The sequence below is a fragment of the Scomber scombrus genome, chromosome 13 (assembly GCF_963691925.1).
Source record: "Scomber scombrus chromosome 13, fScoSco1.1, whole genome shotgun sequence".
NCBI lineage: Eukaryota > Metazoa > Chordata > Actinopteri > Scombriformes > Scombridae > Scomber > Scomber scombrus.
In genome coordinates, this window is record NC_084982.1 from 4,128,807 (window position 1) to 4,272,985 (window position 144,179).

The 144,179-nt window shown below is 40.8% G+C and overlaps 1 protein-coding gene across 1 annotated transcript; it reads left to right on the forward strand.

Annotated features, from left to right (window-relative positions):
* Positions 1-5,815: 5,815 nt before the first annotated feature.
* Positions 5,816-113,924, forward strand: sema5ba (sema domain, seven thrombospondin repeats (type 1 and type 1-like), transmembrane domain (TM) and short cytoplasmic domain, (semaphorin) 5Ba). Its single transcript, XM_062431491.1, has 21 exons — positions 5,816-6,004; positions 23,276-23,375; positions 23,936-23,981; positions 50,482-50,544; positions 51,428-51,526; positions 51,635-51,848; positions 62,270-62,555; positions 75,729-75,864; positions 76,488-76,695; positions 76,871-77,078; positions 90,135-90,252; positions 90,631-90,815; positions 92,581-92,724; positions 93,615-93,762; positions 94,667-94,892; positions 95,659-95,871; positions 101,618-101,788; positions 104,765-104,902; positions 107,818-107,862; positions 110,417-110,622; positions 113,691-113,924. The coding sequence occupies exons 1-21, from the start codon at positions 5,845-5,847 to the stop codon at positions 113,865-113,867; spliced, it is 3,291 nt and encodes a 1,096-aa protein (XP_062287475.1). The 5' UTR covers positions 5,816-5,844; the 3' UTR covers positions 113,868-113,924.
* Positions 113,925-144,179: the final 30,255 nt, after the last annotated feature.

The following is a 144,179-nucleotide window of genomic DNA, read 5'->3' on the forward strand; positions in this document are numbered from 1 at the left end:
AGGCCTGTTTTCTTTATCAGCTCAGAGAATCTACTTCTTCCTGCCCCCAAAACCTAATTTAGCTTCCCATCATGCCTCACTGCCAGCAATGTAGAAGTGTTCTTTACCATCTTAGCTCTCTGTAGCTAAATACAGAAGTGAGTACTTAATTGTAACGCACTCTCATTTTCCTTCTTCAAGCTTTTTTTGGGTTTTTTTTTGGTTGTCCTTTAGCACTTCACTTCCTCTCACAGCGTTACATCAGCGGGCAGTCCGCCATGCGGTTCCCCGCGGGGAGGCTGTCGAGGTCTGTGCCGAATTACACTCAACCTGGTTCCCGCTGCTCGAGTACCAACTTGCCGCTTGGGTTGCCATAGATACACTCTGGCATCAGCAGGGTCTTATGAGAGAGCCTGTGCTCGGAAAAGTTTCAGATGTACAGGCTGCCATCTGGATGAAGAGTGAAATTGACTTTTTTTTCTTTCTTTTTTTTTTTAAAAAGAGGAGAGCTCACCTCGTTTATGAAGGTTTTCGAAATGATCAGAGCACCAACAAACTGTAGTCTTTTATTTATATACCACTGGGAGAAAATAACAGAGATGTTGTTTACAGCAGCTGCACCTCGCTGAAGCATCCCGCTATTAATTCAGTACACCTTAAAAAGGAAATACACTGCCTCCAGCTTTTCAATACTCTGGACTAATTGTGTGTCTACTGTAAATCGTCAGAGGTGTGGAAGCACATTTATTCATACAGTGTACAGTAAGGTACTGGTCCAGTCTTACAGTTTACTTAAATCAGAGAAAATGATTGTATTTCTCTAATTGGTTTCTGCTAATATTCACTCACAGTAAAAAAAAAGATATCTCCCAACGAGTCTTATTTTATTTCTTTATTTAATCCTTTATTTAAACAGGTACTCTCATTGAGATATGAATCTCTTTCTAATGGGAGACCTGTGTACAAGTAGTTTACACATACAGATCCATAAAGAGACAAATAAATCAATCACATTTAAACATTCAGAAAATCATGTACAAGCATGATTGCTAACACGTGAGTACAACTTTTTTTTTAAAAGTTGGAATGTAATAAGAGTATCCAGCTTTAGATACTTCTGAAGCTCATTCAGCAGGTTGCAGAATTTTGTCAAACCACTAACAAGCATGTAATTCTTTAAATGATAACTAGACTTGACTCTATTGTATGAATGAGGCTTTCATTTTATAACAGCAATATGATGCAGTGTTAGATTTTAAACTCCAGAACTATGAAATGCAGAAATCAAACTCACCTCCAACATTCAAATACATTTTCACCTGCTTAAATACTCCTAACCAGTAAAAGATTATATCAAACATAAAAATCAGCCAATGTGGATATAAAAAAAAAAACTTGATAAGACACTATCTTACCTTTTTAAAAGTAGTCAAAGATACCTTGATCTAATCAATGAGACATCAGACATTCAGGATGTAAGTGTTTGAAACAGTTTAAATCTTAAAATGGGGAATTACTTCTGCTTCTTTGTACCTGATGGCAAAGGGCCTTTAACAGCAGTGGTTTACATCAGCCCTCAGGCCCTCATCACACTCCCCTATGTGTAGCTAAGAGCCACCAGTATGAACACTGTTGGTGTTCACTTTTTACTTTCAAGTAAAAATGTGTATGCAGAACTTTTACATGGAGTGTCACTGTGGTGGTGGTACTTTTACAGACGACTTAAAAGACATCTTCATCCTCCCCAAACAACTCAAGACCAAATTCACTCCTGTGAAAGCAGTAAATCTCTCTCTCCTCACTGATCACAAAAGTATTGACAAAGAGACGTGCCTGGACATCTATTAGTCCAATCCACACAAGTACCTCGTAAGTCCTGGGTATACAGTGGACCCTTGATCACTGTATCCAGCAGGATGTCTGAGTGACTGCGTGTCTGCGTGACTCACGGACACACAAACAAGAGCTCGGTGAGCCTTTTTAAAAGCAAAGGTATAGATCGTTCCTTGCTGACAAACTGTTGTTAATCCATAACACAGCGGGTTGGGAAATTGGATGGACGCAATCGGGCCCCTTTGGAGTGGCCTTGAAGAGCTCGGTATAAACACACACACACACATATACACACAAAAGGAGTGGATGTTGCACACAGCATGCGTCAGTTCTGGCCACTCGCTGTGACCCAATATGGAGTGTGACCAGCTGTCTATGGCTGGATTTTGCCCATCTCCGGAGCTGAGACTGTGTGTGTATATGTGTGTGTATGCTTGAGTGTATGATAAGACTTTCTTCAGAATATTTTTGACATCCACGCACTAACCTCCATCCCGCCGCTGACAGTACAGCTCTCTCCGCATATGTGTGTGTCCATGCCAAAGTCTGAACTTACAGCAGAGTGCCGGGCATCTGTCACGATCTCCTGCCATGCCCGCTCTCAGTCCAGCTTTTAGACTAATGAGAGGATTTGTAGAGTCAGCCTTTGACTTTCAGGACTCAGTGATTTAATGTGAATTAAGTACCTGCCAAACCTGCTTCTGCAGAAGATGGGGAATAAAGAAATGAGGGTGTCCTTCAGGGCAGAAATGCATACCCTGTAAGCATAATGTGCACGGTTAGATTTCAATCAGGGACATTTACGTATGTCAACCCTTAGTTTCTTTCTCATGCTTCCCCTTAAAAGTGAATGGAGAGTCTGCTGTATGACAATAAATACCCAGATATGTTTCTATACCATAGTAGCTCATAAGTGAATGTTGGGTACAGGGAAAACCAAGGTTTCAGAGAGACAACCAGACACTCAGTCACTGCCAAGCTTATAAAGTAACTGCTAATTACTTTAAATCAATTATGAAACAAACAACAAAACCAATCAGGAGATGCTAAAATGAGGGAACATATGGTCCCATCTTTTCGATTTAATTAAACGCTACAACAGGAGGTGCTCTGCTTCACTTTGGGTGACGCAGGTAACAGGGTGCTTGTTAAAGTCACTAAAGTCAAATTTGACTTTTAAACCTAAATGAAAGGTTGAATATTATTAAAAACATGCAGTAAATGCGTATCATAAAGCATTAATTTTGTTAGAATTTATTTATAAGAAATTCAAACATCAGTTAAGTAACCGTGCAGAGATTCCATCTTAATCACTGTCTACATAGCAGGAAGTGTCAGGTCTTTCCAATAAAGTCAATAATGGGGAGTCTATAATGAAGACTAGATTGGTCCTTGAGGGACTCCACATGTAATGAAGTCAAATATAAAGAGAACTAGAAGTGGAACTAGTCCAAGGTGATCTCTGAGGTGCTCACCTACAGCCTCAGTATATCAGTAAGGATTTACTGACATCTACACGGTCCAAACGCTGGATGACTCATGCCAAGCACCACTACCACAGATCACTCACCCTCATCCGCTTTCAAGTATAGTTTCACTTCTGTAAATCTGATGAAAACCAAACCAAAATCATGTCCAACATCTTTTTTTTCCTACTTCTTTATGACCTTCTTTCCACTGTATGTTAGTGATTTTAGAACATCCAAACACTGATCTTTTTTTGGAAGAGTCTTCAAAAATTGATTGAAAAAACCCCCAACAAAAACAACCTTCTGGTCTCACTTTGTAGCGTAGACAGAGAAAACTCAGCTTGGTGTTTGAGTGTCATGTTGGCTCATAGACCACACTGTAATACGATCTCGCCAAGGTTGTGGTAACAGGTTACTGGACCTAAATGCACGCAGCAGGAAAGGCTAAAAGGCTCCAATTGGGATACGAGACCAGCCAAACAACTCTTAGGTAAAGGTGACTGTGTTGGATCAAAAAATAATGATGAGGGAGAATCAGAGAATATGTTTCACAGAACCTTAAGAGCAAAATGTGAGCAGTTAGCAGGTCATATATTTTGGTCAGATGCTGGAATTGGAAACTCACCAAGGTTGCCAATGGAACAGGTGCTATATCACCGTGGTTCTCAATCCAACTCCTGGAAGACCTCAAGCACTGAAGCATCTCCTCTCAGCCCATGCCTTATTAACTCACTGATGTTTGTTCAATCAATCAAAACCTGGAAGACACCAACCTTTGATCGACTTAAAACAAAGGCAGTCATTTTAATCAAGTTAATCAAGGAAGAGAAGGAAGGTTTGCCAGGAGTAGGATTGAGAAACGCTAGAAACACTGACATGGTCCATATTGAGAGAAAAGAGGGATGGAAATAGAAAGCTTTGAAAATCAGACATCTGCCTGACATGAGTAACATAAAGCGGTTAAGTGTTTGATAACCACATTTGAGAGATCGCTGCAAAAAATCACTGTTTTTTATATATTTGTTATATTTGTATAATATATTTTGTATATATAAAATTATCAGCTGATATATATTGATATTGGAATGTTTTTACTCCCTAATGTTGGCATTGGCCCAAGAAATCCAGTATCAGTCAGACCCTAATTATCACATATCAGTTTGGATGGCAAAAATATGTGCATAGGTGACATTTTTTAGGCATTATCAAACCTTACTGACATTACTCAAACTGAACTTTCTGGATCATATTCTATCGTCCCCCCCGTGTTTCCATAGCAACACGCCGACAGCAACGCAGCCCCTTATGTTTTTTAATGTTATTTTCAGTCTGAATGTGACCTATCAATTAACACTAAAACTTGAGACGCTTCCAGCTCGGCCGAATCAAATCTAGCAACAGAGTACATTGAACACTTCCCACCTGTTTCATCAACAGCACGTTTGTTGGCAGTAGCTTTGGGGGCCTGTTGACTCCACTGTATTGTAATGACAAACACGAGCACTGTGCATTTGCTTAATTAGTTACCAGCTGTAGTGAGAGGGGATAATTGATTGCAGGGCAATATGGTTGATTTGCAACTCAACCAAGCTAATAATTTGTTATTGATTGAAGCATTAGTGAGGAAAAACACTACAGAGAGATGTAACCTAGCCAGAGTGGTGCAGAAAGTTGTAGCTCTCAGTTTTCAATCTACTTCAATGATATTACACCTCGCTAAGCTAACATCATAAGAAAGTGCAGGACAGGTAGATGATGAACTGCTGGTTTCAGCTCAGCACTGTAAACTCATATGTTATGTCTGGAGCAGATTGCATTTACTCAGGAGAGTGTCTGTATGTGTGTTTTGTGTAGGAATGTGTGTGTGTGTGTGTATTTGCTGCCTGGATATGCTCACATAACACCTGATGATAATATAGATTTTTGCATGCATCTTAGTAAAAATATCCATCTGAATGTACACAGATCAAAGAAAATAACTGCACACTTCTAAAAAGAGGCTTGGGGCTCGGACGTTAAGCGAAATTCTATTCTGCTCCATCGACTTGTGGAAACTTCCGCCTCATTGAACAGTCGGCTATTGCCTTCAATTTTCCAATTTTAATCAGCCATTAAATTAACTTCCAAAAGTTTAATTGCACATTTTAAATAATTATCTGGAGGTTAGAGGTTAGTTACTTGTTTGAGACGGCTCGCTGCGGAAGCCGAGCAGTTTTCGGGGAGCATTTCTTTCCAATTGGTGTCTTTCACACTTTCCACGTCTCTTTCTTCTTCTTCTTCTTTCAGTTTGTTTCTTGTCTCCACAGCCTTGAACATTGTTGCTTTTATCTTGTGGATATTGTGTCCTTTTGACAAACATTTCATACCTTTTGCATTACTCTTTCCATTCTTCTTTGGGTTCTTTGAGATGAATTGAAAGTTTGAGAAAAGAAAGGATTCAACAGATACTTTTCTTTGAAGTCAGATCGTCAAAGTTGCTGAACTTCTTCTTCTTCTGTCTCTTTTTCCTTCTACAGCTGTATCCCAGAGGCCCACCTTGGCAGTTAGAGGAGAGGTCATCACCATGACAGCATCGTTGCAGGACTCCACTCTCCTCTTCCTGCTCCTCTTCCTCCCGACCGTTTTCACGCAGAACTGGGCGACGACCCCGACCCCGACGTTGTTCGACCCGCTGACCCAACCAGAGTGCACCAAGAGAGAACATCCAAAAGTCTCCATCCAAGGTCAGACATGGTCTACAAACACTTGGCTTGTGTAAACCGCTGATAATGTTTTACTTACTAAGTTTACATGAGCACAGGAAGGTTGGTGTCTGGGCTGTAGCTGTGTAGATTATCACAATTAATGATACTGTTTGTCATCCCAGATTATCTTGTTAAATTAAGTATTGCAGTGTTTTTGGCTGATTTTGTGGTGTTTACTGCCGCTGAACAGGAAAAAAGCAAAAGCAGAACTCACACACTGAGGCTACAGTTAGCCAGTAATCTACTTATTTATAATTGGTAGTAGACCTCAAAGTTCTGCCTGTTACATCCTGATTAGAGCCAAAGAATACAGAATACATTGAACTGTATCTGTAAAAAAAATTATAAAAAATAGATGTATAACTGTTAAAGGGGTTAATTTATTGAATAAGTGACAGAATGTTTATTTTGTTTGATCAGTTATGATTTATTGATACAGTACTACCAATGTGCATTCTTTTGTAACGCTGTTAAAATAAGCACCCAAAGAACTTTATAAAATCAGTGCTGTGTGTATGCAAGTTATGCATCCAGCACAAAAAAAGTGATGTTCCTGTTTAAGATTTTTTACCCTTTTTTTGTGTGAAGAGCATTGGTATTTGTCAGCAAAGTGAGACGATTGGCTCTGTAGTGAGAAACAGCACGAGGATGTGAATGAATTTCATATTTCAATAGTCTAATTTCCAGGTGCAGTTGTTGACTTATTTCAAATGATTTGAAGCAGCTGTTCTTTATTTAAATGTCAGTTTCAGTCTGACTTTAGATTACTATTATTATTACTCTGCTCTAAGTAGTGGTGTTGCGTTTCATACAACAACACTGCAGCCCTTACAAGTCTGTCATGTCCATGCAATCAGGTGATTAGACTGATGAGTACACAAACTCCCAGGTTGGACACTTACAAATGGTAAAATTATTACACTGACTGACTGTAAACTTCGATCGCAGTTTATGCTTCATATTTAACCGTCTATATTTGAATGCAACAGGATTATTATTGATATTACAGTAACCCATTCAGTCCTTCCCATTCAGTTTTCCCTCTAAATTAAAGGCTCTATCATCTGAATAATCTCTTGGCTTGTTAACAACCTGTGTAATCATCTGACCGCTCATGATTTTTTCCCGATCGCTTCACTTTGTTGTAATAACTTACTGTAATAAGATGAGTGTTGTAACCGATAACGACGTTACCAAAACTACAACAATAAGGCCTAAGCTGTATTAACTAGAATTCTCCTTAAATGTTTAGATGCCTTTTGTGACTTTACTTCTTGTAGTTGATTTTAATATCTGAAACTGTTCAACAGCGTAAAGGAATCACTGGTAAATGTCAGATCTCTGTCAATCTCCCAAGAATCAAATGACTGGGGCTGTTCAACAATCCCACCAGGAGGAACACATTTTATAATTATTAATAGTATAAAAATAATATGATGAAGCCAGAAGAGTTTAAACTTTTACACACTTCACCTTAACAATACAAACAACCAAATATCTGCAGCAAGACTCCTTTTTAACACTGTTCATTAATGCTGTTCACTATCATCCAATCTTTCTTTAATTAAATGAGAAATAGCATAAGCATAAATATAATTTGAATATTAAAAATAATAAAGAATGAAATTTGAATGGTTATATAGAGGAAGATTGACAGCCCTAGTATATTTGTATATATAGTTAGTGAATGGTGCACCACCTATATGCAAATCCATCATTTAAAAAGAAATGTTTTTCAGTATGTTGAATTTCCCCCATCATCTCTATTCATTTTGACAGTTGTTTGTTTTTGCAGTCATTTCTTATTAATTTAATAATAACTATGCTTTCAGATGACCACAAAGCACTCTGGGAAATGTATCAGTAACTGATGGGAAGAGGAAATTATTGATATAATTACAAAATGAGTCCCAAAAAGCATTCAGCATTACTAAATGGCACATAAAATCATCCATTCCTCACTCTGACAGTGAAATGGTTTGTTCAGGCTTTACAGGGACATTTGAATGAGGTCCGATGCTGCAAAATGATTGCTATCATTTATTTCGAGGAGAACATTTCTCTGTTTCCCTCAGAGATCCTTGACTTTAAAACTCTGGGCCGTGCACCCGTCCACGTGTTGTCTGCGGGGAAAAATAAAGACATGCCTCTTTTCACAGCAACAAAATAAACACTTTTCATAAGCACGTCCCCGTGCCGGCGCCAATAAAACCTCACAGCTTGGCACGGAGGAAGGGGTCAGCATGCACACCATAACAGAACAACAGGAAAGCAATAGGGGGACGAGATAGAAATGATTGTGCCGAAATAAGCGCGCTCACCGTCAAGCCTGTTCATTTGTACAGTGGGGGCCGAGAAACGTGGTCTTCCTGTGAAATGGAACAGCACAGTTTGGGGGTGGGGAGGGGGGGGGGCAGCGAATCATAGATAGATACGGCAGAATGAAAGGTAAACATGCACAAAATTGCTCTGTTTATTTTTGAATAGGGCTGTTTGTGTTCCTTCTGCCAAGAGCGCTGTCTCAGATTGGAGGACCCCAAAAAAAAAAAATTGCTGGTGGGGATCGTGGACAGAAACACAAAAATTGTAGAGGTGGCCCGAGGGTTTTACTTGTGATAAGAAATATACTCCCTCCCTTTCCTCTCCAGACCATATTGCAGACCTTTCTTCAAGACTTTTTCTTTTTCCGATTATGGTATTGTTCCCATCCAAGTCTCCCTCTGTGCTCTGGGGGCCAGTTCACCCATGTTGCAGGTCTGAACTCTGGCTAATAGAACTGAAGACGGACATGGAAGAACTCTATGCGACGTTCCATTTTTCGCTGGAGTTCAAGTGCATAAAGCCACAGCCTCTTTTCTGTTGGATTTCAATGGCTATTTTTCATTCCACACAAAGCTGGGCTGAGGTCACCTATACACACCGAGCCTTTTGCCTTCCGTCCCGCCTCACCCGCCGGGTCTCCAGATGTCCAGATTAGCCCGAGCTCGGCCAGTGCATCACTTCAAAGGCGTGCCAATTGAGAGCGGCTCTCATGGCAGGGGAGCTGCAGGGCCGCTGCTCTGTCAAAGCATTATGTGGAGGCAGCCGTATAGAAAAGGCCCCGCACAATGAAAGTGTCAGCAAGAACCTGAGATTAGCCTCAGTGATTGATGAGCGTTTTATAGCGGCTTGTTGAAGCGATACCTCAGTCACCTGGAGGAGGCTATGCAGAAAGAAGCTATTCTGTACATTGGTTTTAAAGCAAAGCAACGGACAACTACATGTTTTATTTTCATAGCCACAGCCAGTGCTTCTATTGGTCATGATAACATCAACTCACAAATTAGATCTGGGAGCCCAGAAACATTGGTAAAAAGAAGTCAGACAAGACAAGAAATAGGAGTAAACAAAACCAGCTTAGCCAAACATTGAGAAGAGAAGAGAAAACAAATGTAGACAGTAAAATTATTACCCCAAAAAATTGCTGGTTACAGGCCATCCTCCATTTTCGTAGTCCATGGTTGTACTTCAGATTTCAAACTCATAGACTTCAGCCTTAACTGACACTGACTCGTGACATCCCTTGATGTAATTTACTAGATTTTACGCAGCTCTCTCTGGAGACACAAGAAGCTTTATACAGCTTTTTTTGTTGTAAAAAAGTAGTAGTACTTCCCAACAACTATAAAAAGACGTGTAAAATTGGTGGAGTCCCCCTTTAATAATATCACCACCATATTAGATCTGAGCAGTTTATTTTGTGAGTACAGTGTTCTGTACAGTTCAGCGCTCTATCCTCTAACACAAGCATGTCCAAACTATTCCATAAAGGGTGTGCTGTGTGTCTGCAGGTTTTTGTTCCAACCAATCAAGAGCACCCATGATTTAACCAATCAAGTGTTTGAAGACTGAGATCAGCTGATTAAATGAGTCAAGCCTGGTGTGTTCCTGCTTGGTTGGAACTGAAAACCTGCAGACACATGAACCTTTATGCAATAGTTTGGACATCAGGAATGTATAATGAAGTGAAAGAATCTCAGTTTTTATGTTATTTTTGTTGAAAAATGTAATTTACTTGAAGTTTCAATAGATGGAAATGCCCCTTATACAGTCAAATACTGAGAGAAAGTATTTGTTTGCAAACCCATCTTGCTGCCATACTGTAGTTGACAGCCTTGACAAGCCTCATCAGAAGATGCTGGAGAAACTACGCCGAGTATCAAACATCTCCATCAGCTTCACTTTGGCTGCTCAGTATTTTTCCAATCTGTTAAAACGCACCATAAACATGATGTTCCAGGAGACGTGCCAGCAGCTTTATGTCAACCACACGGCAGATCCGTGCAGGAGAAAGACAGCAATGCTACCACGTAATCTTCATCCACAGGCACACACACACACACACACACCCTGTACGAGCCGCCAGCTCATGATTTAGATAGATGATACCGACTCGCAGCGTACGGTCAGATAAGAGCATGAGGGCAGCAACTGGAATTCTCTGAATTTAGATATGGAGCCTTTTGGAATTTATGGAGTCGGTTGTGTATTATGTTATGAGGCCCAGAGAGCGGTTTAAGAGTGTGTGTAAAGGCTCGGAGAAGTAGATAAAAAAAAGAGGGGGGAAGTTGTCCCATAGATTCGATGGCTTCATATTCTGCTTCATCTGCTTTGCCTAAATCACTGTAATGTTCCTCACTGAAGAGAAACCACCGGTGTTGTTGCTCATTTTCTTTCCTATCCCTCGCTAATCTCGTCTTCCTCATTTGCTTTTACACCTTCTCTTATTCCCTGCCTCTCTCAGTCATTGTTCTCCTCCTCATGCACCTCTTCTTTTATTTATTTCCTATACTTTCTCACCCCGTCTCCCCTTTCCATCCCCCCTCTTCTATCAGCCTCTTCTTTTTTTTCTTCTTTTCCCACCTCTACAATAATCCGAGAAATGTATTGACCTCTTTGTATAAGTCCCCTCTATCTCTTTCATTGTCTGGGTAATGGTGCTGTCGTTTAGCCGTTTCGCCATCTGAGCAGCAACTGAGTGATGCCCCTATAAGACATAACACTTAAAAAAAAAAAGTCTTCTCCATGAAGGTCTGATCCTATTTTTCGTTTGACATTCTCATCCTACTTTTCCGTCCCGTCCTCGTTTCCCTTCCTCAGTCATGATTGTAGTGTTGGGGCCTAATTGGAGCCGTGGTGCGTTTTGCAGCCATCAACAGGCTGCAGAGTGGTGCTTAGCATGCAGCCTCTCACCCACCAATGGTACGTTGGGATATATGATGCAGGAGCAAAGAGGATCCAAGAATAGAAAACATTTAAAGGCTTTAACTTGCCGGAAAGTGGAGAGCGGGAAAAGAAAAGGGCTTTGTTTGCTTTTCTGTAGCCACACTGTCTCCTGCAGCCTTGGATACTGTGGCTCCTTTCAGACATGCACCTCACTGTGTAAATGCATGTAATTTGACATGTCGGCGTCATGTTTGAATAAGCACCTGAGTTACTTTTCAAGTGAAACTCACTCGGTTCAACCTTGTAACACTACCTACCACTTCCTTCCTTAACAGGTTTTAACCCTTTGTACACATTTTGCATAAAAACTCACCAATCACCCAGGCCTGTCACAATAATTATGTTGACATATCCTACAATAATGTAATTATCGGCATCATCATGTCTATATATGGACTTATCATATGATACATGGACATGACTTTGATCATTTTATTTACTTCAGTATTGCCACACTTCACATTAGCAGCTAAGAGACTATTCATGTCACATTGGCTAAACAAGTAGTGTCCTCCATTCCTCACTGTGTACGTCCTGAGTGGAGACTGTAGAAGAATTAAAAGGTAAATAACTCTGTCCCCAACCATAATGACAGTCTGTAGAAGTGTAGCGCCCACTCTCCAATCCCACCCCCCCCCCCCCAATGCACTATTATGCTATCATATTATCATTATATCAGTGGTATAAAATGACAATAATATCGTTTATCCCAATTATTTCTGAGACAATATATTGTCCAACAAAGTAGGTATGGTGACAGGTCTACAATCACCATGAGGATAAATGAGGATAAATCTACTTGAAAATGATGGAAAATCTTATAACTTAAGATCTTGTCCAAAAAACCCCAAAACAATGTTTAAGTTGTGTTAATCATTTCTTTTCATAAAACCATCTCAGGATATTTCAAAGTGTGGCATTTCTCAGCAGCAGAGTGAAAAACAAAAACAGCCAAAGGTTCAGAGGACAAAACTACTCTACATGTTCCACTTCCAAAAGCAGTGTGATTATATTTTAATGATCTTCTCTTATATATGAAGGAAAATAAAATCTGTTTTGTAACATATCACTGCGAATGAGCTCTTTTGTCTCAGAACACCACAAAAATAATGAAACCATCAAATGTTCAGCTTCTTTCTCCATAGTTCAAACCTTATAAAGCAAAATACTTTCCACGCAGCATGCAAGCAAATAGAGATCAAATGAGTCACATCTTACCATTTTTGATTATGTTTGGATGATGTCACAGTGAATATAAGCAGATCTCTTCATATAAGAAATGATCAACCACAAGATAAGTTTTAAAATCCATTACTGGCGCAGCCATTGAGAGAACTGAGAACACAATTTATTTCATATTTTTACTTCCAGACTCACTTCTGCTTCAGTTTGAACCATTACAGAACGTTTACTTAACAGACACCTATGTTTAAAGACCAAAAAGTCTATCGCCAACAATTTAACCGATTCCATGTCTGAATAGAGCTTGTGATATAACCCACACTTTCTTTCACACTCTCCTTCTGAGAACATTGTTTACATTCTGTCAGTTTTATAACGCAACCAGGGCATAGCGGACAAATCGTCAGTAACTTTGTCTGTCGCTTCACCATCGGTTACGTGAGAGGCAGACAGGCAGACATCTTTACCGGTTGCTGACCGAGAGGCTATTAGCCTCCTGGCCCCCATCGCCATTCCTCCCGCGGCTGCTCAGTCCCCCGGTCTCCACAGGCTGCCTGTAACCCCGCAGACCCCTCTATCTTAAGTTCAGTCAAGTGGGAGGAAGGGGGGAGGACGGGGGGAGCGGTGGAGGGCTGAAAGGACAGAGCAATAGAAGGAAGAGAGTCGTGCTCCACTGAGGCAAGGCAGCCTCTCTCAAACATCAACCTCTCCGAAAGTCAACCACAAGCGAAAATCGAAAGTTAGAACAGGAGAGATAGCAGGAGGAACGGGCCAGAGGGTGGAGACTGGAGTGCGAGGAAGGGTGAAAAGTGATATGAAGAAGACCAAACAAAACATATTTGGAGGGATTTTGCCCCCAGATAAGACTGAGGTGTGAACAGATCCGGCACTGCAGGGGGAAAAGTTTTGTTCCTGAAGGGCCTCAGCAACAAAGTAATGCCACTTTATTTGCACAAAAATGTACTTACAGCAAATGGATATTTCATGCAAATGTTGTATATTGCAGGGCGGCTTTAATTCTGTGCTAGTATTTGGCCACAATTGTCAGAATGCAATCGTATGTGCTAATTGGCACTGGAGGTTATCCTTCATTCACAGTATCATCTGCCAGAAGATAGCAGCTCGACTTTGTGTGTATGTGACCTGTTTTGTTAACAACCCTGGATCGACCGCATTGCCCCGAAGATAACCATTGTCAATATAGCCTCTTTTCAGCCGGTCTTATTCCCATTAGTAAGACATTGTGTTCCTGTGTTACCCCCCTGAAGGAAGATGATGATCGACAGCTACCTTTAGTGCAATATATGTCATTCATAGCTCATTAAACAATGCAGCTCTTGAGGGGGAGAAATCAACTAGATGCCTGATTATGATGCTAATGATAAAAACAACAACAACAAAACGATATAGTTCAGGATGTTATTTAGCCTTAAAATGAAAAGTGAACGTTCAAAAAGAAAAGAAGCAAGTTTATTGATATCTGCTATTTGGGTTCATAAGAGTCATCTGAGCTGTATCCTCCACCAGCGATTTGTTGTGTGCACTTATAAGACTTCTTCCAGTCAACAGCAACAAATTTCCTACCGGGACTTCCAAATGTTTTTTAAAGCCATTTCACCTTTTAGCTCACTCAGTCAAACTCATTTTAATCCCATTCGCCCAATCAGAGTCTTTTATGGAACTGGGGTCTCTAACTACATCTTTAACTCTGTCCCTGCTAGACCGCTGGAGCTCTCTGAAAGCTTTCTCAGCCCTGTGCTAGAGGGCTGGAATAGTCAGAGCTTAGGTCCTGTCTGACTTTATATCTCCAAAAGCTCAATGCAATTAGTGGTACAATCATTAGCTGTGTGTATAATCCAATTCTCTTAATGCATCCTTTGCTGAAGACAGAAAGAGAAACAAAAAAAAATCGTATCGATATACATCTGCACTCTCAGCTGTCAGATTCTACTTTCTATCTTCTCTTCTGCTTCTATATTGGAGTCGTTTGATAGAACAGATAGCAGAGCAGCCCAGCGGCTCAAATTTGGAGGGATTAGATGAAGGTGAGATAGATCTTTATCAAATAGCCCGATCTATGTGCTCCAAATTGAGGGAATCTCACGTTCCATCTGGTTTTAAGCAATAAATGGATCGGACTGTGCTCGAGTTCTGTGGTTTTTCTGCGTGTGATTGTGCAGATCTGTAATTTGTTGTGCTTTTCATTCCTTTATAATATGTTAGCATTTTGCAGCTTTGAATGCTCTTCATCTAGACTTAAGTCAAACAGTGACTCAGATCTGTTGGGGTACCACTTCACTCCGGCCACACGCAGCTTTGTGTGGGTAGAGGCTGAATGTTTAAAAAACTGTTAGCTGGAAGGAGACGGATAGGTTCCGATTTACGTCTCTGTGAGACAAATGTCTCAGCCGCTGTCCTCATCCCTCGGGCAGCCACAGGCTAATGCATTAATCCGTCTGCCTGCCTATCGCAAAGGGAGGGGGGGAAAAAAGAGAATGCAATAATCATTCATCAAGTCCAGCTTGAGGCCAGCGACTAAACCATGGGAGAAGAGGACTTTCATATTCATCCTGCTTTTATTGTCCCTACTTTGCCCCACCTCCTGGCCAGACAGTTATGAGGGGAAGGACCGAGCAGTGCATATAAAACCACTTGTAAGCAGGAGGATAAATGCCAGTCAATAAAAGACCCCTCACTGTCAGAGAGGCCTTTTCTACCAGAGTAAACAAGCTTGTGGTTCACAAGCTCTCCCGCATGCCACTGAATCAAATTCACTCTTGCTTTCTTTTTTTTTCTTTACAAGCTTCTGAGGAGACATTCATGATGTGAGATAATGTTTATATGGGCATAATGGTTCTAGAGTCCGAGTTTGAAGTGATTTACGCTCCACATGAAATTCTCTGAAGTGAACGCTAACAGCTCCTGTTTTTACTGTCGGTGCATAATGCTTCCGAGGGAATAATTCTGTTGTTATCTATTTCTCCACTTGCACATTCTTATTTTATGGTTCATGTCATATGCTTTGTTTTAATGGTCTTATATTATGGGGCGAATGAATCATGTTTTAACTGAAACTAACTAAATGTGTAATTTCTGGATGTTTTCCAGAGTGTATTCAGCATCACAGGCCTTGAGTTTTGTTGATGGCTGCTGTATTTTAGTCCTGCTGGCTGCACTGAGACTAGCCTCAGCTTTTCTTCTACTCTTTATGACCCAAAGTCCTGTCTGCACTCTCTTTCTTTGTTTTTGCCACAACATTTCTACTGTTGTGTTAACTCTCCACTTCTCCCTGCTTTCACCTCCAACATCAATGCCTAATCTATTTGCGTGGCTGCTGCAAAATACTTTGACTGTGACTGCATTTGCACACCATGGATGTGTTACAAGAGCCATCAGACGATTTTCCCCCCAGTGGTCACTTGCTGTATTGCAGCTGAAAAATCCCTCTGCAGCACAAAAAGCATTTTCCCCCATAGACCACCATTGTAAAAGAGATGTCTGTAAAACTGTTAACGGGACACCTCCAACTGCAAACAAATTCAATTATGACTCTTTATATCATGAATTGTTGATCCACTGAAGTTTTATTGTGTAAAAGTTTCCTCAAGCCGAGAAAAGCGTTATAAAAATCAGTGACATCAACACAATTTAAAGTATGTGCGACGAGCTGAATCAGTGGTAGAAACACTACCTCGCATATTCAGCGGGCCGCATAAAGTGGAAGCAAACCTGGAAAGTAGAAACTTTTTACTCCAGCCGAGCTATTCTTATAGTATTTAACGGGCGCCATTTTTGGTCCGATATTCAGCTCTTATATATATGTACATATATGTTGCACAGTACACACACAGTATTCCTGACACCAACACAAGCTCATGATGTGCTGTTGACCGTTAGCATTCTGCACTGCAACCTCCCACTTGTTACATCCCAATTGACTTATCACATACTGTTAGGTCAACAGCACATCTGCGCAAATTGCAGTATCTTGGCATGTTCCGTCATCATATCTGATGTTTCCCAAAAATGTTAACAGTAACCCTGTTAACCCTGAAAGGAAGATGGAGGAATTCTGTTTTTTTTTTTATCACCACAGTATCTCTCTGGTTTTACAAACTCACTGCAGATTAATATTCTGACAAAATACAAATTGTAAATGACCAGATGGCTGTCAACGCTGGAGGGAATTTTGAGAAATGGACAAAAAGGAATTCAGACTTCTCATTATGAAACAAGCACCAACGTTGGCTCATGTCACCTGGACAGCAGCGACAACGGCGTGGTGATGCTTTCTCCTTTTTCAAACAGCCTCGTAAGGCGAACTTGTTAGTTGGAACAAGTCTCTCTGATTGGCCGTGAATAGCAGAGCACCTGCCTGCAGGAAGAGAGTCACAAAGGAGACGAGAATATACACTTTTTCTTTTTCTGATATGATTTGTTGCAATCGAAAAATTATGAGTCAGAAGGATTCTCAGTTCCTGCTGTGGATAGCAGCAGTGTCATTTTCATTACTTAACCCTTACATACATACAAAAATGGAAATAAAAATCTTTTGTCTGCAGCTGATACACATTTTATATGCAAATGTACAAGTTTGACCTATATTTATTTTTACAAAAAATCAAAAATCGGCTTAGATTTTCATAGATTAATCAAACTGAAGGATGAATCAAACATTTATTAATGACTGATGGGGACTTTATGAAGGTGAATTGGTGTAAAGACGAATTATGAGTCATAATATGAACAGTATGTAAAGGTTAACAACGTCTGGCCTTTCAGTATTTAGTCGTCATGTAGTTGTTGCCTTCAAACAACAACTAAAACAAGTACAAATACAAAGCAGTAGATGATCTTACTTAACCTGAAATCTCTGAATGTTTAACAGTTTAATGTGAAAGTTGGATTCTTGTAATACAGAAGCCTCTGCGACGTAATTGTATGTTAAGTAGTGCAAACCGGTCGTGTCTGCGCGAGCATAATCCTTTGAACGGTAATGAAGTGTTGTTGTGCGTGTAAATGCAGCCGCTGTTTAAGGAACTGATGCTAATCTTAATTGTCTCATTTGCGTGTTAGATTCATGTTCTTTACTCACACACATACACTCCATGCTCACACACACTGCTGCTTTGTACAAACCTGCGAGCACGTTGCCTTCCTCAACTTCAGCTCTGTTTACATAAGATTGCGAGACTGAAGACGGCTCTCACCCCCCCCACACCTCCCGCCGCCGCCAACGCTCCCCTCTTGCACCTCCAGCTTCGGTCTTCACAGCCATTAATCAGACAGTGATATACAGACGTGGTCCCGCTCCCCTACTCGCACTGGCCTTGTGTTATTTCTGCACCCAGCCTGCATTTCAAAAGGAATGCAGCCCATAAATGCAGGCTTGAATGTGAAGAAATAAAAGCACCGTATAGAAATGTAAGATAAATATTTATAGAGCGTAATAAAAGGCCTCCTGCAGAATTTGTGTGGGAACATTTGATTTATTATGTGTGTTGAGGTTATCAGTGATTTAATTCTGTTTGTGTAAAAATGTTTCATAGCCTGTTATTAATTTTAAAAAGGTTCCATTACTTCTCCGCGCTGGCTGCTTAATTAGACGTCATTGTAGTTCCCTGTTCATGTTTCCCATGTTTTCAATGAAAGCAGCGTGCTTGTTGATATAATTAACCGTGCATCATATTGCTGCTTCAGGCACTGCATGTACTGCTATGAGTTTCTTTCTGTTCTCAGATGCCAATGGCGACATCCAGCTTATACAGTATGTTACAAAATCCAACTATGGACACAATAATTCAGTGAAAATATATAGTTTAGATGTTTTCAACATGATTCAAATTGAAATAATTGTTGTAAATGAAATGCCATGCCTGTACTGTTGGTTTGAACAGTATTGAAATACTAATGGCAGTGTTACTACTCCAGTGTTCACATTAAAAATGACAAACTGTACTGTAGCTGTTTGAGCTAATATTAACTTCACACTCTGACAGTCTTCACAGCACCAAATCCTGGAGGTTTTGATTCAGAACTGTAAAGCTGAAAGGCTTAAGACAATGATATGATGTGCTTCAACATTTAAAGGTTATATAGACACACAGAGATGAACCAGTCAAGAATCAAGAGTTTTTATTTTTGTTGTGAGCCAGTTTTACATTTCCGAGTGACAGCTGTAAAAACTGACAGCATCTGAAGACTTTCACTTCTTACAGCTTGTAAAGATGTTTTTAAAAGATAAGGTTTCTGACATTTTCCTACACGCACACACACACACACACACACACACACACACACACACACACACACACACACACACACACACACACACACACACACACACACACACACACACACACACACACACACGTTCAAAGGTTCAAAACATTCATCCGGGAAAAACATGGAAATAACAGTGATCTCATCCTAATGAACCAACACTGATCACCACAGTGTAGGAAATGCATACCTACAACTATAGATAGCCATAGATAAAAAAAAACATCAAGATTTAAGACATAATAAAACCTGTTAAAGACATCCAAACACAATATATAACTTACACTGTCCTGCTGGCAGATGTACTCATTAGAGCACTAACTGTGTGTAAATCCGCTGCTGGAAGTAGTCCCACACAAATGCACTATTTGCTCAAATCTGGCATGCTCAGCAGTGGAAGAAGGTTACTGACCCTTTTCTAAAAAAGCTGTAAAAAGCTTTCAAATAAGTTTGATTTTTGTTTCATTGTCCAAGTGGAGGCTACACATGCAACACAAGGCAACCACACAATTTACAACAAGCATAAATAATATAGTCAATAAAGTAAAAATGTAGTGATTAAATACATGTGTTGATACAGTCTGCAGCAATAAACAATCCCTAAAACTGTACCATAGGTCATCACCAACATACATCATCACTCCCATCCACTCAAAAAAATAAGTTAAGAAATAAGTAAGTAAAAATAAGTTGGCTTTTTTTGTGTGTTTGTTTTGTTTTTGCTGTGGCTCAGGAGGTAGAGCTGTGTGTGTGTGAATGGGTGAATGTGACATGTAGTGTTACAGCACCACTCACACCTCCTAACTGCAAAACCTGGAGTCATATCTGACAGCAGCTCTCTGAAAACTTCTCCATCCTAATCCACATCTGGGAAAAACAGGCGGCGGCAAGTAATCCACATTTCACTGACGTCTTCTGTCAATATCGACACCTTTATTTACAGTGTGTATATGTGCTTCTACCTGTATCTTAAATGAAGAGCACCATACTGTATTGTAGCTGCAGCCTTCTGTCTTTTTATGACTTCCATCTCTTGTTATGTTTCCAGATGACAGAGCCATATGGGCCCCCATCACTTTTTAAAATCCATCCCTGCGAGTGCGAATGATGGACACTTTTTTTTCTCCGCTGTTCGTTAGGATTTTTCCCAACACTTTGATGTAGTTTCACACCTGTAGCCTCGAGCTTATACGCGCTACTTTAATGTTAAAGGAAAAATGAAGGTTTAAGGTTTTAAATGTTTGATGACTGCTTCCCTAATTAAAAGAGTTATCTGCAGAGCGGCTAAATATTCTCTTCTACTTTATCATCACTACAGGTTATTTTTTTGTTTTTCTGATTACATAGCTTTAAAAATGTTAACCCCCTACATACTGTTCATATTCTGGCATCAGTATCCCCTCATAATTAGTCTTCATAAATAATTTAATAATGGCCCAACATTACATAACACAGGATGAAAACAATGAATTATATTAAATGTGAATAAACTGCATTTTTGAATGGGTTTTTTTTATTCTTTGAATGAATATGGGTCAAATGAAACAAATATTGTGTCACAGCTGAATAAGAACAACTTTAGAAAGTTGAAATATTTCCAGTTTTTGTATATTCTGGGTGAAATGAGGATAAGTTGTCAAATTTCTGGCAAAAAAAAAGAAAGAAAAGTTTTAAGGTGTTTTTTCATCTCTCAAATGTGAAAATGGGTCAGATAAGACTCAGCCAGAGCAGTATATAAGGGTTAAAGTATAAAGTGAACAGTCTGACCTTATTTCTTCCTCTTTCTTTCTTTCCTTTTTTTAGGGAAGGGGGGTGCTAGCAGCTTTTTAACACAGCTTTTCAAATCGGTTAAAGGGAACCTGAATCCCCCCACTAACCGCTGTGATACTGTGTACAGCATGGGAAATATCGTAAATCCCTTTACGCTACACAAACCTCCATGAGGATAAATCCGTTTAAAGGTCCGCTCTCTGGGTCACACAAAAAGACTGAAAAGGAACTGCTCTTTTCTTACTTTCTATTCGATACATTAAAAGACCTGCTATGCGGCCTCCTCTGATCTGCCGCTTTTGAAATGTTTTGATTTGTAAAAGCTGGTTTCTAACAGCGCTACGTCACACAGAGCCAGGCTTGTCTAAATGTCAGGTTGCATCAGGACTGTTGAGCCTGATGCGGTCTGGACAGCTTTGTCCCTCTCTGCAGGAGACACCAACGCAGTGCAGGAAGCTGTCTTTTTACCGCGGTCCACTATACTGTCTGACACCGCATCTAACAATCATTTCTATTATTTGTGATTATATTGAAGTATTTTTTGCAATTTTCTGCCTTTTTATCAGATGGAGTAGCCTAGAGAGCTGACAGGAAGTGAATAATAATAAGATATACTTTATTGTTCCCAAGGGGGGGGGGGGGGGGGGGGGGAACAGAGAGAGACTATGACATGGAACAAGGACTTCAAACAGGGATGTTATATGGCCACTCTCTTAAACCCATAGTAAAAATTTTAAAAAGTATAATTTATTTATATAGTGTTTTTCATAAACACAAAAAAATATGATACGACAATACACACAATATACACACAAAAATATATGCTTCTATATACATAGAATAGAATAGAAAATTAAAAACATTTTATTCAATTAAAAAAAAAATAGAATAATAATGTAATAAGTAAATGTAATATGAATGAAATGCTGAAGCTTGGTGCCTATAGGTTACCCAAACACCTGTCTAAGGGTCAATGATGTTTTGTGTTTTTTTGTGTCCATGTGCTTTAGTGAAATTTAAAGGGGTTAAAGTGTGAAAATAAACGTATGAATAACTTGCACACATTCTGTTTTTGTGGACCCAGCAACTAATTTCTGCTTTCAATCCATTTTAAGGAGAATATATTAGAGGATTATGGCAAAAATGTCTAAGTGGTGTAACCATAAAAACTTTGTACCAAATAATTCAACTTGCTTAAAAAACACTAAATTCTCAATGAAACACCATATCAACTAGTTTGGCATGATCTTACATTATAACTTTTTATATTAAATAAAGGTAATGGAATACAATTTTTCTAAATATTACATTTCACCTGGGGAATCATGGAGATCAGGAACCATTTACATTAGGGATGTCCGATAATATCGGACATGTAATATCGGGAAGTATCGGTATCAGGTTTTTATAACCGATGTTTGTTCTGTAGGCTTCAGCATTTCCGAGCCTGCATGAACGCAGCATGGGACGTTTACCGGCGCGCGCTTGATGTATAACAACAACAACACGCTAGACTCGTGGGTCGCTAACCATGGCTAACCGTGGCTAAAAAGTTCATAGCGTCCACAGCCATGTACACGAACACACAAACCAGAAACAAGGTTTACCTCCTCGTTGTCATTTTCTCTGTTATGCTTACGGCGAGTCGCCCCTGTGAAGGCCTGCATATATCGGTATCGGGTGATATCGGTATCGGAAATTAAGAGCTGGACAATATCGGAATATCGGATATTGGCAGAAAAGTCAATATCGAGCATCATTAATTTACATGTTATTTAAATGAAGTAATTATTAGTAGTCCACTTAAATACACTGTAGGTGGATAAAATATTGAATATTTATCATTCTTTTGTGGTTACACCATTTGACATTTTCAGGAACATTCAGTCTTACATTTGGTTTAAAAAAAATTGTGCAAATGTCATTTCAACAAACCTGATGCTGCTTTTAAAACTCATTTTTAACATATTTTTGAATTACTCATTTTGCCGAACCTTATTTGTCACTGACCCCAAACAGATGTGTTTTAGCTGGTTTTTAAATGAAGAGAATCAGCAGATTGTAAGGGTGCATGAGAAGAATTCCAAAGTTTAGGTACTGCAGCCTCAAAAGTTGCATCTCCAAGAGTCCTTAGGCGGGTGTGTGGAACCAAGAGCAAATTTAGCATGTTTGACCAAAGAGAGCGAGCCATTGTGTCTGAAGGTCTGCCACATACTGTACGCAGGAGCCTGACCGTGTAATGCTTTGAAAAAATAAGAGTGAGAATTTGGAACCGGATTCTAAATGTTACAGGAAGCCAGTGAAGGGATTTAAGAATGGGGGTAATGCGAGCCTGTCTATGTGACCTAGTGAGAAGTCTGTAGACCATGACGAGCAGATATACTGAGAGAGGAAAACAGTGTGTTACAGTAGTGGATGCGAGAAGAGACGAAGGCATGAACAAGCACCTCTTGTTCAGTTGTTGAAGCTACAGCTCAAGGCCACCATAATGCCACTGTTATTTTAAAATCTGATAAAGTGGCTGCAGCCTGAAGGGGCCATCTTTAAATATCTATTTGTCCAAAATCCCAAAATATCTATTTGGAAATGATAAAAAAAAAAACAGAGATAACAAGCAAATCTTCACGTTTCTGTTGTTTGCTGTTTGAGTGAAAATCCTATTTAGTGTGTTAGTAGAAATGCTGAACTCAGACATGATTTATCTTCTGTTCACTCTCCCTCCTGTTTCTTTTCTCTCTTCCTCTGTTTCAGCGCTCAGTCCGTGGATTTCCTCTTTCTCCCACTCCGGCGTCAGAGACTACTCCCAGCTCACCCTTGACCTGACTAGGAATGAACTTATTGTGGGTGCCAGGTAAGAAACTGTAAATCCACTCAGCCTCTCAGCCCACAGACCACATTACTGAGAACGCGATACCCTCTCTGACTCACCCGCGCGGGGCGCTTTTCCGATAATGATGCTTCTTAAGTGCTCTGCTGAGACCTCGTTGGACCGAGTCAAGCTTTTGGATTTTGGCAAGGAGAAGTGGATTTGGAAGAAATACGTCATGCCACAATAGTGTGTGTGGCTGTGTGTGTTTTCATGTTCTCATGAGATGACATGAGCTCAACTTTAACCCAGTTTGACCCTGTTTAAAAACACACTCACAAACGCTCACAAATACAGCTTTTTAGTGTATTGTGTGCACATGAAACCACACAGCACTGTTAAATACTTCAATGCTGCTGAAAATAAAATCCAGTGACTGATTGACAGTCACAGTGTGGCCTTTAATCAGCTTTGCTTTAAGTTGACAGCAGCTGAAATGGCCTGTCTTTTTTCACTAATACATCATTTAACTGTTGACCCTGTTTTATTTGAATAAAGGCCAATCATATTGTCTCCGTTTTCCTCTTTTTCTCTCCTCAATCCAGGAACCATCTGTTCAGACTGGACCTCAGCAACATGTCGATGATACAGGTAGGCATGCTAATGTCTCTATTCCACTCCTCTCTCTCTCTTCCAGTGGCTTTAAAGTTGGATTTTTAAAGATTTTGGTCGTTATTCTTTGATATTTGTTAGATTATATTGTCATAGTCCTTTAAATAAAGTATGAAACAGTTTTCTTTTTTTTTTTAAACTACGCTAGAACAGTTTAAAGTTTTGTTCTTACTATGTTTGAGTGCTTCTATTTGAGCATGTGTTTGTCTTTTTGTACTGATTGAAGCTGATTACTGCCTACAGTGGCATGGAAGCAGAGTTTTTCGTATGCAGCCATTTTTGGCGGGTATATTGTCCAGTTATTTTGGTAGTTTAAGGTGTGGCATCCTTCCTGTTTAGAGGTTTTGTTGGAACGTGCGCTTTTCTGCACTCAGCGATCCACCTGTTGAATATTACTCCCACAAATCATTGGTGTCAGAGGACAGAGACTAGCGAGCCTGATAAAGCCTATTGTTGCTCTGTGTGCATTTTTCATCACCGGTTTTGCAGTTATTACACTTTGTTTCATTGACTTTTATTGTACCTAAGTTTGGTATCAAAGCAGCTGCTCGTGTATCATGAAATTCGATTAAAAAAAAAACTGCAGCCTGAACATTTTATAATGGAATTTGAAAGTAATTCAGTATTTTCACCATAACAGTCAGTCTAGGCCAAAATTAGAAGTCAATGTAGGTAGTAAAAAGTCCATAAAGTAGAGATGAGTATGTGTGTGTGTGTGTGTGTGTGTGTGTGTGTGTGTGTGCGTGTCCTCCTCATATATACATAACAGCACAAAGCCACAGATCTCATTCATCCATTATGTGTTTGTAACATCTTGATGACTTCTGGTGGGGATAACATTATCTGATTAGGTACTTTGGGAGCAGCTCATCACATCAAATCTAATAAAGAGAGTCACAAGAGCCTAAACCCAAGAAACCCTCCAATATAACAGCTACTTTGATTAACTTTTTAAACTCAACATGTTCTCTGACACAGCAAAGACAGTTTTTTTTTGCTAATGAGACAAACGAGACAAACTCTGAGAGCAGCAAAACAGCAGGAGAGTTTCCTCTGCTAGTCTGCGGGGTCACAGCCGAAATATCATGCAAGAAAATTCAATTCAGTTTGACCAATTTAGCCTCGAAAATCTCACCTGTCTCGTCTCTTGATAATTATCGTTATGTTATAGTACATTATTTGATCAACTATCATACTACTATCATATGCAACAGCTTGTTTTGATAGCTATACTGAATAAGAAACGACAATAAAATAAAAATGAGTCTGGCTGGTTTGAACTCCCTTAAAGATCCCAAAGGTTACAAGAAACAGACGTGGTGTAGTTGCATTAGCAGAAAATTGAAATTTCTCAGCACCTCGTTAATCTCATTGTCTGCCGTGCCGCTTTGCCACCACACCCACAGGTCATCACTTGACAACAATAAATAGCAATTTTACGCATCTTTCTCTTGATTTTCCATCAGTGAAATTGTAGTGTCTGATTGGCTGTTTATTTTCCAGTCAGACATAATAACTATCAAACTGTGTATCTGTTTTTCTTTTATTCCAAACTGCTGTTAAATGCTTCTAAAAATGTAAAACATGGCCAAGATCACAAGTCCTTTGTTCTAAAAGTTGGATTACAACTTTTAAATGAGGTAAGACTCAGCACTAATATCGTTTAGTATTCTCCATGTTGCAGAGTATATCACTGGATTGAGTGCTCATAGACACATACATGAGTTTGATGTGTGTGTGTGTGTGTGTGTGTGTGTGTGTGTTTCGAGGAAGGCCTGTAGAGATGTGGTAAAGCAGCTTTTGGTAGAGCTGGGAGTGTTTGCTCGGGGGCAGAAGGTTTGCCGTACGTTGCATCAGACATCACAAATGACAAGCTGCTGACTCTCTACGGGACAGTATAAATCTAAAACCGGTACATCACTGTCACTGAGTAAAGAAAAGCAGCCTTAATATAATCCAGTCGGCACAGAGCACAGTTTCCATGCTTCAGATAACTGTAGGGGATATTCTTCTCCGTTTGCAAGGCTGATTTTAATGACATATTCCAACTCTGTTAGGGTTAATGACATTTCTATGAACTCTTCACACGCAAGAATTTGATGTTTACACGTACAGTAAATGAAGGGATAGGAGTGTATACCATCATAAAAACACTTTATACACACACACAATAAAAAGCAGCATCGCAGCTTCGGTTACTGATCAAAGTCTCTATTCCTGTTCAAGTTTAAAGGACCACAGCGGAGGTTTTCACTTCATTAAATCCAAATATTGTCTTCTATTGTGCACATCCTCCAAAGTAGACCCCTAGAGACTGATCTACCTTCAGTGCAAACATTGGTTTTTAACCCTGCTGTTATCCATCATAGTTTAGATTTAGTCTGCTTTATTTTTAAGGCAAGCTCAAGGTAAGTCTAAGATTCAAGGTCAGGGTCCGACAGCAGGTAGAGAGTCCATTAAGGATATTTGTGTGTGTGTGTGTGTGTGTGTGTGTGTGTGTGTGTGTGTGTGTGTGTGTGTGTGTGTGTGTGTGTGTGTGTGTGTGTGTGTGTGTGTGTGTGTGTGTGTGTGTGTGTGTGTGTGTCTGAAATCATTTTTTTTTTTGGCACTACAAGACTTTTATTTTGTTAATGAGTCAGATTGCAGATTGATGATGTACCCATCTCATGCAAGTTCATTATATAAATCACTGTGGGTTAAAAAAAAAAAAGAAGGGAGACAATAAATCCAGAAACTATGATTTGAGAATGATTGGCAGTCGTATTAAGCATCTTTTAAAATACAGTTGTTCTCTCTTTGGAATTAAGCCAACATTTTCTCACAGGCCTCTATGACCTTTTTTGTTTCTATTCTCAGAACAATTTTAGAAAAACCACAAATATCTTATAAATCAGATTTGCGGCATAATTCGTCTAATTTATTTTACACTACATATCCCCGCAGCATGAAAGCACATCACCAGACTCGACTTTTGCCTGACAAGAGTCCCCTTTCACAGCGGCTACAACTGAATGACATGATGTGTACAGCTGCCACCCGTGTGTCACCGCCGATATCAATGCGCCCTTTGTCTGCACGTCCTACTTGTCGGGTTTCGGAGGAGAGAAGTTGACTTATGAGGCTTTTCATTTGTTTTCACCCTGCTCGTGTTGTTCTCCTCAGCTCCGTCTAGATGTACACTCTGTCCTGAAAGACGCGTCTGCCATCTTAACATATTTATGACAAGTGGAAGGCATATACAGTGTGCATACAAATATCCGCACACATACATATTTATGCCTACACACACACACACACACACACACACACACACACACACACACACACACACACACACACACACACACACACACACACACAGGCTCAGCTTATTGTGAGCCATAAGGATAAATGAAGCAGATCCTTCTTCACTCTGGCCAATGCGGAGGTGTCATCTGTGATGCCAAGGCTGAAATCAATGAGAACATTATACAAACTGCCCAGTGAAGCAGAGAGGAGGGCCTCCCCCCCCCCCCCCCCCCCCCCCCCAAGCTCATTTTGCCAGTAAACAAAAGTTGTCCACAGGGACAGGAGTAGGGCGGCATCTTAAAATACTCCCTTTTTCTTTTGTTGTATAAGCAAATGGAAAACAAACCGAATCTCCCACTAGCCGGTTCAAGCCTCTGCTTCAACATCAAAGACCTCATTTCTCTAAGGCACTCTTTAGATTCCTGAACCAGTGATACGTTGCTCAACTATCCGGACCACCTGTCAGAGGCTAATGCTGATTTCATACTGGGTTTGTTTATTGGAGTTCAATATTGTCTGCACTCCCTCATCAGAGTAGCTCTTTTCTAATATTGCAAGGAAACCATGTGGAAACCCATTTCGAAGTGCACAAGAAATGTAAAATGCAATGACAGGCGGACTGAAGGAGCAAGTTGAAGTTCCTTGAAGTTCCTTTTCTTTTTATCAAGTCACCTTACAGCAGGACTCTCACAACTTAAACCACTTACTCCTAAAGGTTGTCCTTAAGTTCTAAACTCAGATATACAACCTTACTTGAAGGCGGTGTGAAAGCTCACTGCAGCAGCAACACTCAGGGACCGAGTGGACCTGTAGAAATGGATCCAGCCCCCCCCGGGACGCAAAGCATGACTGGCTTTAGCCATCCATCGAGATTAAGTGAAAGTCATACTGAAGCTTTTTAAGAAACGACCTACTGATTGATTGAAAGGCGAACCAAAGAGGGTGGCCACTCACTACGCGGTCACAATGCCGCATTCCACCCCCCACCCCCCCCCATTCATGCTTTTGGACTGATCGGCCCAGGCTTTTCCAAGTGGGCCATTATAACAGCCTGTAACCACACACCACTGCCACCATCACCTTCACCATCCCCATCCCTCCCCCTCCTTTCAGTGTCCGCTTTCCTCTTTAGTGTGAAGCTATTAGAGATTGTATGTGTGTGGTTTGTTTGTGAGTCATCCAAGGGCTATATCCATGACAGCACCAAATTAGAGAGTCGGGCCAGACCAATCCGCCTCGCACCTGAAGCCAAAACAACCACTGTCTGGGTGCAAGCAGAAGAGATGAAGGGTGGGAGGTATTTTTATCACTGTATTTGTATGTCTGTGTGTGTGTGCGTGTTTGTGTGGAGGCAGACAAGTGTGCACACGCCAGCTTTTCAGTCTTTCAGTGGCAGAGGGTTTTGAAGGCGGGCCGTGCAAAGGGAGGGGTGGAGCAATGAGGTGCTGATGCCAGGGCTTTTAAGGGCTCAGTCCAGACTGTTCTGTTCAGGCACCTGGGAGAACACCTGCCACGGCCATTAGTGAGCAGGCAAGCGTAGAAGAGTGAATGCGTAGGCAATCAGCATAGAAAGAGAGTGAGAAGGAGAGGAAACAGACAAGGAGAGCCGGGGATAAAGAGGTAGGCAGGAGCGGGAGAATAAAAAGACAGGAAAAGATAACAGGAAGAAAAGGAACAAGAAACCAAAGCAAGAGAGAACCAAGAGAACAACCGTGAAAATCACACATACAGAGCTGAGATGAGAGGAAGACAAATGAGAAAGAAGAGGAGTGAATATGAGACAGACTGAGAGGGAGGTGACAAGCTTTCAGTTTGATTCAGTCTAACATTTTCTCTCTGGGCGTTTTCTCTAGCCTCCGTGTCTCTGTGGAACCGTACAAAATACAGTTTCCCTGGTCTGTAGTACCTACACAGGACGTGTCCATGGAGAGCTTTCAAAGCCTTTAGAGATGATGTTTCTTACATGCACTGTTGTTGTGTTTTTGTACAGGAGAAGCAGACTGTGGCCAAGTCCCTCAAGGTTTTCAATAAGTATTTTCCTATTGGCAGGAAGGAAAAAAAAACCATCTATCTAAGATCTATTTAGAACAACAATAAACCACCTCTCCTCATGTGGCTTACAGAATGAGTAACACGTTCTGTTGTATCCTTGAACTCACAAGATTTGTGTGATCCTACTTTACCAATTTAAAGCACAAACAGGACTTATTTAGTTGCATACAGGCTGAAAGTATTAGAACAACAACAAATTGTTAAGTCATTTTATTTATATGGTTAAATTCTCTAGCCTGTATAAAATGTAGTTTGGACATAATGTTTTTCCTGTATCACTTAAAAGATGATTATATATTTTTGCTGTCATTAAGGAGCATTGTGTTACTTCAGGCGAAGCAATGAGGTCACGCTTGCATTAGCTGATTGTCATCTGCATTATCAATACTGCACCATCAGTGGTTCATTCCCCTATTTGGCTGCCAGCTGACTTTTTACATCCAATCAAGCTCATACTGGTGTACACAATGGCCTTTATAACCTGACACTTTTCTCTGACTACTCCAACCATTACGTTAAAACCTTATGTTTTTGGTGTTGGTGACTTTAGTAAGGTCTAACTTTCACTTTGTCCAGGAGGGACGTGCGTTTTCTGCCAAGTTTAAACTTGCTACTACTTCTGATTAATGGACAATTCTATCATGTGACATCAACTACCTACCCTAACCAATAAGATCTGGAAACACGTGGCATCACAAAAACAAGAAGTCAGATGATGAGGCAGGTTGTATAGAATAAAACAGGTTTGAAAGCGTGCAGGAAAGTTATTGTGCAAACAGTTTTCCCACAGAATAAGGGATTGATACAGACAATTCAGGTGTTCTCACTTCCGATTTTCCAAATGAAGTGATTTAGATAGTCTGGCTAACCTGCTGTCTGATCACCTGGCTACTTGTGTTTTTAACCCCATCACTTGTCAGTGGTATGTTCGTAAATTTCAGTAATGAACTGGTTAGCACCGTGTAACTGACAGATACAGCAAGCAAACCTATGACTAGGTTGTGGTGGCATTAAGCTGATTAAGGAAACCCTGACATCCTTCTCCCCATCAATGCCCTCCAGCTCCTCCTGGGTGATCCCAAGGCGTTCCCAGGCCAGGAAAGATATATAATCCCTCCAGCGTGTTCTGCCCCGTGGTGTCCTGTAGACATGCCAGGAACACCTCTAGAAGGAGGCATGCAAGCAGTATCCTGTAACCAGGTGGCCAAACCACCTCAGCTGGCTCCATTTTTTAAATTATTCTTTGGGCATTTTTTGGCTTTACTCAATAGTAACTGGCATAGAGCCCCACTGGAAACCAGGGATGTTGCGAGTATGTGGCATGCGCAGTAACCACTCAGCTAGCAGGGCATTCCCTCAGCTACCTCCTTTTGATGTGAAGGAGCAAAGCCCCCAGATGTCTAAATTCCTAACCCTATCTCTCATGCTGAGCCACTTTTTGGACGAAACTCATTCTGGTAGCTTGTATCTTTGGACCATAGAACAACTGGTAAATTTAGAGCTTTGCCTTCTGGCTCAGTTCAACTTCTTCACCACAATGGTCTGATACTGCACCAGTCCGCCTGTCAATCTCAATGCGCCATTTTACCCTCACTCATGAATAAGACCTGGAGATACTTGAACTCCTTCACATGGGGCAGCAGCTCACTTTCAATTCAGAGGGAACAGTCCACCTTTTTCCGTCAGAAAACCATGGCCTCAGATTTAGAGGTGCTGACCGTTATCCTGGCCACTTCTCAATCAGCCTTACCTTGTGCCTGTTGGAGGTCACTGTGTGTTGAAGCCAACAAAACCACATCATCTGCAAAACGCAGATAAATAATCCTGAGGTCCCCAAACTAGACACTCTCCCTCCCCCAGCTGCAACTTGAGATTCTGTCCACGAAACTTACAAACAGAATTGGTGACAGGGGACATCCCTTGTCAATAGACACACTTGTGCACAGACAAAAAAATGCATGTAAAGATGTACCACAAGTGTGCCTAGACATGAACACACACCCTGAACATTTGATGTGTGAATAAATGACATCTCTTTTCATCGCCTCAAGATCATCATATGCATACAAACACAACGTATCCTACCCTTTACACTGATACTGTACGTTAGACACAAACGCACACACATCACCCACCCAGCTAGCTCACAGTGGGACTGCTCTGACTCCCTACTCACGCACAGCTGAGACTCTGAACCTCAGATGCCGCTGCATATTCTTAGAATTTCGTGTCTCTGTCCCTCACCCTCCTTCTCTTTTTTATTTTTAAACCCTTTCTCTCTCTATGTCTGTTTTGTGGGATGTAGTGCTGGTATTAGTGCTGGTGGTGGGTCTGATTGCAATCCACCCACATGCTCTGTCCTAGCTGCACCCACTGACAGAGCTCTCTCTCTCTCTCTCTCTCTCTCTCTCTCTCTCTCTCTCTCTCTCTCTCTCTCTCTCTCTCTCTCTCTCTCTCTCTCTCTCTCTCTCTCTCTCTCTCTCTCTCTCTCTCTCTGTGATGTGCTGGTCGGCCTGATCTCCACTGCAATCAGAACAGCAGGAGGAAAGTGGTGGGAGGCGTGTGTGTATGTGTGTGGGGTGGGGAATAAAACAGAGGAGTGGGTGAGTGGCAGAAACAGCAGAGGTATAGAACAGCTCAAGTGTTGGATAGGTGGGAGAGGAAAAGAAGAGCTGAAGCAAGAGCTCTGCTTTTGTCATCTGTGTTTCTCTCATTGTTTATTTTTCTTTGAATCAGGATGCATATCTGCCAGATGTACTATGAGCTATTCCACTGCTGTCAAGAAAAAAAATAACAGCAACTTTTGATGATCATGATTTTACATGTCTGCGATGGGAATGAATGCTCGCCACTCTCTATAATAGTTTTTCCCCTCTTCCTTTTCTTTCGCCTTCTTTTGTAGTTTCGAAGTAATAGAAAATAACACAAGCTGAGGCCCTGTTTATGCCTTTTCTTTCTTCTTCATCTTTCAGAGTGCTAACAGGAGATAGAATATTGATTTGCCTCCTGCTTACATATTTTTGCAAAACCACAGAACCTCAGAATTGTACTGAATATCTTTGTCTTTGGCTGGATTGTTTTTTTCCTCCAGTTTTTGAGAGTCACGGTACTCTGCGTTCATCTTGTCAGTTTGTGTCAGATGCTTTGTCATTTTCCTTTGCCAAGAAATGTCTTCACACACTGCTACTTGAAACCCATCACTCCCTTAACTATGCCAGTGTCAGTTGTTCCTGTGCTGCCACTTACATGTTACTAAACTCATGTTTGCTCAATTATGTTTAAATCTGGGTTTACACAATTATGTTTACATAACACAATTTCACTTTTGCATTAAAAAAAAACAGCAAGGGATTATGTTTATGTAACACAATTTCACTCTTGCAATAATAAGGATAGGATTAATAATAATAATAAGGAAGAGGATTAGTCAAATTAGTATTTCAAAACAGGCAAAATCATAACGTCATTGGTGGCAGTAATTACATAAAAAGAGTGAAAAAACTAAAAAAGTTGAACATAGTTGCTTAACAAGCATCCTAAAACAGACTTACGGCTGCTGGCCTGTCGTGAAAACAAGACAGGAAATGTGGCCCTGACCTAGTTGACAGCAAGTCTTCCAGCTGCTGACAAAGTGCCACAGCCTGCCACTCAGTTAGGATCCTAGTGGCCCAGAGGAAACAGAGGATACAAGCTCTCCCTGAGCCTCTGTGTTAGCCCTGGTGTATCGGGTACCTTCTACATAACCACAGCAGTGAGAAAAGGCTGTTATCTGAGTGGTTGGGATCCTTATTGATTCTCCAAGTCTTATTCTTGCAGTGTGTGGTGTAAGTATCCTTTAGGAAGGGTAGAGCACCACTTATAATATGTTCAGCTGAATGAACTACGCTTTGCAAGGGCCTTGTGGTCCTGTTGCGTGCTGCATTCACACCTGGCAGTGATGTTCTTGATGGTATTTGAGAGGATATTTCCTTCCTAGAAGCATCTTAGGTAAAACAGTCTCGGCCTTGCCTTGCCAAATCAGTAAGCAGCACCCAGGTCAGGCCCTCAGTGATTTGTACACCAAGATTTTGGAAGCTATCCAACCTGTCCACAGAGTACCCGTTGATATTAAGGGGGCATAGTTCCTTCCCTGCTTCTTCTCAAAGTCCACCATCACCTCCTTTGTCTTGCTCAGAAGTAGGTTGGCTAACACCAGCGGGTCAGGTCCTCTACTCTCTTCAGGTAGGCCTTTTCATATTTACCTGCGATCAAACCCACCACAGCTGTGCCATCGGTAAACTTGATGATGGTGTCAGAGTCCAAAAAAGGCAGAGACACAGCTCCCTTTCTTGTCCAGCAACTGTCAGTGGCATTGCACTTAAAGGTTCTTCCACTGGCTTCAGTCTCCAGCTGTGCTAAAGCAGCCGCCACGTGGTCCACATGCACTCCACAATCACAGAACCTTTTTACGATCTGCTGCCCCTATTAGCATGATGACATAATTGGTATGTTCCTTCCAAAAACCATTCAAATCCCTTGGTTTTTTAATTATGTGACATTGCTATGGTTACGTTTTGTAGGTTTAGGCAGGAAAAAAACTTGGTTAGGTATAGGGACAAGCTCAAGAAAAGAAAATATATAAGAAAACACACCCATTAAAAAAAAACTCACTTGAGATGTTGATCTTATTCAAAAAGGTCTCGTTAGAAACCAACATCACACTAAGCTTAAGTGTGGACAGCTGGAATCAAGTGGGTAGCTTAAAATGCACTTAGCACAGAAAAGCTCTCCAGTCACAGCAACAGAAGTAAATATAATTTGTTTGTTCCACTCCTGGTGATATGTGCAAGTGCAGAGAAGCAAAGCAGAGGGGAGGAGGGGAGGAGCGAGGTCTTTGTCAGTCCATCAGATAATCTCTGCTTAGATAAGACAGCAGCAACATAGAGGTGGAATGTAAACACCATATTACTGTCTGGATCTCCACATATCTGTCTGCATCCATCCACCTGCCTTAACCCAGCGCTCCACTATTTTCTCTATCACCTCCTCTGCCGTTGCACACGTTCGATTCTCTTAATCCCATCGATGGAAAATAATCACTAGACCTCTGTCTGTGACATTTCTTCTTAGCAGAGCATTATATTTGCTCCTGGTGTGGAACCGCTGTTGCATTTCTATCAGGTCCATTCCCCCATTGAATCTTTTTCTTTGTGCCCGTCCATTATGTCGCTCTGCTAGTTCAGCATTGTATGGAACAATCAAGTTTTGAATCAATATGCAGACCTTTACTCTAAACACTATTGTTTGCATTTACTTCAGGGCAACAGACGATAATGGATGCAAATGCCATTGCAAAGCTGCTCATTCATCCAAACCGGTGTGTCACGTCACTGTTAGAATAAGACGTGGAGGGAGAGGACAGGAAAACACATGAAAACAGTCCAGCTTGACTTGTGATTTTGTCTCTTTAAGCTCCAGAACACACACACAGACTCACTTTTATCCCGTAGGTGTGCTGCTGTTGAATTGCATTGTTCCATGTGGCAGAGCACAGTCAAGCGTTTTTCCTCTGATTGGTTTGCCCTTTTTGTAGATGCTTGTGGAGTTGTGGAAAAGAACGACAGTGCTTTCACTCAGTCCAAAAAAAGAGTGACTTCTTGACTATTCCCTTGTAGAGCTACCCAATTTCAACAGCCATTATAACTGAAATAAGGGGGCCCAAAGTGCAGTCTTGTTTTTTTCCCCCCCAAGAGCAGGACTTACTTACTCCGGGGGTGACCTATGTTTTTCTTACGTCCTTTTTTTCCAAGTCAGACTTTTCTTTTAGTTTTTTTTTGTTAGTTTCTTGCTGAGACCCTGTCAGAAGTTGAGACACAGGAGTTGGTCCCCTGTGTGTTTTGGGTCCTGGGATTTGTCCCTGACATGGTGTTTGTGTTTGGGAGGTTGTTTGAGTTGAGTCGTGGTCTCCGGCTCCCACAGCCAGTTGATTATGAGTAGCCCCCAGGTGGCCATCCTGCTGATAGTCTGCCTCTTCAGAACTAAAGACCTCTTCACGCAATGCAAGGCTGGAACACAGACTCGCATTGGCACTCGAGAAAAACTGCAGTATGTTGCCAACACTCTAATCAGAAAAACAGAGGTGTAAGAAATTACATTTCCTTTGTTGTTCTCGAGTGTTGGTTTGTTTGCTCTCGCTCAGTGTTCTCTCTACAATTTAATTTATTTTTTTTTCCATTTCAAGGATCATTGACTAATTCTGGTTAATGCTCTTACCTTATCATGAAACCACACATTTCATAAATCTATTCCTAAAATACATCCACTATTGTTGTCCAAATAAATATTGGACAACAATAGTGGTTATAATTCAAAAATAACTAAATGAGTTATTGAGGTTTTTCACATGTTAAGAGTTGTTTGTGTTGTAATTGTATCAGTTTGATTGTCATATAAAATCATCTTTGCATTAGTCATCAGTTCTTGAAATAGCATTCTCATACTGCAGCAGCACAGTTTTACAAAAGTAGACAAAACTTAGCAAGAAATCAAAAATACTTATCATGCAGAAAATTGCCCGTTGTGAGAGTCTTATTATATATGATTGGATTTGTACTGTTCCACCAGTGTGGAAGCAGCATTTTAATGTTACAGATGGGTAAGAGGAGGCTGTTTCTCACTACTTCATACAATGTTGTGTAGTTTACATCACGATATTTATTCATATTTTATAAGCCAACCTTAATTTTTATGTATAAAAATGTAATCCGCAAAGTAACAAACTATAACTGTCAAAATAAGTCCTCAAAACGGTTAATACAGAACTTCAGTAAATGTACGTAGTTACTTTTCACCATTGTTCTTGATATATAAAATATCTGAAAAACATTTTAATAATGTTAATTTTGATTAAGGCTGAAGAGTTAATCGATATTTTGTGGAAATCGCAATATAGCCTAATGCAATTTTAAAGGTGAAATGTGTCAAAATACCATCTTTAATAAAGTATTGTTGTACTTCAGAGATGTCCTGGCCTACACATCATATTCTACAGTCTTTAAAAAAACCATTTTGTTTGGTACAGATCCCCACAAATATCATTATCATTATCATAATCATTTTAGAAGGTTTTTCAATGAGAATAATGATGTAAACATTATCATTCCCTCTAATATCGTACATCATATAGCAATTGCAATTATTTTGAGCATGTAGACCCGCTCTACTACAGATTATAATGTGTTGTTCTACTGTACTGTGTGATAAAACATTTGCTTAATTTACAACCAAGTATTATTTCATAATTTTATGGCCATCAATCTTAATGACTGACAACATTGTAGCTACTCAGTAACATCAGTAGTTGGCAAATCAAAACATTGGTAGAGGTGAAGTTTCATTTCTTCCCCCCCCCCTCCAAGAGAAATACATCTTCATCCCTGCCGCGGATGTGGAAGTGAATGTGGATATGTGATATCTTTGTAGACTTCCAGTAGAATTTCAAATGAAGTTCTGTGGATTTAAACAAATTGTGGTTTCACAACATGAGTCTGTAAAGCCGGAGAAACAGGAGGATTCGACACAGTCATCCATCTGCATTACTTGAAAGTGAAACCAAAGGTCAACACAGCACTGCAGTCTGACCATAACTACATTAAGTTATTTTCCACCCTGCTGAAGAAACTGACAGTTAACATCTGGGACGAGCAGCTGGTTGACCGCTTGCTGTTATTTGGTCCCAGCGTGCGTCGCTTCCTCGCGAATGGAGGTCAAGGTCAGGAGAGCAGAGCTGACCTACGGGGTCAAAAGGTCCGCCGTCACTGCTGTTCTTTTAAACAGGAAATGCCTTGTGCAAACACCCCTCGTCAACAGAGATCGTTGGGAACGTCCCAAAATACCAGCAGAACAAATAAATGCATCTGTTATTGTAGATGTTTTTGTTGGATTGGTATTCCTTCGGGACAGGAGGGATTTTACATTTGGTTGCGCTAAGGACACAAAGGCTGACCTTTTCTCAAAGCAGGTAGCGCCGGCGAGACGTGGCTTACGTTCCATACATATCTTTATATTTCATCCTCTACATCGACAGTCATCACAGAGCTGAAGGGCAGAGTGGATTCACGGAGAAAGCAGGGGATCAGAATGAACGAAATACCACAGACGGACATTAAACCGACCCTCTCAGATATTCATACCGTCGGTTCGCCCACAGTATCGAGCCGCACACTCTTCGAGTTTGATGAGTCACGGCTGATTTCATTCACACTTCATTAATTTCCGTGCCCCAATTTGGCCAGAGATTTAATTATTGATGCTGCCTTTGTCAGAACGGTGGGATAATATGTGAGTTGCAGAGCTTGAGAGAGCACGAGGGGGCTACTTGTCAGCTAGTAATGTGCTGCAGCAGCGTGGTCAGCCTAGATTTTGGAGAGCTTAGCAGTTTAGTGACAAAGAAAATGTCATAAAACAAAAATATACTTAATATACTTGCAAACATATAAAAACGACACATAGAGGTAGAGATTTGGCTAGTAGTAGTAGGGTTATACATACATTGATAAAATAGAAAATGGAAAAACAAACAAGTTTTTCTACTTTTCTGCATAAAATGGAGACGATTTCTGCATTTCTTTTTATATCACATCTGAAAATGATGTGCTTTATGTGTGTATATACTGTGTTTAAATCCATGCAAGTGTCCACATTCATCTGTGTGTTACCTGCATCTTTTGTCTGTGCGTGTGTGTGTGGGTGCATGCGGTACAGTAAGTGTTTTGAAGAAGAGAAGGAATAATCCATTGTGCTGCTTGGTTGATCATAGAGAGACTGTCTGCTTTCACCTGCCAGCCTCCCTAATGTGGAATTACAGTGAGTGGGAGGCAGCAGCTGGGTGAGTGGGCAACCGCATACAGGCTTGTTAGAACATACTGAACCATACAGCGTACTCAACACTTTTCTATCAAAGGAGAAAGCAGCTTCCTGTCTCCAGTTGTGAGTGCTTGAATTGCTTTTCTTGTATAATACCCGCTGCGAAAGAGCTACTTCATTAATTAACGCTCCACTATACCTGGAGGCATTTAGCATATTTAAAAAGAAGGTCCATGTTAGAAAATGATAAAAAATAAAACCACAAAAAACTGTTTATATCTATAAGTATCCAAGAATTTGTCAAATGCTAAAAACTGGCACTGAATGTGTCTAATCAATATTAAACACTGACATAACATTGAAAAAACATATAAAAACATATTCATATTCAGCAATAAGTATTGTTTCGAGGGTTGGTTGTCATGGTGACACCTGCCCTGTCTCCCTTTCTTCCCCTTAAGCCTTACAACCTGCCTGCATCATCTTGTCATTCCCCACCTGTCCACTAGATGCCCTCAGTTTCCTTTCATCCTGCTTTATCTCTGCACACCTGGATCTTGTTCTCCCAGTGTACCAAACCTCCCATTTGTCATGTTGTTAACATATTGTTGACTGTTATGTAGCAGCGGTGGGGGTGGAGGGGGTTCAGCACTTCTCTGAGTGACTGCAACTGACAATAAATAAGAATAGCTGGTCCACCTTAAAGCTCCATTTACCTTTAAATGAGCCTGGTTAGTTTAGGCTTAACCGTCACCAACCTCCTGCACTCTTCCAACAGATGTGGATAAAATAGAGAAGACTTTAGTAGGTGTTGAGAAGCTGCAGCACTTCTGAACTGACACTCTATAGTCTGTGCTGAAAATTTACTGACAGACTGACAACTTACTGCTCACTCAACCACTACACATTGCCCTATTCTTTAAAGGATTCATTCATTCATATTCCATACTGCTTATCCTATAGATGGTTGCAGGGAGGCTGGAGGCAATCCCAGCTGTATATACACCTTCGGGCAATTTAGAGTGACCAATTAACCTAAGCTGCAGGTTTTTGGTCCATGAGAGGAACCTGGAGTACCTAGAGAGAACCCACGCAGGCATGAAGAGAACATGTAAACTCCACACAGAAGGGCCTAGGCCAACCGGCGGGTTTCGGGCCCAGAACCCAGGAGCTAAGCCAAATAACTCTTGTAACAGTAGATTTCACGTAATGTCTTTTTTTTAATATAGAAGAAAGGAGAGGGACAATTCTGGGATTTGATGCACTAGTCAATAACTCAATCAATCAATCAATTATTTATATAGCAGCTTTCATCCAGGTAATTCAGAACTGTAGTTCAGTTAGGGGTTAGGGTTAGGTAGACCGAGAATAACATGAAGAATAGGAATAAAAATAAAAATCCTAAACTTAAAATAATTCCATGTTAAATGTAGTGTTAAAATCATTATTAGCCCAATGATATGAATGATTGTTTGATATTCTAGCAGCAGCTCTCATAATTCTGCAGTGACAGCGAAACGAATGTAGAAGAAACTCTGGTTTATGTTGCTTCTTTACTCTCTGAATGTAAACTATAGGTGGAGACATGGTGCTTTAGGGTGAAGTATTTGTCTGTGTGGAAATGCTGCTTTGTCAGGTTGAAACAGTGCAACATGTCAGCTGCGTTGTAGCTCGGTGTTGTAAGTGTAGCATCCTGTCTACGCTCAAGCCATTATTTTCGTCTTTCTCTTCCTCCTGCGGTCCAACTGTCAGCCGGTGTCTGCACCTACACGTTCAGTCAGAACTTTGGAACATGGACCGGGTGTGTGTAAGTGTGTGTGTGTGTGTGTGCTGAGCTGAGCTGAGCTGCAGACACACACTCTCTCACACCGCATCCCTCAACATCTGCAGCAGAGTGTAGATGAAGGTGTGGGGTTAGTGACCTCATGCTGGACTGATTCAGTCTGTTAGATGGTGGTGTTTGACAGAGAGAGGTATGAGCAATGTGTGTGTGTGCGTGTGTGTAGATCATAGCAGTATGTGAATGCATGGTGTGTAAGAATGACACACAAAGAAGAGGATGTGTATTTATCTATATATCTGTGTATATACAAGTGATGTAAACTTGCTGTATGGTTTATTTAGGTAATTATCAATCTGTCTTTATTTATTCATTCATTTATTTGCCTTTTTTTATAGCAAATTTCTAGGTAAAAGACTCGTTCTGGTACATTTATTTATGAAAGTATACCTTAATATCATTGAAAATATTTTTAGATGTTCCAAAAAAACCAGAACATCTTGAGTAATTCCTCAGGTTTGGGGCCAATCCAAACCTTTTTTAATTCAATTTTATGGATCTAATTCAGTTCCATGAAGCTACTTTTTTCCGCCACTGTGATAGTAATACCCAATTGAGCCTAGTTGAAATACTCAAATTGGAAGGCACCAAAAGCAAAATGAGCACCGAGCACCAAAGTAAATAAACAGCAGCCAGCACTTTTTTTCCCTTTTTTTTTTGTATAAAAGAACTCGCAGCAGGGAAGTGGAGCGGAGGTGTGATGAGATGTTTGCATCCGTTTTAGTCACATTTGGCATGTCTGCTGCATCTCTGAAGTTCAAAAGTGCTTTTCAGTGTGTTTACGGAGTTAGTGGAGTTGATGAAATCCCGTCCAAACCTTTTTCTGCCACAACAGATCTATGCTCACACGCAGTATTGATTGACCGATTTTCCAGGTGTTTATATCAAAGGCATACTTGATTATGCTGCATATTAAGCTTCCAAAACACATCTTTCCATTAAAACTACATGTTCAGAGTTATTGCCACAGTTCCAACTTTTCTCCTCTAACTCTAACTTGTTGAAGGGTATTGCAGCCCTGACCACAGACCTTCACACTCTGTCTCTGTTGGCCAGGGAGCATTTAGACCATGGGTGTCATTATATGAGGGTGGGACAAGTATCACCCAATTTTTAAAATGATTAGTTTAGACCCCCTGCCCCCTCACTTTTACCATGTTGAAAATCAATGAATCAGTCTATCCACTCTTTAGAGCGCTGTGTCAGTGCTTCACTATCAAATCCTTGTTTATTGAGAGAATGCCCAAATCAATGAAACTGCATTCCACATTTTTACTGTTACCTTACACCCAGGCAGATTCTCACACAGCATGTACACACATTAGGGCTGGGTATCGGTACTCGATACCTTTAAGGCAGAGATGTCAAACATATGGCCCATGGGCCAGAACTGGCTTGCCAGGGTTTCCAGTCTGGCCCAGTGGATAAAGTGGGCAAAGTATGAAAATCCATTGAAAGTATGAGAAGTCATTCAAATTGTTCTGCTGCTTCAGGGGTTTATTCTACCGTGACCAGAATATAATTCTCTGAAAAAACAATATACAAATGCATATTGTTGTAATATTTAAATTATTCATATATTGAGCATTGTACAAAATGTTGTCAATCAGCAGCTTCTGTGCAAAATAATCTCCTAATATTGTTGAAATTGCACTTATTTTTCTTAAGACATCTCAAGCATCTGTTTTGTAAATAAATGGTTTACTATAGTAAAGTTATAATATATACATTGTATGTATTTGTTTGTTATTGTACAATGGTTTTACTGGTCCAGCCCACTTGAGATAGAATTGGGCTATATGTGGCCCTTCAACTAAAATGAGTTTGACACCCCTAATTTAAGTAGTATCAAACGTCTCCCGTCAAACGATACCTGCAACAATGTGTATCTAATGAAGTACTCAGTTGGTATTGGTATCACTTTAAGGATACTTGGATTGGTACTGATATCGTAATTTTTTAAATGATACCCAGCCCTAACACACACACGAGCACTGCTGACCATAGCTTGTTATTGATGCTCAGATGTCAGGTAGTTGAGTTAAGGCGGCTCACACACTGTCACAACAAGATGTTCAGGACATTATTAACGTGGCTTGGCATGTAACTAAATGTTGGTATTTTGATCGCCTGTTGTTCATTTAGCTAACTGTTTAAAATGTGAGGTGCTTTCATAGTCATGCGGTTAGTGTTAGTGCATGAATCCCCCACCACCCAGATCTTCAGTGCTTTCTGCACCGATGATTTATACAGCCATGTGTCAGCTCCAATAGCTACACATCCAGTTGCAATCCGCTTTGTTTCCTGTGTCAGCCAATAGCTTCAACTGCAGAGCATGTAGTTTCATTACATTTCATTATTACAGCCTCAGAATCCCAGCCCTCCATAGGATTCACTGATTTAGCAACAGGGCACAATGCCTAGACAGCCTGAATCACATTGTGGGATTTAGTATTTGTGATGAATGTCCAGTGCCAACTTTGTTCAGCAGAAGGCAGAATGCAGCGTGATTCTCTTCAGGTGCGACAGAAAGTAAAGATGGTGGTGGATTTGAACATGGAGCCACATGACACAATGTAATCATTTGAGTAACTTTAGAAAACGATTAAACAAATGATTAAAACTGAACAAAAACTGGGGTTTACTGAATGATGTCATCTAAATATTGTGTTGGTTATAGGTGTGAAGCTGTGAACACTGCTGGTGGGGTTCAGTCCTGTGTCACTGTGGTGTTGGCTGAGTGTTTGTGCTCTGCAACACATGGGCAGTAATTTCTGCCAATAAGACCTGTGTGTGTGTGTGTGTGTGTGTGTGTGTGCTTGCGTGCGTGTGCGTGCGTGCGTGTTCTCACCTGGTACAGCAGATGACGTAATCGAACAGAACAAAGTGGAGGAGGGATCATGTTGAGGGGAGACGTGTAGGCTGCTTTGAAATGAGGACACCTTGAAGAGGACATGTACTGTAGATAGATCTCTCTCTCTTTAAAGTGAATGAATATGCACTTCTTCTTTTTTTTCTCCTCTCCTGTCTCAGCGGTTAAGGTTACATTTAGAGGAAAAAGCCTGCAGTCAAGCACATCAGGATGAATGAAGAAGAAAAAAACATACAGAGGCAGTTTATGAGACTTATTTTTACACTCCTACACAAATATCCTCCAATTTCCTGATTGACCTGCTTATTCTGAGGATAAATTAACCTTTTTTTTTATTTTATTTTATTTTATTTTTTTTGTCAAGGCCCCAAGCACATTGGGTGAATAAATGTTCCTCTTAAGTCACTATCAATTACAGAGCTGTAAGACTAATACTCTGTCATGCTCAGAGCATTTAAGGCAGAATGAGTAGTTCTACTGTGTTGAAACAATTATGTAAGCTTTGCTTATTTAGAAATGGCTTTTTACATAATACAGGCATGTTATTTGGATTTGTATGTAAAGAAATAGTTTATTATCTGTAATATCTTTAATTATTCTAGTGAAGTCGTACCCGTTTAGGTCCAAACCACCTGAATACAAATCTATCTCGACTTGAACAAGTGTCAGATAGTTCGCATTCAAACAGCCATTACTCCCCCCCCCCCCCCCAAACCCCCCCCCCCCCCCCCCCCCACTTATTTACAATATTCATGAGTTATAATTAGTTGTCACACATAATGTTAGCTGTGTGTCAGTGAGAGGCAGCCCTTATCAACACACTGCCATATTTCAGAAAGGAGGGACCACATTTGCCGCCGCGGCTCGCAAACTCTCATTACTTCATTAGGGTTTTCTAGCTCTCCATTACTCAATCTCTGGGTTTTTCTTTCTGTCATAAAAATAGAATTCATTTTTCCTGCGTTTCTGCTACTAATTTTGTTTTCTACAATTGTATTTGCCTATAAAAAATTCATGTTTTTTTCCCTTTACACCCCCCCAGCCCCACCCCCTCTTTCTCACCCTCTCTCTTCCCCCCCCTTTAGCATGCCCAGGGCAAAATATTCTTATTGTGTCTAAGGAGTGGCAAAATTGGGAGAAATAGGGTGTCAGGCTCAGGTTTGGAAGAGGAGGAGGAGGAGGAGGGGAATTGATGGCAGGGAGGAGCACATAGTTGTTGGCCTTGTTAATAGATGGAAATTAACTCTAACGTGTGTCTGAGGCTACAGGCGCAAATAATAAACAGGCTGTGTGGCCCGCGGCTGATTCTGAGCATGAAAAATGGGGCTGTAAGTCAGTGTCTCGCAGAGGCAGATGATTTTATAATTGTCTAGAATTTTTCTGCATCAAGGACGGTGATTTAAATTAAATTTAAAGTGCTTTTCCCCCCTCATTTTCTCTTTCATATTTATCCCTATTCTGTGTCTATAAAATCTCTAAATGTGATATTAATATTTGTTTGGTTTCATAAATCTCAGTCATTGTGGAACCTTGTGCAAGTACTTTGTTGCCTTGTTTCCACTCCAACAGTCAACCATAAATCATGTTTGTATATCAATATACCGCCTGCTCCACAAGTCTTTAGACCTGTCAAATAAACAAACAGAGAAGAAGAAGTGAGATGTCTCTGTTGGTGTTTCATCTGTGAGGCTCATTATATGCGACAACATGATGTCACCACCGTCAGCAGTGATATCTCATCATCACTATTGAACACCAGAAGTGTAATCGATGATTAGTTCGTAGCATTCATTTCAAAACAAAAGGGGAAATGAAATAATGTCTCTCATGGGAATTCAAATAATAATCAAATTCATCACACAAAAGTACTTTAATTAGGCAATATTAATATTATAAATGTGCCTTTAATTGGCATTTTATGAATGTGTACAAATTACATACGTTTTATTAATTACTGTCAGCAGTGGCTCTAGAAAAACATGTGTATGTCTGCTTTTATCGACTTTGAAAGAAAAGTGACATAAACGAATAAACTTATATTGCTAAAAGTGAATTTCAGGCGTCATAGAAACAAGCTGTTTTGGCAGGAATAGAGCCAACATGTAAAGATAACAGAGCCAGATTAAAACTGCAATTGAACTGCAATTCAGATACTCCACTTATACATCTGGCTGATGCATTTGCACAGCAGCTGGCAGGGGATCTTCTCCATCAGCAGAGCCAGATATTTCATAGGGTGAAGTTTGTGACTTAAACACAATATACTGATGTTAATTTCCTGTTTCCTTTTGTATAAACAGTCAAAGCTGGTTTTTCTCTTACATTTACCAAGTGGGTTTTGTGTCTAAATCCAGACCTTAACCACAGGTGACAGAATAGAAATGACAATGTGAGTCATATTTAATTTGATGTTATACTAATAATATGTAATTTGATTTAATTTCGTCATGCTTTGCAGATTTCCATCTTATCCATTACACCTATTCTTAACTGGTCATGATACGAATGAGAAAACATCAGATTGTTTCAGTTTTTCCTCATTTCAGCTGTTCCAATCTGATGTGACGCTTGTTTGAAAAAACCCCTCGCTCCGGATCTATTTTTACTAAAGAGTCGTTTCCACTGCAGGAACTTCAGGGTCATTTTACGGAGCTGTGGACGTTGGCGCATTTTCATAGCAGGAACCGCCCCTGAAGGACAGGATGTATGTACTCTGTGCAGCCCCGAAATATTCCTAGATGGGGCTTGAGGTTATATCAGTGCTGATTGGATATATTCAAAGCGGGATGTGACGTCAACAGAGAGCGCCAGAACAAGGGATTACGCAACGATCGAAATTGTTGCAGAATGATTACATAACCTCCAGAGTCAGGTGGGTCCTATCAAGGTCCTATTCTGCAATGGAGACACAACGGCTGAGAGGACCAAGTGAGGACGTTCATGTAAAGTTCCCACCCCCTAAATTTTACCCAGAACTTAAGCCTATATAAAACATCACAGTGTACAAATCACAAACATAAATCATTCTAACTGATAAAACAATTAAAAGTTAAGAAAAGTATGTTATGAATCAATCTTAAATACTTACATAGTTGCAGAAGGAGCGCTGCAACATTGCTCGTAGTTTATCTGGACAATGTTTCACGCTCCACCTGTTCGCTCGCTGTATGTGAGGTGTAGATAGGTAGGTGTAAGTTTACTGTATGTCAGTAAATCTGTAGTGAGCCTGTTTAACAGAGGTAAAGTGTGTGAAGTGAGCAATAACATTTGAGCTTGTTCTCCTGCTTTTAAAAAACACAATATACAGCAAAAGAGAGAGCGTCATTATCAGCATAGAATGTGAGAGAAAATCAATTCCCTTCTTTACCTCTCAGCTTTCTTGAATTGTTGGATTTTTTTTTGTTTGTTAACAAGGACATTTGTTGGCATTGCATCCTGCCCACGCATTATACAGCTCTTTATTCACTCTGTTGATTGCAGTCAGGCCATTCAGGGTTTCTGCACAGAGGGAAGGTATGTGAGGGAGAGGATGTCGAGGCGGAATTGGTATTCTCACAGGCTCCGTGTGTGAGCTTGTGTGGCTTTGTTCCAAAAGTGGTGTGAAGAAGATGAGATGGATAGAGAGGGAGAGGGGGAGGTGTGGGGGGGAGGGGAGGGTGGCGGATTCTGGTGAAGGTCAGCGGGTTAAGCCGACGGGGATCCTTGGAGACGGGACCCTGCCGAAAAGATGGTAATGCCCCAAGCAAGCCATGATTCATCGCAAAGGCATCCATCACCCTGTGTGTGTGTGTGTGAGTGAGTGTGTGTGTGGGTGTGTGTGTGCATGCGTGCGTCTGTGTGTGTTTACAATGACGTCATCCCATCAGTCCTCAGGCTGTCAGGGGGCTGACAGGCAGGGGCTGTGGAGGAGCAGTGTTTTCATTTCCACAGGCAGAGTGATGGACTGCTGCGGAGGGGGCGGGGCTGCTCTCCGATTGGCAGGTGCCACGCTGTTCACTGTACTCATGGGAAGTGGATTCGAGGACGTCGTTGACTGTCTGCATTGTTTGGCAGAACTCGACGTTCCAGCTCCTGTAGAGCACTTCAACTACGCTTGTTGTCTTTTTTTTTTCTTTTTTTTTACTGCTTGGTTTACTTCACGCTCACCGTCTGGAGCCGCAGTTTTATTTTAATCACAGTTTTATTTTAATCACAGTTTACTTTCTATAGCTGTCCCCTGCCGCAGCCACTCTCTCTCCAGCACAATCTGAAGCAGGTTAATTGAAGGGAGCTGCTGTGGGACGCAGGGAGATGAGCTGTAACTCAATCAATATAGGCCAGAGCCCACTTACCGGTACTCTACCAGCTGCAGGGGCTAAACATAGTTTTATTCCGCAAATTAATTTGTTTCATTCTTCCTCTTTAGCCTGTGGTTACGGCTGCAATAGAGTAAAGCAGTTCTATCTGTTCTTTGTATTTAGTTTAGTTTAGCTTGATTGAAACTTCCATAATCCTTATTTTTATATTAACAGTGGATCAAATCACCAGGGGTTACTCGTAATGACAAACTCACAGAAAATGATCAGCAATTCTGCAGTTCTCCTCAGATCTATGAAACACTTAAACAAATTTATGGATTATAGTTTTTTAACTTGTAGTTTTACTTTATTGTTTTGGTTCAATTTCAGCATCTGAAGAACCAGATATTCACTCCAGAAGTTTATGGAGACCATAAGAAATCAAATGGTGAATATCTGACTTAGAGTATCTAGAAATATGACTCTAAATAGATGCTAAATGTCAATCCCATTCTGCTGGACGGACAATATTTTGCTAATATGATGATAATTTGTCATTTTTGTGTTTACAGCTCGTTGCACTGTAGTGAGCAAACAAACCAAGTAATGCAGGTTTATCTAATATTTTGGCCACTGAAAGCCTAAACAGGCGCTGTAAATGCACAGCAAATCAGTCACCTCCATTATTTTCTAAGTATGACCCCACACCAGTGGCAGCCAGATGCATGTCGACATGCCGCACCACTTTACCACACTGTCCTATTTTCTAGTGTCACCACCCTTGGAAAATCGCATTCTCTTTCAGTTAAAGGCTGTTGTACATCCAGGAACCTGTAGTTGCAGCTTTGGCATCATCTATCGTTGGTGTAGGCAGCTGACCCTGGTGACTTTGTTGTCCAGTTGTCCCATGTTGTTTTTTTATTGGTGGTTTACGATTTTATGATTCTTCTTCTTCTCTTTTCCTTCTTCTGCTGCCTCTGCTTCATCTCTGTTCTGATTGACAGTTGGCATTTAGGTAGTTAGGTACATTACTGCCATCTAGCGGATGAGACTTTGAAGCAGAATTCCAGTTGACACACTACTGACCTGCCAAAACTGTACAAAAACTTTAAAACTAACACACTGACACACAGTCTTGACATATTATCACACTGTAAAGTTGTTTAATCTTATCTGTTGGTAGTATAGTAGTTGTCTTGTTGTTGTGTTTGCGACCACTTGATGAATGTAAGTTCAATAGTCACCCTCCTTTTAGCTCTAATTTGTTCTTCACCTACTCCTAAGAAAAGTATGCTTCTTCAGCCGCTGTCTTCACCAGTTAACTTTGTGTACGTACAGTATGGTGTTGGGTGGACAGAGCACAGTGAGCTAATCAGAGCTTCTTTGTTGCAAACAGCTGCTATAGCTGGAAACAACATAGTTAATGTGCTGTAAAACCAAAACAATGAGCTAAAAAAGGGATAAAAGCAGAACTTTTTATATAACATACTGCTAATATAACAATTACTCATATTTAATATTATATTGATTAGTGGAGCTTGACGTTGCATCTAAAACAATTGAGAAATGTGAAAGAATGATTTTCCCTGTTGCATTTTGGCGCTACACACACTTGTGGCAGTATAATTAATCACAATCACAGTCATGAATGTTCTCGAGTATAAACTGCATATAAAAGCAATAAAAGTACAATATGCAGGACAATATGCAGATGTTTGACTGGCTCATTAGGCCGTGGACAGCACTGTTCAGTCTGCTGTTTTCACTCATTAGTGAGAATTTATGCAGTGGATAATCATCTAAAATCATGAACCCCCTCTCCTGCTAGCACTGATATCATCCATAACATGTGAAATAAGAGAGTTCTATTCATAGGCTTTAAATAGAGAGAAGCGCTCAGCTAAAAAAAAAAAACAACGGGGGGAAAAAATCCCCAGAAATGTTTTGACAGTTCTCTTAAGTTCTAATTAAATGCGCTTATAATGTTTTATTTCCATTTAAATTCCTAAAGAGCTATTTTCTCTCCAACGAGGACCTTTAAAAAAAAAAGTGATTAACTCCAAAACTATATTTTCCCAGCAGAATCCCTCACTGAGTCTCGGGGCTATATAGTTTTTTAGTCCCTTCCGCTGTGCTTTAATTAAATTAAAATGAGGATTCAAAAAAGCACAAGTAATTTCACCTAAGGACAAATTCACCTCCCCCCACAAAAAAAAATAAAAAATGAAATTGTCCAGGACTGCTCTGCATAATAGGTGTGTAAGATGGGTTGCATACTGATTCAGCCTGTGTTTTTTGTCTCTATTTTCTCGCCTGGAGTTTGCTGTTTGTTTGAGTCGTCTACTTGGCTCCTGGAATGTTTGACCCACTTTAGTGTTGACTCTTGGTCGGCCTCAGTTGGCGAGCTCCGCTGAATGTCGGGCTACAACTTTGTCCCACTGGCCGACTGTCCTGGGAAAGCAATACATACATAAGATGTAGATAAATATCTGCTTCCAATGAGAACGATCCCTTTGGGAGAGGAGAGAAAGAAATAAAGACAATTAAAGATGAGAGAGGGATGGGAATCTGATAAATTGATGTTATGGAATTTTTTAAAAAGTATTAGATATTTAGACAATCTTACTATTTGGGCAGTGAGATCAGAGAAAAAGAGGAGGAGATGGGTGAGTAAAATGAGGCCAATGACACATAACAGGGGGTCCTCTGGCACCTTGCACATACACAGTTCATGCCAAAAAAAAGGGGACATCTCTCAAGCCTCTGAACCACAGCCAGTGCGGCTCTGGTGGCCAAAGCCGTATGCGCATGTGTGTGTATGCACATGCATTAGCGCAGTCGTGCATCGCTGCCGCCTGCGTCCACAAAAGTGCGAGACACAACCATCATCAGGAATATAATTGGCCGGTAGGAGTGGAAAAAGGGGGGCAGCGAAGCGGAGGCAAGTGCTTGCAAACTTTTTCAAGAGAGAGAGAGAGAGATAGAGAGGGGAAGAAAGGAGAAGAAGATGGAGAGAAAGCCATTTACATGCTAATGCCGTCCCCCCAGCCCTTCAACTGCGTTGTCGGGTACCTCGCCCGCTACCCTCGAATAAGCCCTCGGCTGGCAAGCCGGTCGCCATGTTTACACAATAAACAAACAGCAATGAGGTTAAAGTCTTTTCATGCATCTTTTTGTGCGTGCCTACAGTATTAGCGACAGTCAGCTGTTGCGTAACTGTTTTTTAGTGTGTGAATGACTCAGCTGACTGCTTTTTCGGCCTTTTTGTCATCCCCTGGCTTTTTTTTCTTGTTTTTTGTCTCCTAGGCGACAGAATGGGCACCGGACGAGGAAACCAGGAGGTCCTGTCAGAGCAAAGGCAAAACAGAGGTAACGTTGACCCCCCCCCCCCCCCCCCCCCCCCCTCACAAATACAATTACAACACTTCATGTCAGCACTGCCTGACTTACAGAATCCACCTTGATATCTTTTGGCTGTTGGGGTAAAGTCCTCATGAGCCTCATTGAAGTTGTTTGTACAAAAACAGCTATATCAAACCTTTAAAATCAAGAGTTGTTTTTTTTGCAGTGGAGAGAGCGCAAAGAGAAGTAAAATGCACACAAGACTGCCTCAGGCTAGATAGTGAGACACTGAAAATGACTTCCTTTCAAATATGTCTGATAACCAATACCACGATCAGCTGTCTTATGTCGATTACCTTGTGAAAACCGATTGCCACATCATTTTAATCTCCCACGTGGAGCCTATAGTGTGAAGGGTGATACCAAATCCACAAAACAGACAATCAATCCTCTTTGAAAACCTGCATCACCGCAATTACCTCAGTTCTTTGCCGCAACACAAAGCAGAGCTATTTAACCAAAATTATACTTACATAAATTGTTTCATTACCAATAAATCTATTTCACGCCTTTGTTAAAACAGATTTGACTCTTTTTTTAACTGAAGCACACACCTGACTCATTGTTGAGCCTCCGTCAATTTCACAAATAGGTTTCCATTCAGTTGCAAACGAGTATTCATATTTTCCAACAATGGGGCCTACGAGAGCGAAAGCCGGAGACAGTGTATTGCGAAGCTTTTGGTCACATGCCAGTTTGATACCAGAGGACTCATTGTGCCCGTTGTTCTTCTCAACAATACATCAAAGAGTGTTTAGCTCACTACCTCAGCTTCTCTCTGCTCTGCTCTAACTTTTTTAATTTTTTTTTGAGAGATTTCTTCTTTACTCATTGGTCTATTCCTCTACAGATTGAATGTCAGAACTACATCAGAGTCCTGCTGGTCAACAAGACTGAGGTCATGACCTGCGGAACCAATGCTTTCCAGCCGCTGTGTATTACGCGAGAGGTACGGATAAGCTTGTGTGTGTGTGTGTGCTCGAGTGTGTGATTTTGTAGTAATCCTGTGAAAACATTTCACCTGCCACTCTCCTTTTCTTCCATCCGTCCGCTCCAGGTGGGCAACATGAGTAGCGTGTTGGAACGGGTGAACGGCGTGGCGCGCTGCCCGTACGACCCGCGTCACAACTCCACAGCCGTGGTGACGGAGAGCGGGGAGCTGTACGCCGCCACCGTCATCGACTTCTCCGGCCGCGACCCCGTCATATACCGCAGCCTTGGGGGCATGCCACCTCTCCGGACCGCACAATACAACTCCAAATGGCTCAATGGTAAAGTAGCACAGCCAGAACTACACATATGATGTTCTACTAATGTTCTACTACCACATATGATGTTCTACTACTACACATGATGTTCTACTACCACATATGATGGTCTACTACCACATATGATGTTCTACTACCACATATGATGTTCTACTAGCACATATGTTGGTCTACTACCACATATGATGTTCTACCACATATGATGGTCTACTACCACATATGATGTTCTACTACTACACATGATGTTCTACTACCACATATGATGGTCTACTACCACATATGTTCTACTACCACATATGATGTTCTACCACATATGATGGTCTACTACCACATATGATGTTCTACTACCACATATGATGTTCTACCACATATGATGTTCTACTACCACATATGATGTTCTACCACATATGATGTTCTACTACCACATATGATGTTCTACCACATATGATGTTCTACTACCACATATGATGTTCTACTACCACATATGATGTTCTATAAGTTAATTAGAGATCTTTATGTGTATCATATTCATTATTTAATTAACCTTACAGATACATGTGACTTATGTTAAAAACTAATATATGGAGGAGTGCATGAGTTTGAGTCCCAGCTCTGTTTAATATTTTCCAGGGTCACTGTATCAGGCGTGAGAAATCTAATCTTATAGCATCAAAAATCTGATCGCCTCCAAACTATCGTTGACTTTTTCAAATAATCCACACAAGGTTAAATTATGTCAAACAATCAGTGGAAATTCCTCCTTTTACTTCCAACATTCTCCTCGCCCCGTCTGGAACGGTAAAAGGGGCCAAGTCTGCACTTTTCGCTTCCAACACAATCGGCTCTTTTGTTAGAGCCAAGATACATCAGTCCGACAGGGGTGTTTTTGAAAGGATTACAAAGACTGTTTGCATTTGAAGTTGTGCGCAGAACACACAGTGCAGGTTAGGCACAGGGAATTGATGGGATTTATGGAATGGCATAGAACATGAAATGCTGTCAATCCCGCTGGTGTAGGTGTCAATAATCTCCCTGCTGCTGACGCTGAGACTATTCCTCTGAACACGCCGGAGCTGAAATCCATTTTACACAGATCCTGACTCCAGCAGAAATGTTAGATGGACCTTGCACTGGCAGAGGCTGTTATCTAATGCCTTTGATATGCAGAAACGCTCATATAACTGGATTGATGGGCATATAATGAAGTGGGAGGAGTTATTTTAAGCATCCATGCATCTGGAAGCAAAGGTCAAATTAATTCTATGTCATAGACAACATCAGTTGACTGAAATGTATCACTTCAATTATCAGTACAAAAGATGAGCAACTGCATTAGAAGATATCTGGATTTTAGATAAGAAAAAATCAAAGGTATACGCCTGTGGATATAAAAACATGAGTCAACTATCACTCCCAGGAAGCATTTCAGTAAGAAATATTCAATCCCAGAGCTTGAAATTCTGTTGATGGTGAGCAGCTAAAGATTACACTCTGCAGAAGCTGATAAAACATTCAACAGTTTAAAACTGTCCACTCTCAGATTCTGGTTCAGTGTGAGTCAATGAGGATTTATAACTGTAAAACATACCAGAACTGACAAAGTACCTCCAGTTACTTGTGTAGATGTGTGTGTCTGTGTGTGTGTAGGAGGGTGAGTAGCAGGTACAGATGGAGAACCTAAAGCTATTCTGATACCCTAAATATATTACATTTGAAGTGATAAAGATTAGAGAAAAGATAGTTTCACATTTTCTGCTTGATATCCATCACTAGGCCTGGCACTATAATGACGTTATCAACTTATCGTACAATAACGTAATTATCAACATCAGCATGTCTATATATGGACTTATCATATGATACATGGACATGACCCTACATATTGCCACACTTCACATTAGCAGCTAAGATGCTATTCATGTCACATTGACTAAACAAGTAGTGTCCTCCATTCCTCACTGTGTACGTCCTGAGTGGAAACTGTAGGAGAATTAAAGGTAAATAACTCTGTCCCCAACCATAATGACAGTCTGTGTTTTTACACAAGTGTAACACCCACTCTCCAATCCCCCCCCTCTCACATTATTATGCTATTATATTATCATTATATCAGTGGTATAAAATGATCTTCAAATGACAATAATATCGTTTATCGCGATTATTTCTGAGACAATATATCGTCCAACAACAGTAGTTATCTTGACAGGACCATCCATGACAATTGATATTGTTTTCTGTAAATTGAGGAATGGATAAATCAACACATTGTTTCAACACTTTAATGTAACAATATTAGAATATTTTATGGCAGCTGTACTGTGATTAGAAGTACTGTAGATTGAGAATTTTTATACTTAAAAGAGTCAGGCAGAGAAACAGACAGACAGCAACGGGGGAGAAGAAAATGGGAAACAAGGAACGCAAGCAAAGATAGTAAGTGGGAGAGTGTGAAGGTGTGTGTGTACATGTGTGTGCACAGGCGTGAGAGAGAGGGGGAGAGTTGCGGGGCAGGGAATAGGATGAGGATGAGAGAGAGAAGCAGAGGAGATAGACTGAGGAGTCAGTGAGCGATGTAATTATTCCTCACGACAGGGAGAGGGTGAAATTACAACACACAGCATGCTTCACACCACGCAGAGACTCGTGCCTGCGTGTGTGCAGGTGAGTGTGCGCTCGTACATACTGTACGCATGCAGACAGTAGGTATCGAGCTGTTTGAGGAGAGACACACTCACACAAAGACTAAATATGTGGGAGGGTAAGAAAAAGAAAAAGATGAGCAGCTGCATAGATAGCAGCCTCATCAGCATAATCACAGCTGGCTACACACACACACACACACACACACACACACACACACACACACACACACACACACACACACACACACACACACACTCAAACACATATGCACTCCATTCTAACTCCATATACATACACACATATCCATTGCATCACAGACAGAGGCCCGCTTCACTTCATGGCTGATTCTGTGAGGGTTATGGAATTGTTTTCCCAGTGGACTCGGGGTGCGAATGAAAATCTCATTTCCAGCTCTAAGCCTCTGGAGTTCAGGAGAAGTGAAGGCGGAGGGGGGGTGGAGGGTGTGGAGGGTCCTGGATCTAATCAATCTGTTCCCTTATTGGATTGGTAGCCTGCCAGGTGCTGACCAACTGTATCCTGTCATGCATCTGAATGACAGGAAGAGATATAGAGTCGCCTGCGATATAATCTAAAACAAATTCCATGCGCCTCGGCCGATCCCCTCTCGACTATAAGTGTAAAAACATATTTATTTTTATATTGCTGTTATTCTCTCAGACTTTCTCCTCCCCGCTTGGGTCAAAATTGTGTTTGGGTATTTTATATAAACACAGCTGACATCTGATTTGCATGACCGAAATGCAGCACTGTTATTACTGCAGTTTATATTGGACGTTTCTGCGGTTCATATTGAATGAATCTGCAAAATGTTTAATTTCATCTACACCTGCTCCTGAAAAGTGGAGCGCTGTGTTAGTTCATATGGAGCACTGAAGTAATATTAACTGTCCGGCATCAGCTGCTCCATTTATGCTTCATCGTGACTCATTGTTATCGTTAGCTGCTTGGCTACCAGCTGACTAGTAACACCAATAGTCCTGTTTCCATTAAGGAAGTTCTGGGTAAAATTTAGGAGTCTGGAACTTTACAGGAACGTCCTCTCACTCGGTCCTCTCAGCCGTTGTGTCTCCATTGTAGAGTAGGACCATGATAGGACCCACCTGACTCTGTTGGTGATGTAATCATTCTGCAACAGTTTCCAACGTTGCGTAATTGTTGTGCGACAGTTTTGACTGTGGCGTCACCAAGGCGACGCACCAAAAGCATATCTTTTCATTTCGCCACGAGGACCCCTCTGAATCTCCTTGCTGCTGTAGTATGCTAACAGGGTCTGCACCCCATCACCGGTCCACTTATCATACGTCTTCTTGTCCATCTCGATCTTCTACCACTACTCTTCTTCTTCTGTTGAGAAAATTGGAGCTTATTTTGGCGCTTTCTGTTGACGTCACATCCCGCTTTGAATATACCCAATCAGTGTCACCCTCAAGCCCCACCCAGGAATTTTTCGGGCCTGCACGGAGTACATACCCCGAGGCAGGGACTGGTTTTGCCCCCCCGTAAAAGTCGGGGAGATTGTCCTTCAGGGGGGGTTCCTGATATGGAGACACGCATCAACGGTCACATCCCCGTAAAATTACCCCGAAGTTCCTGCAGTGGAAACGGTCCTAATATTACTCATACACCTGAATATTCTCACCTGACACTTTACATTATTACTCTGCTGGTACTTTGAGCTCTACTCAGATTTAATGTAAGGTTGACTCAGCAGAATCCTCATTGCTGTTTACAGTCTTTGAGAGTTTTTTCTGCCAAATTTAAAACACCAATTCCTCTGTGGAAGTTTCTCTCTCTAAACTTAAGGATCATTTAACATTTTTAGGTAAGTCAAAGAACTTGGTTAAGTGTTGCAAAGATCAGCTCTGACTTCGATCACAAGATAGAAATGCGCTGACTTTACAATAATCAAAACTAGGATCTTTTTTTCCTTAATCTTAACCAGCATGTGGAATGCAAGCTTTTTGTTTTGCTTTGTCCTTACCGTTCAGTAGGGAGCGGATGAATACGTTGATCAAAGAAATGTACGGATTTGAGAGTCGTTTCTCAACTAAGAACAGCCTGTACAGCTGCATCAATCTCATCGATTCTTACCACAGTTTGATGTTCCCATACTTAATCCTGTCTACTTAACCCTGAGTGTTTCTCTATCCCTGAATGAGCAGAACACCAGATTTAAATATACAGCACAGTACATCCATGACTTCTGTGTAGTATGAAGTTAGTATTTTGTGGATTGGGGGAAAAAGTTGCCAATGAACAAAATCCAGACAGCAGTAGTTTTTCACAGCAGACTTTTGGACTTGCCATTCAATAGCCCAGGGAAACTATAATAATGAAAAACTAAATGGGATCCATATACAGTATAGGGATGTGCACATGATGTTAGAGGGGCAGAGGCCCAAATTCATAAAACATTTTTGCAAATAATTGATTAAATATATGCCTGGAATGACTACTTTTGCGACACTGTTAATGGAATATTAAAATGTCTGTATTTAAAACAAACCCATGACTGAAGTTGGCTCAAACACTGCGACTTGACAATTAATTAATGATACATGCAAGAAAATGAAAAGTATGTTAGTAAATTCTCCTCACATGTTAAACAGCCAGACTTGACCTACTCTAACCCTCTGACTAACATCCTCACTAGCAGAAGATTCATTTTAATACTGTTGACAAAAGTGCATTTCCTCTGGCTGCATGGCTGCCTCTCTCGCCTCCATATTCAGTCTCTTACCACCTCTCTCCACAGTAGTCATAATAGCTTCAGTAATAACTGGCAATAAGAAGATGCTGGTGTTGTTTGGCTAAGATACTATTACTGTATGCCAGGAAATTGGTTTCATATAATTCACGTCATATAATAATACTGAGGCTTGGGAGAAATCCTGCTTCTAAAAAGCAACACATTAGATTTTTAACATTCCTGCATCCCTTCCTTCAAATAAACTGAAAAAGTGCTCCAACTTAACTATTTGTAATAATAAGTATAAGTATATAGTGCAATTAGTAAACAGTTCAAATGAAACATTCATGTAAATGAAGCTGCATTCACTGTCCTCATACACACAATCACCTGTTGAGCAAACACAACATAAAATACAAAGAAAGGAAATATGTTTGCTTACTTTACATATGACCGTACATCAGGCATTACTTTAATGTCTGACATTACTTACACAAACACAATGACAACATCACTGCTGACTATTGTTAATGCAGATCACTTTGACGCTAGAAACTCAGATTAACTCAACTGACATTGAACATACCTCATACCTACTCTTACCTCAAGCATATCATATCTTTGTCTTCTTTCATAATATTATAACTAACTTAAACAAGTTGGAGAACTGTGTTACGTGACAGTATCCATACCCGCTTTGCATGGGATGTGCGATGATAATAATAGTCCCCCCAAATGTTCTTCACTACTGAGTTCCTTCACCTACAGTCACTTTACCTCATAGTAAACTATTACCACTAACATATACTAATATAAATTCCTTGTCAGCTGCATTCAGAAGCAAGATGACTTATTGAATATATTATTGTGTCATGCTGGATGTAGCAGGAATAACAGGAATCTATACAGTTCATTTAAACAAACAAAAAACAGGAAAGGGCTGCTGTCTCTCTAGGGGGCTGAACAGGCAGGTGACCAAGCCCCCTTTGAGGTTTATTAATGCACATTATAATGATAATAATGCATTTTATTTATAGGCACCCTTTAAAGCAAAGTGATATGGTTGAGCTCTATCTTCAAGAGAAAAATGGCTTAGCCTGTGTATATATGTAGAGATTGCTTTGGACATTAACTTTAAACTGTGGCGGCTGTGGCTCAGGCTCAGGAGGTAGAGCGGTCGTCCACCAATTGGAAGATTGGCGGTTCGATTCCCGGCTCCTCCAGTCCACATGTCGATGTGTCCTTGGGCAAGACACTTAACCTTGCTCCCGTTGCTGTGCCAACGGTGTATGAATGTGTATGAATGATTAGCTTCCCCTGATGTGCAGGTTGGCACCCTGCGTGGTAGCTCCTGCCATCAGTGTATGAATGTGTGTGAATGGGGTGAATGAAATGTATTGTAAAGCGCTTTGAGTGGTCGAAAAGACTAGAAAGGCGCTATATAAGTACAGGCCATTTACCATTTACCATTTACCATAAACTAATAGATGTCTTCACTCTGGCCAGATAACCAACCAACCCAGCAGAGTATAAATAGTATAGGAAATAACAACAAAAATGGAGAGAGAATTTTTAAAAAATTTTTTAAGTAAGTTAAAATCAAAATATAACTGATTACAGTCATCTAACCAGCTATTATCCACAACACATCCACCTATCGCTCATGGATCATTCTTGCATTCAAGAAGAACCTCTTATGCAAATAGCCTCGCTCTACTTACTGTAACTGTGTTTGATCTAAAGCATCATGTGATGTTACTGATGGCAGCTTCACTCCTCCAGCACCCAACCAGCCCGCCAGATTGAACAATCTGTTTACCACTCGGTGGGGTGCTGGGGTGCTGGGGGGGGGGGGGGGGAGAAAAAAAACCCAGCCCTTCTCATCACATTTGCACCCACGCAGCTTCGCTAATATTATGCAGAATGTGTCAGCTCCACCTGCCCTTTTGCCTCATACACATCAAGTGTGCATAAACACAAGCATGTAAACACACACAGGCATTTGCACAAATCCACATCACAGCTCAGGCAGGCTGGATTACATTATAGCTCATATACAGTACAGTACACACACACACACACACACACAATTGGCTCCTTCACATGGCTTTTAGCTATAGGGAAACTAACACTGACACATTATGATGCTTTTTCTCTCCAGCCTCAGTTGCCGTAATTATTAGTGACCCAACAGGCGACGGCGAATGCTTGTTAGCACCAATTAACCGACTGAATGGAAGTGTACGTTACAGTGATTTGTTTGACAAGCAGTGTTTTTTGTCAAAGATATAAATATGAAATGATACCTGTGGGTCCTCGTGCACAATTATCGCACTTTTTAGCTTACGCCTGTTTTCTTTAATAACATTTCTGCTCGTTAAGCCTTTAATGATATACACACACGAAGGAGGAAATGATGAGGACGTTCACTTCATTAAAATTAAACTGGAACAATTGATTAGTCCACTTGTTAAATTAGCCATCCCACTTTTTAAAAAAATGTTTTATCCAGAATAACTGAGATGAGAGCTTGGTTGAGCCTTTTAGTAAATACTGTATCTTGATTACAAAGTTTTGGAGACTCACTCGGGTAATTGTCTCTTTGTTGAAACCAGTGCTTTCATCTGCGGTCGGTCCAACCACAGATGGGAAATGGAATTAGAGAGCTTCTATAGCTGTGTGGACAGCGGTTTTGTCTCTTTATGCTCTGTTTCAAAATGTTATTCTCACAGAAGAAGAAAAAAACCCAGCTAGTCCCCGAGGCACATTCCATCATGGCTGTGAAGTGGTCATCTCTGCTTTGTGTGTGTGTGTGTGTGTGTGTGTGTGTGTGTGTGTGTGTGTGTGTGTGTGTGTGTGTGTGTGTGTGTGTGTGTGTGTGTGTGTGTGTGTGTGTGTGTGTGTGTGTGTGTGTGTGTGTGTGTGTGTGTGTGTGTGTGTAACATAATAACATCAGCATCTCCTTTTTGGTTTTTTTTGTTTGTTGGTGTGAATACATGTGGGTAAATTAAGCCTTATTCCTCCATTTGTGTGTGTGTGTGTGTGTGTGTGTGTGTGTGTGTGTGTGTGTGTGTGTGTGTGTGTGTGTGTGTGTGTGTGTGTGTGTGTGTGTGTGGGTGTGTGTGTGTGTGTGGGTGTGGGTGTTTGTGTCTGAGTGTGTATCACTTTAAAAATAAATGTGGTCCCAGTGGAAAACTGAAGTGGCGGAAGCAAGCGCAGTATTTTCTCTGTTTCATCATTTTCTTTCACACTGGTAGTACTGGAAGAAGAAGAAGAAGAAAACACAACAGCGGGAAAACAAAACTTCCCATTTGATAAAGCTCAGCTCAGAGTCAGAACAGCTGCATGGATGCTACTTTTTTTTTTTAGGTTGTTCTAAACTATAACTTAAAAAAACAGAAATGTCATGAGGTTGTTATCGTGTTAGGAAGAAGCTGTAGGATTGATTTAAGCTATAGAGCTCACATAGAATCTGTGCGCAGTATTCCGAATATTCCAAATACACCTCTGCAGATTTTCCATCAATAAAAATGCTGCTTGTTAAACTCAAAATAAAAATGACTTGATTAGATAGATAGATAGATAGATAGATAGATAGATAGATAGATAGATAGATAGATAGATAGATAGATAGATAGATAGATAGATAGATAGATAGATAGATGATATGTGAGAACATGTTGGTGTGTTGAGTCTGTCTCACCTATTATCGTCTCTCCTGTTGAGGTCTCTGACGACCGTTTTCTGTTTCTAATTCTACGTCTTCCCATTTTTCTTTGGCAAGTTTTGCTTATTGACAGCAAGCATAGCCAAGGTTAACTCTTAAGTTTTACTCATGTGTCTCCCGTGAGAACAGATAATACTGAATGATATCTGGCTGCAGTTTTAGAAGCTTCAGTTCTATGATGTCACTCTGTAGAAGAACTGTCATATATTCCAGAATATCCGGAATGTCATCGTGCCATGAATACAAATAAAAAGTAAAAACATTCAGCCCCGCTTAAGCTCAGGTCATGATTATTGCCATCATTAATTACATTTTCAGGTTTGTTTTTTTTTAAATAAGTAATTTATTCATTAGGTTTTACAGTGTCAAAAAAATGTTTAAAAAAAAAAAAAAAGCCACCACAATTTCCCAGAAGTCTTTTTTTCCTCAAATTGCTGTTTGTGTCACACCAACTGTTCAAAACTCCAAAACATCCAGCATAACATATGAATATATCAAACAGAGAAGAGTAGCACATCTTCAGGAACTATTTCTTACTATTTTTTTGATAGAAAGAAATAGAAAGTTTCCCTGGAAACTATTTAGAGCTTTGTTGATTGTGCAGGGTAACAAGGACCTTGTCTCTAGAAGGACACACTGCTTTTGAGTTGTTGGTTGTTCTTTTTTTTTTCAAATGTAATATTAAGATGCTGTGAGAGCACTGTAAACGCAATTGCATTCACCTTGATTGTATCGAGGCGTCTGCAGAAATATCTCAAAACGTCAGAGGTCCATGTGTAGAATGTTAAATCAGCCTCTGTGTTTGCTTTCTTCCTAGCGTGCTCACAGCCATGAATTACTGTTCTGTCTTGAGTCATGTTTGTACAATAGATGACACTAAACTTCCCATTCAGCCTGTTTTACCTTGATAACCCCACCCAGCAGGGAGGGTCATTCATCATTTGCTGCGTCACCACCCGGGGGGGGGGGGGGGGGGGGGGCAATAAAACCTGCACGAGCACCCAGTTAAACAGACATCGCTCCATGGATTTACCATCAAAACATCAGACGGATTTATTAGCCGCCGTTTTTTATCCTCCTCTCCTCCTCCGTCTGCACCTCCTTTCTCAAAATTTACACATTTGACATTGAGGCTCCTTTCTTAGATCTTTAAACAGGAGTGAGCCAGTAGAATTTTGGGAAGTTTTTATTGCAATCAATACGAGGGTGTACCAGAGGTCATAGCGACAAAATCCAAAAGATAAATGTTGCAAATATTTCTGTTAACCCTGGAGTTATAGCGTAATGATCCTTTACCTCCCTCCCTTCTCCCCCCCCCCCCCCCCCCCCCCCCTCTCTTGGCAGAACCCCACTTCATCTCAGCCTACGACATCGGCCTCTTCACCTTCTTCTTCCTGAGGGAGAACGCGGTGGAGCACGACTGCGGCAAGACGGTGTACTCCCGCGTGGCCCGGGTCTGCAAGAACGACATCGGCGGTCGCTTCCTCCTCGAGGATACCTGGACCACGTTCATGAAGGCCAAGCTGAACTGCTCGCGCTCAGGAGAGATCCCCTTCTACTACAACGAGCTGCAGAGCACCTTCTACCTGCCCGAACAAGACCTCATCTACGGCATCTTCACCACCAATGTGTGAGTAGAGACGTATAGGTACTGTTAATGGTTAATGGACTGTACTTATATAGCACTTTTCTAGTCTTTTGACCACTCGAAGCTCTTTTAAACTACATGTCTCATTCACACATTCACGCACTGATACACCGCCGATCTTCAGATTGTATTCTCTGTATATGCACATCTGTTCACACCTACATTGGGAAGCATTTCGTCCATAAGGGTTCCTAATGTTGGGAAATATTTAGTAAAACTTGAAACTAAAAATATCTATATGAGCAACTATCATGAGTGATTTGAGATATTCTTTATCTGAAGTCATGTCACAGCTTAAACTTCACATTATTTCAAGGTTTTAACAATCATCCATGTAGATACCATACAGAGTAGGATTTAATGTTAACTATTGATTTCAAACACAAATCAATCAATCAATCTTTATTTATATAGTACCAAATCACAACAAAAGTAATGTCAAGGCACTTTTCACATAGAGCAAGTCTAGACTGTACTCTTTAATTTAATTTAGAGACCAAACATTCCACTATGAGCAGCACTTGGTGACAGCAACAAAGAAAAACTCCCCTTTAACAGGAAGAGACCTAAAGCAGAACCGAGCTCTAGGTGGGCGACCATCTGTCCAGACTGGTTGGGGATGAGCGAGAGAGGGGAGAGAGGCACGGCAACAACAACACTGAAAATAAGAAGGAGTATGACTAATAATGATAACAACGGCAGCACACATGAGCGTCTATCAGGACATGGACGTCCATGGCCTTGGGCATCCACTTGTGAGGCGAGAGAGCACAAAGAGCTCCGAGGAAGAAGTTTAGTTAATGAAATGCATGAATAGTACATGTGAATGGAAAGAGAGAGAGAGGAGGGAGTAGAGAGGAGCTCAGTGCAAGTAACCATATCATATAACATTATCATCATTAGTCCATGCGGTCATATTTTTAATAAGCAACAATCGCCCTCAAATTGCTCTGTTTTTCATAACATCCTTCTACCAGTATTAATTTAATACGCCCAAATGATATAATGAAAGCATGCCTGGTCATATTCATATTGCTGACTCGTGGTTATTACTGCTGGAAGAGTCAGCGTTATGTACCCGTTTTCATGTTTTATTCCATGTTTTGAGGCAGGGGAGCATTAATGTCGATATTGAGAAAGGAGGCTCAAGTGTACGATTGAATCAACCGCATGTTTATTAACAGATTTTGTGCTCCTCTTGGTTCACATTTATTCTGCTGCATTTTTTTTCAACACAGCTGGACTGTAGCTGAAGTTGCTTAATAACAGCATTTTAAGGTTGGATTAAGAATTTAGCCGTGACGGTTGGGCGATAGTCTTAATTAGTGCTTTTCATTTTAGTACAACTACTACATTACTACAAAATCCTGCTTTTTATTGGTAGATAAGTGAATTAATTTGAACAAGAATTCCTGTTAATACAGAGAAATCACTTCCCCGCATTTAAACTCACACACACACACACATCTCTCCACAGTTTATTATTACATTTCTGAAGTCACATAAGGACACGCAAATGATTAGATGTATTCCAAATGATTCATTACTCAAAAGCGATGTTCTGTATCACTTATTTAAAAAGTGTGTTAACCTTGATTATTACTAATGTGAGAGCAGACATCTATTATCCACTTCAAATGTCTTTTTTCCCAAGGACAACATTTACAACATTTAGCATACTTTTCTTAATGGGCAAAAAAACAGTTGAAACTTGATCCAGTATCCTCTCCATAATGCTGCTTGATAAAATAAAGAAGTGGGAATACTTCCAGCTAGAAAAAAACAAACTTATCTGACCTCTATGATCTGAATTATCCCTGTGTGTGTGTGTGTGTGTGTGTGTGTGTGAGGATGAACGTGGGTGGACTTGCAGAGCATTCATTTTCATCTCTTGTGTATTTAAAGCAACGGAGGAAAAGAACTCTTCAGAAATCATATTACTGTAAAAGATTTCAGCCACACGAGCATCTGTGCAGACATTATAACAAGTCAAATGACTTTCAAGTATCCATTGCATTACTCAACATTGCCCTCAGTGCTGAAAGGATGAACAACCCCACAAAAAAACAACTGAGCTCAAGAGCCTTTTCAACACCAACAAGAATATTAATGGGGGGAACAGTGACACACACACACACACACACACACACACACATATACACCATAACACTTCAACTCCGGCTTCTTTTCATTAGCTCTCAGATTTTTATCATTTCATAAGGTTTGCTACTCCCGACATTTTCCCACCTATTAAGAGGTGGAGAGCCTTTTTTTTCTGGAGTACAGAGCCTCCTGCTGCTGCTAATGATCAGTGTGGATGCATGCAGCTCTCAGCCGGGGTTGGATATACAGACTCACTCATACTCCCTCCAGTGTTTGATTGCTCCGTCGTGGGGAAGGGGGGAGCCATTGGGGTGGGGGTGTCGCACTTTTCATTACAGGGAGAAAATAGTGGGAGCCAAAGTGCACAGATCTTATGTTTTTTTAATGTTTAGATTGTAATTGCATCATGTTTGCTCCATTAGCCGTCAGTCAGTCTGACCATATATTGCTACCAGTAACTACTTTGCATAATATGAACATCTGTAAAAAAAAAAAAAAAAAAAAAAAAAAATTAAAAAAAATTCATGGTCTCTGGAGGATGATTCCTTTTGCCTGAGACTCCCATGCTGGTGTACACCTGTGGTGTGCTGAGTAAGCAGAATCTGCACCCAGTCTGACAGTTATAGTTAGTTAGCTGGCAGATGCAACAAATCCACCGCCAAATTTCATCAGCGAGAGCGCCGCTTTACCCCACTACGACCACATGTCTCATAGTCAAGGGGGATCAATAAGAGAGAGATTAAATGGTTACATGGACTGTACTTACATTGCACTTTTCTAGTCTTTTCCACTACCTACTTTCCACTATCCACTACTAAAGCTTCCAGGGCATTCATCCTATAGTACAACATTGGCTGACAGATTACACTCCATTTCAACAGTTTTCCTGGCTTTTGCTGTTGCGTGTTAAGCGATGCATTGGCGCAATGAAATGAGGCGGACCCAATCTAATCTAATCTAATCTAATCACAAGCTAGCACCATAGCTAGTGAGATTTTTTCATGCTTTTTTCAACATTCAATTTAAATAAAAAGTTGTAGTTAATCTGCAAAGGAAGACCTACACCAGAGTTAATTTGGTGCTAAAAATGAAGGCTTATTTCAACCCTAGGATTTCATGTAACCTCCATCATCCCCATAATTGGGATCATCAGAGGGTAATTTTTTTAATGCTGCTGCTGCCATTTTTTTTTTTTGTTACAGTTTATTTGTGAAAACGGTCATTAATATGCACATGTTGCTAATATTGACTGTGTGCGTGCTGTGATGTGTAGGCTTATTAAACTGTGTTGGTATTGCGTGGTAGATATTCTGCTCGAGTGCACGCACAGCTTGTGTGACGATGTGATTATTTGTGAAGAAAATGTGCATTTCGCTTAAGAATATCAGCTGTTTACTCATTACATCAGCTGGACTTAGTTAGAGTTTTTCATTTTATTTCAGAGCTGGAACTGTTGGGTAACTTCTACAGTACAGGAGAGGACACAGTGAAGTTGGGCTGCTAGTCAACAAGGGAAGGGAGGGGGGGGGGGGGGGGGGGGCGGGGGGTCAGAGGTTCACTATTAAACATAATGGTTGGAAAAAGGTCAGCCTTGGCTTTTTATTTTCTCCATTACTACCTACCTTTACTGTGAGTATAATTAAATGTGGTTATTTTATGGTGGAGGGAGCATTTTCCCACAGTCACTTCGGGTGGACTCGATATATTTGTCAAAATTTAAAATAAAAAAAAGTCAAACCTCAGCCACTTCCTTCACTCTGATAAATAAGAACAGCCTCTTAATCAGCACCTTTATAACTACTTTTACGGGATGGTTTTGTATTGAGCATTGTAGTGAACTATTCTCTAAGCTTCACTGGAGTATACGGTGAGACATTTCTACTTTGATGTTTGTGGAAACACGCTTATTTTTCTTTCACTCCGAAACCTAGATGAGAAAATTGATAAGCGGCGGCGTAACAGCCAAGCGCACATCACATGGAATCTACAGTATAACCTGAAGAATGAAAATCTCCCTTTTCACACTCCAGCGAGCATCGACGCACACTCTGGAAGTTAAGATCAGGGTCACACATTACCAGATGCAATCAGTTTGCGGGTTGTCTTTTGATGAATCCTGCATGTCTCTATTTATCCCACATAAAAAACGCACAACAAAGCCTCACAGGTGAGTTCGAAGATAAGTAAGTAGAAAGAATAAGAAGGAGGGAAAAGAAATAAAAGGCACACATGAAGCGAGATACAATTCTAAGCAACGCTCGGGTCATGACTCGTGGCCCGACAGCTGATTTCATGTGTTGAATGCTGAAACGCCGTCGCCCACGGCGACAGGATGCGAGACGCGCGACAAGTCTAAAAATCTGAGTCTAAAGACGGCAGATCTGTGAGTTAAGTTTGAATGCAAGTCTTATAAAGATGATGATTAAGAGTTGGTAGTGTGTGTGTGTGTGTGTGTGTGTGTGTGTGTGTGTGTGTGTGTGTGTGTGTGGTGTGTGTGTGTGTGTGTGTGTGTGTGTGTGTGTGTGTGTGTGTGTGGTGTGTGTGTGTGTGTGTGTGTGTGTGTGTGTGTGTGTGTGTGGCGCGTGCGTGGTCGTTTGTATTCAAATGTATTCTGTCTTCCATCAGGGGAAAAGATGAATCCTTCCTCTTCACCTCCCTCTCCCCCACCTGTTAAGCAGCCGGCGTTCGCCACCACACGGCTGCTTACTGTCAATCTGCAGCCATCTTTAGTGACAGAGCAAGAGAAAGAGAGAGAGAGAGAGAGAGAGAGAGAGAGAGAGAGAGAGAGAGAGAGAGAGAGAGAGAGAGAGAGAGAGAGAGAGAAGTATGGAATGGTAGATAGACAGAAAAAGAAGAAGATAGTCAGGGGATAGAGAGATATGGGGGAGTGAGCTCTGAGCTTTTGTCCGTCGTCCTTTTGTCTCCTACTTCGCTGCCCTTTCTTTCTGAAGAAACTTGTCGGTCCTCCCTCTAAAAGCGCCTCCCTCGTCGTGGGTTTTGGGATATGTTAATGCAATCAACACAAACACTGCCTCCATCTGTCTGGTCTAAATTGAACAGGCTCACAGATGCTCCCAGGAGTTTTGGGGTCTGTAAGAGTTGGAACAGAGTACTTATAATCTCTGTCTGCTCCCGATACGGGCGAGGTCTCACTACTGTAGAGTGACCTTCTCTCTCTCTCTCTCTCTCTCTTTCTCTCTCTCTCTCTCTCTGTCTCTCTCTCTCTCTCTCTCTCTCTCTCTCTCTCTCTCTCTCTCTCACACTCTCTCTCTCTCTCTCTCTCTCTCTCTCTCCTCTCTCTCTCTCTCTCTCTCTCTCTCTCTCTCTCTCTCTGTCTCTGTCTCTCTCTCTCTCTGTCTCTCTCTCTCTCCATCTCTCTCCATCTCTCTCCGTCACCCTCCTACTGTATGATGTGCTAAAATGACACAGCATCTTCTATACCGTTGATTCATTCACTGTCCTCAGGTTAGTGGGGAAATAATTTGATGGTTAATCAACAGAAAACGCACAATTAATGACTTAAGTTTGCCATCAAGCAAACAAGCTGGTTCCTGCTTAAAGGACCAGTACGCACTTTTTCAAATCTTCCTTAAGGCGATAGTCAGGCACCCAAATGAGCTTTAAAACAGTTCACTTTTGATTGCTGTAATTCTTCCTCCTGTTAACACTGACCTTTAAAAGAACTCTGCAGTATGTTCTTCCAGTGGAAGTGTGAGGGAACAAAACCCACAGTCCTTGTCTCGTGCAAAAATGTATTCCAAAGTTTAGCTATGAGGCTTCATCTGTCTGATGCTGTGTCTCAAATCAAATATGTCTGTTAGTATACATTTGTGTAGTACACTGTGTGGAAATCAACAGGTTAGTGTTATCTCTTATTAAACACTTACCAGAAATGACGATTATCTAGAGGAAGAGAAGTATCCATAGTTACAGTACACACCCAACTGTTTGACCGTTTTGAGTGCAACATCCAGGTAGAAGTTTCAGTACAGAAGTATGACATTTGAGACACTGCATAAGTTTTCCAAATTAAGTGGATACATTCCAGTGTCTTGCTGACTCCTTAAGACTATTTTGATATGTAAAAACAGCTTCTTCTTTTTTTTTTTACCTTTTTCATTTTAATCAGGGATGTTTCACTGAGAGGAAGCCTTTCTTTCGCAGGTACGCCCCCATCACACTTGCACCGTTCCACACATTGACACCTGGAAGCTGGCCCAGTATAATCATTAACTGCAGCTCTTCTTCACGAGAGGAGAGGAGGGAAAGGAAATGATTCAGCTGTAATTTTTTTTTTTTTTTTTTTTAAACTAGACATACAGCAGCCAGCTGAGCCTGTCGAGCTGTTATACAGTGGAGGGTTTTTAGCATTCCATCAGAATAAGGACACTTAAGACCCCAGAGCACGGCCAGGTCTTTTAATTAACTCTGGGCCCTCATTGGTAGGGTCCTTCTATTGCGGGCTCAGAGCGGCAGCGAGACTCTCCTGCTGAGGTGTCTAACCTGCCATTACTAACTCATTATGAGCCTCCTTATCTATTTCTGAGCTTCTTTATTGACCCTTTCACTTCACAATTTCTAGAAGGGTCTCATATCTGAGAGGGGGAGGAGTTCTGAAACACTTGGATCAGCAAATTATTATTCAACAACAATTTTGATAATTAATTTATCTTTTAAGTCATTTATAAAGCAAAAATGACAAACATTATCTGTCTCTAGCTTCTCAAACATAAGGATTTGCTGATTTTCTCTCTCTATTTAAATAACCCGTTTTAGACTGCTGATTGGATTTTTAAAATTAATTTAAAAAGTCAATAGATCAGTCAATCAATTAAAGCAGCATCTTAGCGTGGTTACCGTGCATTGATTTGCTGCTTACATCATCAGTTTGTTTGTTATTCAAACAGGTCTGATGTTGTGCTTGTTACTGTTTCTCTGGATGGAGAAACCACTGACCAATCAGAGCATTGGAGACAGAATTAATACTGGTGATGTCATCTTCCTCCTCCAGAACCAGAAAAGATGATGAGAAATATAAGTATATAATTTGCATATTTATATTTCTATCTTTGTAACCAGGACACATGTTTCCACATGTACAATCTGAACCTCCTTCATCCTCCTAGAGATTCTAAAATCCATGAAAAAATATGCGACTGACTCCAAGTGAGATGAGATTTGACGTGGGTGATAAATGATATGCTGGGTAGCCGAGTGAAGCAAGTCGCATAACTGCACAATATTTCTGATTTTACACAATGTTCTCTTCCCCTGGTATCAACGTGCTGACATTAAATCTACCTTGAAATGAACTGCGGACCCCCAGTGAAAGACCGAGCCTGATCTGAATACATTCTACAGGATCTGCTGCTTGTGTATCACTGTTTTTTTATTTTTCTCTCACATGTATTCTTTAAATTGAAGCCACTATTTTCACTTTGTTTGGTTTCCCTCTTTCAGGCCAATTTGCATTTGATTGGAAATAAACTGAAAATGGGTCAAGTCAAGCTTAGATTGAAAAAAAAAAAAAGACCACAGTGCCATCAAATGTGGTCTTTTTAATGTTTAGCAATGCCATTACACTCAGTAAACTGCATAGATGTAACACCCTGGATTTTTGTGCAACTTATTGATCTTGTGGTGTTGCTTTATTGTTTAGTGGAGGTGTTGCTGACTCAGGCTGCCTCTGAATGTGACTGTTTGGGGCCAAAGCTGTTGCTTTTGCTGGCATATTGTTGTGCAGTATAAAAATATGTATGGATAATGCTGGCAGCCTCGGTTCAATTTCTGCTCCTCGCAGCCATGCAGCTATGCTGAGTTTGCCCTTTTTGTCTTTTCTGCTGCGATGCAGGTATCCACTGAGGTTGAAACATTGGCCTTAATGTAGTTTTAGAGGTTCTCTTTTTCACATAAAATGAGGTTAAGAGCATTAGCTAAAAACCTGAGGTTTCAGCTGGACTGTACTCTAGTCTCTGAGGATGTGTGTGTGTGCGTGTGTGCGTGTGTGTGTGTATATAAAGTGTGTAAATGTGTTTTTTTTTTTCATGTCATATCAAAACACATTTAAATCCAAATTGCTTTCACAGAGAGAGTACAATTACAGTCAGATAAATAATACAAATTGACATACTGCACAAAAACGCTCAATAAATAAAACCGAATACGACTGAATAATAATAAAATAATCACAGTAACAGAAAAACAAGCCAACATCTAAACATTAGACGGAGGAGTTCATAACCTTGCTAACGCTGAGTGCTAACACTGAGTTGTATATGTCTGTGGAAAACATCCCTGAAAGACAGTAGAAGTGGTCAGCAGCTCCTTAACGTAAAGAATGTGGCTGGTGTTATTCAGTGTTCTCCATATTGTCGTGAAGTCACATGAAAACACCAGAAGTGAGAGTTAGTCTGCTTCTCCGTACTCTGACTCTCGTACCCTGCGTGTGTCCTCCTGACGACAAAAAGCAAGTCATAAATGCATAATTAGATTTAGTTCTAGTTTCGACCTAGTTTAGGCAAATATTCCTAGGAGGAAACAGTGCATTTGTTGGGGACTATTTTCAGTTGCAGATTAATACACATCTGGTGCGTTAGTGAATATGTCTGGCAGCAGGAGAGTGTATGTGGGAGTGATTTAAAATATACTACAGTGTGTGTGTGTGTGTGTGTGTGTGTGTGTGTGTGTGTGTGTGTGTGTGTGTGTGTGTGTGTGTGTGTGTGTGTGTGTGTGTGTGTATGTATGTGTGTGTTCATGATTTGAAGGAAAGAATTAATGATTTCTTTTTCCTTTATCTTTTCATTGGATTTGTTGACAGTAACAAAAATACAGCCAAATATAGTCATCCTTTAAGTGTAAGTAGCTACACAACAGAGTCAAAATACAGCTGTTAAAACTCTTATATAATCAATCATTATACTAGGATTATCATTATAGATGCATTAACATGTAAGCAGAATTTCAGTGTTGTAGCTGCTTGAGGATAGACCTGTCACAATAGTTGTGTTATCGACTTATCATACAATAAAGTAATTATCAACATCATCATGTCTATATATGGACTTATCATATGATACATGGATCACTTTTTGACCTCAGTATTGCCACACTTCACATTAGCAGCTAAGAGGCTATTCATGTCACATTGGCTAAACAAGTAGTGTCCTCCATTCCTCACTGTGTACGTCCTGAGTGGAGACTGTAGAAGAATTAAAGGTAAATAACTCTGTCCCCAACCATAATGACAGTCTGCCCACTCTCCAATCCCACCCCCCTTACATTATTATACTATTATATTATCATTATATCAGTGATATAAAATGATCTTTAAATGACAATAATATCGTTTATCGCGATTATTTCTGAGACAATATATCATCCAATAAAAGAACTTACGGTGACAGGTCTAGTTGAGTTGGCACAATTTTTACTGCATTTTATTCTATCTGGTAGTTTAATTTATAATAATTCTTGAATATGTTTTGTATAGGAATGAACTGTAACATGTGATACTGTATCTATAGCAAATAAATGGTAAAAAACTACTACTATTACTTCAAATTCTCAAGTAGTGTACTTAAGTAAATGTACTACAGTATATGTGGTTACAGTACCTTCCACTTGCAGGCTGTGTGGAGAATATGAAAGTAGTATGAGTAATGTAAGGACCTCTGTACACCTTTATCTCCACTCAAGAGTATCTAGAGAAAGAGGAACAAACAGGAAATGAGCTGATGCCTCAATCCCTGTCATTCCCTCCCTGTATCTCTCACTCCTTCACTTATTCTCAACATAAAAGAAGCCGTGACATGCCGGCTGCTCCGCCACATATCCACAGCAGCACTGGATATGAAGACTTGATATGAAGGTTTAAACAAATTAGCACAGAGAAGGAAAAGCAGAGAACGACAGAGTGGTAGAAAGGGATAAATCCTGCAAAACAAAACAGTAAATGTAAAGTATTTAAGAAGACGAGCAGTGACAGGACGGGGCTGTTAGGACGAGATGAATTGCTTGAAAAAGCGGCTTTGCTCATAATGCAAGTGATCATCTTGGTGTGGGGCCCCAGAGAGCGGCAGGAAACAGCATAGCAGATGTCAAACTGCTTTTCAATCACTTTCCCGGGCTTTTAAGCAGACTCAAAACATATGGGGTTGCATGCATTAGCGCGTCAGACTGTGTTGCTCTGAACGCTCCCTGTCGCTCTGCTCTCTTGGCATTATGTGCGACACAACCCCAGTAGATCTCAAATAATCTGGACAGTGACAGGATGTCTGAGGCACCGTTTGGCTTCAAAACAAGTCGGAGCTACCCAACCACCACGAACCCACAGTTAACATTCTATTACAGTGTTTGTCAAACTGTGCGAGTGTGAAAACGGTTGTGGCCGCCGCTCGTTTGCCTGCGGTTTCCTTCAGATGGGGGGTACGGTTACCGCCCGGCTCACCGCAGCACTCAACTCCTGCTTCGCACACTGTGTCGCTGCCTCTCCCTGTCACTCTTGTTTTCACAGGAGTCATTGAGGAGGGAGAAGGGGGGAAAAAAAGCGCCTTTTTTGCTGAAATCTGGAGGCTGTTCTCCTCCATCATCGAGCCACCTGTTTGGCTTCCCCCGGTTGTTTAGTCAGAGCTCTTTTGGAGCTGCGCAGCACTTTGCAGCGCCGAGAAAATGACAGAACACATTTGTTACCTCACAAATCCTGAAGTGGATTTCAGAGTGATATTCAAAACAAAAAGTGACAGAAGCAATCGCAGATGTCAGTACAGTCAAGGTTAAAATGAGGATATTAAACCATTTAAGTTTAACCCTTTCATGCATGAATTATGATAACCCCAGTACGTTTTTTTCCCCTAACTTTAAAATGTCTCTTTAGGCACGAAAATTACATTATAACAATATAAATCAACTGATTTACAACCAAAAAAGTTATTGCAGATGGAATGGTAGTGTATGTTAGTGTTCACTGTGGTGGCTGAAGTTTAACTATGCCATTAAAATCCATCATCATGCATATATAAGAAAAACAGCTTTTGAATAGCTCTCCACTGCAGTGACCACTCTGCGTGAAAGGCTTCATTTTCTATAAAGCACAGAAGACAAGCTGTGACTGTTTTGTGTCAAACCAGACTGCAAAAATGTCATACACACACTGTCAGAATCAGTGCAGCTTTTAGTTTCTTTTGATGCCTAGAAAAGATACAGTATACATCCTTAAAAGGTATGTTTTGTAAGCCAGCCTTAGATCCTCTTCATCAAGGCTGAATAAGGGTCCAGGGGCCCCTGGGTTCATGCAACCCTGCTCACTTCATTTTTTAGCCTTTTTGAAAAGGTTACATATTTACTTTTGGTTACTGCTAGGACCGTTAAATGATCTTTTTTCCCCCACACACTCGTTGATACAACCTACCCACAGTGCATTGTGGCCTGCTGACCAATCATCAATTGCCCCACTGTCAAATTGACAAATAAAACAGTCAATCATGAGACTTCACTTTCTTGGAAACAACTTTTATTTTATTCTGATTGGAAAGCGCTGCTCTTGGGTGGAAAACATGTTACTCCATATAGTGTTATGGACATACTAGGTTTCTAACAGCAACTGTAATTATCAACATGAAGTGAATGGGTCAAACCTTGAGTCGTATGTCTGGAACCCGACAAAAAAAAAAAGACACAAAAGAAAGGGCACACATCATTGAGGGGCCCCTTTCCGCTCGAGGGCTCCTGGACCCTTGCACAGATAGCCCATATGGTAGATCCGGCCATGCTCTTCATCATATATCATTCCCAAAGGTGAAGAATAAACATTCATGCACAGTGCACAAATACATTATTTTGCCTTACAATCATCAGATTTATACTCTCTCTTCCATTTCAGAAGTAATCCAGGTGATTGTTCTTATCTCTATGGTTACAGGAACTGCAAACACTGTAGCCTAATGCATTATGTCCTGTGGTGCATATTCGCCAGAAAGAAATGGAAATGAGGGGGGGAAGGGGTGGGGGGTCGGGGGGCGGGTTCAGTTGTGCAAAATTAGCTTTCTTTGATGACAACATTACACTGAAATGTTGTGCCATAAAATCAGAAACAGACATATGGCATGCCTAGTTTAAACATGTAGTGGATATACCATAAGGAAATGAATTTAAAGAGAATCCAAAGCAGCCTAAGCGGTAGATAATGGCACATTCAGGCCTCACCAATACCATTACCAAACCCTGGGACACATTGTTCGCAGCCTTTTTCTCTCCCTCACCTTTTTTCAGCCGGCAGCTTTCACTGATTTATATTTCACCCAAGATAGCGAAATGGCTCATAAAACACCATGAAGTCCTCACAATAGTCTGTCTCTCTCTCTGCCTTCTCGCTGTCTGTGCCTCTCTCTGTTTCTGTCTCACTCTTTCCCCCCCCCCTATAATGTTATCACTCTCTATCCTCTAACTGATGGTTTATCAGCATCCCACAAGCCATGCCAAGACAGCAGGCTGCTCACAGCATAGTAAAAAGTCTGCGTGTTGTGCGGAGTGTATGGGAATGCAGGAGGAAAAAAAAAAAATACAGTCAGCAGTAGCAGGCAGTTAAGAAACTCATTACCTTGCAGCACATTATGTCCGAAGAGCCTCACGATAATAACCTCACTAACACTGCCAGTTTAGCCGGGGTTTACTCTTGTATTTGACACCTGTGATGCCGAGGTGTATGTGTGTGTGTGTGTGTGTTCGCTCATAATCTGTGTAACTGCCTCCCATATCCTCAGCTTAATACTGTCCCCATTCACTGATAGCATAGCTTAGCCTGCAGCCAAAGCAAGTGGACATCGTGGCACCTGTTTAGCGCAGGTATAAACGATAGGACTTTGCTTAATGGCTTTATTACACAGCTGGATGCTGATTGTAGCTGATGTAGCTTCACATTTACTGCCTAGATGATAAGCTATTATAAATGATCGTTTAAATAATATCTTTACCTTTTCTCTTCTCCCCCTCTTCCCGTTCCGCTCCCTTCTATCTTCCCCTCTCCGTCTCGTCCTCACCGTCCATTTCTCTATAAAGCAACAGCATCGCAGCCTCTGCAGTGTGCGCCTTCAACCTGAGCGCCATCACCCAGGCTTTCAACGGGCCCTTCCGCTCCCAGGAAAACCCTCGCTCCACCTGGCTTCCCACACCCAACCCCATCCACAACTTTCAGGTGAGTTGAACCACCCGACCTCATCCAGGGGTAATCTGACACTATACTTCATTTTCACTATATAACATAAAAATGATCACAAAGCGCAGTGTAGAACAGTTTCTTGAAAAGCCTCTGGTCACAGTGACTGGTTTATTTTTACAGGAAAAAATATGATATGAAAAGCCTACCCTAATTTAAAACTATAGATATCATATACTTTTTAAAATTGGAAATTCACTGTTTATGAAACCATGTACAGCTCCTAAGCTCACCAATAAAGGACTCTACCAACAAATCCATCTCATATATCCATCTAAATCCGAGAGAATGAGCAGGAGCTACAGTCTGCAAACCCAAACATACAAATATAACAGACTGTCGTTTCATATTTATTCTTCTGCAAGCATGTGATTACACTGCTGTGTATTTGCTCTGCTATCACTGTAGTATGCAATTACTATGAATAGAATTACGTGTAGCCAGACACAATGTATTGATTTAGAAAGTACAATGGCTGGTTGCATGCAGGTACGTCTCCATTGTTTGGTATTCTGTCTGACAGCCTTTCATGTTTTTCTTGCTTCCATCCCACCGTTCTACATCTCCTCCGACGCCTCGCCTCTTCTGTCTTTCCTCTCCAGTGCGGTACAATAAATGACGAGGGTCCCAACGAGGGTTTGACGGAGCGCAGCCTGCAGGACGCCCAGCGGCTCTACCTGATGAACGATGTGGTCCAGCCGGAGTCCGTAGATCCTCTGATCATGCAGGATGACGTTCGCTTCTCCAACCTGGTCGTGGACATTGTTCAGGGCATGGACACCCTCTACCATGTCATGTACATCAGCACGGGTTAGTTGGAAATACATGCACATACTGTACATCAATTAGAAGTATAACCTATCAATTCATAAGAACGATGAAGCAGTTAAACAAAAAAGAAGTACTTAATTGATACCCATAGAAAAAGGAATCCCCTTCAATTGACCCTCTCTGATAAATCTTCTCATCCTCCTCCTCCAATCAGAATACGGCACCATCCTGAAGGCCCTGGCTACACCCAATAAGAACCTACAAGGATGTTACCTGGAGGAGATGGAGCTCCTCCCCCACGGGGTGCGAGAACCAATCCTGAGCCTGCAGATCCTGCACAGCGACAGGTCACTCTTTGTTGGGCTCAACAACCGAGTCCTGAAGATCCCCCTGGAGAGGTGCTCCACCTACAAAACTGAGACGTGAGTACTGCTTAAAATCTCCACATGCGGCGGAACATTGTGTTAAAAATGCAAATATCACTGGTTTGAAGGCATTGTGAGCTCTTCAGAATGTATCAAGAGGAGAAACAAAATAATCAATGTTGGGCGAGTGTAAAGTATAAAAACATATGAAAACAATATTCCAGGAAGAGAAGGGGGCTTTCCATCCAAACTAATACAAAACAGAGCTGAATTCAAAGTTCTGGACCTCTTTGCTCCTGTAAGCTTGGGGACTTAACAGGAAACCTAACCATGAAGTCCAGAGTACCTAGAGCTGTCCAAATCTATAATTCATCAAATCTGCAAGTAGCTTCAAGGACATTTTCTGCTGCCTTTTGTTGGACTTGATACAGCTTTGATAGACTTTACTAGATGTTATGAAAGATTATAAGAATCCATACAAATATTGATGTCAAGCTGGGATGCCACGATGAGGAAGTTTTCTCACCAGCTAATAAAGTCGTGACAACATCAGTGATACCGGTTACGCTGGACATTCTACAAAATAACAGACATCTCACTCCACTAGTCTATGCTGTGACTCTGCTACTGCTGCAGTCGGACATGGAGCAGGCATTTTTAGATTTATATTAGCAAAACATCGGTTGGGGAAGTGGACAAGCAATGTAATCAGTGTATCACCTGCAACACAGTCTGCTGCAGCAAGCCTAATGTCAAGGTCTAAGCATTGGTCATATCCATGGCATCGTCTGAAGGTCTATCTAGGTCGCATCTAAGTGCATTTTTGCTGTCACAGCCCTGCACCCTCACATACTTGACTAAAAGCCAGCACTCACTCAAAACACATCAGAATATGTATGCCTGAAATCCATGAGGGTCAACATTTGGATTTGGTTTATGTGAAATCACAGATTGTGCAGACCAGGCATACTGTACCATAATACGTGCAACACTGCTGTCACCTGTGTGCTGTTTCCTCTTTATTTGAGATCTCTTTAAATCCAATTTACAAGAATAAAGTGATAATCTACATGAGGGACAGTGGTGTTCACTTCCCGAAAGCACCGTGCAGTATACACAGTGTGTTTCATTGTTCATCTTATGCCATGTGGCAGTGGATTCATTTTAACCTGGTTGGTCTTCCTATTGAAGGTAATTATCTGTCCTCAACTAGGATTAATGTCTGGAAGACTGTGCCTATAATCATTAAAGTCCTTATGGAACCAGACTAATGACTGGGGCGGTATCGGCTCACTAGAGAAAATTAATTTGTTGTGCTGTGTTTTTTTTTGTTTTTTTTCCAGAGTAATGAAGTTCTGCATAACACAAAGAGAGCACTGTTTTTGGCTTTTGCTTGTGGCTGAATCAAAGGATAAACAAAAAACTGTGTGTGAAGCTACCTAGTACATTGCCAGAGAAGTTTCTCTGAAGGCAGGTGTGTGTGTGTGTGTGTGTGTGTGTGTGTGTGTGTGTGTGTGTGTGTGTGTGTGTGTGTGTGTGTGTGTGTGTGTGTGTCTGTGTCTGTGTGTGTGTGTGTGTGTGTGTGTGTGTGTGTGTGTGTGTGTGTGAGTGAGAGAGAGAGAGCGCGAGCTACAAACAGAGAGGGAGAGAGAGGCCTTTTGCTCTGCCATCTCCAGCTTCAGTGTTATTCGTGTGAAAGTCTCAAGAGCGAGCGGGGGGAAGAAAAACCCACCGACTGTTTGTCCAGCCTCCTGTATCTCATCAGAACTCTCAATCTGGATCCTCAGCCGGCCACCTCAGTCCTTCAAAGTCAACTTCATTTTAGCATACAAATGGCTGCTTTTTTTTCATTCTGTCTGTGTGTGTGTTTGTGTGTGTGTGTGTGTGTGTGTGTAGTCTACTTTGTGATTTGTGCGTGGGTGGGTGCTTGGATGAGTTCTCATATGTGCTGCCTGATGAGTCAGCTCGCTATATTTCTACTAAATCCAAACTCATAGACACATGGGACCACACACACACACACACACACACACACACACACAGGGCTCAGGTAGAAAAACCAGTGCATTTAATAAGATGTGGGTGAGATATGCAAGAAGCAAACAGAAATATAGATATACAGAGCAGAGCAAGCAGTTAGAGTCCTATTTACGACACAGTGGGGTGATAGGATAAGAAGAGTGGGCACCAAGGGCAGCACGTGGGGAAGAAGGGAGGGGGGTTAAGGTGGGATGGGGCCGTCCTTAATCCAGTCTGCAATATTCTACACTCCTCTCGGAATCTTTTAAATGCACCGGCTGCGGAATACGACAGATGTCAACGCGTCTGTCAGCGTGACACCTGAGCTCGTCTGGAGGGACTCAAGCAAGTAGAAAATAGCAGATAGGTGACATTGAGTCAGAAGATGAAGAAAAAAAGGAAAATGAAGGAAAATGACTGTTCAGTTAATGTGTTGATTAGTGAAAAATAACCATTAAATTCCCACATTTTCAGAACCTAGGATGACATTTTAATGTTTTATTACCGACAAAACATCTTATCTTGTAATTATGACTTCTGTATCTCATAATTAGCAACAACAGGTGTTACACCAATATATTTTGCAACCCATCAGATTCTGTGACCTGATTAAGAATCGCAGCTATATTACCACCATCACACTTTATCGCCCGCTAAAAATTTTGATAGCCGTTGCTGAACGGTTGCACAGCATTTAGATAGGATCGCAAACTTTGATAGCACGGATGCATTTCAAATGTGCGACTTCGTATCCATGGTAGCCCCGCTCACTATCTGCATGCCTGCATCAGTATCAGATTTAAATACTGTTCAAATATTGTTGATTCAGCGCCTGCAAACACCAACTAACAGCAACTATTCAATATACTAATCATTTTGGCCAATCACAGTAATTACAATATCGCATGAGATCCTTGAGGGAAAAAATTAACATGTCACATTGCATCACATTGCTCTTATGACTTTTTCTTTCTTTTTTTCCCTCTTTTTTTTCTCTCTTTCTCTGTGTCCACTGCTCAGACTATATGTAAAAAGACCCACCTGCTGTCCCGCTCTTTGAACCCCCCCCCCCCTTCCTACTCCCCATCATTGTGGTGCAGTCTGAATGAACCATTCTGTGTGTGTGTGGCCCTCCCATACATCCATTCACACACACTGATAACAGATGAATATAAGCACTTTTATAGCTGGCAGTGGCTCATCATGCTGGTTTCTCTGTGTCACACACACACACACACACACACACACACAGTAAAGAATGGACTTACTGTATTTGCAGTACTGCGGTGGGCGCCACAGTGACAGAGACAAGCTGCGACATGATTTATGTACAAATCATAACTTATCCAGTTTGCTATAAAGCTGCTAATGGAATAACGGATGGACTGCAGCTGCGGCGCTGTACTCGTAATGTAAACAGCTGACATATGTGTGCATGTTTTGTAATTGTTTAAACATGGAGGGAAAATATAGATTCTTACTGTTTAACAGATGGAAGCAGAAACATATGTCACTTTGAATGCCTGTACTATACTTCTAAATAATTCAATTAAGTCAAAGTGCTTTTAATGTTTAGTTTTGCTTTGTTATCGATCCCTATAGAGTCTCAAACCCTCAGAGGGAAATAACATTTACATCATCATCTTGAGCCGAAGTGCTTTTTTTTGTTTTTTTGTTACGCTCGCTAAACCTTTTCAACGGCCGGTGATTTGTAGCCTTTTAGTGATAGCTCGCAGACAAATGCTGCAGCTTGTGCAGGAGTATGTGTGTGTGTGTGTGCACATGCCCGTATGTGTTTGTCCTCTATTTGTGGTAATTATATTTGATCTGGCCAATTGGCACCTCTGGCTAACAGCAGCACTCTGTCCTCCATGCAGACCCTATCTCTCTATCTCATTCTGTTAGTGAAGTCATTTATTTTGGCTGCAGCGGACGCACTAGCTTAGCTGCAGTGTTGCATCCGTCAGGGCTTTTGTGAGAGAAGAAAGGTAGTCCACGCTGCCAAATAGAGATCAAACTACTGGTCTCACTCACAACAGTAGCCAATTTTGAAAGTAAGTGCTTTTTTTTGTCTAGATCAGTTTATTTACTGGCAGTGGAAGAAGCATTCACATCCTATACTGAAGTACAAATACCAATACGGCAAAGTAATAATACTTTATTATAAGTAAAAGTCCTGCTTGAAAAATCCTACTTAAGTAAAAATACACACGTATTATGAGCTCCATGTAGTATGCAGTATTACAGTAAAAGTACAGAAGTATTATTATTGATGTAGTATGCAGTATTACAGTAAAAGTACTGCAGTATTATGAGTGATGTAGTATGCAGTATTACAGTAAAAGTACAGAAGTATTATTATTGATGTAGTATGCAGTATTACAGTAAAAGTACTGCAGTATTATGAGTGATGTAGTATGCAGTATTACAGTAAAAGTACTGCAGTATTATGAGTGATGTAGTATGCAGTATTACAGTAAAAGTACTGCAGTATTGCAGTAAATGGGATGTGTTTTCAGATTTTGGACTTTTTCTCTAATCTTTGATTTTTGCCGAAATATATTTGAACATTTATTGAAATGAAAGCATGTGAGAAGTTTAGAGGGAAAAATCACTATTTGGTGGAGCTGTTAACAACTCATAGACATCTGAAATGTGAGCCTGACTACACACTGCTGTCTGGTTTCATCTTTAACAATGTGTTGTATTTTAAAAGCTTGTTATATTATCACATTGTGTCAAATCTGCATCTGAAAAGTAACTAAAGCTGTCAAATTATTGTAGTGGAGTAGAAAATACAATATCTCCCTCTGAGATGTAGAAATACTACAGTAAAGTACAAGTACCTCAAAATTGTACTTCAGTGCAGTACCTTCTTTCCAGCACTGCTCATCTGTAAAAACTGAACGTGTCAGATTTTCAGAGAAAAGGCAATAAAAAGCATGAAAACTGAAATAACTTCAAGGAGCAGGCAAAGGAGGAAATGCTGAATAAATGATGAGGATAATGTTGAGGAAGATGAAATGGAACAAATCAGGTTTTCTGTAACCGTTTTATTCCTGCAGCCAAACCACCACTCGCACATCTGCTTACATAAACATTACGCTTTATTACAAGAGGTACAATTGTCCAATGGTGATAGTTAAATGTTTTGCCTGAGGGCTTTTGTTTAATTTGCTTTGTCAGAGTGTGTGAGGTGTGTGTGTGATTAACAGTGACCCAGCAGCAGCTCATTCTGCCTGCAGCAGCAGCCTAAAACAACGCCATAGAGGAAAACCACTGACCATTAGCATCCCTGCTACAACCTGTGTGTCTATGTGTGTGTGTGTGTGAGACATGTTTTATTATACTTTAGCATCAGTCCCTATAGGACCCCTATACAGCAGTGTGAACTTCCCCTGTCTTTCCCTGTGTGTTGAAGGCTTACAGGCCCGTCCCCAGCAAACCCAATTTACCGTCTGCTGTGGCTGCCAGCCTGTCAGCAGGCTCTAGAGCTCACTGCCACTAAGCCCGTATGACAATCAGAGGAACACTTCACCAGCCAAGAACTGAGAGAGAGAAACAGAAAGAGAGGGAGAGATAGTGTTCACACAGTGGAGGTATTTATTACTGCTTCAGAATGCTGTTACTTTATTACAGGCTTTGTCCTGGCTGCTGCTCAGTGTAATCATTTTGCTCTCTCTCTCTCTCATCTTCTCTCGTCTCTCTCTCTCCTTCTCTCTCTCTCTCTCATCTCCTCTCTCTCTCTCTCTCTCTGTATGTGTCTGTGTCTGTGTCTGTGTTGCTTTGTTTCCCTCCTCCGTCTTTCAGCCTGATTGGGTCTGGCACGATGTCTTAACCTGCCAGCTCCACCACCTTTCAATTTCTGATGCTCACAACACAGCAAGGTTGTGAAATATGAATATATTCTTAAGAAAGGAAGCAGCTACAACGAGGCGCTGAGTAAGGTTGGAATTCAATAGGCGGTTCAGTTTGGATCAGAATACAGTGATTTGCAGAGGTCTAATGTTAACAGATCTCTATTGAAGCAGGCTGCTGTCTGATGGATGGTCTCTCTGTAACATCACTCTGCAGTTGTGAGTGAACTGTGTGCTCGCAGTTCAACAACACTAACGGCGTGATGAGTGTTTTATTGTCAAGCAACAACACTCATTTTCATTCTTTCCCCTCTTTTTCTTTGCTACATGTGCAGAAGAGAAGTGACAGATAGTGAGGGCAGGGCGAGAGAGAGAGAGAGAGAGAGAGAGAGAGAGAGAGAGAGAGAGAGAGAGAGAGAGGAGAGAGAGAGAGAGAGAGAGAGAGAGAGAGAGAGAGAGAGAGAGAGAGAGAGAGAGAGAGAGAGAGATGAGAGAGAGATGAGAGAGAGAGAGAGAGATGAGAGAGAGAGAGAGAGAGAGAGAGAGAGAGAGAGAGAGAAGTTTCTGCCAACTTCCTGCATATCATATCAATAAGTGAACCCTCCCTGTTGTCCTCAGGTCAAATTTGACCCATTTTCAAATAATGATATTGATTTTTTTAATCTAATTGCCTGAAAATCACATGGATCATTATTTGCATGTAAAATGAATCAATCAGTACTTTCATTGAAATATGGTGTTTTATTTAAAGGTATAAGATCTGTTGTCAGGACAACAGGTGTGATTATGTGCCACCATTAAAACAATTGAAATGATTTCAAAACTGTATCTATACTAAACTTTGACATCTTTAATTTAGTTACAATAATCATAATTTGTGCTTCTTTTTTTTTTCTACTCGAAAATGAGGTATATATATATATATAGGTATGAGGTATCATTATGAATCAGGACCTCTGGTATTTGGACCGATTAGGCCGTGCAAAAGGTGTATTCACCATTTCTATCAACATTTCAAGGCTTCTTCTCCCTGCTCATTCTCAGGTTGTAGCCACAGGTCGTTAACATTGATCAGAGCTGCTGCTGTAAAGTGCAGTTTTCTGCCTTCTCAGCCAACGAACGCTCATAACAGATCTCTACTAAATCGTGGAGTTTTTTATTCGCTTACGTTTAACTTTCAGCCGGTTACAAATGTCGAAAGATAACATCGTTTAAAAGGAAGAGCGGCACGACGGTGGCTCACAGGAAGACAGTTTTGGCCTCATCAGTTTGCATGTTCTGTTTGTGTGTGTGTGTGTGTGTGTGTGTGTGTGTGTGTGTGTGAGTTTCCTTTGGATCAACCGTGACTGACAACCTGTCAAACACTTACAGTATGTGAGCTATGATTGGCTCAGCACCTCGAGACCCTGCAAAGTATAACTTTGTGTAGATTTGATGGAGAACCAAAGAATTCAGGTATTAGATTTCAAACTAGATTCAGACTGACTAGATTGATAAAATACCATCAAACCCTCACCTGTAGTACTGAGGGAAGTAAAACTTTTGCCATACTTGTATTGTTTCATGTAAGTATCTTTATTTATCTTTTCTCTCCTTTTTCATTCAGTTACCATCTTTTTTTTGCCATCTATCACCTCACCTTTTAGTACATTTATACCTTTTTGCTCTTCTCTCCTCTCTTTTTCCTCCCTGTTGTCTCCCAGTGATGATACAGCTCCTTTTTTAATCACCAGGGGCTAAAATTGTACACCGAGGACAGCAGGTATTTTTTGGCAGGCAGCCATCTCCCTTTTGTTTTCCGGATTTTTTGAGATTTTTTTTCTTTTGGACCCGGCACCATCAGTCTTTAGCCCTGGCACCAACTGAGCCTAATTGGCTGTATTAGCGCTGAGTGCTAGCAGGAGTCCTTGTGTTTCCAATTCATCATGAGCAGACTTCCTAAATGGCCAGCTCAGCCTGGCACAACAGGGGGAAGGAGAAAGAAGGGGAAAAAAAGCCCCTGGGACGAGCTCTCATTCTCCCCCTGTTACAAGGGGAGAGGTGCAAGGAGAGGCTGTCAACAGTGCTCTCCTGGGACTGACTGCAAAAAAAAACAAACAAAAAGTGACAGAGCTGCTGTGGAGAGCTGGAGAGAAGAAGCAGGTGTATGCAGACATATGTTTAACTGACTTGGACCCTCCAGATAGCATCCTCTTACATAATCCCACATGTCAGAGCTATAGCTACAGCTAATAACGACTGATTCTAATCCATAATTTATCAGTCCTGGCGATCATATTTGCAATTATACACTGACAGCATGCCATTAAAGGCGAGGTGAACTATTGTTTTTATGTCTGGTTGTTAAAGGGCCCATAATAAAAGGAGACACTGGTTTTTACAGCATTCACAAACCATTTAAAATGCCAATTACATCCCCACAGAGAGAATCCGGCAGATTTATCTTCCGATGCCAGTCGTCCAGACATATTGTTTTATGGGCCGGTGGGTTTTTGCCGCTCGGCCTGTTTAAAATTTAACACGCCATGTTCCGCGCCTTCTCTGTTTTGATATAGTGCGCCACCGGGCACGTACGCCGCTGAATTACATATCAGCCCTGCAGGGTTGTCAAAGCAATGCTCTCACACACACACACACACACACACACACACACACACACAGGGACACACCCAGGGTAGAAAAACACGCCCTCGCAGTATACACAAACGGAGGGGTTATTCAGAAAATGCATGTGATTATGAACACACACACACACACACACACACACACACACACACACACACACACACACACACACACACACACACACACACACACACACTGACATTCCTGTGCATCTGCAGACTCAGCCTCCCGTCCCGGCTGACATCTCTCCGCACTTCCTCTTACAGATATCAGCCTCTCTCTTCTCATCACACACACACATACACACACACACACACACACACACACACACACACACACACACACACACACACACACACACACACACACACACACACACACACACACACACACACACAGAGCCCTCTCTCCACCCACACTGCCTGTAATTGACTTGAACAGCATTCCTGTTTTTCCTATTTTTAAAAAATGTTGAGCCGTTAGGACAGAAAGGAACAGTAGGTGTTTAGCTAACATGCAGAAAAGGTCAGAGTGAAAGGGAGCTAAATGTCTCGGTATCCACTCTTCTCCCCTCCGATAGTAAATCTTCCTTTAAGAAATGGCCTTCAGTTAGGAAATGATTAGAATTTAAGATGAGTCCTAATGATATATATAGACCGGTCACAAAAAAACATTATCGACTTATCGTACTATAACGTAATTATCAACATCATCATGTCTATGTATGGACTTATCATATGATACATGGACATGACCTTGATCATTTTTTACCTCCATATATCCACACTTCTCAACGGCGATAAAACTGAGGTCCTCCTCATCGGTACCAGATCAACCCTAGCAACACTCAACACTTTCTCCATGTCCATCAACAATTCCACTGTTCCTACATCCCCTCAGGTAAAGAGCCCGGGTGTTATCCTGGACAGCACATTATCTTTCGAAGCCCACATCAATAACGTTACTCGGACTGCATACTTCCATCTACGGAACATCAACCGTCTCCGTCCCTCACTTTCACCAACCTGCACCGCTATCCTGGTAAACACCCTGATCACATCCCGTCTGGACTACTGTAACTCTCTCCTCTTTGGTCTTCCGTGGAAATGTCTTCATAATCTCCAGCTGGTACAGAACGCAGCCGCCCGTATCATAACCAGAACCCCCTCTATTGAACACATCACTCCTGCCCTGCAGCAACTTCATTGGCTCCCTATCAAATCCCGCATTGACTTTAAGATTCTACTCCTCACTTACAAGATCCTTCACAACCTGGCACCATCATATCTCTCGGAACTGATTCACATCTACACACCCTCCCGAACTCTCCGATCCTCCTCCGCCAACCAGCTCTTTGCCCCATCTGCCAACTTAACCAGCATCATGGGGTCAAGAGCTTTCAGCCGATCTGCCCCCCGTCTTTGGAACTCTCTCCCACCAGACATTTGCACTTCTGACTCTGTTTCCATCTTTAAATCCCGCCTGAAAACGCACCTATTCAGAGACTATGCAATCACATTCTTGTTTATTTATTGTACTGATGCACTTTATAGTCACATTCTTATTTCTTTCTTTATTTTTGCACTAAATGTTACCTGATTTATATTGTTTGATTTACTGTTGTTGTGTTTTATGTGCCTTCTAAGGTGTCCTTGAGTGCTTTGAAAGGCGCCTTTAAATAAAACAGAGTGTCTATTTGCACCCCTGGTACAAATACCGAAGCTTCGGCCACACAGCTATAAGCCGATAATGGTAAATAACTCTGTCCTGGCCCATAATGGCAGCCCGTTTTCTTATAGAAGTGTAGCACCCACTCTCCAATCCCATCCCCCCGCCCCCCTTACATTATTATACTATTATATTATCATTATATCAGTGATATAAAATGATCTTCAAATGACAATAATATTGTTTATCGCGATTATATCTGAGACAATATATCATCTAACAAAAGTAATTATCATGACAGGTCTCATGACTATGTATCTCATAGTCTCAAAGTCTTTTTCAGTTAGTATACAAGAAATGAATGTACTGTTTTAATCAATCAAACTAGAACTTTGGAATGCCACTGTCAGTTATGTCACAAAGATTCACTACATTTTGCCAAAGATTCAATACTTTTTGGTTTGTTTTGTTTTCCAAGACCTTCCTCAAGGCATCTCACCATCATCTGCAATTTAGGATGATGGGAACAAAGAGGCCAAGCATCAAACCATAAACACCCACAGACCAGCATTTGCATATTTTGCTAATATAGTGCAACATAATACAGATTTGAGAGAAATTGCTTGAATTAAAGTATAAATATTCAAAGACAGACTGAATCAGACAAACTATTGGTTCACCTTGTGTTTTAAATGTGTGCCTGCAGCTGTGTGAATATCCTCTTCCTACAGCATTAACCTCTTATCCTCACCTGCCCCGCAATCAATTTGTCGGCAGTTCTTTCAAAACTGCTGTTACATAGGCTGAATGGTTTAGTCTAGCCGCAGGCACTTTTTTTTTGTGTGGTTTTTTTTCTTATTTCAACCATCATTTTTTTTCTCTAAATGAATGCAAAGAAGGTGAATCCGGGACTGAAATGCGTCGCTCCCTGAGGTCAGAAGCCTCCCAGCCTCTGCCTCTCAGCACACTATACCCCGAGCTAATTAGGACTCAAATCTCTCCCACCTCTTCATTCCATATTTTATTTCCTCCTTGAAATACGTGCTTATTAATTGTTCAGCTTATCTGGTCTCTGTATTAGTGTGTGTGGGCAGTGTGTGTGTGTGTGTGTGTGTGTGTGTGTGTGTGTGTGTGTGTGTGTGTGTTGGTAACTTCAGCAACAATGACGATGCAGAGCCACACATCAAAGCCATCATAGACGCAATACGGTCGACCTTGAGCCAAAATGGCGACACGCTCCTCCCTTTCAAATGGACTATTAGGTTCACTGAACTGTGAATTTGCGGTTGACCTTATTATGATTATTGTTTCATCTGTATCGGAGATTGCATCCCTCACTGTAATAGTGTCGCTTAATTAAATTGACACAAAAAGGTTAGCGGTGAACGCGTCGGCCATGATGGAAGTCGCCCTTTTCTTCCCCGGTCGGTGTCACGGATCACCGGAGAACATGGCATCTCTCTCTTTCTCTCTCTTCTTTTCCTCTCCTCTGCTTCGCTCTGCTTTGTGTGCCGGGTCACCTCTGATGTGCTGGCTAAGCAGTAACGTCTTTATTGGATCTAAGCCGACCTCCCGGTTCACCATGGAGCCCCAGACCTGGCACGAAGAGCTGTATCAACACTTAGAGATTCCTCAACCTCCAGGCTAAAACACTACAGGGCTCTTCAAATAAACCACAAGGGTCTGTGCCAGGAATGAAAGGAGAAAAAAAAGAAAACACAAACAACAAGAATCTCTCCTTTTCAGCTTGAATGAAAGAGAGGAAGAAGAAGAAGAAGAAGAAGAGGGAAGGGGAAAGACGCTGCGAAGAAGGAGTTGAGAAGAAGCGGGAGAAGAGCGGAGAGAAGGATGAGACGGAAAACGAGTGAGACAAAAACTGGGGGGTATAAAGGAGAGGAAGCGAGGGAGGGTGGCAGAAAGTGGAGAGGAGCCTTTTGAGAGAAAGGAGTTATTCATTTGATGCCTTCATCCTGCGTTCCGGAGGCATTCAGATCGGCTCTGGTGGCTTAGCTTCGTCATTAACAGCTTTAGATTTAATTAGCCGTCATTAGGCCTCTGTTTGACTGGAGGAGCTTACAAATATTTAATCACTGTTTGGGTGATGTACCGTGTATGGTGTTTGTGTACGTGCTGAAGGAGGAATGATGCACTGGAAAGTTAGATTTTTGTCATCTTTCACAGGTTGTTTGAATACATGTGCTAGATGAAGTCTGGATGTGGTTTGTCACAGTGTGGTGTGACACTGGTGTGAGTGCTGAGCTTCAACTTCATTTATTTAAATGAACTTCTTTTGCAATCGCTCCACATGCTTTAACCGCTTTCACAGTTTGTTTGTTTTTTTAGTTGCTTTGTGTATTTCTCATTCTTGCATGTTTAACTTAAAGCTGCAGTACGGGACTTTTTGCCCCCTTCTGGAAGTGAAAGTAATTACAAAAACAATCCCCCAACATGTGCATACATTATAGGCTCCGCTTTAGCCTACTATGTGGCTACTGCTGTGGCTGTAAAATGGTGGATACATTGTTTTTAGCACCACATCCCCTGCCAAATGACTCAAACCTCATTCAAGTTAGTAGAGAGCTAAACAGAAGTTAGCCGCTCAGTACCCTTGCTATGCTCCCATAGAGCTTGCGAGGGTCATGTACCTGCAGCTTTTTGTTTCAACCAATCAAGAACACATGATTCGACCAATCAACTGTCTGAAGACTGAGATCAGTTTATTAAATGAGTCGATTCTGGTGTGTTCCTGCTTGGTTGGAATGAAAACCTGCAGACACATAAACCCTTTATGGAATAGTTTGGACATTCCTGGCCTATGAGTTTGGTCAGTGTGGGAATGTCAAACCTGACACCAGATTAAAAACTGTCTTTATTTAACAAATAAACCACTCCGTTTGATGATGAAACACTCTTTCTTCATTCCTCTCTCTCCTGGCCCCTATAGGATGTGCTTGGAGGCGAGGGACCCTTACTGTGGCTGGGACTTCAGAAAGCAGCGCTGCACCACACTGGAGGAGAGCTCCAACATGAGCCAGTGGAAGCAGAACATCACTGTGTGTCCGGTAAGAATGAGGCAGCCGCCTTCTTTATAGTAAACACCTCATCACAACTGTCCTCCCAGGGCCTCTAGAAGACTTAGGTGCTGCACTGATGTCATCATTCATGTGTCAGAGCTGTTGGCATCATCCATGACTCATAATGACTGATGTTTTGTACAAGACAGGACAGGATGTACGAGTATTGGGGTAGAGATGGAACATGAACTGGACTTAAATGGATTATATTACATTGATGCCAACTGGACTGAGTTTGGCTGAAGTGAATTGAACGCTTTGCTCTATAATCTTCTGAAAAGTCTCTCTCTATCTTGTAAGAAAAGTCTAAAAATCATAAATGCTCTGATCAGTCACTGACATCACCACTGGATGTTTGATTTCCAGCTGCGGAACCAGACCACCAACGGAGTCTTCGGAGCGTGGGCGCCGTGGCAAACCTGCAACAATGATGACGGGGCGGACGGCATGAGCTCCTGCTTGTGTCGCTCCAGGTCCTGCGACAGCCCCACCCCTCGCTGTGGAGGCAAGAACTGCCAGGGCCCCACCATCGAAGTGTCCAACTGCTCAAGGTAGGACAAACAAGAAGAATTTTCTCACTGAGGACGATAATAATAATAATAATTTTTATCATTAACACCATAATCTGATTTGTGTGGCATTTGTAGCCATATTTAATGCAATAAATCCTTGTAATATGGATTAAGTAATAGTAACAAATACGATATTACAGATGAATCGATGTGATCACTGAAAAGATGGACTGTATTTAGTAAGAAGGAGAAAATGACTCGGTTTTCTTCTTCAGTTTTATTGCAACACTATAACGAGTTGAAACCAAGGCAGTAACAAAGTCAGCCTTCTATTATTCACAGCAAATGAAAATGAAGACAGTCTGAAGATTTCATGTCTGTTCAAGATTTGAAGCACCTATTCATCTTACAACAATCTTTTATCTGGTATCTCAGTAGACTTCTTCAGCACATTCACATCGCTGCTGCCAGAGTTCTGACAAGAACCACGAGAACCGAGCACCATCACTCCTGTTCTTCAATATTCACTCCGGCATCCAGTTAGTCACGGGATAGATTTTAAACCAGCGCCGCTAGAAGGATGAGAGTGTTAACAAACTCAGTCCTTACCTACCTTACCAACACTTACCTGTTGTACTTTGAGTACTTCTCGAATTCTACTGCACACACATGGAAATAAATATTTGATGATCTTAAATAAACTGTCACAACTTTTAAATCTAAATGATATGAAATGTAACTCTTGTTTTTCTGTGTGTATGATCCATTACATTTCTGTGTCCTTTCCGGAATGTAACATTTAACCTGTCATGATATCTACTTTTGTTGGACGATATATTGTCTCAGAAATAATCACGATAAACGATATTATTGTCATTTTAAGATCATTTTATACCACTGATATAATGATAACATAATAGCAATGATAATATAATAGCAAGGTCATGTCCATATATCATAAGATAAGTCGATATATAGACATGATGATGGTGATAATTACTTATTGTGCGATAGGTCATCATAAATATGATAATACAATGGGATATACTATTGAACTTATTTATTCATAGATAAAAAGATGGTTGAGGTTAGTTAAGTATATATCCTGGTCCTGTATACAGTTGTATACAGTCTATTATTACCATGCTATGACTGAGCACATTGAGCCAGTCATTGTACAAATGAGTCAGATCAGCTGAACTCCAACATCTTTTCTTGAACTCTGAGATTGTAGCAGCGGTGTTCCCTTTGACTTTGAATAATCTACCTCAAGGGTACAATTCATGCTCTGACAGAACATGAGAAAGATCATCAGTATGAGGAACCTCATTAGAAGATGTAGGTGACACCCAGGTTCTCCTTGTGACACCTCTCAGCACCTCTGTCTGCAGGGGGAATTGGCCAATCAGTGTTACAGAGAACAAAGGCGAGACAAAGAGTTTACAGGCACCTTCATCCTGCCGGATAGCTATGCCAGATTTAATCCCTGGTGTCGAAATTGAATTGTGCTTTTGCAGAAAGTGGCAATTAAATCATGAGGAGTGCTACCCAGGATCAAAGCACATAAGCAAATGGAATGAATGTTTCCCTGTCTGAATGAGCTCCCTCTGTGAGCATTTCTGTTTCCTAGAATCAGAGCAATGATTAGACAAAGCTTAAAAATGTGTTCCTTTTCCTCCCTTTAGAATTAGACAACAACATTCGGAAGACTTATACTAAAAGCACTGGTGAATAAAAATAATTATGCAGGTCCAATGTGAAATGAATTGCTAATACTTTCCTATGTGTGTGTGTGTTGCTATAGAAATGGAGGCTGGACGCCCTGGTCGTCATGGGGACAGTGCAGCACGACCTGTGGCACAGGCTTCGAGCTGCGCCAGCGCTCCTGCAACAACCCGTCACCCCGACACGGCGGCCGCGTCTGCGTCGGGCCGAGCAGAGACGAGAGGTGAGGAAGGCCAGATGTGTCGATGAAGTAACTTTTAACCGATTCAAAATGTCTTATTGTGAAATCTGAATTATTCCAGCTGAACTCAGACCTACAGCATGACTGTGCTAAAGTTTTCAAACATGATACAAATGACATATTTAACATACATCAGTGCTACATATGCTGCAGTAGATTTGATTTAGCTTGTCCTCATTCAGCCTGATACCACAGCTGCTTCAATTCCAAGTCAAGTCTCAAGTGTGACAAATTTAACCACATAGCCATTTTCACTCTTCCAAAACTGTAATAAATGACCATTTAAAAAATGATTCATGTGATCATTACATATCTGATTTAACGTCAATGTTTGGTTAGGTTTAGGCAACTCTGTACTGCTTAAGGTAAGAGGGAAACAGTGTGGTCATGGTTAATAGAAACCATTGCTCACTATTGTAAGAAGACTGCTTGCATCAATTTTAACAAATATGAGAACACACACGCTCACAGGGAGGTTCAGAGCAGTCCATCAAAATGAAAACACGTTGCACAACTCGTCTCCAGCGCCCGATGTTTTATTCACCGAACATTATCAGCCGTCTCGCCTTGATCAGGGTGGAGGAGACTTGGTTGCAAACAGTCAGTTGGTCTCTGGTGTCCAAAGTCTGACGCTTTGTGCGCACAGGCTATCCAAACCTGCATCCAGGAGCTTTTTCAGAGAGAACATTGATTATTTGCACAGCCAAGATGAAAACATGGACTACAAGAATGCTGTTATTTTTGTTAAGGTTAGGTTAGGCTGTTGGTTTTTTTTAGGCAATTAAGCGTCAACTAAATCCAGTCAAACTCATGTTTTAATTCATCATTGTTGTGAAGTAAGTCTAATTAAAGTCACGTCAACGTCTCAACAGGTTGTGCAATGAAGGGGTTTCCTGTCCTCAGCCGATCTTCTGGTCCCCCTGGGGCTCCTGGACCAAGTGCAGCACAGAGTGCGGGGGAGGCGTCCACTCGAGGGTCCGCACCTGCGAGAATGGCAACAGCTGCCCAGGATGTGCGCTGGTAGGAGACATACACACACACACACGCACACAAATAAACACACACTCAGATGAATAAAGATAACAGAAGAACATCTGTCTCCTTACTGCCGTGATATGATCTCAAATGTAGACGTTCCACCTTAAAATCTGAAGTGTATCAGTTTAAGTTAAAATGAATGAGGTTTTTCTGTTGTTAAATTGTAGGTGTACCTGTGTTACTGTTCCATCAGTTGGTTTGTAAATAGTATCGCTTTAATAAGGGTAGATTAAAATCACTTCAGAGCAGGTGATAATGACAGCAGAGATAAATACACTCACAGTTCACTTTCTCTCTCCTGATCTTACATAGATCGGGTGCCGTCAGCCACAGTGACACTTATCACCTTTTTAGCTGTTTGTTTACCAAAATAAAATGCCTGTTAAATGTCAACCAAATCTTTGATGTCAAAACAAAATGTCATATTTCTTTTATGTGTATGTTTTTAAATGCGAAAGATGCAGGATGATTGACGGTCTCTAGGGAACGCCTGGAGTTTTTCAATGTCAATATCTGAGTATCTTCTAAGTGACAGTGCATACAGGTGTGGTTTTAATAGGAACAGTAAAGGATATAGCATTGTTTGTCATTTTACCAAGTGGCAGAGATTGCTTTAAAATGAAGCTAATTAGAAGATCAATATAAAAAATCTCAGAATTTAACGGACAGATTTCAACAACATGTTTCCTAAAGGTGATCCTGGTGACCTCCTCTAGAGCCAGTTTGTTCCTAAGAAACACTAAAATCTACAAAACAGATTGCCAGGAGACTCCATAATCTATTCTCATACGCCACTCTTGGGACAAACAGGACAAAGTTACAAATTACATTATAAAAATTAAATAATCAATGTAACTTGAACTGCTCTGCAACGTCTCCCATTCAGGAATACAAGGCCTGTAACCTGGAGGCGTGTCCCGAGGTAAAGAGGAACACACCTTGGACCCCCTGGATGCCTGTAAACGTGACGCAGGGCGGGGCCCGACAGGAGCAGAGGATGCGCTACATGTGCAGGGCTCACCTGCCCGATCCCCACGAGCTGCAGATCGGACGCAGGAAGGTGGAGACGCGCTTCTGCCCCAACGATGGCACAGCAGTCTGCGAGACTGACAGTGAGTTAACCAGCTGACTGATACAGTGATGATACGGGAGGGTAACACTGAGGTGGAAATCCACCCTAAAACTGAATTCACTTTTAAAAAATGTAGTAGTAGTTAGTAGATGTTCAAAAATCATTGGAATAATAATCATGTAAAAGTTGTTGGCAAAGTCTGAGCTGACTTTTTTTAGTGCTTCTTGTAGGAAATTTCAATAGGTTTTTGTTGTGTACTCAAGCACACATACTACACACTTACCACACACACACACACACACACACACACAGTCCTGTATGAACAGAGTGAGAAGGCAGTGGCGTGTTAAAATGTCTCCCAGTAGGAGTGTGACATGTTGAAAGTGCCCTCCTGTTAGACTTGTTAGTGACAGGGTCACAGTCCAGCACTCCCACACACACACTGACAGAGAGAGAGCCACACAGGGTCACAGTCCACCGCTCTCTACTTGTGGCTTTCTCAGGCCCCCCTCTCCTGAATCGATTACCTGTCTCCCCCTGTCAGCCTCCTGGGGGGCGGGGGCCCGCATCGACTCTGACAAACTGATGAAACACTGACAGCAAGGAAACTGCGGGTCTGTGCATAAGGGACACAGACAGAGTTAAGAGAGGACAGACAGAGAAATATGCCTGCTGCTGGCAAAGTCACACACACTCAAAGAATCTGCATGTTTCGTGTCTCTCTTTGAAATGATTTAAACTCAATCTGACTGAACCGCACATATATTCATGTATTTTTTCCACCTGCTCTTTCTCGTCTCTGTAAGCTCTCGTCGAGGAGCTCCTGAAAACGCCGGTGGTGAGAGTGGCGGGCGCCGGCTGGTCGTCATGGGAGACCTGGTCGAGCTGCTCTCAGAGCTGCGCCAAAGGTTACCGCACCCGTCGGCGGAGCTGCTCCGGACCAGAGGGGAAGAGCGCCCCGGTGGCCTGTCGAGGTTCACCTGTTGAATACCAGGACTGTAACGTCCAGGTTTGTCCTGGTGAGTAGAACACACCACAACTACTTCTACATGACTGACTGTGTTCATACAAACACAAAAGGAATTTATTGGTGTCTAATCAGTTTTATTTTTAAATTCAACAGGTCAGAATTAAGATAAGAGATTCCTTTATTAGTCCCACAGTGGGGGGATTTACAGAATTGCAGCAGCAAATGGACAGTAAAAATAGAAACAGCAACAATAGAAATGATAAAGAACAATAAATAAAAACCATATTGATTACTGTAAATGATAAAACAAAAATAATACAAATGTTTGGTTGGAAATTTGATTGTAAAAAAATCATTTTGGGCAGACCCCTGGTTTTACCTTTAATTGTTCCTCTAATGACTTTTATTGACTTGCTCAAACTTATTTGCATTTTTTTCTTTCGTCTGTATGATATGAGCTGAATTTACAGTGAAAACAGGGAGTCTGAACCTTTCTTATTTGTATTTCTATGTCTTGTATTTGCCGCCAGATGGCTTCATTACTTTAAATTGCAATGACCAATTTTTTATTTGCCCGAATTTATAGTGAAAATCTTTGTAGTGGGGACAGAAAATCTTGGTGATATTGACATTTTTCTACTCATATTTGTAACAGGAAACATGTCTGCTGGTATGTTTACATCTGATGGAAAACAAACCTGTCAAATTTTGAAGATGCGTGACAGTTTTAGTCTTCCATCATTGCTTCAGATACAATTTGACTGCAGGGAGTTTCAAGCACAGACAGCAGACAGTTTGTTATTGGCCTTTTTCTAACTCACTTTATTACTAGGGGTTTTTTTTTTAAACGAAAAGATGTGCACACAGACAGAGATAGAGACAGAGAGAAAGAGAAAGAGAAAGAGAGAGAGAGAGAGAGAGGTCAATGATGGTAGTAAAATACTGCTGAGTGGATCATTAGCTTCATTAGCTAATGGTTACCAGCAGCTGCAGCAGAGCCCTTGGACAAATGAAGTTATCTATTTCAAACTCCTCATCAAACCATAATCAGCTGACCTTCAACTGTGCTGACCGCAGACTGCTGCACTGACACACTACACTTATTACACCCACCTGACTGAGGACACACACACACACACACACACACACACACACACACACACACACACACACACACACACACAGCGGTTGGCATTGTAACAAGGCCTGCTATCCTCTTAAGAGCTCACGTTAAATATGCATGACTAGTTCCTTATGAATTAATGATTTATGATTGGTTAGCGCGACACTGATCAAGTTCCTGTAATGCATTTCAAATGTTATTTGTTAAAAAATCTACATGAAGTCTCTAGCATTTAGATTAGCAACTGAGAGATGTAACCCAACGAAGGCAGAGGAGAGGTAGCCTTGGTTACCACACCGCAAGCCTTTTCCCATGTGTGTCACGTGTACAGCTGCTCTCACAGCGCCCGTCCCAGGTAGACAAGAAGGTGAGAAGGACAAGGCCAGTGTGAAATAGTAATTGATGATGAGATTAGACAGAGGAATGGAGGCAGTATAGATTGCTGAGGAGATTGAAATGAATAGTGTTAATGTGTGTGTGCGGAGGGAGCGAGTGTATGTGTGTGTGTGTGTGTGTGTGTGTGTGTGTGTGAGACAGACACTGGCGGTCATTGAGTCAGTCAGTAAGTCACAGTTAGCCTTAGAGTTCATTTATAACTTCCATCAACTCTTACTTCCAACCTAAAAAACCAGCCCTTTAGGTTAGGTTTGTTTCTAAAATCTCACTTAATGCCATGATGTCAAATTGACATGGCTGTCCTTCCTTATTATAGACAACATTACTTTGACATTAAAGCTAAGCCAGGTGTTGAAGAGGACATGGGATGGCAACCATGTCTTATAAGGCAGAGAGCTGAAACGGTGAGGTTGTGGAACCGTCTTATTCAGCTGCCAGTGGAACAATTGACTATATTGACAATATTTTCTCTTTCTGACATGAATCATATTTACAGGAATCATTTGCAGTGTAATACAAATATAGTCAAAAATGATATAATGACTTATACGTAACAGGAGGTGGACATTGATAAGAAACCAAAGCTTAGAAATGACATTCAAAGATGATTACTATACAGAGGTTTTTGTGTGCTCAGTAAAGATTTGGCACTTTACTGCTGGCAATTGAGACAGGCAGATATAAAGGTGTGCCTGAATAACAACATGTATCTTGGTGTTGTTGAGGATGATCTAATCCTGATTTACTTTGGTTGTCTGAAGGTGATATATTGAATTGGCTCTTTAAGATGGAGATTTTTCTGGTTTAGTAACATTTATAGGAGAGGCTTGGCTGCTAAGACAGATGACTCAGAGGACATTTCTGCCATGTGGATTAAATGTTTTGCTCTGGTCTCCTTGAGAATTTGTGAACCTGTATATTATGATTTACCACGTAGCCATCCTGGTTGTTACTGGTTGGTGTCTTGTAAGCTCATATGGGCTGGGAACCTGACAATAAACCAATCAATCAATCAACTACAAGAGTGGATTTTAAGTCTTTGCTCCAAGTTGAGACTAAGCTAAGTCTTAAGTATTGACAAAGTCAGTCTCAGTTCAAGTCTCAAGTCATCAAACTCAGTGATGAGTCAGTTACAGGTCATTCAATTAAAGTCAAAGTCCACAAAATTCAAATGTCAAGTCTTCATTATTGTGGCTCAAGCATAGCTAAAGTCTGCAGCTTTAGTAATAAATTGGCTTCATCCAATTCACATTACAGTTTCTAGTGTCTCTGAGCCAAGCAAACACATGGAGGTCAGGAGTGGAACTTTTCCCACTTTTGACTTCATGTATTTCAAAACACGAGTGAACACAGCAAAGTCAGAGTCAGCAGTCTCAGGAGAACAGACAGCAGACAGTAAAGTCAAAAGAACAGTGTGTCAGTCAGGTAGTCAGTGAGTCGTTCAGTAATTCACTGAGTTAGACACTAAGCCAGTCAGCCAGGTAAACAGCCAGTTAGTCAGAGTTAAGTGGTCACAGCCTGCTTCACTCTCAGTGTCACACTAATCCACTCAGCTAATGGAGTTTTCTACAGCGCTGTGACGTTACCTGGCAACGGCGCTCCTCTCCGTCAGTCAGAGGGGCGTCATTCAGTCAGGCGGCCAGTCAATTTGTCAGTCACACCGTTCTGATTAGATCGGATGAAATATTAACGGTGCCCACGGGAGAAGACTGCATCAACGCACAGAGCAAGACAGGACACAGCAAAGACAAAGTAAAGATATAAGAGTCACACATCCACTGTCATTTATTACAACAACATAAAAAGAAGGAAAAACATATGAAATCTTGCATGTATGTAGCAACAGCAGAGCCCAGCAAGTCAAAACATGAATGGAAACGTGTATAAAATGAAATATATTACATTTTAGAGCTGAAAATGTTCTCGGTGAACAAACAGAATGTGCTTATCGTTTGTAGAGTTGAATTATGTTTCACTATTATGAACTTGAGTTTTACTGTATGTTAAAGCTTAGCTACATAGCCTATATTATACATCCCTACTGTGCCCTTGAGACCACAAACACAAAAAGAAACTGGCAAGAAGTCAAAGTCAAGTCTCGAGTCTTTGAAAGTGTTTTTATCATTCCTGCTCAAAGTCTCAACTCCTTTGGGGAAAGTGTACAAGTCAAGATGCACGGCTGAATCTGAACATTCAAATAACATCGACTGTGTTTTTTTTAGTCAGCTGCAACTCAGTCCATTGATATCATTTAAAAAAAAGACTTAAAACATGACCTGTGAAGTGAAAGAAAAAAAAGGATTCAAGCACATCTCTGATTAGATGAGATCAGCACCTCAAACTGAATCTGTCCAAGACTGAGCTTCTTATTTACAAGTCTGGGTTCATCATGTCATTCCCATCCAAGTCTGCAAATAGTCTCAGGGTTATACTAGATGACCAGCTGTGGATCTACATGACCTTTACTCATCACCAGATCAAAAAGACGACAAGAATGAACAAAGACATCATATAAAAGCAAGTCTGTAGAAATGAGTGTTAAGAAGTGATCTTACGGATTCTGCAAGCCTTATTTCCTCAGGCAGGTCATTCCAAAGCTGAAGGGCCCTGATGGCAAAAGCACCGTCACCTTTTGGAATTCAGCCTCAACTTTGGAAGAGCCAGAAGGGCCCCACCTGAGGATCTAAGGCTGCAGGCCTGCTCACACAGGGTCAACATTTCTGTTTAATAGCTTGGAGCCAGTCCCAGACAAGCTTTTAAAGTGATCAGTAAAATCTTAAAATCAATTCTAAGAAACAGAGAGTCTGTGGGATTGAATCTGACTTCCTGCATTTCTACATACATTCAGGGACCATGGTAACCAAAACAAACTATTTCCCTTGCCTGCCAACATTAATTATTGTAACATAAGCAATACAATATTGATGTTGGCTCAGTCAAAATGAGCCCCTTAACATCAACAGGTCTAGACAGAAGATATGATTATCCTGAGCTACAATACTGAATATTTCTAATCAACCGACTCACATTTCCTCTCTTTCTTTTCATCCCCTCTGTAAAGAAACACATAAAATTGAACTGCTGCTGTTGGCCTTTCATTTTTTATGAACTGCCGCTCGCTGAATCACTGAACATTTTTTCAAGTGTGCATGCATGGAACACGTCCATGTCCACAGATGCCGAAAATGTACTATAAAACCGTGTCTGCTACTCATCCGTGGCAATTTTTTGGAGCATATCAGGGTCTTAAAATCAGCTGGCCAATCTAACAGCTGGCCAAACAGTCGTGTATTAAGCTTGATTATTGTGGTTGAAATAATAATAATAAACAGATTTTGAAAGTGGGGGTGACACAAATGGGATTATGAAAGGACGGAATGTGGAAATTACGCAAGATCGGGAGGATTCAGCCAGTGTACTTGCCTGAGCATGCTGTGCTACTCCCAGTCCAAGTGTTGGTCAACTACAATCTGGACTACTAAAACTCACTTCTGGTGTTCAACCAACCTAAACAAGCTCATGTCACACTTCGTTTTTCGTCTCCTGGCTCCTGGTGGCTCCTCACATCAAGTTTAAAGTTTTGATTTGCCTTCAAGAGAACCAATGGCGTCTTCCTCAGCGCTCTCTCTTTCGTTGCTCTTGTACCTGGTCAGCTACTTGGGAGTTGGTACCACACCTCCTCTTCAGTCACTGTCGTCTAACACTTGCCTTGCTCGTAAGTCACTTTGGATAGAAACGTCTGCCGAATGACTAAACGTTAATCTTTAGGGAGTTGAACTTTAAGCAAGTCGGAGCAGTAAATTCACAGTCAAGTCTCCTTATTTTGTGAATCAAGTCAACAGCTCTTTAAACTACATTAAGAGTGACTTAAGTTCAATAATAAAAAATGAAGAAATAACATAAAATGGACGGAATGTGAAATTAGGGGATAATTAACTACTAAAAGAAGCTTAACCCAACGAGCTAAATAAAGGAAGAAGTTTGTGTCTTTAGAAGGTGTACAGAGTGATATCTTTTAGGAAGTTTGTTGTTTCTTGGCATCCCTGATTAGATGCTTGTGGTTCTGATTGTGCTTTTCCAACTGAGCCAAAGTAATAAATCCTGATAAAGAGTCTGCCACTGAAAAGAACATTACGCTTGAAACGGGAGTCAAGATAGTTTGGATTAGTGTGCAAAAGCAGTATGTAATATATATGTGTGTGTCTGTGTGTGTGTGTGTGTGTATGTGTGTGTGTGTGTGTGTGTGTGTGTGTGTGTGTGTGTGTGTGTGTTACAGTGAAAGGCTCGTGGTCCTGCTGGTCGCCCTGGTCTCAGTGCTCGGCTGGATGCGGCGGCGGTCTCTACCAACGCACACGCTCCTGTAACAGCCCCGCGCCCGCCAACGGAGGTGATATCTGTATAGGACTACACACTGAAGAGGCCCTGTGCAACACACACACTTGTGATGGTAAGGCCACACTTTAAAAATAAATCAAATCGAACTATAATGAATATAACTCGTGACCCCCACTGCTCCAGGTCCTTTTTCCTCACGTCTGGAGGCCGGCGGTCGTCTCCCACACCATATTCTCTCCGTGTCATCTCCTTCGCTGAAATTGCTCCTTTCATCTCTTCCTAATGAATAAAGCAGGACTTAGATGTATATGAAAAGGTAAACAGAGTCGTGCTGTGAAAACAACCCGTCCTCCCACCGTGTCATTTCCCGCTGCGCTTGCTGGAGCTCCGGGCGCCATGGCAACCTCTCTGGAAAGTTTATACAGAGATCAACCTGCGTGGTTTTAATGAATATATGGAAATCTTACTTAGTGTGTCTGCACGTTTTAATGCTGAATGTTTATTGATACTAAAAGGCAAACTAGAAATAACACAGTATTATTGGTCTGTACAACGATCTATTAACACAACAATTGCACTTTTTGTATTACTGCAAAGCCTGATAACATTAAAAAATCACTTTAGCTGCAATATAACACTGCAAGACATCATTCTCACAGTTTGCTTTTCTTAACTTTATTTAGGCTGATGCATTTTTATGGCCTTGTTCCAGGCATATGTCAAATTTCAAGGCAAAACAAAAAAGAGTGTTTGGTGGATTATTCAGAGTAACTGGGACTTTTTTTTTTTAAATGGAAAGACGTATATAGTCCTGTCATGATAATTACTTTTATTGGACGATATATTGTCTCAGAAATAATCGCGATAAACAATATTATTGTCATTTGAAGATCATTTTATACCACTGATATAATGATAATATAATAGTAGAATAATGTAATGGGGGCGGTGGGTGGGATTGGAGAGTGGGTGCTACACTTGTGTAAAAACTGCCATTAAAGATAAGTCCATATATAGACATCATGATGTTGATAATTATTGTACGATAAGTCGATAACGGAATTATTTTGACAGGCCTAGATTTGCAGTGTAATTTTTCCACACTGTGAGTACCAGACGGTATCTTTACAAATGAATCAAACACAATCAGCCTGTCAAGACACCACTAGAATTAATATACATCTAATACAGCATGGTTTTTAGTTGAACTGATCCTTTAATAATAAGATAAAAAAAGGTGAATTTATAGAAAAAGACTATAGCACAAAAAGTAAAGTCAAACAAAGAAAGGTGCTTTTGACAAAGTTGGCTTAGGGTAAAATTAGATTTTTTTTTTTCTGGTTTGGAGTTTGGCCTTGCCTGCCCCCAAAAGTCTCACACCATGTGATGATGAGATGTGAGATGTATAACAAACGGCCCTCCGTGTTGTCCCCTCCGCCCCCTTCCAACTCTCATTCTGCTCCCACAAGGACACTGAAATATTTATGAGAGATCTGCGTGCTAATCCAGGAGAGAGAAAAAAAAGGATTCCAGCATCAGAACTCATAATAAGCTTTTCAGCCTGACTTTGAATAGAGCCACAGTTTAATATCAAACAGCCTTTTTTTTTTTTCCATTTCGGTTCCACGACGTGATTTTTAATCTTGATTCATTTTGAGCGGGAAAACAATAATGACCTGCACAAATATTCATCGTCGGTGATGTTCATGTACAAAGTTTGTGCATCTGTGTATACACTGTGTGGTGCTTTGTAGTGCGGACCATTTGTGCCTAAATGTAATTGTTGTTTCCTCTTAACTGTCGATTCCCTCAGCTGCTTTTCACTTTGAATTAGCCCAACTGTCCTTCACAGGAGAGTAGTGCTCACAGTCAGCCTCTCTTCTAATTACAGACAAAGAAAGGTAAATGGCTTTCTGTCTCTCTTTTTTCCCCCTCCCTTGTCTTAAGATGCTAATCAGCCTCCTTTATCAGGTAAATGCTTTCTTGTTTGAGTTGGACTAACATGTCCACGTTATTGCCTGCGCCAGTACACCGTCTGCTAACGTCTCTGGCCCCGATCCATCTCCTCTACCCCCGTTCATTTATCGACAGGCACCAAACATCAGTCATCTATCGGGGGGGGGGTCTTCGCCTCGGCCGCCGCCCTCTCTCTACATGCGTAATTAGTGGCAAGCTGCCTGTCAGTCATCGAGATATTTGATGCCCCTGTCTCAGGTCATTTGATTAAAGTCTCCTAGCAGTAATGGAGGACAGCAGGAAAGGAGCGTCGGAGCGGAATACTAACGAGCCGCCTCGGGCCCGACGCCGCTCCTCCCGCCTCTACATTGCAATCACGCAGGTCGTCCGGGTGACAAAAATAAATGGGAATAAATGAAGCAATTAAAACGGGCTGTGGTGACGCGCGGTTATTAAACATGTTTGAGGTGTTATGTGTGTCTGCTTAGATGGGTGCACGGCGAGGAGGGAGCAGATGGTGGAGACGGAGCAGCCTGACGGTGAGCTCCACAATGATAGGAAAGGTAAAAGAAACAACAGTTTTTTAAAAAAAGAGGTCCGTCCTCTGCCTCTACTCAGACCCCCCGCTCTCTCTGTGCCAAAACTGCACACTTGAGAGCACCCTGAATAACAAACCGGCCTTTTTCAACAAGCCTTTTCATTGGGGTTAGCATGCGCTGCCTCCACGCCGGTGCTTTTTTCAATACAGGGTGAAAGAGTGCAGCAAGTGCACGGTTCAAAGGGAGGGGCAGAGAGTTTGGGGAGTTTTCTTTCCTCTTGGGTAGGAGCCTTTGTTTACCGCTCGCTCGCTCGCTGTGGGGAAACGGCACTAAAGCTTGGCTTAGGAGACAAAAATCTCCGCTATGCACTAAACAAACTCTCCACGGGTTTACTCTTCCAATCCTGTTTACATCACAAACACTTCTTTTTGTTTTTTTCCCCTGGTGCATTGGGGCTGTTTGGCTGGCCCAGGAGGGTCGTAGGCCGCTGGTGGTGACAGCTTGGGTGGGCGCGACGGTTTCCAAAGCCCTCGGGGTTGTCTGGGTTTGTGTTGATTTGAGTTTTTTTTTTCTTCTTCTTCTTCTGTGTTTAGGTGGCTGGATGGCTTGGTCACTGTGGTCAGCCTGTGATGATTCAGGCATGCAGATGAGGAGCCGGGTGTGCGGGGCTCAGGGCAGCAGCCCCTGTATGGGGAACAGCACTCAGCGCAGAGACTGCAATGAAATACCTGGTGAGTCAGTGAAAAGGTCAGCTGCTGGAGCACAACACAATGACAGAAGGATAACTCAATAAATAATTAAATACATAAAGAAAGAAAGAAAAATTGATTTTGGTCATAAAAAACGACATAATTAAATGAAGGTCTTGTAAATTTCTTTTCTACAGTTAATATAAAATAATATTAGGCCTAATATAAAAAGTTAATATAAAAACATTTATTCAGGCTACTTCTGTATTTCTACATTTATTCATTAATGGGTTTCTACATTGATTTATTTCTGTTTCTACATTTATTCATTTATTAGAGTATTTCTGTGTCCATATGTTAATGAGGGGGGCGGTCCTAACCTCAGGATAAAGCCAGATTGGTTACAGGCTCCATTACTCATTGGTCATTGGCTTGACCGCGGAAAATTCTGACGGACACTAATATGTGTCTTCATTTATGATTCACTGTCAGCATTTTTAAACGTGCGTGGAGCTGCTGTCTTTTCTCACAGATACTGAGAGCTCTTCTTTCCTTTTTGGTTGGTACGTTTATTATTGTCATCTGCTAATCTGTTTAGCCAGCTAGCTAACTAACTGTAGCCTACTGTAAAAGTCTCTCCCCTACTGTTTATACATTAGATTTTTTTAGTTTGCCAGACTGTATTCAATAAGTATGTAACCTACATATCATATAGATAAAATCCTAAGTGTTTGTAATGAACATATAAAGTAGACAGACAATGATGAAGCAGGTGTTCAGTGTGAGGGACAATCATTATGTAACTTCAGTTTATCATGATGTGACAATAATAAAGAGATTTAAAGGAGGAGAGTTAGTTATCGTTTGTATTTCAGTGGTCACATATACTTACTTTGAGCTCAAGCTGATCCATATACACATAAGTTACACATGATTGTATATACAGTACAGAAGCAGCCTGTCTCACAGCCACAGTACAGTGGACCCTCTACTGTTTTAATCCATTCTGTACATTGTATTAAAGTACCGGTTACCTGAGCAGACCTTCCTCTCTTCTTTTCCTCACTATCAATATGAAAGGTTGACCTCATATTACACATCTAAGTGTCTGAATGTAATGTACAGTAACAACATTAAAGCAATACAATACAAGGTCAGATTATTGATACATTTTTGGTAGATGTGGACACACAGCATCAGATAGTTTTCAGTACAGTTGCAAATAATTTATGTTCAGTTTTGCAACCATGTTTACTTCAAACTGTGCTCATGAGGGGGAGGGGGGGGGCACATCAGAATGATTTAGAATACATTTTTTTATTTTACAAGAGGTGAAAGATTACTCCTGGATGCTTGTGTCTGAAACAGCTCAACAAGATGACACACCAATGACTTCTGCTGGCCGAGGCGGCTAACTTCCAGTTTAACCTTCCAGCTAACTTGAATGGAGATAAAAGTGATTCAGTCACTCCTCTAGACTTTTGAAATGTCAGCAAATCATTTCATGACACTAAGAAAAATTGTCCGCTCTCTTTCACAATGTAAGTCTATGAGAAAAAAGTCTTTCTGGGTCCAATATCATCACATAATGTCGTAATCGCAGTTTGGCCGCTATGTCAAATTGGCTTCAAGGGCCGGTGCTCTTTTCCTGTCGGTTTTGCCTTGGTTGACTCACATCCTGTAATTACAAGGACCACCCACTCAATTCACATGCTGACACAGAAATACAGAAATAAAGAATTGTAGAAACAGAAATATCTTAAGTTAATGTATAAAAATGTAGAAATACATTCAAAACAATGTAATGATGTCCTTTGTCTTTGCCAAAATGTATTATTTATTATGCTTATGTCATTGTTTTGTGCTCTACGTGCTCTGAAATATGTAGAATTATTGCCCAGCTCCACAATCAACTAATCAATTTACTGATTGGCCGTTCAGGTTCAGGATCGGCCAATCAGGTTCAGCTCTCCTTTAGTCCTTCAGTCTTCACAAGCAGCATCATTCCAAACCGTCAGCTTGTGACATCGTCTACTGAGCACCACACCCATTCAGCTTCATCACAGTTCACCCTCCTCATCATCCTCATTCACAAACATGTCCGCACCGACAGTATAGCTCTAAACTCATCCGCCTCTGTTAATAAACCATAATTAAGTCCATGTGAATCCAACAAGTAAAGCGATTGGCCCCGTTGGCCTCTGCGTGCCTCGTTATGCCGATGACGATCTCACAAAGTTTCTCCTCAAATGATTTTTTTTCGTGGCCCCGCCGGCACAGGCTCAGTCCACACTCAGAATGCCTAATGAATCCAGACCAAGGCGATTAATATTAATGGCTTGTCACAACACCAAATCACTTCTAATTTTATTGCAAATTTCAATGAGGCGATGGAGGGATTTGTTAAGGTCACTAGCGGAGGGGGGGAGGGGGCGGAGGCGGGATGTGAGGAAGCTGAAAAATTAGGCCAAAAAAAATGAATCGGGAGATGCGGCACTGCAATTAAAAGTGCTCACACACGCATCAACCCTTCCTGCTCCCTTCTTCTTCTTTACCCTCTCAGATGTGCAGGAGGGGGAGGGGGAGGGGGTTGGTGGAGGTGAAAGGGGATAGGACGTGTCATAGCTGCAAATTATCATCCTCCTGTCAAACGCTACTAACCGCAACTGCAGAGGCTCAAATCGAAAGTTTTGGAATTCACCGACGCCAAAAAAAACCTTTTCCCCACAGAGTAGTTGCGCAACATTTAAATGACATTTCAATTTCTCATTCACTGTTCTTTTTTGGGTTTTTGTTTCTGCATGTGTCAACTCCCCTGATGTTACAGTCGGTGGTTGTGTTCTGAAGGCTCTTTTTCTCAGAGGGCAGTGTGTGTGTGTGTGCGTGTGCATGCGTGTGTATGTGTGTGAACGTGTGCATGTGTGTGTCCTGACCCTGTGTTCCTCTCCTCTCTGCAGTCATTCTCCCTGCATCTGGCTTTGATAAGGACCAGCACTGTGGAGGTAAGTGGATTAACAGCAGCCTTCTCTTTGTCTCCGTGTGCATGTTTAGACTCCTTTTTTTCTTTTTTTTTGTTGCCCCTGTATGTTCCCACAGACGTCCGTCCATGATGTGTGTTTTCATGCATTATATGTGCATTTTCATGTCTATAGTGTACTCTACCAGCCAATGATTCAAAGAGGTGGAGACATTATGTACACTGTGATGTACCTGGAGCAGACTATTGTGGATTATTGCACAGACAAGAGAGACACACATTCAATACCACCGCTCTCTCTGTGTTGAGAAATGGCCGACTCCCAGCAGCACTGAACATGATTGAAATATCTGCTGTCTTGAATAAAAAACACTGAATTTGTCGGCGGCTGCAGAAAAGCAATAGTACAAAAAAAAAGTGGAATTCTGTCACAATCATTATGTCGACTACACTTTTCAACAACAATACTGATAGAAAATATAAAACCGAAGCACATATTCCTGTCCTTGAGAACACAATCAAAACAAGACAGAGGCCAGATTGCTCCGATTTTCGTTGACAAAAAGACAGACAAGACCTTTGCAGATTTTAAACCAGCTTTGTATCATTATAGTCTGCATAGTATACGTAAATGAACAATGTTTAACTTCCCTTCCGTGATGCCTGCACCAGCTCTCTGCTCATATGGCGGCAAATGTCCACTGAGTATAGTCAAAGGCGGATTTCCCAAAACACTCCATCTTCCATGTTATACTAACAACAGGGAAAGGAAGACACTAAAATATCATACTACTACTACTTTAAAATATCATATATATATGTGGAAGAAGACTACTTTCATGATATGAGGCTGAATATAGAGCTGTGGAATGAGATGTAACAGAGTGTGGAGGAGGGAGCGACCATCAGAGCTACAGTATGTTACAGCAGCAGAGTAGCTTTAAAGCAGCGACTGTCAGACAGAGTGGAGACATACTGAAAACGGCGGAATTCAACAAACTTTGTGATGCTTTTGCGAACCTGACTTAGTTTTCTGACAGAATATTACATCAGATTTTAACGCACACTGCGACTGTTACCTGTAAGTTAACTTATGTGGCTGCATCCAGCTAGAGCACGATCCAGTCTGGCTACTCATCGTCAAAGTCAGGTATAAGAAACAGCGTTGAGAGCCCTGGCCTGTGTGCAACCGTGCAGCTCTCGCTAAGTTTGCAATGATCGACATAAGTGACTCCAGCGCTGCTTGTTTTATTATCCTTGCACATTGGCACGATGAGGAAAAACATTTTGTAACTGAAAATAAGTCTCAGTAAAGAGATATAAAGCTGCTCAGGCTTTGCTAAACAGCATATTAACATAGAATCAGTCTGAATGCAGCAATGCAGTATGAGGAATCTATAGTCTTTTCTTCGTTTTCTCAAGTCATAGAGCACACATTTCAGAAATAATTGCACATTTTTACTACATAAGAAATCATCATATTCACAGCGGTGATTTTTCTTTTTAAATCATACAAGAATTGTTAGACCCTCTAAAGCTTTGGAGTTTTGTCTCTGAAATAGTCTCTGTAATTTAATGCTCCAGTCCATCACAGGAAGAGAAAAAAGGTATTTTTTAATTTAACAAGCTTTCATTGCTTCCTCAAACAGCCCCAGACTACATTTCATGAGCTCAGTTCAGTCAGACGGGTCAACAAATTGACTATTCACAGTAAAAAGAGGGTCTACAGTCATATTGGCAGAAAGGGTTCTGCTCTTTGAAGGAGCTCACAAAGAATCTGAGAAGAAACGACAATTCTGTTTGAGGAACAAACGCATACACGACCATTAAATCCCAGTTCAGTGAACTATGCCAAAATCCTAGAGTACGGGGGGGGCGGGGGGGGGGCTAGTCGTGAGAAATACAGGTTATATTGGCCAAGCTGTACACCTGTATGAGTATGATTGGATGGTATTAGCAAACAACTGATGAAGAAGCCAGATATGATGAAAGATGAGTGAAGCTTTTGATACTAATGTGTGACTTCAGTGCTGAACTAACGCTATACATGGGGTTTCTTAAAGGAGCAGTGTGTAAGACTTAGTGGCCTCTAGTGGTGAGGCTGCAAATTGTAACCAACTGAAGTTTTATTTTCAGGTGATTATACACATAAAAACAATTAAAACACTAAATTCTACACACTGCACCTTTAACCCTTACATACTGTTCAGGTCAAATTTGACCTATTTTGACATTTGAAAGCAATTAAAAAAACACAAATGACATATTTTAAGACTGAAATTTTATGATTTCTTTTTTAATGAACGGAATGTAAGGGTTCATTTTAGAATAAATTTAAGTTAAGAAATCGTCCCTTCAATAAAGAATCAGGCATGCAAAGTACTAATCATCTATTAGCTCATGTTGTGTATAAAGTGTAGCTGCTGAAGATGGGAGAAATAAGCCTAAATTGGAAGCAAACCCTAGTGTTGGTGTGGTTTTATGGTATCCATCTTTAAGCAAGAGATGTCATTAAATAATCTGTAATACTGTATACTGAGCCTTTAATAACACTCTATGTATCACCTTCCCTTCCCCAGCATTCACCTCCATCCACCTGATCGCCACCGGTGTTTCCTGTTTCCTCGGGGCGGGCCTGCTCTCCTTCCTGATCTACGTGTACTGCCAACGCTTCCACAAGCCCTCGCAGGAGTCGGCCGTCATCCACCCCACCACCCCCAACCACCTCAACTACAAGGGTAACACCACACCAAAGAACGAGAAGTACACGCCCATGGAGTTCAAGGTACCGCGACTCTGAAGGTCTTCTCACTTTGTCCAGATAAAGTGAATACAAATGGAAATAAAAAGCGCCGTTTACTCGGCATTACTCGCACACACAAACACACACAGACACACATGCACGATGCAAATGTTGACGATCCAAGGGCAACGAACGTGATTCATGTTTTATTTAGAGGCTTTATTCATGCATTTATCTCAATAGAGCGCTAACCACGGAAGATGAATCACTGCTCATTTTTATTCCTCCTTGCTCTTATACAGAACCTATAGACTTTTTCCGGAGCCTTTTCTACCTGCCCACGAACCCCCTCCTTATTAATGGGCCCCATTAGTTTTCTAAAGCATTAGCGAGGCCCCCGACCTCCCGCAGCCATCAGTCTACTGTGCATTCACATTTACAGCAAGTCAAGAAACTATTTTCACCAGAGGTTCACAGAGTTTTACTGCAATTTTCTTTCCTATTCTCTGCTACTTTTATTGTTTTGATCTCTAACTGATTGTTGATTAGTTTCAAACTCTGGGAGATTATTATTGATTTTTCTGTCTCAGTAAAGTCCTTTTTTTTAAGGAATGCTTGTGCTAAACAGCTATAGATAAATGAACTTGAGACCTTCACCATCATAATCTCATTATTTTGTCCATATAGACTTCAACCATTTCCCCTAACTTGTTTATTTCCCCAAATTCAACTTGCAACTCTTGAATAGAACTTCTCTTTAGGTGAAAAATTGTGCAGTGACTCATTTCAACCTCTTTAGAAATTGTACCTTGAAATTCAGGACAGGTCTCCCTCCCCCTTGTCTCTCTCTCTCTCTCTCCCCTCTCTCTCTCTCTCCAAATCATCCCACAGCTGCTCAGATTATTAAAATGAAATTACAAACCCGTATTTTTAACGCCTCTTTCAGACACTCAGTACACTCGCCAATCAGGAGACGACATCACATTTCCCGTTGACGCTAATCCATCAGCCCTAACGCCGTCGTCGCATCTTGAATCCCAATGTGGTTCCTTTTTGTAAAACTGGATCTGATGTCACACATCAACCAGCTGCTAAAAAGCAGAAGATATTCATCAAAATGATCGTGTGTCAGACGCTGCACAGTCTACCTGCTGCTGTGTTTCCTCAACATTTTACTTTCATGAGTCATTATTCAGAGTTTGCTTCATAACGAGCGTCTGATGGCTCTTATTAACTCTTATCATTCATGTTAAGGTTTGATCAAAAAATCCCCACAATGCAATGCAAACAAAAACTCAGCTTTTGCCACAACACTTGTAAATAACTGTGTTGGCCAAGGGGCTACAGTGTTTTATAGAATAGAATAGAATACAACTTTATTTTCACGATGGTTGAAGATTGTCTTTGGCTCGCCAATAACAGACATACAGTATACAGAAATTACATCCACACCATAGAATCCATAACATTACATACAATCATTCTTTAAATACTTAAAATACATAAATACATAAAATATGTAAGGTGTAACAGTTATCTATAGTTATACTATATATATATATATATATATATATATATATATGCATACTCTGTATTAAAACAGCCTAAACATCTCAGTGGCTCCACAGATAGAAAACCAAGAACACTACAGGCCTGTTGTGCATTTAGGATAAAATTCCTTCCAACCACCTGTATAAGAGTTGGAAAAACACCAATTATAATATATTATTATATATACATACATATATATATTTGACAGCTATAAACAGCTTAAATCATTGGGGTCAAACTTATTTTAGTTGAAGGGTCACATGCAGCCCAATTTGACCTCAAGTGAGCCGGACCAGTAAAACCATTACATGATAACCTACAAATAATATATAAGATATATATTATAACTTTACTATAATAAACCATGTATTTACAAAACAGAGGAACAGCCTGAGGTGTCTTAAGAAAAATGAGTGCAGTTTGAACAATATTAGTTTTTTCACATTTCCTCTTCTCACATGTATCACCTGCCCTTTTTATCCCAGGTTATTTCTGTCTAGATATGACCTTCCATCTAAACCCCCAATCTCTGCCAGCAAGGATTCACCGTAACCTTTCCTGACCCCCCCCCCCACCGACCATGTCTGACATCCTACCAAAGCACAGCAGAAACAATGGCGACCAACCACAGTGACCCGTCTGTGTTTGTGATGCCGTCATCCTCCAGACACTCTCTCACTGTGTTACTGTTGTTGCTGCATGAACGCGGCGCTGACAGCCGCCGCGGTGCTGAGAGCCTGAACTCATTAGCTTTAATGACCAGCAGGAGCAAACCCGACTGTGCAGGATGTGCAGCTGATGTCACCGCGTACCTCTACACCACTTGTTTATCCAGCATCTCTCTCTCTCTCTCTCTCTCTCTCTTTCTCTCTCTCTCTCTCTCTCGCTCGCTCTCTCTCTCTCTCTCTCTCTCTCCCTCTCTCTCTCCTCTGGGTCAATTTATGACACCCAGCGTTTCACCGTGCATTTCAGCGACTCTAACCTGATTATCTTCCTGCCTCTCCGTCCCCAGAGCTGTTCAGATGGATTACATTAGTCTAATGCTTCCTCTGGAAAGTGTTTCACCTTATGTTCAGCTTTTAGCAGAGACTCAGCAATTGCATTAGAATAAAATGCGGGTTTTTAAGTCTTGTTTTTATTTAAGAGAGCTGCAGCGAATTCCTGCCGCCTCATATATTAGTGTATTGAGTACGGCTGACATGAACAAAATTAAATTTGTTAAATTGGTTTGCTTTGGTTATGAATATACTTACAGTGCACAAGCTGTAACCTCGAATATAGTGGAGGAATTTAATTCACCTGTGGGAAGGAATTACTCTCATATTATGTGTGTTGCTCATATTATGTGGTATTATGTGTCCGATCACCTCACTTCTGTCTATAATTGATTTAACAAATCGTATTTTCAATAAACAAACATGTCAAAAATCTCATAGGGTGCCGTTTCCTATCAAAATCAACTGGTGTCAGATTTTCCCTAGGAACGGGGGTGTGTAAATAAAAAGAAAGAATAACGTGTGATTTTGTAATCATGTGCATGTTCTCTGCTTGGTCTCCAGACACTGAACAAGAACAACCTGCTTCCAGACGAAAGATCCAACTTCTACCCGACTCCGCTCCAGCAGACCAACGTGTACACCACCACCTACTACCCCACCGCGCTGGGCAAATACGACTACCAGCCCAACTCCTCGCCGTCGCCATGCAGGACCTATAACAACAGCAACAACAGCTGAGACACGCCCACCCCCCCCCCCCCCCTCCTCAACCGCACAACCGGCTCTCCAAACCCCTCCCCCCAAACGAATCCCACGTCACCCACACCCCCGTTCCTCCCCCTCCTGATGCCACGGTGACTTAACTGAACCAACGCGAAAACCGAAGAGTTTTCTCAGAGCTCGGCTCCGTTCCTCTCGCTCGCCCACCCCACCCCACCCCACCCCACCCCACCCCCCCACCCCTACTCTCTCTCTCCCTCGGCACCAACGGTTTCTTCCACATGGTTGGGTTTGTGTTTTCAAGAGCATTTCTGGAACTTTCCATCAGGAGACGAGGCTTTTTTTTTTTTTTGCAACAATGCCCGCGTCCTGTAGCAGTCAGGGACTTATGCAACCAAGCTGGGGAGTGGGGGGGGGGGGGGTTATTATAAGGGGGCCTGACTGGATCCAACAGCATCATGATGGGGATTCAGTGGAAAACTCTCCTATGATTGTTACAGCCCGAACACTTCAACGCAGGTGTCGAGTGGGAAACGTAGTCTCATTTCTTTGGATGTGGGTCACATTTTAAACATCTCTCCGTTACAAAAAACCCCACATCCTCACTCCCTCAACGACAAAAAAGCAGAGAGAGAACAAACGGCGCTTTATCGTCACGCCCTCGCCCAACGGTAAAAGCCAGAGAACGACAACAAAAGAGAAAACTCAATGAAGTCGGCGATGAAATAAATTACAGATGGATATCAGCTGGGGTTGGTTCAGGACGGATGCACGCCCCACATTGTTGATACTTCACGTGAAGGGAAGAGATAAGAAGGTCGGAGTCAATGCAGATTTTGGTTGGCAGCGTGGAGGAGTGATAACACTACACATCAGCCTGAGAGTGAGAGAGGAATATTCTCTAAAAATCTGCTGATGTCGCCTTTTACGGTCAAACAAATCAGAGCAGAGGGGATGTTGGGAAGCGGTCTGAACTGTATATAAAGCTTTGGGAATGCCTCGGGTGCCTGTATGCAATAGTGGGCATGGACAAGATTTGTTTTCTTTCTATTTCCTCTGTTTGTTTTTTTTGTTTTTTTTCGAAGAACAATAAAGACTTATGAAACGGAATTGATTGATTCTCCAATTGATTCTCCAATGGATGCGTCGATTCTACTGAGTGCTAAATAGCTCGGTGGTCATATCAAATATGACCAGTGTGCTGAACAACTGGAGTGGGTTTTCTATGATGGTAGAATAAGCTAGTAGACTGGCACTTGTTTAATTTTTTTATGTCTTTTTTTTCTTTTCTTTTTTTAATTAAGATGATGTTTGTTTTATGCTCAGACGAGCCGTAGCATAGGAGGAAATATTTTGTTGAATAAGATATAGCTGATTAATTCTTGTTTTCTCTAATTTTCATCACACTGATTGAACACATTCCTTTGTTTCCTTGATTTTTTTTTTCCAGCAGTTTGGTAACCGTTGCATCTTCAGTTCATGAAATGTTAACACAAAGATAAAATGATAAACTTTTTTTTTTTTTTTTAACAAAGAATGACTGTAACAAAACATCAATCTGGCCCCTCTTGAAAAGAATAAAAAAAATCAAAGTTATGCTTGCTTACAGGTTTGCTTGTGTGAAGAAATGTGTGCATGTGTGTATGGATGTGCGTACGTGCTAACACATGTACGTGTCTGTGCGGCCGTATGCTCGACTGAACAAGGGGGGTAACTGTATTTTGTATAATGTAAATGCTTTCATACATATGACTATATATGGAGGAGGTCTGTAAAAGGCGTTATGTGCATTTTTTCCCACATTCTGTCACTGACACTCCAGCTGTTCTACTGGTTTTTTCTATATTTCATGTATGAGATGTTAATCATTGTAAGTTAAAGCATCGACCTCTGGTTCCTCTGGAGGAGGGACGGACACTATTTATAGTCAAAGCTTGGTTTATAAAGGGCATTTTCACAGCTATATTTTATTATTATTGCCTGATCGATGAATGCTAACCCAGCAATGCTTTTCAGTTCAGCTACTGTACATGCACGATATGAGAGCTCTATCTGTATATAGGAGCGACAGCCTTCTGCGGCCCATTTAATGACCCTGAAGAGGATCGTGTAAATGTATCTGTATATTGTATAGCTAACACTGTTTGTTTAAAAAAAAAAAAAAAAAAAAAAAAAAAAGCCTTATAGTTGTTTAAAAAAAAAGTGCAGCAGCTAAGTACACACCGACCATGAGGTTTGTTTGGGGACAGAGCTCCACAATGTGACCGACGTCATGTGGCTCGTGACCTTTCCAGCTGCTCAAACATCAAATATCCAGAGACACATGAACCCAGACTGAAAATAACTCAGTGTAGCACTGATAAACAAAAATGGAGAGAGCACCAAATATTATATGTATAGACTGCACCGCTCAAACTGTCACCTAAGAAGGAGATACACAATTCAGAAGATTTTGATCTAATCTAAGCCTCGACAGGCTCAATCATACACACACAAAAATGAATATGATTGGTCATTTTTGAGCTCTGTCCCCTGCGATGTGAGGCTCTGTGCCCTTCTATGCAACTTACCAGGTGTACGGTTAGACCTGTCATGTAGACTGTAATCACTGCCTTTTAGACACTGTGAATTTTTTGGTACCCTATATTTTTGTATATTGTACATTATAAAGGATAATAAACCTTGATGCCAACACAACATTAGGCTCTGTCTGATGTACCGTTTCAGGATTATGAGTTGGGATTTTTGTTTTTGTTTTAAATGAAGCTGTTTGATTTTTCATACACAGATTAAGAATTATGATAAAGCATTTTGTGACTAACAGTGTCATGTCTTAGTTACAACATACAATACATAGCAACAAAAAGGAAAACACAACACAGTCAGCCTGATCATATTTCACATAATACAGTAAAAATAACCTCACACATCAGGTTAGAATAATAAATACATAAAAATAAGTAAATAAGGTAAAATGGGATTTTATGCTGGGATAATTGGGAATGTATTTTTCACTACATAGGCATAAAGGCTTCCACATCTCTTTAAATGTCTTAGAGGACACTTTCAGTTCAAGGTGTCAAGCCACATTTTTTGATCCTGGTTGTTTTTCTTTAATGAAAAAGTGCCTCAGACTGTATGTTTTAACAGAATAAAAGATTTTAGTCAACAGATGTTCACATATTAAGTTGAAGTCTCCTGGTCAGGATAGCCTGCCACTAGTGGATTTACTGCAAACATAACTTGTTTTTTTAGCATAGGAGCAAGCTAGTGAACAGGGGGAGGAGATAACATCACTGCTGTGTTTGTGCTTTCACCACCAACACCACCAACCGGGAGGAAACAACAACTATACAAACCTACTTCCCAATCTTTGACCTGTACCTGTCTTGTTCCCTATCAGAAGAGAGAATACCCATCCTGTACCAGCTCAAAGATGAAGAACACGTCCTCGACTGTTTGATCACCACGGGCCCCTCTGTGAACACCACAACTGCCAGAGAAACCCCCCCCCCGCCAATCACCATATACCCCCTTTTATCTCCGGAGTCCGATGACCCCTTCCTGTAAGACCACAGTTTAGTCATTTTCATCAGTCCTCTTCTCTGGCTCCTGCGCTCACCCCTACCTGCTTGCCTGACCCCACCCTCACCACCGTCCACTCATCCTCAACCCCATCACCTCAGACCTCATTATGAACCCAGTACGACCACACTTATAAGAAAAGTCCAAAGAAAATCTACAGAGTGTTGTTGTTTTCCAGGCACTAAGGTGGCTGATCAGTCTCCCAGTGCACTAACATCATCATCCATGTTGGTGGCAATGTTTCTGAACAGAGGTCTGAAATCTTAAAAACAAGATTTGATCAATCTTCATGACTCTTTTAAAGACTGTAGCACAAAGATTGATATTTTCCAGCCCCATTCCTCCTTTTGAATGACACTCTTTTCCCTCGACGCCTGGCTTCAGTCCGCCTGTACGATGCACAATGCATTTTTTATCAACACTTCTTCCACAGTCATTTTTAGAATCATCCATCATTTTTATAGAAATGATGGCATCCACCGCAGCGCCCCAGGTGGATGTCTTTTAACTGACAACTTGTTTTATATAGTTTTAACACCCCCAGGTTCTGACTTACAACTACTGCATGCCCACAACTGGCCACTTACAGTCTCCAACTGAGTGACTACTTCGCCGCACCACCCCCCCAACCTGTGACCTGGCACTCCCAGTCTGTCACAGCACTACAAAAACAATTCCTTCAGTGCAAGAAATAAACTCCTCAGAGACTCCAAAGTACGATGAATGACCAAGAACTTGGACTACACCTGTCGTCATTAGCAACAGAATCATTAAAGGACCGATGTACAGCTAAACTAGCTCTACTCAACATTACATCCCTCACACACCAAACCTTTTTAGCATATGATCTGATTTCTGCACATGATCTTGATTTTATTCATTTACCTGAAACCTGACTGGACTCTCTTATTGAATCCGCCCCTCCAAATTATCATTTTATTAACACCACCAGGGAGGACAGAAGAAGGGGTGCAAGTGTCATTTGGTAATTTCGTCATTTGAATACCTCTGTGGTCTCCTTAAATGTTCACCTCGCCTCATCTTGTACTCATTTATAGACCTCCAAGACACTCGAGGAGCTGAGCAAACTCTTATCTGTGATTTGCACAGACTTTGAATATCTCCTAATAACTGGTGACTTATACATCCGCTGTGATAACCCAAAAGATAATTATGCAAATGAACATAATGCACTGTTTGATACTTCTGGCCTGTGTCAGTATGAACAGGAGCCCATCCACTGTCGAGGACCTACTCTGGACTTGATTATCACTAAAGGGTCTCCACATTTAAACACTGGTTAAGGACTTGGCTCAACCGGATCATTTCTGTGTATTTTTATTTGTTCGATCCGATTTTCAAATCTGAACTACGGATTTAAAAAAGAGGTACTTACCTCACTGATGCTCTTTTTAGACGGGCTACAGCTTCAAGTGAAACATCTGACTTTATTGATGTCCTACTGATTGTCTTCAATTCTAAAATACTGTATATTATAAACAACAGTGCATTTAACAATCTCTTATGAACAGAATGGGACACATGATCCAAATGTAAGGCTACGGAAAAGAGAATGCAGAAAAGCTGAAAGCAAAAATGGCGTAAAACCAAACTTGAAATAACATTATGATATCTACAAATGCATCCTCCACTCCTACAACAGTACAATCTGCAAAGACAATCCTTTTTCTCCACTTTCACAGACAAAAATAAAAACAATGATCACACTTTATTTGCTACAGTAGAGAGACTGACAAATCCCACAAATAGCTCCTGAATTTCTCTCTGCTGATAAGTGTGATGAATTTTGATCCTTTTTTAAAAATAAAATTGAAGATATCAGATGTGAGAATAGCTCAAGCCTGAACCAAAGCTTCATCTTCTCAACTACACAGTTGAGCCCCATCAACACAGATATCTTATTAGGAATAGTGCAGCAGCTTAATTCATCAACTTGTTTTGACAGTTTGCCCACTAACTATAAAAAAAAATGATTTCAACTCCATAGAAACAGATGTTCTTAATATAGTGAATGCATCACTTCTATCTGGCACCTTTCATTCATCTTTGAAAACTGCTGCTGTTAAGCCCTTATTAAAAAATAAAAAAAACAGTAACTTAAATTCCTCTACCCTGAGCAACTTCAGACCCATCGAAAACGTACCATTTTCTGGTAAAATGATATAAAAGGCAGTTTATAATCAGCCAACCCAATTCTATATTTTAAGTCTGAAGTTTACATTAAAATTACTTACTGCAATTGGTCATCTGACAGGACTTCCTAAAAACACCAGGCACCTGCAACTTATTCAAAAGTTCCGACCAAAACTAAAAGGACAGCCCACATCACCTTAAATCTCTACACTGTACACTGAAAAAAAAAAGAAGTATATATTACAGATAAATAGATGGATGTATAAATAGTAAAGTGCAGCAGCAGTAGCGTATATATATATATTGTGCAGAGCAAACAAAATACTTGAATTGCCAGTAACTTTACCAACACCATTACAAAGATGAATGAATCTGCCTGCAGTGGTTTTTCATTCTTCTTGAACTGTATTCAACTTTCCAGTTAACTGTTTTTTTAATAGAATACCTTTGAAACAAACATGATTTATTTGTCTGCAGTTATTTATATACTCTTAGATGAGGGAGTGGACTGCAAATGGTGAGCCCCTTATGGATAGCCCTTTATTTCAAACCCTACCCAAACTGTACACCAGTTATCCAGTTACTAGACACCCACCATTCACCTTCCAAACTGTTCACTATTCAATTGCCTCTGTTAAAATGGAAGTAGAGCAGGAAAGGCAAAAAAAAAAGTTTGGAAATAAGCTAAGGTAGAAGAAATCGGTATATTAATGTGTGCCCTCTGGTCTGTTGGTTAGTTCTACCATCATGGATTATCCCAGAACCTGAAGCTGATCTATGCTTAGCTACTGAATAATAACAAGATAGAAATCAGGAGATATAGTCAAGGAAATTAAGTCTCATCTGCAACAAGAATGGAGTTCATCCTTACAGATTTATATAGATGGATCAAAGGATCCAGAGGATTGAAAAGTGGCATTTAGAGTAACCATTCCTAAATTGACAATTAAAAACGGACATAGACTTTCAGATTAGGCAATAGGTTGAATTTACTGTTGGTTTTTCAAGAGGATTGCTAATAATAAAAAAGATTGAGGGTAAATGATAAATGGACTGTATTTGTATAGCCCCTTTCTAATATCCTGAGCACTCAAAGCACTTTTACATTAAAAAGCCACATTCATATGCTGATAGCAGGCTGCCATGCAAGGTTCCTGCTCATCATTTACAAACCAACAGCAGAGCCTTTGGGTGCAATCTTTCCCAACGTGTGGACTGGAGTAGGTGGGAATCAAACCACCAATCATCCGATTAGTGGACGACCTCTACCTCCTGAGCCACAGCCAGCCAGGTAGCACGAGGGAAAAGTTCCCATTTACCACTGTGCAGACCTGCAGTTGGGTTCCCCTTTAGATGTATCTACTGCTTGGTAGTATGTTCCATCAAACTCAGTTGTTTGTGGGTGAGAATTCAGGGAAGGATATTGTTCTTGCTGCTGCACCTACTGCTTGAACAGACCATGGAACTGGGAGTGGTAGTGTGAGCTTAGTCATTTCTAGCAGTTGAATTGAGGTATCACATATTTGTCTGCAGCCTCCAGAGAAAAACAGAGTTAGCAGTGAAATGAACTGCTAACTGGACATTCCAACATGGGCAAAATCTGCAAAATACTCAAAATCCAGATCCATTAAAACCCGAATTATGAGTACTTGTTGGGGAAAAAAAGCTGTCTTGGCTATATTTGTGCTTATCCAGCACTACACACAGTAGTAGAGTCACATTCTCAGTCTAACACATGTATAGGAGTGCATCCTAACCCTTCACCCACAGAACAAATGATTGCGGCGCTGGAATCCTTCACTTATGGGAGAAGAGGGGGAGATGGATGAGACAGACGAGCCAAGTAGTCAGGGTGTGTCCAGCAGAGTGCCCGTGGATCACTGCTGGTGCCAGTGGCCTAGACACCAGTACTTTATCATCACACCACAACGAGTCTGCCACTGTGCAGAAAATCAAGAACAGAGCCGAATAGCAGCTACTGTCACGCAGGAAAGGAAAAGGCACTAAATAAAATCTGATAAAACATTGTGTGTACACTCAGTCTTTAGCCCTCACATAAATAACCCAGTGCACAGTTTGTATTTTACACTGGAGCAACTATATCATGGTTGTCAGAAAGGAGAGCAGCCCCTAAAACACACGCAAACACACACACACACACAAACATACCCCCATGATTTCACATGTCCCTCTACTGTATGTGTCCTTCTCATTTGGTTCAATGCAGCCCTCGCTGTACCTCTCAATTAGAGAGAGCAGCCTCTCTGCAGTTTTATTAATGGTCACAGTGAAAGCATTAATCAGTTGGTATTCTGCTGACAGACAGATGCAGTGATCGGCACTCTGGCAGGCAGCCACGAGGAGGTCGCCGGGAGGATGCTGCTTAGATAAGACGGTAGAGGAGTAAAGGGAGGAGTAAGGGAGGAAACGGCGGCGACAGAGTAGGAACGATGCACACTCTGCTTTATAATTTACTCTGGATGAGGCGACAGTGAGGGATGAGAATAACACCGAGAAGAGAGGGGAGGAAAACACTGGCTTCAGCTTTGTGATGATCACTGATATTAATAAGGAGTTTTGTTAAAACAAAGATTGCAGCTTTGGTGAAAAGTGAGTCAGCATCCTCGACAAATGCTACACTGACAATGAGAGCCGCATTCATCACGGATTATCTCGGAAGTTACTGGCTTTCTGTTAACAAATTAGAGGACACACACAAGAAAGAACTTCTTATCAAATTAAGTGACAGAACATTTTAGAAGTTCAAGTGCATTTTTTAAACAAATGGTGGTAGTTTCTACTGAGACACTTTATAATGGGTTTATTACTTGTAACTACTGGTTTTAAGATTGCCTATTTACACCTTCAAGAGACATGGAGTAACATCTGCATTCATTTGAAGTCGGGTTTCTGTCAACCTGTTGAATGTAAATCCAATACTCACTCTCCTTTTAGCTCTGTTTTGTTCTCCACCAATCCTGAGAGAAATACCTATCTCTTTAGCTCTTTCTTCACCAGATAGTCGCTAAGTTTGTCTGTTGTTTGCTAGGCTGGATTAATACTCTCAGGGGCCCCTGGGCACTGACTCATGTTCATTCCGCTAGTTGATCACTTTTCCCACAAACTGGTCAATACAAACTAACCATCGTGTCCTGCTAACCCATCATTATTTGCCCAGCCATCAAATTGACAAATCAAACAGTCAATTATGAGACTTACTTTCCTAGAAACAACTTTTATTTTATACGCTGCTGTCTAGTGGAACTCAAAATACTCCATATTTCATTTTGGACAAAGTAGGTTTCCGTAGGCCCCTTTCTGCTCAATGGCCCCTGGGGTTGCCCGCATGGTAGATCCAACCATGGTTGTTTGGTCCTGGGTGATACTGGAAATGGCATGGATGAAAGTGCTGAGACTGATCCAAATGTCTGTAAGGCTGTAGAGTTGGTGACTTGCCTAGATGGCTGCAATTCATTATTTACTCGCCTAAATAATGCAGCAGTTGCCCGTCTGACAGACTGACGCAGCGATCGCCACTGCATTCGGTGAAGAATGCAGCAGCAAGACTTCAAACACTAGACACAAAGAACACACATCTCTCCAGCACTGGCCGAATTACATTAGCAGCCCATTCATTATAGAATTCAATTTAAGATTCTATTGATTACTTTTAAATCCCTGCATGGTCTGACTCCTCTTTATATTTCAGAGCTCTTAACCTCTTATTTCACTCCCTGAGACTCCTCAGATCACAGATCCAAATGTTACTGTTACATCATGGCAGTGTGAATTTAGGTGCACATTCAGGTGGAGAAATGGATGTAATGTAACTGTTGTGTAACCCCAGCCCCAGGTAGCTAATGAGTATTATTTGACAATTGTTGGGGTGTTGTAGTACACTGGAACGGGGCCTGAGTTTGTCTGGTTTTGGCGCAGTATGCTTGTAAAGAACTAAATATGAATATGAAATAATTTGGCGGTGCCTCCAATAATATGTAAGAAGTAACACAAATTTAGGTACTTCCCTTTAAAGTAAACAACTAACCTGTATTTTAAATGACCACAAAGTATAAACCTTATAATTAAAACACAGATGTAGTTTCAACAATAACAATTATTTATTACACAATTAACTAATTCACTGTTGATCTTTAGATGTGTATTGGTAACAATGTTCAAAAACAATATGCTGATCTCACAGTTGTGACCTTCAATCAATCAGTTATAACCCACAAGAAGGTGAAAATGACCATAAGCTAAAATGTCCACAGCCCACACTCACACACACATTCACACCGGGCTTATAAAATAAATGCAAATTAAGTTAACACGTTGCAGGCCCGGTCGATGCTCGTGACCGGTGAGGCCAAAAACGAAAGGCCGTTTCACTGGGTTTAACCAGCACAACTAAAAGGCACGTGCACAAGTACTTACAGATCCAACAGTCAGAGTGGAGGATGGGGGAAAAGGGCAGAGGGCACGAGGTTTCAGCGGCCAGGGTGAAGCTAGCGGCAACACGATGCAGAAACCACACGCTCAAGTACAGCAGCTACAGTCTCTCTCACGGTCCAGGGCTTTCCCGGTCCTCACTCTCTCCCTTATGGCAAATGTCCAGTCCTGAATCAAATAACTCCTTTTAATATCAAAACTACAGGCTAACTCATGGCGAAACCCCAAAGTATACAAACTACACAAATTAGCAATTGCTAGTCGCAATGCAAAAGTAGCAGTGTAAGGCTATGAGCATGTTGAGCTAACGGCTAGCAGCGATTAGCATTTTAGCTCGTATTTACACATTTCACATAAAAGTGAGTACATAAAACATGTATTTACCTCTGACAGCTTATCAGAGTACACACACTTCCACCACGCGACGACTCTTCGTCAGTCTTGGGAGCTTAGAGTGTTTTACTTTATTTTTTAATATACAGTTTACAGCTTAGCTCTTATGCTTGACGCCGATAAAATGGCTCTGCCGTAACTATCTTTGATGCGCCGTAGTTGACGCTAAACACCTCCTACCTGATCAAGGTGAGGACAGGATTGGCTAAGGACTGAGGGTACAAAGATGAGAGAAGGAGAAGATGCTCCACTGCCCCAAAAATAAACACTTTCCTGCTCACTGTGCCAACAACCAACTATGAATTGCTTTTAAACTAACAACACACTTGTATCTCTGACTTTTTAACTGTACATAGAATGACGTTTTACATGTTATAATCCAACATTTTTTTTAAACATATTTATGCCTTATGAACTGTTATTTATTATCAACTTAAAACATTTTAATCTCTGTAAATAAATGAAATAAGAGCCACAGGGCTACAGTTGTTATCTGTTACATTGTAAAATTATGTGAACTGTCTTTGTTATACTGTGTGCACAGTGTGATACTTTTCCTTTGTTTATTCCTCGTGTTAGAAAGTGTTCAACTGCCGTTTCGCAGCAGGTGAGGATAAGTTATCAAAAGCGAAGTTGCGTGATTCAGCCTCCAACTTTTTATCCTCAGCAATTAGAGACAGAGGAAGAAAGCCCCAAGAGAAATAACTGATAGAGTTATGAATGAACAAAGGACAACTGTGTACTAATTAAAAGATACCTGTTAGTCTCTAAGGATGACAAAATGCTCTGTGATGTATGACACTGTGTGTACAAATATGATATGTTAGCTACACAACAGTCACCTTTCAGCCTGACAAGCTTCTGACATCTATTTACAACTTTGAATTCTGATTATTGCAATAAAAATAAAAGACAGATGGTGTCTTCCCGTGAGAAATTGGCAACGAGGATTGGATCCCAAAGATGTCACCCAGTGGTGATTCGTCACTGAATAAAAACTGTGCACAGGTGATGGTCTGGGGATAAAAAGACAAACTTCTACCTCCCCACTTTGGGAAAACATCATGAAAGAGAGTCAAAAGGTGAGAAGAGGGCTGCCAGGGCATGAACTCAACATCAGGGTCACTGACTGGACTTCCAGAGAAACCGGACTGAAAAGAATTCAAAGCCCAAGGCTAGACTCAAAGACCACAGGTCAATGCAGAGTTGGAGTTGTTTGTGGACTGTTCACCATCCAGAGATCATAACACTGGGGTAAAAAGAGCAGGTTATACTGTAGTAACATCACATGAGACACTGAAAACGGAACTGATGCCCACACACTTTTCTGCCCAAGCAGCAGAGCTAAAAGCACTCAGAAGCATACAAATGGGCTCAGGCTATAGCGGAGCGAGCGAGGGGGCAGAGAGGGCAGCTGCCCCAGGCCCATGGTTCTCTCCAGTTACAAAGTGACCAGCCTTGGACCCAATCTGCCCGACTGAACATGCATTTTTGTTGTTTGGTTAAATATTTTGAATAGAGTAATGTCTTTAACAGAGCAAAGAAGAGCTGCCACAGGGTTCTCATCTTAAGCACTGTGGTCTGTTTGTATTGTTCTTGATTCCATACCCTTAGTACCCCCTTGTTAGGGCCCCTGCAACTCTGAGTCAATTTAGCTTCCAAGAGTATTAAAAGCTAGCAGCCTGTGTATCCATGAATTCGTCATGTTGTCAATCAAGGTGATGTGTTTAAGGACAGATGGATGAGTTTGGTATCCTTGATTCCTACCACTGGATAATCTCACCAGGAGGAAAGTCAGGGCTTTGTATTTTCCCTTGCTGTGAGGTCACTTTTTTGGCCAATCACATAGATAACATACTCTACACCCTGTCCATGTTTGCTAATGAAACCATCGAAGTATTCCATCTCCTCTCAGACAATGACAGATTTGACCACTTAATTCTGCTGAAGCATGAAATGGCACTTGATTGCCTTGATAGCTAAGATGAGTGGGTGGTGTAAATATTAACATTACGGGAGAAGCTTGCATGATTTTAATCCTAGACAAAGAAGATAACGTTGGAAAGTGTGATAGACTTGAAGAAATTAGAGATGCTTTTGGTCCTTCAATTTCAAAATATAGCTGCATGACAAAATTGGTTTTGTGGGGAGCAGTTATGGTTCAGGATTTAATTTGGTCCTGATGGTATTCGGGTATCCTCCTGTGTATCTGTACTTGTACCTTTACATGCATGAAAGCTCTGATGTACAGAGGTGGTGAAAGTAGGAGGACAATTCCAACAATATGTTGGCCCGCAATTACTTTGGAGAATAGGTCATGTTCAAAAAAACAATGTAACAATGACTGAATGCTTTATTAAGTGCTTTAATCAGCAGGTAGTGTTTATTTATTCTAATATTTGAGTGCTGACATCACTATAAAGTGAAATCAGCTCTGCTTAAAATATTGTGACTTGATACCTGAGAGAGAGGAAGAAGGCGATGAGGACAGCAGTGGATGCAGGGTTGGGGGAGTTGACGTAATGTAGCTGTTGGAGGCAGGAGGGCAGGAGTTGCTTATTGACACATAACGGTAACGAGAGGAAGACAAACAGCAACATTTAATCGAGCCAGAAGTCAGAGCTGGCAGCCACAAAAAAACCTCCTCACATCTCGCCCTGCAGCTCTTAAACTCTCCAGCTGTCTGCTCCTGAGGTTATCAACTGGTAAAATCTCATATTAAATGTTAAATTATGGTGGTTTTGTGGCCGCCAGCAGCTCTTCCTCCCATCTATAGTCACAAATAGATATTTCCTCCAGCAGGGCACGGCTGTAGATGCTGTTAGCTCCTGCAGGACATAAGGTAGATAACTGGAGGTTTAAGTTTGGATTAAAAGGTTAAAAAGGGGGGGGGGGAGTGTATAGACAGCTGTACTCTATATATGTTATATTGTTATATGATTATGTGAAATGTTTACAGTTTACCTTTGTTTAATCCTGGCGTAAATACCTGTTGCCAAATTATCAAAGGTGAAGATGTGCAAATCAGCCTCCAACTTTTAATTCTCGGCAGATAGAGACAGAGGAATAAACTCTCCAGGGAAGGAACTGATAGTTATGAATGTACAAAGAACAATCGTGCACTAATTAAAAGAGACTTGTTAGTCTATGATGGTCGAGCTACACTACAGTCATCTCTCAGTCTGACAAGCTCTGAGCTCCATTTGCAAACTGATTACTGCAAATAAAACTTTTATTAAAAGGAGTAATTCCCAAGACAATTGACAAATTTCACCTGCCGACATAATTACAGTACTGCCATAAACCATTCAATACAATTCCCAAATGTTCCCAAATGAGGTTTGCATTCAGGTAGTCAGAGGAATACAAGCTAACATTAACTACATCAAACATAAAAATGGGTACGTTGGAAGCGAAACTGTTTTATGTTAATGTATTTATCTTTATAGCATTATTGACTGATTTTATTTGGTGCTTTATTCAATAAAGGCTTATGAATGGAAGACAAGTACAGCATTTTCTTCTTTATATATAACTTTGAGCCTTAATACATATATTTATTTTTAAATAGCACTGAAATCTCTGTGAAGATTCTCAGTCATCCAGGTCATGGTTATTCAGAGAAAAAGGAGCAGAAGGTCTATGACATCACTTATCCTCCACTTACAATGCTGTCCTTTCATCCCTTAACAACCAGTCACAATTGGCCTCATGTGACATCTCCAACCATTGTCGTATACACTTGGTCTGAGGAGGAACCGTCGCCTTAACAACCAGGAACGAAGTGGTATCAATGTCCTCGATAACGACCCCACAGAGATTAAAAACCAGTTAGAAGTGAAGAAGGCCCTTGGATGAGAGGTGAAAGGTCATCAATTATCTACAACCAAGACATCCAGTTATCCTCCATTAAACCTTCCTCGGGTTAACACTGAACTAGAGCTGTTTCTGTACTATGCAGTATGCTTTTTGTTGAAGGAAGATGACTTTTCAACAGTAGTTTTTTTTTTTAAACCGCTTGCTTTTTTTTCCCCAATTCCTGCAATTTTACTGTTACAATAAGAGCAAATAAAACATTGCAATTTTTGAGAAAAGCCATTGCAAGATCAAACACTTTTGGCCACAGTAATCACAAGAAAACTCTGGGGCTGTTTTATTGTATTTATTGTATGAAACACCTTGTAACTCTGGTTCTGAAAGGTACAATAGAAAATAAAGTGCATTATTATTTTCTCTTGGTTTATTACAAGGAGCAACCTTTGTCACTTGAATCAATGTTAACATCTAAAATTATTGATTAACATTATAACTTCAGATGTGTTTAGGTATTGTAGTGTTAGAAAAAGCAGATACTTTTCAAAACCGGCACTCCAAAAGTCGTGTTCTTGTTAATGACTAATTTATCTTTAAACCACTAAAAGGACAGGTTCACAATCCTTACATACTGTTCATAGTATCCCCTCATAAGTAGTGTCTATACATCACTTCTAACATACAAATGGTTAATGAACACCTCATCAGTCGTTAATAAACTTGTGATCAGTCTTTAAATAATAAATGATCTCTGCTCTCTCATTCGTTTTTACGCTTTTTGTCGATGTAGAAAAAACATTTACAATCATATCATATATACTGGTCCAGGGTTACTCAACACAGGAGAACATAACCATTTCAGTGAATGATCTTACAAGTGAATAAACAGTATTTTTGAATGGTGGCTATTGAATTTTTAGATTAAAAAAATGAGACAAACACTTAACAAAAATGTCTATCAGCCGCACAAAAATGTTTTTTAAAAAGTTAGAATATTTCCATTTTTGTATATTCTGGCTCACATTAGAATGAGTCATCACATTTCTGGCTAAAAGTTTAAAAAAAATTTAAGGTGAGGGTTTTTTTCTCTCAAATCTCAAAATGGGTCAAATTAGACCCTGAACAGTATATAAGGGTTAAAACAACAGTCAAAGAGTCCAAATGAACATTGAAACAGGTTGTTGTAATCATTCCACTTGTTCATACTGACCATTAGAAGATCCCTTCCTAATGCTCTTACAATGGAAGTGATGGAGGACTAAATCCACAGTCCTCCTTCTGTGTAAACATGGATTTAAAAGTTGATGTGAAGCTAATATGAAGCTTCAGCCGTCCAAATGAGTCAAATCTTCATCTTCTATGTTTCAACGTTACAGTGTTTTTAGTACCAAAGTCCCTCTTTGTGTTACTATACTTCCACCACAGCTCAACAGGGAAACACTAAAAAGACTGTAAATGTGTCAGATATCCCACTGCTGAAGCCCCATCACTTACATTGAAAGAACATTTGAAGGGGAAACCTCTTTCAGTGAACATCCTTTATTAACTCATAATAACACAAACTTAAATATGCTTTGTAATGCCAACATATAAAGTCTGAGAAACCTCAAACATGACAAGCACCCGGCATGGATCACAGTTGCATAATCTGACCATCTGATGTTTATTCTGTGTTGTCGTGTTTACAGAATGAGCCACTGGTTGTTTCTGATGTGTGTTCTGCAAGCGTCCCATGAGGCTGCCAGCAGACAGACATGCCTGCGTTCTCCCACAACAAAAAAGGATGGGCAGATGATCAACACAGCGCCTTCAGTTGCAGCCAGAAAATGTTATCATCATCTGCAGGGATTGAGACTTTGTCACCTCCGCTGTCACAGCTCTCTATCCACGTCAATGGGAAAAACAGGGCCGCTGTTGGATATGATTCATCAGCTCAGTATTAATCAACTGGTCAGTTCTTCTACGCACGTATAAGTGCGGTCTGGGCAAAGCCTGTCTGGGAGGAATTGGTTGTATTAGAAATTTAATCAAAGGAGTCAGGGTCACCAAAGTTCAATCTGTTATAGAACAAAATCAAACTGTCGACTCAGGTATCTCCCTCTCATATCAGATATTAATATCACTGTATAACAAGAACAAGAACATGTAATAACTGCACAAGCTCCATTCACTCCAACAAAACTGTCTGCAAGAATTTATAAGTTACAAGGAAGTTCGCTCCACAATCAGGCAGGTGATTGGCAAAGGACAAAAAGCCCTATGTTATACATATGCTGCAAATAGCCTTCTCTGCTTTTTTCTTTTTGCTGAGGGAATTCAGTGAAAAGGTCTTTCATCCAGCTTGGACAGCCTTCAGCAATCAGTTCTATTTAAACCAATTCTTGACTTCATCAACAGATTGTACTACCAGGCTGTTTAGTGCTGGCCTGGCCATGAATCTGTGTATGCTGGAAATCAAGAATAATTATCAACAATTAATTATCTTCAGAATGTAAGAGTAGTCAATTCCCTTCATTTGATCTGACAGATAAAAAGCAGGATATTATTATTTCTAGAGCTAATATCACATAAATAATATAGAAATAATATCAGTTTGTTTGACTATTTGTGTGACTATCCACTTCATGCAGGGCAGAAGTTAGTTAAATTGACAATCATACTGAAGCCTAGTGTCCTGCTTTGAAAATGGCAGTAGAATAAGTAGTTTCCCTGTTGGAAGTATGCTGGTCATCTGAAGCTCTTCATCAAACAGCATCATCAATGTGGCTCTTTCTGTTTGTACTATTTCTTCCCTGTATTATTTCTAACTGATCAGCTCAACAAAGAGCTCAGTATCTCCATATGTTGTTGTGTTGACAGGTTTTAAGCATCGCTAACAAAGCTCTTCTAACTCAGTGAGGGACATGTTTCATTCTCAAAGCAGTAATTTAAAGCAGCAAAGCAGGAAATGTTGGGTTTGCATCAGCAGTAACTTAACATGACTCTGATACAGTTGCCCCTGGACAGACTTCAGGAAATCTGGCCAATCACAACAGCATGAGCTAATCAGGAGGGGGGGGCCTTAAAGAGCCTTAAAGCTAAAACTGCCTGTTAGAGATTGAGGCTGAACTATTCATTCATTTATTCATCCATTCATTCAAAATATGAAACTAGAAATGAGCATAATAGGTCCCCTATAAGCAATGCTTCACAGCTAAACATGCAGTAACCTGTGTCTAAATCACCAAGGATTGGTAAATGCCAGTAAACAGTGAGCGCCATCAAGTTTGAAGAGCTAAATTAGCTGCCACCTAGCATTATTGCTACTTGAAAGTAAAGTTATACATTCTCTAAAACGCTGGACAGAAATACAACTCGCACATGAAAAAAGTACAAAAGTACACCAGTGGGTCCTTTTGCCTTGTTAAAATGACATCATGTTGAATGAAGTTGGTATGAGGTGATTATGGAAGCGTCAACAAAACATTTTTGACACTTAGCATGTTTTGCATTTCAAACCATGACTTCACACTATTTTAACAATTACCAAACATTCCCTAACCTTAGCCACGTGATTTAATATTGTAACTATAACCACAAAGATCTCCTAACCTTAAGGAAATAGCATTCTTAACCAAACCATGATGCTTCCCTAATCTTAACCAAGTGTTTTTTGTTCTTAAAACCTACCCAGACCTTAACCATATAAGAGTTTTGAAAAGCACAATCATGTTCTTTTTGTCATTTAATTCGTTGGAATTAATTTGTTCATTCAACACAGAGTGAATGTGCACGGTGAGCAACTTTCACTGGAAGAAACTGACGCCATATTGTAGTCTGAGGTTCAGTTTTTACATAACATTGACGACACAGTACAGTCAGTACAATGGCACAGTGCTGCCCTGCAAAAGGCAGCACTGGGTAAGTCAGATTTGAGTTTATAAAGTAAGGTGAAAGTTTGGACTGGTGTAAGAACTAAATTAAGACTGCCTCAACTCTATAAGCCACTTGAACATGTCTTTGTGAAACCAACTCCCTGGAGGTCAAAAGGCCACATTGTTGAAGGAGAAGTTGGAATGATCTCCTTGCTTGTAATAGGACAGGATGGGTTAATGGTGCCACGAGTTAACCCTGGCTGACAGAGAGAGATGAGTGGGAGAGACAGAACTGGCAGTGATGTACGGCCCTCTCCACCTCCTAATAAAGCAGAGAGGGGGAGACCAAATGATGTTAAATCACCTCCAACGCCTCCTTCCGATGCAGAGCCAAGCCTCCAACGCTCGGGCCGTTAAAGTAGCTGCTGCAGAATGGGGGGGGGGACTGTTTCCAAGAAGCTCATTTAAGGAACATCGGGGTATTATGATAGTTGCGCAGCGCAGAGCTTGAGCGAGCCATTTGCGTTTTATTCAATCTACTTAACCAGCTGACGGAGGTTGTAAAGGTCGGCAGCAGCACTGAGTAGAAGCAATATTGATGACGGCATCGTAAATAAAACTGCTGATGGCACGAAAATATTGATGGGGGACAAGAGTACCTCTGAATATGAAGCAAGGTAACGTAACCTTGCTGCTCCTCCTGCAGCTACGTCAAACAGAGAGTACTAACGTACCACTTCCCTTTCACTTTCGCACTAAGACATAAAGTTTACACTCTGCCTATTGAAGCATATAGTCCCCCAAGGCTGTGGGCTCACTTTAAGCCATCTGACAGTTGGTACAAAAATGCACTGTTACAGTTTCTTCAATAAACGCTCCTTGACTTATATTCGACCCATTGCAATGAGAGGTCTGTGTTGCCGATACGGACACCCAACCCCCCAACTTTCCCTGTGGCAGGGTTAATGCACCTAACACACACTGAGAGAAGCCATTTGCACTCACATTATTATTGCAGATCTTGGGTGGTAACAAGTTATTCAACGTGAATCATTTATATCTTCCCCAAGGCTTCGTTTTTACAATACAGTTTGATCGTATGCTTGTGTACGTGCCTGCATTTGAAGCATGGAAATTTAAAAGTGCTTAAACAACAAAAAGGGAACATGGGTATTAAAGTTTCTACAAAAAAAAAAAATAGAGAGAGTGACAAAGTAATTGCAAATAGGTTTCAGGACAAGCATTCGCCACAAGCTCCGACAGGCTTTTAAGCAATTTCCCTGTCCTTGTGTTTGTTTGATGCCTTTTCCAATGTCACTGAAACACGAGCACACATACAAGTGCATCGCATCCTCTGTGTTCCATTAAGTGACAATTTCTTTCAAAGACAGGTTAGAATAAGAAGGTTAGAAAAGTTTTCTGTCCTCTTTTCCCTAAAAGCTGACACATTACCCCAGCAGACACTAACCGATTACAGGAACATTTTAATCAGTCTACAAGGGCAAAAAAAAGCATTTTACTCATAGCAGTGTGTTTACATAGTAACAGCATTGTGAGTAGTGACCCTTAATGACTTGTCCTAATGCTACAAACTACTGCAGAGACAGATGAGGTAATGAATGGACTACTAATTTTTCAACATCTCTCTTTCTCTTTCCAGCTCCAGGGCATTATTACTTCCAGTACTTATTTAGTTCCACCCCTCCATCGCCTTTCAAAACCAATAACTCAAAAGTTCTGAGCAGTAATCAGTTGGAATGAGTCATGGTGAAAGTCTGTACTGGCTGCAGAGTGAATTTGGTCTGTTTTTTGGTGGAGAGTGCATAAAACCAGATTTTTTTCCCCCCCTCTCATACATGGGTGCTCATGTGAGATCAGCGCTTCATGTGGGCGTTGGAGCCAGGAATCCGTAGAATTACAGTCGAGCCGTGCACAGTTTTGCTCTGCATCCCAGTTGTGAAATCAGTCAATCCAGAAAATAGCTGCAAGCTTTTTGGGTTTCGAGCATCGCAGGAAGATTTTGGCAAATAACTTTCATCTCTGCTCCCCTGCTCCCGTTCCCCGGTAAAGCTCTCCCTGAGCCTGCGGCGCTCGTGGCGGAGGCAAACCAAGGCTCCACTGTGTTTACCCCGAACACGACAAACAATTTCACTGTTACAAGGTGTCTCTCCATGTTTATGCTCTGCTGTCGTCGCCTGCTGGTGAAGGGATCGGGAAGTTTACAGGTTTACAGCACCGTCACAGGCAGAGACTTAACGCTGCGGTGAAGCCACTCCACAGTGCACATAAAGATGTATTGTTTTCTGGCACAATTCATTTGCATAATGCATAATGTGTTGCATGTTGCATCTTTTTTATCCCTGCACCTCATGCAGAGATGGCTCATGCAAAGACAATAGACTCGTTAAGGAAGAATCAGGCTTGTGCAGAATTGATCACCAGCAATCACTGCACCATGCATATTGGTTAGATTTGTGTCCAATTTGATCCCAACTTACGTGGGCAACCATAACCATTTTTTTATGGAATAGCAGGATTTTTTTGGTTCAAGTCTTGAGTTTGTTTGTCCAAGACCAAGAAACATGTTTCTAACATTAAAGGGTAACTTTGGTATTTTTCGACTTGGACGTTATTATCCTATCTTTTTATGTCCAAGAGACTAATGGGCACAACAATTTTTGAAATAGGTAATTGAGCATATTGACTGAGAGCCCTTCAGCCTGCAACTGTGAAACGGGCTGCAATGTAATCTAACAGGGGAATAGCGCTCCAATCCGGCAATGTCAATGTACATCCACTAAAAGTGTTTGTTTTTGCCACTGACAGGCTCAGATTGTTATTATAAGTGTCTGACATCATTACGGATGGAACCATACACAGAAATAAATGACCTTTTACTTGATCTGGCCTGTTATTGTGTCTAGCTCAATGAAAAATCTTGTGCAAGTTGAGTTGAAATCAGTTAAATATTCAACCATGACAGCGTTGGAGAGAAGGGTGCTGGAAGGAGTTTGTTGTGTTGGAGTAAAGAAAGCGTAGATTAGAGTTACCTAAGATTTTTAATATTGGTTGAATATTTAGCTGATTATTTAACCGTATTCCTGCAACAACCCAATTCTGGTGAGATTTCAAGTAAGGGGTGAAGAAAAGTGTTTTATTTCTCTGGATGGTCGATTCTATAATGTTGTCAAACACTTATATTATCAATTTGAGTCTGTCAGTGCCTCAGGGAAATCTTTGGAGAACCTGTAGGAAGGGAGACCTTCTCTCTTTCCTTCTCCCCAGGCTACTCTCCTTAAAGTTCTTTGCTTGGTCACTCAAGGAGGGCTTGAACTTGAACCAGCTCACAGATCTCTCACCCAGCCCAAACCAGGGGGAAAACCACCACGATACTTGAATATGTGAATTTTCATAAGGGCTAACCATAGACTGGTGAATGTTACCTGGGAAGGCCTTCGTATTATGCCTTTCCCACACTACTCCTGTATCATGGATGAAATCAGTGCAAGTGTCTGTTCCACATTAAGTTCACATTAAGTTCCCCTCGACTCTGGTGGTCAAGACAAAAGATGGACAGGAGATGTTCGATGAGCCCAAACAAGCACTTTCTTACATAAATACACTATATACATGAACCCCTTGAGCTACTGCCTTTCTTCCTCTGTTTGGACTTGCTGATGGACAGTATTGGACATGTGACTGTTCCTTGACTTGTACTGGGTAATTATCGCCATGAAGAGCAATTTAGGATGGTGCCCATTTCTGGTTTGTTATGAACAACGATTATTCACGGACTTCTTCCCTCTACAGAGACCTCAGGTAATAGTCAGATTTATGTTATATAATTATAGGCTAACGCCTCGAGCAGGATGGGCCTATTTGGAAAGACATTAGACTTAATGTTAGTCTATTTCCACATTGTATTGCTTTGTCAATTGGTTTTTAGGATATTTTACAGTATGTGGATAATATATGTGCCTTCTTTCTTCTTCCTGTACCGGCTGCTAACTTATTTCTTAATAGTATTAGAAGGTAGAGGATAAGAAGGGATGGGAGAAAGGCCAAGAAAGAAAGAAGGGAAGATAAATAAGGAAGGAAGGAAGGAAGGGGGTGGGAGAGTCCCAGTTTAACACTGTTAACAGTTTCTCTTTGTTCTTTTGTCATGTGGTGGGTTGGATGGCAGTTGTTCTTTTTCCAGCATGTTATGACCAGTATGTATTTTGGTTTGGTTTTAACATCCTTTTGATGTGGAGTTATAGTGGTATGATTATTTCCTTTCATCCCTCAATCCTTTTTTTTTTTTTAGAGTTTCATCGTTGTAATGTTTCTCAATCTATTATTTTTCACCACTACTGTGCTATTATTTAGCAAGAGGATTCTGGGATTACAATTTTATGCTGTATGCTGACAGTAATTAGAGGCTGTGTGTGATTTTTGTGGAAGGTAAAGGGTGTGAATAATCCAGCCAAATAAATGTAAAATGTGACGTGACACTCCAAGAAACACACCTAGCAGTAGCAGAGGATGAAAAGTTAGGCATTGGTCGGTTGGGGCACATATATTAGAAGCAGATAAGTAAAAAAGACCTACATTTTAAATATGTCAATATGTATAAAGGAGAATAGAGATTATTCAGGGAGATTTAAGGGGGTTCCCCTTGGTTTTGGCTAATGGTTATTGCTTATTGAAAGAGAGAAGAATTGGGGAGTTAAATTTGGTTATGCATCCTTTTGTTCATAAACCATCTTCTCCTCACCTTCACTGCTCCAAAAACATACTCAAGGCTATGTGTGACAACCAATATCTAGCACATCCATAATCCATCAACACTTTATCCAGAATTATTATTTAGATTTTTGTTTTGTTACATTTGTTTTCCTTTATTTGTTAGAAAATATTGGTATGTTAATATTAAATATTTGTAGTATCCACATTTCGGAACATGTATCTGTCACTCTGATTACTTTATATTTTGCAAAAAGGTGCAGGACTTTTAATTAAAGTCTGCTATCCAATGCCAATTTTAGTGTAACCAGATTAATTTATATAAAGAGAGACAATTTCCTTGTGAGTGGCCTGGGAAGCCCTTAAAGCTTTTCTTTGTGGCCATATTAGTCAGTACACATCTTTTTGAAAAAAAGGCCACTTGTGAGCAGATATGTGGAGCTGGAGGGGCAGATTCAACCAGCTGAGAGTATTTTCAAATAGGATATGTCCTCAAACAGTCTTATGGTCCTCACCCGCCTGAAGTATGAACTTAATTTTATACTGACCCAGAGAGCAGAGTTTGCCTTATTTAGAGCAAGACATAAAGAAGGGGATAAGGCAGGCATGATTTTAGCAAGGTACATCAGACAGCAGAAAAATGTGAATATTACACTAGCAGTCGTACATGAAGTGGCAGTCTACAGTCCAGCTCGACCTTAAATTATGAAATATTTGGAGACTTCTATAAAAAACCCATACAAAAATCAGACCTGCAGGCAGACTCTCGACCCTCCCCTCTTTGTCTGAAGAGCAGTGTGAGCTGCCAGATTTGTCTATTATGAGACCATTAAGATTAGTTAAGTGGGCGTGCTCCAGGTTTAGATGGCCAGGTTTTATAAGACCTACGTTGATGAAATCTCTCCAGTGTAAGTATGTACCAGAAAACAATGGAGAAGGGTACCTTACCACCCACTATGCATGAGGCTCTATTTTCTCTTATTCTCAAAAAGGATAAACTGGCTTTTGACTGTAAAAGTTATAGACCCATTTCCCTTCTAGAACAAGACCAAAATATGTTTTAAAAAATCTTGGCTAATGGACTTGATAAAATAATTACAAGTATAATACACCCTGATCAAGTCGGTTTTATTCACACAAGAAGCTTTGCACGCAATATCAAAAGCTTTCTCTTAATTATGTGGTTCACTCAGAGTGAGAACTGTCCTTTGGCAGCAGTCTCATTAAATGCAGAGACGTGTTTGATGAAGTAAAGTTGCACTATTCCTCACTTTTGAATAATATGGATTTAGCCCAAAATTCACAAACTTGATCTGTCTCCTATATGCTAACCCCAATGCATCAGTTCTTACTAACTGGGTCATCTCCCATAATTTTGACTTATGAGAGGTACTGCATAGTGAGATCCTCTATCCCCCCTCCTTTTTGTTTTGGCCCTTGAACTTCTAGCCACTGCCATTCGTCAGGCACATCATTTTCCAGGAACACAAATAGAAGCGACAGCTCATAAAACCATTCTATACGCAGATGATACTCTGATTTTTGTCTTGCAACCTGAAAGGTTATTACCTGTCCTCTTTGATATTATAAACTCATTCTCAAGACTTTCAGTATATACAGTCTACTGGACAAAGTCTAAAGCTCTCCCATGACCGCTTACTGCCCTAGAACACTATTTCAGGTGGGTAAGTTTCAATGGGCCCCATATTAAAGATCTAATTAGTGTGAAGGTAAAACCCATTATTCCTATCTCTATGGGGGAGAGGCCAATATTCTCAAGATGAATTGTGCCACTAAATGTAATCATCTCCTACTAGCCTTCCCAGTTGAGATCCCACTGAAATACTGGTTATCTATTTTTATGGAGCTACAAATGCCCTAGACTTGGCTTGAGCTACAGAGGCCAGTGGATCAGGGTGGATAAGGCATTCCAAATGTATTGCTTTACCGTTATGCTTTTAGCATGACACTCCTTGAACACCAGTCCCTACCCCCTGAATGAGCCCCACCCCAGTTCCAAATAGAGACCTATCTCTGTAACAGTCTCCCTCTACTATACTTTGAATCAGATAACATATCTTTAAATCAGACACATATTATTGACAATTTTAGGGCCTAGGGACCCCAATCTGTTAATAGAGTTTGACCTCCTTAAAGCAATATTAACCACCTTTGGAGCAGAACATGAGGCATCAAATTCAAAATAGATCTGAGAGTTTGAAAAGTATATTGGACACTGACCGGATTGCATCGAGTTCAAGTTAGAGATAACCCAATTTTCTGGAGATGACCATGGTACAGTTATTCATTTCCTATGGGAATGCCCCAAGGAATGGACTTTATGCTATTCATTAGAGGAAGATCAAAGGTCAAAATATACCTCCTACACCTAGTCTATATAATTTGGGGGATCCATCACCATTTAGCAACCTCCTTACATCTTTAGTGGACTGGATATATACAGCGATTATGTTGGGTAGGAAGATCAAGATGGATGAATACAAACAGGGTTGGGGTGCGATTAACATCAACACATAATATTAAGATCATACAACTTGAACTTCAGCCAGGGTCACAAGATAAAAACAGCACAAATACAAAAATGTTTGATGCAGTGCTTTGGTTAACTTGACTTTGTTTTCTCACAGAATATTCACTGGTTATTGCCAATTCTGAATATAGAACAACAGAGAACAGCGACTGTGCATTGATTCACATACTGTAACTGACTCCAGCACACTAATGATGCTTGGGTTCCCCTTAAGTACAGTGTGGGGAATCTACAGTTTTTTTTTATCAGTTTCCTCTAGCCATAGGGCCCCAATTTTTAAAAATACTTACACAGTTCTATTACAAAGGTGACCATGTTTTAACAAATCATAATATTCACAGTGGTGAATAATCCCTTTAAGATAAAATAGGCTGTACATTTATTGATCGCCTGCAGGGGAAATTCAATTTGATGAGGCAGCACAAGGGAATGTAGTTAACATCAAAGAAAGACATTTCCATAAATTCCTATACATCTAACATTTACTGTGTTATGTGTGACTTCAGTGAAAACTAAGCATGTATGTTGCATGTTGTCACTAACACTTATAAAACTGCACTAGATATGTCGACCGTGTGTTACATAAATGAATATGGCATTTTACAGCCATGTGAGAAATATTCGAAAAATAAGTGTAGTATAGAGGCATTACATACATACATATATTAGAAAATGCACACTAGTGTACATTTAATACAAATATCCTTTATCATAGAGTGAGAATAGCTACATTTTTCTCCACATACTGCCTGTGAAAAAGTTGTGGGGGAAATGATTCAAGCCAAGTGAGAACATAGCATGATTCTACAGTGGCAATAAGCTTTGAGAGCAGTTAAATATTCTTTTATTAGCAACAATAATTGTAATGTGGATGAACGGCATATTGTACATTCATACTCTAATTGTCTTGGTAGTACACTGTTAAATTTAAAACCACATTCAAATACAAAGTTGAATATCGACACTTAAACACTATGAATGACAGCCACTTACTCTGCAATAATATCATACTTTTTATGTTTCTTGTAAGAAGGAAGCATATGCTGGAAGAATTCCACTGTGCCTACCATTGTTCTCTCTCTACAAGGGCAAAGAAGAACAGCCAACAGGAAAAAGTTTGGAATGTACAGTACAGTATATAGGTTCTCCAATGTTATATTTGCAGTATTTTCTCTCTTTTTTTCCTCATATGATGCGTCAATGCTTTTTAGATTCTTGTATGGTTGTCCTGTGCCATATGTTCCTGCTCCAAGCATGCACCTTGTCTCGCTGAATGGGCTTTTAATCATAACAAGGCCACGCAGAATGTTTTCTACCAGTATTTTTAACCTATCATCAGCCTTATGTAGGAAGCTTGTGAAAAAAGTTACCACATATTGGCCAATAAGATGTGAACTCAACAGTAAAGTGGTTGAAGGCATCACGCTGGGTCCTTAACAATATAATTACTGTTACAATTGTTACACATCTTTTCATTCATTTTAAGTGTAGCCTACTCAAGTCATAAAAAAAAACTTGTAACCTTTAATATTAATGTTTTCATGAATGGAGGATGCAAGATTTGACTTTAATTTGTTAAACTGTAGCGGTGTAGTGGTTATTATATCGGTTATGGGTCAATGACGTATAAGGATTTTCAACAACTCAATTTTAGAATAAAAAAACAAGCATATCTAATGCAGTAGTTCAAACATTCAGAATGTTGTGTACCTGACAATTCATATTACAATTTGAAAGTGATTTTAGTGGGGGGGTTTTCAAGATTAATTGGCACTGGCCTGAAAAAAAAGTCATGTGGTGCGACCATAATTCATCTTGAAATATCTTTTCTAAATAAAAGATCATCATTTACAAAAATTAAAAAAAAAAATTCAAATACTTTGTTTCCAAACACTTTATATTACTGAAAACTTGTAAAAAAAAAAGATGTGAAGCGTGTTAAGTAAATTGATTTATTTCAAGATGAATCATGGTCGCACCACATGACTCTTTTTAAGGCCAGTGCCAATTAATCTTGAAAAAACCCACTAAAATCACTTAATTTCAAATGTATAATATGGATCTTCAGTTACACAACATTCTGAATGTTTGAACTACTGCATTAGATATGGTTGTTTTTTATTATTCTACAATTGAGTTGTTCTAAATCCTTATACGTCATTGACCCTTATATAAAAATGGATCAGACTAAATATACTTGTGTGTGTAAAGGTAAATTCTTAAAAGCTTTCATTCATCAGTTTCCTGTGTTAATTAGAAATATAGTGTTGATCTAAACTTTAAACAAAATATAGTATTGCAGAACATTCATTGAGAAACTAAACTTCAAACTAAGAATTATCTGCACACTGAGTAGTTTTGGGAGGTATCACTTATTTGTGACATTGCGACATCTATGAAGGTCTTGTGGATATTGCACAGGCATTGTGATCCTTTATATAGTAAGAGACTACACACAGTCGGCTGATTGAATGAACCTATTTGCAACAGGTGCATTCAATCAGCTGATTCTTTTTTTCCCTCTGTATATAAGCTTCATAATAACTGTGCCTGGGGATTTGCCTGAGGAACACCTTCTCAGAGTTTGCAATGCTACAAATGAGTGATACCCTACTAGGGGGCTTCAACACTATTCCATGTGCAGGTAATTCTTTGTTTTTCACTATAAGCCCTTTTATGCTGTGCCTGACCCACGGGTATGTTTGGATGTGTCACATTCTTCTGTGTTCAAAATAGACTTCTATCAGAGCAGCAAACAAAAGGCACTCACCAAAACCTTCTCAGGCTCTGCTGCTGGGTGTAAGACTATTTAGTTATCTTCAAGTAGAAATTGTAAATACTCCCGCACACACAGAAATAGACTGCATAATTATTCGTCAGTGTTTCCGTTTCTGACCTTTCTCAAGACATTTCGAGACAATGTCTTGAGAAAGGTCAAAAGACTGAGATGTTATGTGGGAGTATTTTCCCTTTCTGCTATACGTCTATCCCTTGGCAAAAAAGAATCGAGCATTAATTCTTAATGTTGTATCTGTATCGTATGATTTGCTGGTCCTTTTAACTGGACAATGTTTTAAAATATACTTGTGAAAGTAAACATTTAGTTAAATAAAAACTACTTTGGGTCAGCGAAGAAAACATGAGCTGGTTCAGGTCCTCCTTCATCACCAACCTGACACTGCTGACCTCACCCATGTCGTTACAGCCAAAGTGGATGATGACATCCAGTGCTTCTTATCCTCACAGGGAGTGAGAAATAAAGGGGAGAAGGCCTTTCCATCGCATTCCACTGACAGTCCTGACACAAATGTCTTCCCAAAATCTCTGCAGCTCACTGGGTACCACATATAGCTGTCACCAATGATCCACACTGTGACTATGGGAGGAAAATAAATGAGTGTGTTAACATTAACATATCAAAAGTATAATCAAGTCACATCATAAAGTATTCCTAATTATAGTTATGTGAAAATCTAAACTCAGGTTAATTGATTTGCTAGCTGCCCAAATTTCTGCAAGTCTCGACAAAATCTAGTGTTGCAAATTACAGTACCACAATTTTATATTGAAACACCTTTGAAGCATTTTTACACTTGAGTGGTATAATCTCAATAAGAGATCAATTATTATTTCCACTTTTGTTGTACAGTTTCAGGTTAAACCAATTTACTTTACTCTTTATAAGCTGGCACCAACTGGGAGCAACCAAGACCACAGCCAGATAGTCAGATATAACCTTGCTTCGTAGCCTTCTTAACCCTTGGCTAGCCTGATAGCTTCGAGCTAGGTGGGCAAGTTTCAGCAACCAGGCTTCATTCAGTCCGCCTCAGCTCCACCAACACTTTTCCCAGTTTTGGACTAGCCATGAGTTAGGTGGAGAGAGGCACTGCTAAGATGGCAGCTTCCAGAGCCACCCCCAAAAAAGATCCTCAAAACTGCTCTTCCTTAACCCAATGGGTCACATGTGCACACAATTATTGATGCCTTAAAGGCCATATGGACTTCCACATAGGTTCTTTATCTGTGGTGGTTTTGGGGGCATTTATAGTTCCACAAGTCATGTTTGCTGATCTCTCTTCCACATGAGAGTAAGTGAAATGTGGAAATGCACGGCTCAAGGCAAGTGGTCCAATCACAACACTTCTAGTGCTGTCTCCCTACACGCAGTTACATTTTGGAGAGCTGCACATAAGCTCTGCCAGTAGGGCAGAGGTCTCAGCATGTTCACATTCAAGTATAAATTCAACTTTACTATTGCGTTACTATTTGGGAAATTGTAGGATATGTGCAGAATCACAATCTGCTTGTCAATATAAGTGGAATTCCTTTTTAAACTGTTATAGCATCTCTCCTAACCTGGCATCCTCAGAAATGCAGAGGTTGCATTTTCCAACACTGATATCTGATGCCAGCTCCTTGATTTTTGCCTGTCATCTCAAATGTGATTTATTGTTTATGAAGCACATTCAGTATTTGAAATATTTAACCAGTGTTAAAGATGTCTGTTGTGCGTTTTCTTTTCTTAAGCATGGGACCAACGTTCCCTCCCTTTGGAACAGCTAGTGTGCATTGGCCATCTAACCAGCCGAGTACGCCAGTTTGTCATTGTTGCCAGAGGTGAGAAGGTCTCCATTCCACTGCATGATGACAGCCTCACTTGTGCTCTGGATAAGCTGTTCCAAATGTTACTGTGTAAAAAAAGTCTCTTGTCCAATTCAGCTTTAATGTTTCTCACATATACAGTATCTATGACTGCAGCAGTGTCAAAGACTGTGAGACAATCCAAAGTGTTGGAGCACATTGGCA

What these genes read in the sequence shown, in the direction of transcription:
- sema5ba (XM_062431491.1), top strand. Translation starts at nt 5,845, where the DNA reads ATGACAGCATCGTTGCAGGACTCCACTCTCCTCTTCCTGCTCCTCTTC. An exon ending in GGCATCTTCACCACCAATGT is followed by an intron (nt 62,556 to 75,728) that starts GTGAGTAGAGAC and finishes TTCTCTATAAAG; the next exon opens with CAACAGCATCGCAGCCTCTG. An exon ending in AGACTGCAATGAAATACCTG is followed by an intron (nt 104,903 to 107,817) that starts GTGAGTCAGTGA and finishes TCCTCTCTGCAG; the next exon opens with TCATTCTCCCTGCATCTGGC.